Consider the following 144,179-nt stretch of genomic DNA (forward strand, 5'->3'; position numbering starts at 1 on the left):
TTAGATGTGAAGGCTGCAGCTTCCTATTATAAAGATTTTGTGATAGATTCACCCATTTCTTTTCCTTTTCATGCAAAAAGAATGTAACTAGCCATTTCTGATATATTTCTGCACTAACTTAATATGCTATTTGGAACGCAATAAAGTAAAACACTTGATCTAGATGGAATCAAACACAGGACCCCAAACTAATAATCAAAGTTCAATGCAGTATTTATTGTTAAAAATGGGAGGAATTCCCTTTAGAAAATAGTGGGAGAAACTCCTCCTGACAAAAGGAAACACTCTTATTTATGCATTTCAGAAAAGAGGAGAAAATGACAGTGTCAGGCCTGCAATTATATTCCTTTTAGAATTTTGGCCTGCCACACTTTCTCTTATTTCAATATGTTGTTTCATTAGTATAGTTGATGGGAGGGGGAATAGACAGGAGTGAGATTGTGGAATGCATTGTTATCATTCTTTTCTAGAAGCTCAAGATCATCTTTTGTCTCTGTACTTTCACAGCTGACCGGAAGCAGCTGGGTATGGATGCCAGCGTGGAAGAAGATTGGACCATGTGATGGATTGTGGGTGTGGGGACAAGATCATGAACTTTTAACTGGGTGGAATTCTGATGTCATTTCCAGTATTGGGATTCCATTGCATAATGCCAAGATGTCTGATTTATTAAATTGGAACTTTAAGGATAGTTTTGCCTTGGTGTCTGATTTAATTCTACATGATACTTGGAACACTGACATTATCCCAATACTCTCTTCAAAATAAATCATCAGCACCACCTCCCTCATGGGGGGGGGGGGGCTGGTGAGGGCTGCTGTTTTCCCAACGCTGAGCCACCTGGTCAGCATAAAATATCAGCGAACAATTATGAGAAAGCCTTTTGAGATAAGAAGCTGAGATGAGATGCTTCTCTGCAAATCATCAAAGGTGGAAGCAATTTCGCTTTTAAAATTTATTGCCGCTGGCAAGAAACCCAGCCTGTGGGGGATGGAAAGAAGAGGAATGAAGGATCTTATTCTCAACACGGAGAAAGGATGGCCAGATGATCTGATGAATGGAAATCCCAACCACCCTCATGTAGTCAGCTCCGATAGCTTTCCCGAACCATTCCGGACAACTAAACGTGAGTGCATACTACCCTCCTTCCCCCTGGCCAAGGCTTGGAAAAAAACCCTGGAGTGGAGATTTTAGCTCCTTCCAAATGGGGATAATTGAAATGAACCAATGCCCTGCACCTGAGTTGAAGACAGAATCCCTATCAAGATGGGATTTTAAACTCAGTCAGCAAGAAGGGATTTGGCCAGCATCTTTCACTTGCCAGAAATTGGGCTGCAGCTAGTGGATGAAGCACCACTAAATTGGGTTTTCTTCCCAGAGTATGGATGGTTAAGATGCCAGTGGGCACCTCCTGGACCATCAACATGGGAAAGTCCCCCAAGCCAGCAGAGGGGCCCTTGAGCCAGAAATCCTCCAAGCCATGAGAGGGGTCCTTGGGCCAGAAATCCTCCAAGCCAGCAGAGGGGCCCTTGGCACATAAACCCCCCTAACCAGCCATCATTGGGTAAACTGCAATCTGTGAATCAGGCATCCTCGGGATGGGTCTTAATCCCATGTCCTGGATGGAAGGGATTCCAATTGGTACCTGCCCTTCCTCAGCAGATGGCACCATGGCAGACAACTGGGCAGTGGCCAACCGAGGGATTGACCTCCCCACCGGTTCCAGACTCCCCTGCAATGTCACAAAGGGTTCTTGCCCAACCTTCCTACAGAAAAATGTTCTCAACAATGGAAGAAGGGATTAACAAGGGGCAAGCTACAGAATGGATGGTGGAAAATTGTGATGAAGCGGTTCCTAAGTTTAGAGATGTAACTAGGTCCCTTTCCTCATGGGGGCCAATAAAATGCCACCTTTGCTGTCAACTTGGCCACAAAGCGTCAGAGTGCCTGGCTCCAGCCCCATTGCCACAAATGTGTGCACCAACCACCACGGCAGAAAAGAGAAGGCCCCAAATGCCTTGCAAGTGTCATCTGGCCCAACAACCTCTAGAAGAGGATCCCCAACTTAAGGTGACGAAGAGTCCTACCAAGGGGGAGGCTTCAGAGGAGGAAAAGGGCAACCAAACTCTCTGGAAGAGGACCCCCAACTTAAGGTGACAAAGAGTCCTACCAAGGGGGAGGCCTTGGAGGAGGAAAAAAGCAAACACTCTCTGGAAGAGGATCCTCAACTTAAGGTGATGAAGAGTCCTACCAAGGGGGAGGCCTCAGAGGAGGAAAATGCTGAAGATGACCCAATGGTGATGCACCCATCTGCCCCTTCTCCCTCCAAGTCAACCTCCAAGTGCCTAAGACGGGGTTGGAGGGGGAAGTTGAAGCAGTTGTGAGCACCAGTTGCACTCGATGCTTAATCAGCACGTTGATTGTCAAGAAACTAGGCATAAGCACAAGACCTCTAGCCTGTCCCATTTGGGTTGAGCAGGCAGATGGAACGCTAGTTGGAGGGACCCAAACCACGCTAGTAACCGACCTGGTGAAGTTACAAGTGGGCCACCACTGTGAGCTTCTCAGATTCATTGTGGCTCCGGCGATGCCAGAGAAAATAATCTTGGGGCTCGCATGGCTTGACAAGTGGAAGCCACAATAAAGTGGGAAGACAGTGGTAGGAAATTGATTATGGTGGTTGAGCCACTACCACCGGTGTAGAAAAAGGGCCAGCCAGGGATGATTGAATCCAAGAGCCCAGAACTTACAGCAGAGACAAAAACCCCAGCTGTCCAACAAGAACCCCAAAACATGTTGAGAAAACCACAGCATGACAGTAATGGAAGCCAGGATAAGCTGATGACAGCTATGAAATTGGCGCTCCCAAAAGACCAGTCTGGACTGCTACAATGAGTGGCCAGCCCTAACAGACCATGGGAAGAGGTCGCAATGGACTTCATTGTGTAACTCCCAGACAGCAGTGGAAACAGAGTAATTTGGATAGTTATGGACTTGGTTTCCAAGCATCGCTTGCTCAGAGTTGCTGTCCGCAAAGAAATTAGCGAAAATGTTTGTAAAACACATTTATCGCCTGCACGGATTGCCCAAGAGGAGTGGACAATCTCACTTGTCAAGCCATGCGAGCCCCAAGATTATTTTCTCCGGCATCTCCGGAGCCACAATGAATCTGAGAAGCTAATTTCAGACCGCGGAGTCCGGTTCACAGCCAAGTTCTGGAGTCAGGTCCTGAGATCCATTGGGTCAACACAAGAACTGAGCTCAGAGGTTCATCCCAGCATGAACTGCTCAGCAGAGAGAGCCAATGCGGTAGTTGAACAATACATCCGGTGTTTTGTGGACTATCAGCAAGACAACTGGTCAGACTTGCTATCCTTCACCGAAGTGGTGTACAACAATGTGGTTCACAGCAGCACTGGATTTACTCCTTTCCAGATTGCCAGTGCCATGGAATTTGTTCCCATGCCTGAGCTGCCTAGAGAACCTCTCTCCTCCATGTCTTTGAATGAATGGATGGACATGCTAAAGAAAGGATGCGAGAATACGAAGAAGGCTCTAGCAGATGCAGCAGAAGCCTACAAGAAGCAAGCTGAGAAACACCGCTCACTCCAGACCCCCTTCCATGTGGGGGACAAAGTTTTTGTGTCTACTAAATACTTAAGATTAGGAATAGCAAGGAATTTGGTCCAAAATTTCTAGGTCCATTCCCGATAGTGAAGATAGTTAACCCATTTACAGTTCAACTCAGTCTACCCAGAGGTCTATGGAAAATTGACCCAGAATTTCATTGTAACTTGTTGAAACCAGTAAATGGGTCTAGCATAAGAGCATCCACCCAAACTTTCTCTCCTCCTAACCAGATAGAAGGGGAAACACAATCTGAGGTGGAAAAGATTATAGATTCTAGGTTGAATAGGGGTCGTTTGCAGTATTTAGTGCAATGGAAGGGTTACCCTTTGTCTGAAGCCACTTGGGTGAAAAGCTGGAACTTAAAAGTGGAAAGGTTAGTAGAACAATTCCACAAGAAGTTTCCTGATAAGCCAAAGGGTCCCCTAGGAGGGGAAGTAGGTGGTTAATTTTTTATATGCTAACTTTTATGTTATTCTCTTTTCAGGAAACGTTTTTCTTCTGAGGAGAGGCCGCCTGTCAGGCCTGCAATTATATTCCTTTTAGAATTTTGGCCTGCCACACTTTCCATTATTTCAATATGTTGTTTCATTAGTATAGTTGATGGGAGAGGGAATAGACAGGAGTGAGATTGTGGAATGTATTGTTATCATTCTTTTCTAGAAGCTCAAGGTTATCTTTTGTCTCCGTACTTTCACACCTGACCGGAAGCAGGTGAGTGTGGATGCCAGTGTGGAAGAAGATTGGACTATGTGATGGATTGTGGGTGTGGGGACAAGATCATGAACTTTTAACTGGGTGGAATTCTGATGTCATTTCCAGGATTGGGATTCCATAGCATAATGCCAAGATGTCTGATTTATTAAATTGGAACTTTAAGGATAGTTTTGCCTTGGTCTCTGATTTAATTCTACATGATACTTGGAACGCTGACAGATAGTCATACACATGCAGACGTAATAGATGATTTTAGCATAGATATAGATTATAACTAATCAAACTCGTTACTTCACCATCTTTCTACTGTTACTATCTTCAAAAAAGAATTATTAGCTCCATAAAAGAAACATCAGTTAAGTTGCCATAGAAACTTTAATAAAATCAAGGTATTTTACAATTGACTTTTAATGTGCCAATTACATTTTTATATGTTTCTATTTTGCCAACACACTCCCACTCCTCTAATAATTTGTTTTACAAAGCCTAAAAAAGATTAGCTAATATTTGGCAATGTTGGTTTTTTTAAATCATGCTCTTGTACAAACTTTAATAGCAGTTTTATTTGCAGGGCCAGGCCCCTTTTTTCATAAAGGATCTATATAGAGAACCTGTGGGATCACATATATAAGTGTCCACTACTAGCTGGGATGAAGGAAAAAAAGATGAAATATGCATTGTGACACCCCAGTGGAATTGTGACCTTTTGCCACGCATCTTGATGAATGAAAGGGGCTTGAATTGTGATCTCAAAATGCATGTTTCATCATTCTCCCTACACATTCTGATGGACACCTAAGACATATTGCTACTTCTGTCCTTGAAGCTTGGCTGGCTGAGCTCTAGTCCCTGTATCCTTGAATTTGTAAGGATTTATTCTGTCTGTATATTTTAGATAAAATTTTATGTAGCCTAGAATTTCTAAATGTCCAATCCAGGATTGGCAGTAGGCTAGCAAGTTCTCCATCATTCTGTTTGTAGCTTTGTGCAACGAAGGATGTACAAAATAATCTTCATATTCTATACTTGATGAAAATATAGATCTTTACTACTGAGAATGCTAATTTGCTAATCTAGAATTATCTAATTTACTAATAGCAGTCTGGGAATGGCAGTTACCAAAATATTGTTTAAAAATATCTGGCATCTTGATTTTAATGTTAACTTGATAAACAATGCTTATAAATATTGTTTGTTGATATTGTTATTTAAAAGAAAAAGACAAAAAAGGACTCCTCCCTAACCCTAACTCCTCCTCCCTTTTCAATAGGTGAAATCAGATTAGAAAAGCAACAGAACAAGTGTGTTCTCTGACTGAAGACTTTAGAAAATATCTTTTATAAATACAAATATTTGCTGATTTTGCTATGTTGCACATTATTATAAGTGAAAATCCTGAATGTGAATTGGGGGCTGGCACCGCTAGCAGCCTGATTTGATATTTCTAATACCATAGTTAAATGATTCTTACGTAACTGTAGTATTGCAGAAATAACCAAATAACCAAAGGAATGAATGCATTAAGTTAGGTTAAACTTTTTTTAAAAAGTGGGAGACATTGTATAGAAAATTGCTGCAAATATATAGATAATTAGGAAAAATTTACATTCTCTCCTCACAAACACTTATTCCTTATTAGTATTTCAAGAAAACAAAATAATTCATCTCCTTTAGGCAGCATTATGCAGAGTGATATGCTTATTGCAATGGTTCTCAAACTTTTCATGCTTATATGTGAAATACGGTCTGGAAGATTCAGAAGACTCTCAGCTCCCAAGCAATTTTTGTAATGTCTGCTCAGAGGTCTGCAATTTCTCCAAGTGAGAAATTATAGATGGAACAGGGAATATTTTTATGAGGCCAGTTCTACTGCTCCATTTCTCTCATCTCTCGTTTTGATGTCTTAGGAGCTAAGCACATTGCTGATGGGAATATACTGAGGGTGAAAATATTTGTTTTGAGAGACAACACTCTCTTCAAGAGGGCATCTGGATGCTATCCTAAGTTTAATAGCCTCCAAAAGTTCTGGGATAGTCTCTGATTTATCACATGTTCACCAGAGTCCTTCGGAATTGGGCGGCATATAAATGTGTCTAATAAATAAATAAAAAAAATCTATCTTATTTTACCCCACAGAAGCTCAATGAAGTGAGATGGAAAGACCAGTTGGCTCACACATCATGTTAAGCCATAACATTTTAATTGTCATTTGCACAGTGGTTTCAGTCAGTCATGTAATTTGGAAGGCATGGTATATAGCTTAGTATGATTTGGAAGTTCAGCCAGCTGAGGCTCATTCAGCAAGCCACTGGAGCACACTGCATTTAAGCTGTGATATATGACCTATTGTATGTTCCACAAACCTCCTGATATGCTTTATATCTAAGCAAGACTCTGAAATAAGGCTTTTGCAGAAATCCAATATTATTCCATATCAATTCTCTGATCATGTCTTTTTTTTATTAATACCTTTGTTTTCTAGGTGCTTTTTCATTGCTGTTGCTATCATAGGGTAGCCAAAGCATTATGCTAGAAAGTGTTGCTAACCTATTAGAAAGCATTATTTAATTATATGAATCTTGATATTTTCCAGTTCATTGTTTGAATTGAAAGGTTTATAATGGCCTTGGAAAACTTACTTGATTTGCTTTTTAAGACATTGCAAATATTAGAAGAAATTTTTGTCCCATTCCAAGCTGGGTAATGCAATAAGGATGCAGAACAATTGCTTGAAGTAGAAGTAGGTTTTGTTTCAAAATCTGCGGAGCAAAATAGATGAACAGCAATTTTAAGGTAGACATACCTCAACGAATAGAGGTGGCCATACTTGTGGGAAGAAGGTGTTTCTGTGAATGTGCTGACTAGCATGTTTACTTTGGAAGTGAATAAGGGATGAAAGTTTGGGAAGAAATGCAGGCTTCTCAACCCACAGAATGTGACAATCCTCTTGTTCCTTTTCATTTATGTAACTGTCAATATGTTTATATTGGGAAGCTGTGTTGTGTGGATAAAAAATCCCCACACTTGGAGGAAATTTAGTTATGATAGTGTTTGTCAGTATTCACTAATTTCCCTTCTGGAACGATCTCCCCGTTGAGATCCGGACCCTTACCACCCTTCCGGCTTTCTGCAAAGCAACTAAGACTTGGCTGTTCCGGCAGGCCTGGGGCTGTTGAATTTTCCAGCCCCATCTGAGGTTACGACTGTTGTATTTTAAATTGTTGTCTTTTATTTTTATTTTTGTACCCCTTCTGATTGTTAGCCACCCTGAGTCTTCCGGGAATAGGGTGGCATACAAACCAAATAAAACCTTAAAACCTTAAAACCTAATGGGAGAACACTTAGCTAGTTTCAGCTATGTGTGGGAAAGTGTCTATGGAGATTCTCAATCATCCAAGTCATGGTTGTCCCAAAGATATTTTTTTAAAAAGGCAACTGTACTTTCTTGTTCTTTTTTTTTTCTTGAAAACATTTTAGTTCTCATTCAAGATGAGGTGGAACATTTTCAAGAAAAAAAATCCCAAGAGAGTTCAGTTGCCTTATAGAAAAGTATCTTTGGGATAGGCGGGGAAGGTTTAATCATCTTGCCGCATTAGGTATTAACAATTGGGTGGGAAAGGAATCCAGTCTTGTGTTTGGAATGGATGTCAAGGTAAGGTGGGTAATCACAGTGACACATGGGCCTTTTTCTTCTTACACAACAAACAACATGTTACAGCTTTTCCTCAACCTGATGCTTTACAGGCATTTGAGATTTCTTGAATCCCAGCCAGCATAGTAAGTCATGTATTTATAAGAACTATGGAGAGTACAATTAGCAACTTTTAAATGAATAGCCTCAGCCTAAATCAGAAATAATTTTGAATTTCATAGTTATACATTTAATAAGACAAATGCAAGACACATGAATCTCCATTTTATCCTCATGACTGTTTGTTAGGCTGAAACATAACTTATTGAGCCTAAAATCATATGAGTATTTGAACAGTTGTAGCCTAATAAACTAACCATAAAACCAAACTGAACAGTAAAACAATAAAAGAGTTTGAATGCATAGTTCCATCATAAAACCCAATGTCATGTAAGAATGAATTGTGAATTAGGACTTTAATCATAAACCAACTCTAAGTGTCTTGTTTCCAGTTATAGTAAAAAGATCAAAACAATAAACAAAAAAGAATAACAGTTATCTCCTAGTGCAGAACCTAGCCACAATGAAAAATGTTGTTATAGGAGGGATCTTAATGGCTTAATCAAACTCAGATGGATTGGTGACAGTTTAAACTCAAGACACATGCACTTCCAAAGAAGGAAGGTAGGGTAAGACAAGAAGCAATGGATGAAAACTAATCAAGGAGAGAAGCAACCTAGAACTAAGGAAAAATTTCCTGATAGAACAATTAATCAGTGGAACAACTTGCCTCCCGAAGTTGTGAATACTCCAACACTGGAAGTTTTGAAGAAGATATTGGATAACCATTTGTCTGAAGTGGTGTAGGGTTTTCTGCCTATGCAGGGGATTGGACTAGAAGATCTCTAAGGTTCCTTCCAACTCTGTTATTATGTTATATTTCTGTAAGGGAAGCAGCAGTGAAGAAGGCCTGTCATTGTGGGCCCTAATGGCAGATCCTAGGGATTTTCAAGGAACTATCAATTCTGAATCTTATTGGACAGTGCCATTTGTGTATAATACGTCACACCTATAACTATATGAGTTTAGCATTTGGGGCTAATTTTAGGTTTTGGATGGACTTCAAAGACAATATCACATAAAGTATATTGAGTAATCCAATCATGAAAAATCCACGATATAACTGTCTATGTGAATAATTCCCTGAAACAGGTTGTATCTAGTATACCACACTGAGTTATGCAAAGGCCCTCCTAGCCATACTTGCCACCTGTTCCTCAAGTAGAAGCTAAATGAAGAAATGGTTGTTTACTTAAGACTAACCTGTCTGGACAAAAGACAAAAGAAATATGTGTAAGTGGAAATAAGAATGTAGAGTTCCAAATAGAAAACTAGAGATTCTATGCTGATTTCTCTTTTAACTCTGCTCCCAAGTCCTGCTATTCCTTTCCTAAAGTAACTTCCTCACTCTTTGATTTCTAATTTTTATTCAGTTTCTTGCTGGCCATATATAGTAGCCTAATAACATTCCCCATGATTCAGTCAGAGCTGAAGAAGCTTCTTGGAATAGAAATGAAACAACTTCAAAAAGAAAAAGCATTATTGGGACAACCATGACCTGGATGACTGAGACTTTCCATAGACATTTAGCCTAATAACTGACAATTATAAAACTGAAAACCTCAAGATGGCTGTAAGATTTTATAAAAATATAAATCAGGTGTGGCCCACATCTTCTCTTAGGTTGAGAACAAATGGTAATAAGTGATTTCTATGTAAGCAAGATATATTTCCTTGTTAATATTTATTTAGTCATGGAAAATTTCAATTTAATATAAGAATCCAAATTCTTCCCTTTCTTTCATTATTTCTACAAGATTGCTATTTCCCCTTTCTAATCTAAAACAATGAAGAGTACAGGTTGGAAATGGAGTTGTGACTCTAAATCCTAATTATTATGGTTAGACAATTTCAGGCTGACTGTGTTATCAAGTTGTTAGGAAAAATGCTGAAAAGACATCTCTGTGGAGCATACTTATATTATTGTTGAAAATAGACGGTCAATATTACCCTGAACGTTAACTAATAGCACCAATAATGCCCTTTGCTCATACAATATTATAGTTAATAGCAAGCATACAATCACAATAATTGGTTTTCACAAAAATCAATTTCCATTTCTAGGGCACCTGCAGCAGTTGAAAAAAAATGCTTTTAGATAAGCTTGTTTATTCAGGTAACATGAAGTTGGATAAATAAGATGTTGTTCAATAGAGTGCCTTTGTGTTTATGTAAACAAATCATTGCAGTATCAGACTTCCTAAGAAGGAAAAACTGGATGGAAATAATTACTTCTTAAAATACTATTGATGTTGCTTTGTGGATGAACACAATTCTTAATCAAATATCATTAAAATAATACTTTTTGCACTTTATTTTCTTCTGAGTTAATTGTTCCCAACCCTGTTTACAATACATATTAAATATTGGAATATATGCCAATATTATATACTTTTTTATTTCACAAAAATAATTCTAGCCTATGAGAACTGGTCCCTTATGTCAGTCTTTAACTATTACAATATCCTTTCTCACTTTTGCTGCAATATACCATCACCATTATTCCTCTTAAAATCACATTTCGTTGATCATTAAAAAGACAAACCAGAGGCTCAACTGTTAGTACAGACTGGTGTGATATGATTTGTCTCTTCTACCTTATTTTGATTTACAAATTAGTTCTATAACAAGGATTTCTATAACATACAGTATATGGTAGCTGAAGGTTCATGCACTTTCAGTTCCTTCAATATTATCCCAAACATGGATGTACAGTAGGTACAGTATATAGAAATTCAAGATGTTTTAAAGAGTGATTTTATTTGATGAAATTTAAACTGAAACATGCTAATCAAGATAATTCTCCAATTTTTAAAGTAGGAATCTGGGTAAAAGCAAATGGATTAAATTAGGTTGCACTGATACATTTATGTGGCTAAAATGAAGAAATCCCCACACCCCAATGACTCAATGAGATTTATTATCTATTTAAAATGGATTGCCTATTAGATCTTTTGGAAAGGCAAAGTTGATATTACTTTTTGTTTCAGTATCTTAATTCTCATTTTTGTTAACATGGTCACCAGCCACAAATCACAATCTTTGCTCTCTCTTGTGCTAATTGAATATTACCATTTTGTGCTGGTCCTGCTATCTCAACTGGGAACTCAACTCAGTTCTTAGCATTTTAAATATAATTGTACTTAGATGCATAATTGGGGAATGTTCTTTATATTTGAATGAATAGATATTGGATGCCAGTTGAAGACAATAACTTACATATTGATATTGGTTGTACTTCTTGGGTGGGGTAGATCCAGCAGTGAGCAAGAGCCCACCAGTGGAAAGGCTACAAATACACTTTGTTATTGTGATTTGGGAAGTGAAGACAAAATTTTACATTGCTACCAATCATTGGTAGCTTTTCCTAAACTGTCTGCCCAAGCTTCTCTCTTTTCAAGCTCACACCAGCTTCAATTAAGATAGTAGGAGTTATAGTCTGACAGGATTGAAACATTTAGATTCAATCATGCTATCATCTTCAATTTTTAACAGAATGCTTCAGGACAGATGATAGACAGGAATGATTTCCATCTTCTTATTTGATAGCAAATGACAATAATAATTTGGTCATCAATCATTTCTTAACAGTCACTGTGGTTTCATTCATCTTTATCTTGCACTATTTACCAAGATCTTAATTAAATGTTTTAAATGCTGAAGCTAACAACTAATGATTTTAAGGCGGAACTATAATTCTCCTGCCTCAAAGAGGTGGGGAGGTTATTTATGAAAAGTCAAGGTTTGATTCATTTACAGCTACTTTCTGGCATCAAACCATTAGTAAATTGTTAATCAGCAGTAGAAAAGAAGAATTCTAAATTATGAGGCTTCCCTGGCATAAATGCAAACTAATAAAGTGTTTCAGGGCTTTTCTGACATATATTTATGGAAGATGATCACTCAGCATTTTACTACTAGGTAGCAATCATCCAAATGCAGTATGATAATAAGAATTTGAAAATGCAAACCATGCACACATTTATAATAAAGGTTCACAAACACAAGATTCCAAATGGCTCTGGTCAAAATTATTTGGATTTGGCACACAAGTCGGTCTAGGCCAGGAATTAATAATAGTAATATAAAATAAAGAAAAAAAAACAGTATACATGTGGAGTCAAATTACATTGAAATCTAACACATCTCATCAACACATCTCATCTAACCTGATATATATCCCTCCCCCCCACCCTCCCTCCCAACCCCCCACAACCTACCCCCCCCCGACTTCCCAGAACCCGTACACGGTATAGATTTTTAACAAACACAGTCTAAGATATATTGAAAAAAAAGAATAAGAAATTAATAACATCTTTACATTGAACTTAGCTGCTCCTTGCTAAACTAACTTTAAACAATTAAAATCATTCCTGATCTTAAGGCAGGGGGTTGGACTAGAAGACCTCCAAGGTCCCTTCCAACTCTGCTATTGTATTATTACTATGAGTGCCAATCGTAATCCGTTCCAGGCAGGGAAAATGTAATCGTTGCAGGCTGCAGCTGTGTTTATTAAGCATGCAAGGATGTGTTTTGTGATGTGAGTGAAACATTTAGTGGACTTTTCAGTCGGCACCTGATTGTTCATGGTCTGAGCTGTTCATGACTCGAGGTCCCTCTGTATATAAGTGCTATTGCTAGTAATCTTATTAGCACCTGGTATTTAAATTCTGCTGTCTTGTAGTCAGAGTATGGGCATTCCAAGATGTAGAATAATTCTTCCTTCCACATGCAGAAAGAATGATTTGTGAATAGAGAGATATTCAGCCTCAGAATTTGACAATAGGATGCAATTGGTTTCAGCAGCTGGAAATTCCAGGAGAAGAGGCATAATGGGGGCATTACAGGACAGCAACAAAGACAGATTAACCAAAACAATTAAGAATTTCCAAAAGATTAAGAATTTCCAAAAGATTAAGAATTTCCTGTTTTCCAAAACATTCACATATTTTAAAAACATCGACTGAAGAGTGCCTTCCAGCCTTATTTGCTAATAGTGGGTGGTGTACATGAATGATCTTGAAACACTGTACTGTAATTATAACTGCTTATAAAATCTTTATGAAAACTAGCTTTGGAACATATTTCATAAAGGAATGAAGTATACACATTTAATACAAGAAAGGGAAATATATTTGTTTTGCTGTAATAAGATATTCATACTTCATGCCCTTAATTGAAATACAGGTACCTCGAACTTTCCCAGAGAGATATCCCTGGCATGTAACTGATATTTGATGCCCCTTTAGAAAATATGAACCAATTTAATCAAACATCATAGCTTTAAAAAGAAAGGATCATTTAATAAGAGAATTGTGTCCTTTTGTGAAGCGTGTGCAAAAAAAAAAAAACACCCATGCAAACTAGAACATGATATACTGCAGTTGTGGTTAAGTTTGCTTCTACACAAATTCAATGCATATGGCTGTTGGCCATTTTTATAGATTTATGGAATTTGGCAGTTGTGCAGCATAATTCCAGTTTCATAAATATAAAATTCTGTCTGCTCTCTTTGGTGATTTACTTCATACTGTGATAAAGTAAATTGCATTTACTTTCTCTAAATACTTAAACAGGAGAGATACTTTAAAAAGATAATTCAGCTTCATATCCTATTGTTTCTGATGGTGTTGAAATGCAACTACCGAGGTATTGACTTCAGCACATAAGGAATTTTTTATAAAACTGGGAAATTGTCAAGGCTCCCAGCAGAGATTTCAGCATATGTGTACTCTTAGAATTTCTATCCACCAAATATGGTAAACCTGATTTCAAAGTAAAATGAAACAGGATGTATGTGGTATTTTCTCTTTGTAACTAAAATACTGTTGTAAAACACTGAGGTTAACAAATATAGTCTTTTCACGAGTGGCCTATTCCTGTAATCAATGTTATCTTAAATCCAAGCTTTGATACAAAATGTGTCTTTCCTATAATGAAAGGAAAGCACTGAGAGATTGAGTCCTCTTTTATAAACTAGAATAGTAAAATCACAAAGGAACCATGTAGCTCAGGGGTGTCAAACATGCAGCCCATGGGCCAGATGTTTCAAGCACAGGCCACGCCCACCCCAGCTCCACAATGGGGGAAATGTTGCAGTCATGTGACAGCACTATGATGTTGTGAGTTTGACACCCATGATTTAGTCCATCAAGCCTTCAAGAATTAGAACTTTCTATTTCTAAATCTAACGTGTTCAAAACAGGAATTCAGTTTAAAGCATTCCAGAAAAATGGGAATCTAACCGAATTGTGAACACAATGAAGAAAACCCATCTCCGGTCTGAATAGTCAGATCCATTACTACACTAATCTTGCTATTAGGACATTTTTCCATCTAACATTGTTGGAATCTGCTTTCCTATAACTTAAGTACACTTTTGTACTTCTTGTACACTTCTTGGTTGTCTGGGCCAACAGCAGTATCATTTTTATTTGTTCACCCATTTATTATAACTAAGATGCTCTCTGCAGCATTGCCAACTCTTCACTTGCAGAAATGAAAAAAATGGACATTTTTAAACATACAACACTGTTTCATTGCCACTGATCTTAGAACAACATATCTTTTAGCTGCCCTATTTCAAACCTAGGAATCAGTCTACTAGATTTCCGTTATATTTATTAAATTATACTTGCCTTTGTATAACTAATGGTGCTTTTTTTAAAAAAAAAGGTAACTGGACTTTCTTGGCTTTTTTTTCTTTGAAAACCTTTCACTTCTCATCAAAGAAGCTTGATTAACTTGTGGGGAATGGAAGGATTTGTATTCTTTGCAGTTATTCTGTCGGTAGCTCTTTGACAATTATTGAGGCCACTTGGGGATTTATCTCTAGCTTCAGAGTCACCTGAATCAGAGTGCAAATGGGTATGGGACTTTCCCGAGATTGCACTGTAAACAGGAGATAGGTGGTGTTGAATCTCTCTCCCTCTGTTAAGGGAGGGCTGTTGAATTTTAATATAGCCTCTTATGACTTTAGGAGTCAAAGAGGCTATCTATATTAAAATTCAACAGTTACCCTTTGGATAAGATTCAATTTGAAGGGCTTTGAGGCCTGAACCTTATCTAGTACATTTCAGCATCTCTCTTCCTTGGTGCAGGACTATAATTCATAAAGTTACAGAAAACAAACCTTAGTTTGACCAACCAATCTGTTCCCCATCCCATGGAAACGTACTAGCAAGCATAAATTGTGTTCTTCAGCTATGACAGTGTAATAATCAAGTTGTACAGACAATATTTTACCAATGTGTGGTCCCTACTGGCTGAAAGAAAGACATTAACATAATTTCATTTGCAGGATTTGGACAATTCTTCTTTTGCCTTCAAATATTTGGGATCAACTTTTTACATTTGATGTTGCAAAGACTCATAGACATTTGATTTATTCATAAATAGAATAGCTTCTCTGAAATAGCATTTCATCAAATCCATGTAGCTACATGCAGAGGGATACATTGAGTCTAAATTATAACTCACTTATTTCCCCTGATCCATGTGATATGAATTTTTAATATTTTTCTCTCTCTAAATCAGTAATACTTTCCTTTACGTTTGCACTATTTTCAGCTTTTAAGTATGAGGTGCAAGGATTGAGAGAATCACAATAGGGGACACATGCTTTAGTCTTTGGAATAGGAGTCAGAGGATCAGATACTATTAGCTTCATGGAACCTGAAATTTTTTCAGCTTCAGCCTCTTGTCCAATATTTTGATCATTCAATAAACCACTCTTCTTAGCAGTCATATCCTCAATTTTTTTCACTTTTAAGCTTTCACCAGCAAAATCATATTCTAGCGTATCATCTAGATTATCCTCTCCGAGGCGAGAATGTCTCTCCTTATTTGTGGAAATCTGAAATTGAATAAAAGTTGTATATTTTAAATGCATAAACCTCGGAATACACATTTAACAAACATGTAGGTTTTTTAAAAAAATATGACAATTGAGCCCGGAATTTTTATAAACCATTGTGATTGTTTGTTGAGTCCCCACATATCTTGACCTGATTTTATGATCATTTTTACCATGATTATTAAGTGAATCAGCATAGTTGTTAAACGCAATGCATAAATCCAAATCCAGTTTATCCAATGGGCATTTTTGCTGGTTTTTGCCAAATTATAAAACATGACCACATAACCATGGCATGCTGCAACTGGTTATAAATTCGGGTCAGTTGCCACATGAATGCAATCACATGGTTACAAGGGTGATGCAGCAGTCATAACTTTGAGGATGGGACATAAGTAGCTTTTTTAAGTCTGTTGTAAGTTTAAACAATTGTTAAGTGACCATTCATAAATTGAGGACTACCTGTACTAGCTATTTTTCCATTATTTAATTCATTTTAGTAAAAATACCAAATGTGTTGCTTTTGCTTCCTGGTGGAAAAAACCCCCAGAAGCTTGGTGAAGCTAAAGAAATATTTAGATTTAAGGGGATTTGAGATAACCTTAGTGAAGGCTTGTTATTAACTACCCATATAAATTAATGGAAGGCAGGAATTTTAAAAATATACAGTGAATTATTAACAACAGGATTTTAAAGACACTTATGTTTTTAAAATCTAAGATCTTATAAAAAGCAAGAATGTTTAATTAATGAGTAGGACTTAAATAATTCACTTGCCACAATCAAAACAACATCAAAATAAGTTTTGTCCAAACAGAAGGCAAACCAACATTGAAAGTTTAGCTGAACTCAGACCTGAAATGACCAGCATATCAATGATTGATATTAGGATAATTTTATCTAGATTTTAATCTAATCTAAAAGCCATAATTGGTCAAAATTTCAAGTTAACATGAATTGCAAAGTTGTAAATTTTCTTGTTTCCCTGGTATCAAACATTTGAATCAAGTCAGAGCAAATTTGGTTTAGCAGTTATAGTGCTAGACTAGATATGCAGAGTTCTAATCTTTTAGGTATAGAAATAATCTGGGTAACTTTAAACCAGTCATTTTTTTCACCCAAACTCACTTCAAAGAGAAGTTTTTGTAAGGAGCATAGGTGGAAGCAGTTATGCTTGCTTAAATTATACAAAAAGTATGATATGAATATAATACAATGATATGCTATTAATATTCAAGCATGAACATTCAAAAAAAGTTTCAAGTATTTTTAACTCATGGAAGATGAAACAAAACTGGTGCATTCTTGAAAGTCAAAGGCTTCCACAAGTGTCCCAGATTGCCTCTTCCATAAATTGTTGGCAAAATAATGTTCTCTAACTGCATGCTTATACTGTAAAATGTTCCACAAGAATATAATTTTAAAAGTATAAAAATTAGGTATTAAGAAAGATCAGCAAGGATCCATTTCTTCATTCAATTCCAAGCCTAGGTCATCTACCATGCACATGAAAACTGAGTTCATATACTACACTATGACACAGATTTTCTTTTTTAACAAGCCACAAAGTTTGACTTTAAATAATCTAAAACTCTATACCCTCCATACCACATTCTAGTTTGCCAGGGAAAAAAATGAAGTCATCAACACTCAAAACATCAGAACTTTATATCTAACAATTGTGTAAACATTTTTAAACAGCAAAACTTAGATTGATTCTCGCCTTCTTTAAAGCAATCCTTGCTTCTCCCGGGGCAGTTTTTGCAAACTCTTACCTGGTGAATTTTCCACTTCAGGCTTGAATCTTCAACTTGAATCTGGTTACTGCTTTTCAACTGCCTGCACCCTATTTATAAGTTTTATAAGTGTTTTATTGCTTCTAGTAACTGTTCAGTAGCAATGTCTCTAACAGCTTTTCAGAACTATATCCACCTTTTCCTGTATTGTCTACATTTCCCACAACTATCACACTATTAGTTTAAGGCTGTGAGGTCAAACAAAGCAATTACTGTATGCTAGTGAATTTTTCATACCTTTCCTTTACCAAGCTAATATGAACAAGCTAAGCTATTTGTCCTATACAGTAAGGTATGCTTCTTTCTACATTGTTCTTTATGGAAAAGGTTACAGTTTTCAGCAGCAGGGTTAAAGATATAAGAGAAATGTTAACTTATTTCAAAAGTGCAGAATTTATTATTTGTTTTAGATTTCATTTCAGTATATAGAAAACTGACAGAAGCCCCAAAACTAGATTTTATCTTAAACCTGATATTGAATTTTAGGACTATTAAAACTGGGAAATCAGCCTGGCAGACTCCCAAGCTGAAATTTGGAAGGTTAAGGATTTTCCATGCCTGTGTTTTCATAAATCAAAGTTATAGTTTAACACAGCTAGGATTTAACAATTCTAATGGTTTATTTAATCTTAGGTCAATGATATGCTGCTATAAATGGACACAATTGCTATGACTTCCTATCTGTTCTACAATTAAAAGAAACCTATCAATCTTTGGTTCAAAATAATCCTAAAACCGTATTCTTACCTCTTCATCTGAAACTAAGTAATCAGAATTCTCCATTTTTGCCATGGTGTAAATAAAACTCTGGGAAAAGAATACAAATTAAGATGAAAAAATAAATTTCAATTCAAAGTATAAATATAACATTCAGACATCTATTTTTCCATTCATGTTTGGTAAAACTTCCTGATGTAAGAAAGATCTGAAATTAAAGTAGAATATAGGAGGAATTATAAAATTGTACAAAGTTATAGCTTATAACTTATTTACTGATAAAATTATATTTTCCTATTTTTACTTAGCCTGTTAGACCATATGACTACCAAAGTACAGTTCCCCACTTAGCACTAATATAAATTTACTGCTCTAAGGCTGGCAAATTTTACCAACAGAAATCAAGCCAAATAAACCCTAGTAAATCTTACTTTAGCCATCTCCCCAAGAAGTATAATTTCCTACTGGCTTGTAGCTCTTTTACATGTTTAATTCTTGCAGGTGAATCAAATAAAACAATCACCTACTAGTCATTCATCCCATTGAAACTTATAAATGATTAAAAACAACTGAGTTCCCTTAAGCAAGGCCATGTTTTGTGTTAGCCATGGCTTTAATGAATAAATTGCAGCTCAAAATAGTTACTCAAACCTTTCATTAGAGTAGCTCTTCTAATTCAACTAGACTATTGGTTTCTCAAAATATAATTATTTAAAAGACCCACATGCTCTTTTGGTACTTCTTGCAATATTTATAAGGAGGAAAATATTAACATCCTAATTTCTTTTAACTTCCAAAGTGCAGATTGTTAATGTAAGAGGCACTATTAATTTTAAGTTTGAAATATTCTGTTTAACCAGATGCGGTTTCTTTTAATCTGCATGGGAAACAGATTATATTATATACCTAAATGTTCTAGACTTGGTATATACACCTTATTAGCCTTATTTAAAGATTATGGGAGAGCATTCATTGCAATATTCAGATAAAATAGTGGTAGCAAATGATTTAAACCCCCTTTCACTTAAAAACATTCTACCCATAAACAGGTTAACTGTGTTGTTTTCCTCCCCTATAGCCCAGATGGTGACACATAAATATCACATATAGACACAGGTATTTTCTCCAGCCTTTTCTTGATAATAGCACATAGAAAGATGGGGGGAAAGTTCTGTTTAGAGAACCTTGGGTCACCTCAAGATGGAAGTGGGAAAAAGTAGGCACCCTCCCATAAGTCTCCCCAGCCCCATTCTTGGCAAATAGCACTCTGTCCTGAGGCAAAACAGAATGGGGGATGAAAAGGATATTGACAGAACAAGTGATTGAAATAAGCAGCTGTAGAAAATAAATGGAGCAGGCTAGAAGGAAGAGCTGTGTTTTGGATAAAGGCAAAACTTGAGGAAAAGTGGAGGGGAGTACTCCAGATTTATGGAAAGGTAAGAGTTAAATTGCTTTCTATGGGAAATTGTGATAAGACTGGAAACAAGTGTAGGACTAGAACTTGGAACCATAACTTTTCTAGATAGGAAGATTATGCTAATTGCTCCTAAAAGTCTATTACTCTATGAGAATAAGATTGTTCCAAAAATCACCATTGAATCAAGAGCCGATATATAATCTATTTACTCAAAATTAAAAGGAGCATGTAAAGAAATAATTTTTTAATATTTTTAATTCAGGTCTTGCTTCTTAAAATAAGTAGTTCCTCTAAGTTTCCAAGTTAAATATTAAAAACATTTAAATTCATCATTTATCTAGATAGAAATAAAAATAGGAAAATGTCTGTTTGTGAATTATAGCAATCTTGCATGGTAATCCAGAATTATGCCTAGATCAGGAACATATGACAGCGCCTCAGTAATCCAGGGTTAGTTTTTCAGTATCCAGCTCTGCATGGTTCACAGACTTAATTGACTTATTTAATATATCACAACAATAAATTGAATTCTGCAAGTTCAATGAAGCTTTAATATTGCGTGATCTTGCAGATTATCTGAAACATGATATTTTATAGCTGTTTGAGTCCATTAGGAAGAATATTGGGAGATATATTGTATTGAACAGCCATGCTCTAAGCCACAGTTTCTGAATCTCAGCAATTTTAAGCTGTATGATCTTTAATTCCCCAAATTTCCCAGCCAAAATGCTGAAGTCCACATACATTAAAGCTGCTAAGGTTGAGTAATACTGCTTTAAGCAGTACTACTAAGCAGTAGTGGAGACTTAGAAATTCAGGAGACATTTCTGTCATGGAATAGAATATTCTCGGGAAAAAGGAGAGAAATATTTATTTGCATTTTTTCTTCTGTACTTCAAACTGTGGGAAAGAGGATATTTACATAGAACAGTAGAATAACAATCCATATCACTCTTTTGCTCTTCTTATACGTATATAAAATTATAATTCTATGTTTCCATACTAACTTGGCCAGGCAATATCAGAGTTATTATCCAGCATATCTGGGGGATACAAAGTTGTTAAAAACAAATGAGTTGGGGTTTTGGTCTAAACCAAATTTTAGCCAAAGATTAGCCACTTTTTATGTGCTCCCAGTTGACCTTTGCGTTGATAGTTGGGACTACATTTTAAATACGAAGATGGTGCCAAAACCTTAAAAAAAGAAAGATGAAGTTAGGACAAAAAATATATTGAAATCCAAATCACATTTTCCTACAATTAAACCTGAACAAATTGCTCTGCATATTGTATTTCCATTTTACATTATATTACAGATTATACAACTTTTGGTGGTGTCTATAGGCCGCACCAAAACTTTGTGGGAATATCATGATACTGTGATTCATCAGGCTATACATGCCTGGTGTAATTCTTCTAGCCACTTCTTATGTTGTCACCTACCTGTAAAACTGTAGATTCATGAGGGAGATAAATTTATATTGGAGCTCATGTGGTTGCAGAGGTTTTTCTTTGCTTTTTTTTCTTTTTAAGGCTGCCTAATCTATCCTCTCTGTATCATGAGAGGAGCTGTTTTTGGAAAAAGAGTACAAATGTAGTACTTTGTTTCCAGATTGTTAATCATACAACGAGTGCCAAAGAGCCAGCAGTTTCCTTTTAATTACTTGGTTGGATTCTTGCTTTATCTTGAAAGCACCATCCTGGGTATTCAGACATGGCAATGAGGCTGATGAAGATTTCAGTCTCCAAATGGTTTGATTAGTTCTGCTGATTTTCTATAGCTACTCATTATCTCAATCTACCCATGGAACGATAAAGAACAAGCTAGCATTTAATCTTTTTCCCCCAAAGTATTTTTTGAAAGATTGTTAATATGAATTTGAGATAGAAAATGTATCGGAACTGTGCAAATTATACTCATATGTTGAACAATTCGTTTCTTTGCTTCAGTCCCATTTAGTGTTGCTTATATTTTTATTGCTCTTGGTTGTATAATTCAGGGGTGTCAAACTCATATCATCATGTCACATGACGTATTGTAATTTCCCCCCCTTCACTAAACCAGGCATGGGTGTGGCCAGTGTGTGATGGATCTGGCCCGCATGAATTGGTATAAATTTTGGTATAAATTTTATTAAGCTTTATGAGCTTTTGCAGTGTCCCCTGTACTATCTTTCATTCAAATCCATACATGAAATTAACCGTACATGTATATATTGGACATGGGAAGAAAGAACTGCTTGAGAACTTGTGGCACATACATCAGATTCATTTAGATGATACTCACAGCTATTTTGCCATTCTCCTCTTGAAGCAGTAGGAAATCAAGATCTTCCAAATTTGGCTGCTCAGCCAGTGTGCTTTATTGCTTTACTGCACACTGGATCAGCGGAACAGTATGCATGTGTTTCTACCCATACAGCTTTAATGTAAGTGACTGATAATTTCTTCTGCTAAAATTCCAGGTCCATCCAAAATTGTCCTGTACAGGAAAATCCACCTCCAAATGGCATGAACAATGCTCTGGTTACTGTAGGCATTGGAAAGATTTTTTTCTTTTTTTTCTTGTTCCAAACATCATTGACTGATTGAACAGTTTATTTATTTTTTACATGTTTGAACTGGCCTCCCTCAAAAAATAACATTATTTTATTCCTCCTTGAAACTATTGACCAACCAGTCAACTATTCAAGCTATCAACCAACAGATGTGTTGAGATCTCCCAATTGCCATCTAGGGGTCATCCAGAACTGTACAGTCAAGATGAAGCCAGTGGATATGTGCTGCTAAGAACTAGAGTTTGAAAAAGAGGGTTTGCTGTAAACGAATAGAATCTACTTCAGATTCATCTAGACTATGAATCCCTTCAGCCAATTCCTGCTGGAAGTAACAACCACTGGGAGTGAATTTTCTATTAAGCAGACTGCCAAGTTCCTTTCAGTTACACTTTCAATTATGGCATACATGACCTGCTCACTTTCCTGGTTTTTACTTTCAGGGTTGATCACTGGACTAGTGAATCAATCAAGCCATTTTTAAGAAAAGCCATTGCAGAATTGGATTTCCTTTGCAGGCAGGAAAAGAACTAAAAGATGGGTGAAGAGATCAGGAAGCAGGGTAAAGGGTTTATATCACAGGCAACTGGAACCAAAAGATTGCTGGCATGGAACAGGGCAACTCCTCAATCCACTTCAGTCTACCATATATTCCTAAACAAAGCATTTATATCAGCGTATTAGGGGAAAAAACCCAACACTTAAAAGTACAGCATCTTAAACTGTCCACAGGACATCTTAGCCTGAGGGAGAATGTTGAATTATAGGTGGAAGCATGCAAATGTGCTTATGAAATAGTTAGTAGGCCATTTTTGCACTAGGCAAATGATATGATTTAGCCTTAGAAAGGAATAGATAATTCTAGATACGAATAATTATACCATTTTAAGAGTTAGATTTTGGTGTAATATTTCCAGTCTGCAAGTATTACAGAAATTTAGATTCATATAGAATCTATCCTGCAATAATGCTGTATTGCTGTTCTTAAGCACGTCATTCTTATGTACATGCAATCACACTCCCCTCCCCACCAAAAAAATCCCCCCCCCCCAGGCTGGGCCAAGAGTCCAAGACACTAGTGAAAGTTATCAGAGATCTGCTCTAGACACAGAAGGACCAGGTCAGTCAGGACCAACTTCTTTCTTTGCTGTATTAATTTTATAGAAAAAAATGTTGATGGGCAGAGTCAGACCCATGTTTTTTGCTACGTGAATTTGGATACTGGAGAAAATAGTTATTTCTCCTGTACTCTGCTCTAACTACCAGAAAATTTCAACAAACCCTGGGTATCTCTCTTGCAGTTTCTTGCTGTCTGCATGCTTGCCCTTGTTTTCATCAGCTGGTTGGTACATTGAGAAAGATGCTTCTGCTTTTACTAGAGAGAGAGAGAAAACTAACCACTAGTATGCTTTTTGTTAAATGATAAATTTAAACTGAAGAAATATATTGTATATTTTGCTGCTCTTGTGGAAATATTTATTACAGGTAGCCCTTAACTTACAATCACAATTGAGCCCGACAATTCTGTTGTCAAGTGAGACATTTGTTAAGTGAGCTTTAGCCATTTTATGACCTTTCTTGCCACAGTAGTTAAGTGAATCATTGCAGTTGTTAAGTTAGCGATATGGTTGTTAAGAGAACCTGGCTTCCCATTGACTTTGCTTGTCAGAAGCTCACAAAAGGGAAATCACATGACTGTGGGCATTGCAACCATCATAATTAAGAGTCAGTTGCCAAGCATCTGAATTTTGATCACATGACTGATCACGTGCAACGGTCATAAATGTGAAAAATTGTCATAAGTCACTTTTTTCAGGACTATTGTAACTTTGAATAGTCACTAAATAAACTGTTGCAAGTTGAGGACTATCTGTACTACATATAACGTAATGGATTAAATGCCCATTTAAAATAATAGAATATAATCCCCAGCAGAAGACAGTATTTGCTGCCCCTGTACATTATGCAAGCCAGAATGTGGAATTTGGGGATTTTGGCTTAACTTGATGTGTGAATTCAGCCATGGAGTGAGTCTTATACAGCAGGCAAGAGTTCAAACAACTATGTCTTAGGGCAATGTGGGAATCCGATTTCTCACATTACACTCAGCCAGTTACCAATTACATGGCGGTTTAGTGTGTCTTGCTTTTGATCTGCAACAGTAAAATTGACCTTTGTAACAAATTGTTGTAATATATGTAATAATTTATACTTTAAAAATGTAATGCAATATGTTGCCTTACAGTTCACCAGGGTCACTAATCTGACAAGATTCACTATTTGACCCTGTGCCATTTGTGACTCAATGGTGTAAAAAGAAAGAGTTGCTTGCTCTAAATTACCTCACACTAGGGCGGGGGGGGGGGTATGTATTTATTCACTCATTGCTATGGGAAAGGCACTCTGTGCATGCCCATTAATTACTTTTTAAGCATCAACATCAAAAACCAAATTTTCAAAAGTATCTGGTTTATGATAGAGGTTGTCAGACTGAAATGTGTATGCAGATAAAAGAAGGGAAGTTTAACAACCCAGAAGAATAAAACCACATACTGTATGTTTTCTTAGAACAGAGCCCCACTGGGGGTGGGGTGGAGGGAGAGTGGGAGCCCTCAATGAAACCTGAACACTGGAAAAGATCGATGATGACGGCTTCCCTTTGCCAGATGAATTTTGGCAACCTCTTTTAATAGCCCCTGCTGCAACAACCAGCTCTGGAGAGGAGGGGGCTGCTGAATCCGCTGTTTTCGAGTGTCCCCCCCACCTCCCACCTCTGAAAGCTCCATGGCTTCCATTCAGACTAGAAATCAATAGGATGGGGGCGGCTTTTCCCCAACCGAGACTCCCGGTTGGCAAAAGGCCTATATAACCAGCAGAGAGCAGCTGAAGCTTTCCCACTCCCGGGCTTCCAGCATTAATAGGCAGGGCAAAGCCGATCTGGGGGCTTTGCAGCCAGCCTCTTCGTCCCTACAGACAAGTCTGCCTGGGGCAGGAGTTGACCAGCGAAGGCGTTGCGTTTCTTGGAGCAGGAGATGAGTGGAAGGGTCACAGCCAGACTGGAGGCGGGGTCTCGGGAAGCCTTGGCTGCTGCAGCTGCCGCGGCTTAGTGCTTTTACTACGCCCCCAGCGCAGAGACCCTTCGGTGACTTGTTCCCTGGGAGGTGTCGGCGTTGCTGCTGCTGCTGCAGGCTGTCTTCTGATATTCTTGAGGCTTGGTGAGATGTTCCCTGAGCCGGTCGCTGCTATGCTCCCTTCCAAGGGAGGTGTTCCCATCCCGTTGCTGGTGGTGGTCGCCTGGTTGCTGTGGGCGCAGAGCTGCTTCTCCCAGCGCCTCTTGAGTGGTGAGTAAAGGGAAGAAGCGTCCAATTTATTCCAGTTTGAGAGAAAAGTTCATCCGTGGATTCAGCTGCTCCTGGATGTTCCGTTTTAATCTCTAGGGCTGTTCTTTATTATCTTCTGCTTGTTTCCTGCTGCAGCTGACCAAGAGCTGTGAGCGGTCCTTTGAACAATGCCTAAAAGTTTCGAAAGAGAAAATTCTCCGGAACTTCTCCTAATCCCAAATTCATTGTAATTATTTAGTGATAAGTAGATGCATCCTAAGGATATCTAGAAGTAATCCGTGTCTACTTTTGTACACCCCAGGAGATGAGCAATGTCCGTTGAACAGAGTTTAGATGATATTATGTGAGAGAGCTAAACGCTTAGATTTAGACAGGAACACTACTGAGATGCTACATCTGTATCCTTGAGTCTTCTGATTTTTACAAGCATGTTTGCCTTCTCACTCCACCTTCTCCCATACTACTCACTTTGAAATATTTTTGCTTTATCTGGCTTTTTCTGCTAATAATGGTATGTCCATTAAATATCACAACATGTCACTCTCCCAGCAAAAATACTCAAAATCATTTAACAGTTATGATGGAATGATTCTATTTAATAATACAACTAATTGTAATTTTGGTTATAATGAAAATGTATTTTCCAAATTTTTGGCTTATGTTCCAAGTAATTATTCTAATGTGTGGTTATACTTTTTGTTCCCAGCACATCCACCAAACTTTAATTTCAATTAATGTCTAGAAAAGTATTCGCCCTTCCTCCACCAAGGCTGTACAATATATTCTGCAATCATTTCTCCGTCCTACTCTGTCCCCAGGGCGAAAGAGTAAGTTGTATGAAGCATCCTTTGGATATATCTAAAGTTTCAAATGTGATTACAGCCTCTGATCGATAGTATGGTTGAGAAAGCTCAGGTTTTGAGAACAGCTGTCAATTAGAGTCAGTGTCTGAATAAACAGAGTATAAGCCTTTCTATTTACATTATGAATACCCAAAGGCAAATATACCAACAATTGAGCAAATGAAGATGTTTTATTATCCTGAAATATTCTCATATGTTCAAACCACAAAATCTTTGAAGCAGACTATCACTATCAGACGTTGTCTTACAATTATTTGATACATATTACTAGTATGAAAATGGTTCACTAAAATAGAAAATGGACCACCAATTTCAAGTTAGTCATTTTGGAATATATCTTTAGAGAATAATAGCACTGGAGGTTGGCTTGGCTTACTTAAATATCTATTTCCTTGTACACTAATGTCTAACAACCTTATAGACTGTGTATTTGTTTATAAGAAAATATATGTGTATATTTTATAAGGATGTTCATTAAACTTTTTTTAAACCACCTCACTTTTTCTTCACAAGAAGGTCACATTACACATTTGACTTATATTTTCTTTGTTGTGGGATAGAGTTCAATCTACTGTCTCCATTAATGCATAACTGGCCAGTTCTGGATACAGAATTCTTACAAAATAGAGCAGGCATTTTTCTGATACCAATAGAGGAGAATATTTGTAGCTCAGGGTTGAAATGAAGAATCCTGATGATATTACTTAGTTTGGATAATAAAACATTTACAAGAAAAGAGCACCAAGGATCCAAATTTTTCTGAGGCATTACATAATGGATTTTCTCATCCATGTCATGCCACTGCAAATAATTATAATGGGGAAGCTCTTGGGAGGGCCAAGAATTCACAATGGAGATACTGATCTTGATGTGACGATGTGCTGCATTCAACTTGAAAAAAAGTTTAAATTGAGTATAGGTGTATGTAAAGTTGCAGAATACATAGAAATAACTCTAATAAATAATATATTAAAAAAAAGAAATAAGTAATCTCTGTCTCTCCAGTTGTTCCTTGTTGTCCAAAAGATTTGGTTGGGACAAATTCAATATCAGGAAGGCCACAAGTATTCTATTCATGACATATAGAAACTAATTAATGACATATGAAAGACTAGGTTAGACAGGACAAATATGATTGGAAGAACTTTGTGTCACAGAAGCAACATGTTTTAGTCTATGAAGGTCAGGAATGATATTTGTCTCTTGATGTAGATTTTGTGACAAAACATGACAAATTTAAACATGATAATTGCACCCATCAGCAGGAATAAATATTAAAATCTAATATCCAAAGGAGACACATTTTACTTTTCTATGGATATTTGTTAGCAGAGAAGTCGTTTTTATACATTAGGGCAAATTAGACAGCCTTTTAACAGCTGGTCCCATACATGAGAACCAGCTGTCCTTTTAAAGGGCTGCCAATTCTTAACATACTTTAGATCAGGGCGTCAAACTCACGTTATCACAGTGATATCACGTGATGTATCAGGACTTTCCCCCCTTTGCTAAACTGGGCATGGGTATGGCCAGCATGTGACACATCCAGCCCGCAGACTGGGAGTTTGACAGCCCTGCTTTACAGATGAAACTCTAAAAATTAGAATATCGTGCAAAAGTTCATATATTTCAGTAATGCAACTTAAAAGGTGAAACTAATATATGAGATATGACTCATTACATGCAAAGCAAGATAGTTCAAGCCTCTATTTGTCATAGTTGTGATGATTATAGCTTACAGCTCATGAAAACCCCAAATCCACAATCTCAGAAAATTAGAATATTGTGAAAAGGTGCAATATTCTAGGCTCAAAGTGTCCCACTCTAATCAGCTAACACCTGCAAAGGGTTCCTGAGCCTTTAAATGGTCTCTCAGTCTGGTTCAGTAGGAATCACAATCATGGGAAAGACTGCTGACCTGACAGTTGTGCAGAAAGCCATCATTGACACCCTCCATAAGGAGGGAAAGCCTCAAAAGGTAATTGCAAAAGAAGTTGGATGTTCCCAAAGTGCTGTATCAAAGCACATTAATAGAAAGTTATGTGGAAGGGAAAAGTGTGGAAGAAAAAGGTGCACAAGCAGCAGGGATGACCGCAGCCTGAAGAGGATTGTCAGGAAAAGGCCATTCAAAAGTGTTGGAGACTTTCACAAGGAGTGGACTGAGGCTGGAGTCAGTGCATCAAGAGCCACCACACACAGACGGATCCTGGACATGGGCTTCAAATATCATATTCCTCTTGTCAAGCCGCTCCTGAACAACAAACAACGTCAGAAGCATCTTACCTGGGCTAAAGAAAAACAAAACTGGTCTTTTGCTCAGTGGTCCAAAGTCCTCTTTTCTGATGAGAGCAACTTTTGCATCTCATTTGGAAACCAAAGACCCAGAGTATGGAGGAAGAATGGAGAGGTACACACTGCAAGATGCTTGAAGTCCAGTGTGAAGTTTCCACAGTCTGTGTTGATTTGGGGAGCCATGTCATCTGCTGGTGTTTGGTTCACTGTGCTTCATTAAATCCAGGATCAACACAGCCGTCTACCAGGAGATTTTTGAGCACTTCATGCTTCCTTCTGCAAACGAGCTTTATGGGGATGCTGACTTCATTTTCCAGCAGTACTTGGCACCTGCCCACACTGCCAAAAGCACCAAAACCTGGTTCAATGTCCATGGGATTACTGTGCTTGATTGGCCAGCAAACTCGCCTGACCTGAACCCCATAGAGAATCTATGGATCATTGCCAAGAGAAAGATGAGAGACATGAGACCAAACAATGCAGAAGAGCTGAAGGCCGCTATTGAAGCATCCTGGTCTTCCATCACACTTCAGCAGTGCCACAAGCTGATAGCTTCCATGCCATGACACATTGAGACAGTAATTGTTGCAAAAGGGGCCCAAACCAAGTACTGAGTACATATGCATGGTTATACTTTTCAGAGGTCCAATATTGTTCTATGTACAATTCTTGTTTTCTTGATTGCATGTAATATTCTAATTTTCTGAGATTGTGGATTTGGGGTTTTCATGAGCTGTAAGCCATAATAATCACAATTATGACAAATCACGGCTTGAACTATCTTGCTTTGCATGTAATGCATCTATCTCATATATTAGTTTCACCTTTTAAGTTGCATTACTGAAATAAATGAACTTTTGGACGATAGTCTAATTTTTCCAGTTTCACCTGTAGATATTGCAGTTGATTTACCCTAATATTGTCCCCTCATCTTCCCTTACTGAAGGTATATAATGAAATATATTTACCATTAATAAGTATCCATGTGATTCCCTTGACTACAGAATATGCATAGCATACCTTTCTATTGTAAATTTTATGATTGAAAATGTTCTGTGTTGGTTAGATCCCAATGAAAGGACTGGCTGATCCAGATGATGAATGAAGACTCCCTGGTTCTTCTGGCAAACTGAATAGTCATTATTAACTACAGTAAAGCCAAATTTTCCCCATTAGTTATGAGGATGTAGCAGCAAATATTATTCACTATGGCTGAATCATTTTTACCTATAATTTTAATCTTCTTGTGTATCACTTTGTTATTCATGAATTATGATATTATGTGTCATAAATGGATACCACCATTGAGAAAGCTCTGGTATGGATTCTGGGTGGATGGAATGCTTTCAGAGATGGGATACTCATCAGGCCCTTTCCAAGTGAACAGATTCATTCTTGTACTCTCATAGTGAAAAAGGGATGCAGATACACACATCTTTGTCAGGGGAAAGTGCTCCTTGAAAGATTTGTTAGCCTTGTTAAAGATGAATAAAATTCCTTTAACATCAGCCTTTATTTCACATACTGACATATACAGATATTCCCTTTTTCTATATTGAGAATACCTGTAGACTTATATTTGAACATATGGGGAGAAGCTTATTACATGGTTTCCAGTTCTAAGCAGTATGCTTTAATAGGCCTGTGCAAATTAGATCCAATCCATTTAAAATTGTTGATTCAATTTTGAAAAATTAAGTGAACTCAAAAAGCCTTTATCACATTGTCCAACTGAGGTGCTTGGATTAACATGGTTAATTCATTAGGGGAAAAAAGTGGGGGGGGGCTATGCAGATACCCATTAAGTCATCCAGTTAATTGATAAATATCTGATTTGATGATTGAATTAGAAAATCAATTTATCTTCAAATCAATTGTACTGCCCCCATTTTTGGATTTAGTTCTCATGAGGTTACAGGTAAAAGAAAGGTTAAAAAACTGGATACAAGAAAAAACAAAAGGAAAAAAAGTCTATCCTTACACATTTCAATGGATTCTCTTAGGTATGATACATTTCAGATGATATATAACAAACTGTTATCCCTTTCAACTACTGATGTGATGGAATGTTTCTGTAAGAACTAGCACTCCTGATCAATCTACTTGTTATTTACTGCTGCCTTTTAATCTTCTGAATGAGAAGAAATGGCATTTCAATCTAGACAGAAGTGTTGACTGGGTCATGAGCAGGAAAAAAAACCCCACCAATGGCTATGGTAACAGTTCAAAGGAAATACGCTCACTTCTGGAAAAGGGCTGAGGAAAACACTTTTGTCCTCAGATATCTCATAATAGCTTGAGTTATTGACACAACTGAAACAGAAAAAAGAATTTCCTGGTGATATTTTTGCCAGAAAAGAATTGTTTCTGTGGAGGATTAATAGGTAATCATAATTCATATTTCAAACCCTCTTTTGTATATGCAGATTGTTAAGGCATTATTTGTCCCTAATGTAAGGGTTTTTAAATATTCCACAGAACTGAGACACTAGACAATGGTGGCATTAGTTGATTTATTATTGTATTGATCCATTAATCTATATGCCTACCTGTAGTTAATGCTGGGCCAATAAATGTGAAAGGGAAGGATTAGATCGTATTGGAGGGCAGGAAGTACAACTATGTAGTCTTGATTCTGTAAAAACATTTCAAGAGAGACAGATATATAACAGTACTATTGGAAGCTGATACAATGTCTGGACTAATACATGGCAATATCCTTTGGGAGAATAAGATGATTTCAAGATCTGGAACAAGTTATTGCTGATGTTTGCTGACATCCATATGTAGTCATTGCCATCTGATTTAGATGAATGGAGTACTAAACTGATGTCTGGATTAGTAAATAACCAGATGAATGCGAACAAAATTCAATCCAGATAAAATGAAAATTCATTCTGTTTTTACCTTGTGGATCCAAAATGATCTACACAGCATTCAGATTTGTTAGATATTCCTGCTTTTGAAACATATTGGAAACTCTGTTGTGCTGCTCATGGGAGAGATCTAGGAACATAGGTTGTTGTCATTTATAAAAAAAATTCTCTCATTAATGTTTGTCTTTATTTGTGGTTTGGGATTGGGTACTTTATGTATCTTCTTTATCATAGTCTAACAAAAAATCATTGGCTGTCAGTCCTTACATCTTAGGAATACTAAACAAATGCCAAGGCAAACAATATAAACTGAAATGCATTTTTATCTATGTTTCTGATTTTAAGTTAAAAAGTTAAAATTATACGAAACACAAAGACAAAGATAGAGATAGCATGGAGATGAAGTCTCCTTACTCTGTCAGCTATGTCCAGTGATGAAAGCAAGCCAACTGGCAATGACAAGTTTTAATACTGTTCTGGAAGACCAATGGGTTTGGAAGAGTCCTCACCTCTGGTGGTAAAGTATTCCACATGGACAGGGCCACAGTGAAAGACGCTCTTCTTGACTCCTGCCAGAATTCCTTAGCAGATGGCATTTGTAGTAAGTCTCTTTCATTGGCATGACTTGGTGAGCTACTTCCATTGGAAAGAGATGGCTCCTCAGATATCTTTGGTCTTAGCAATTGCAAATCACATTTCTGTCCTATCTACTGGCAGAATGTAAATATCATTTTTCTATTAGCAATCTAAATGAATTCTTCCTATTGGTAGTGGTCTAGTGACTTTAGTAGTGCTGTATCAGTAATCAGAGGTAGCAGAAATAACATCAAATGTTTTTTTTTTTAAATTAGGTTAAGTTTCCATAAAAGGCATGGCAAATTCTATCTTTTAATATTAATAGTTTGTAAATTCTGAGAGACAAAGTATGCTATTTAGAACTACTTTATATAAAAAAGAGTTATCTCTGGAAGAATCAGGGGATGGAACTCTAGATTCCTTATGCTTTAAAAGAAATTAAATCTATACACATTTAGATCGCATAGAGTAGGCCTCCTCCGAATTCCATCCGCCAGTCAGTGCCGACTGGCGACTACTCGGAGGAGAGCCTTCTCTGTTGCGGCTCCGACGCTATGGAATAATCTCCCCGTGGAGATTCGTATCCTCACCACCGTCCAGGCCTTCCGCACAGCCCTCAAGATCTGGCTAGCCCGTCAGGCCTGGGGATAAGTCTACTTTCGCCCCTCCCGAATGTCGAGTGAATGTTGTGTTTTACTGTTTAATTTACTTTTGTTCACATCTCTTTTTGTATTTGTCCTACACTCCCTTTCCCCTTTTATTGTAAGCCGCCCTGAGTCCCCTCAGGGAAAAGGGCGGCCTATAAATGTGCAATAAATACTCAAAAAAAAATTAAAATGAAAGACAGATCTATAGCCATTCTTTAAAGGAAGAAGCAAGCAATATCATCCTGTATTCACTTTTACTAGATAAGTGATTTATGTATACAATAGTCTGTTGTGATTTTAACATATAGTTTTCTCATGTCATCTTGACTTCTCTGTTTTGATGGAGTGATTTACTTTACTACTGTACATTTATAAGCAGGTCAGAAGTTACTTTGTAAAGGAAGAAATACAACCACAGCTGTGTCTATAACTGCTGTTCCTCATCACTAATGCTTTTGAGAGCTTTTTTAAAGCAAAGGACTGAAATAGAAGAGTTGCTATTACCTTCATTTAATGACTGAATATATTTGGTTTGAAATCTGGCAAAACATTTTAATTAATATTTTTGTTTTCCTGAGCTAGCTAATTTTTCTCCTAGGTTTTTCTTTGGGAACTAACACACCCCCCCCAAGAGTCTGGAAAATCAATGAAATGATGCATCCATATTTCAACTCTACTTTGCCCCAGAAGACAGTAGAGTACAACAGGGTGTCAAGAAAAGATTTTTCTTATGAAATATGGTATTTATGTTTAAATATATAGCAATATCATGTAGACTTATATACCACTCCATAGGCCTTTATAACAGTCTCAGCATATTGCCCCCAACAATCTGGGTCCTCATTTTACTAACTGAAAGATGGAAGGCTGAATCAAGTTGAACTGGTCAGGATGACACTCCTGATTGTGGGCAGAGATAAGCTGATAAAGGAGAATATTTGTAGCTGAGAGTTGACATGAGGGGTCCTTGTTGCTCTCTGAGCTTGCTTGTTGTCTTGCAGACCTTTTATTACCCAAACTAGGTAAGATCATCACTAGCACTGTTACCTAGTTTGGGTAATGAAACATCTGCAAGAAAACAAGCAAGCTCAGAGAGAGTTAGCCTGCAATACTGCATCTAACCACTGTGTCATCATGGCTCATATATATACCTTAACTTTGTATATATAAATTTAACCAAACTTTGCAAGTGTTTTTATACACATATATTTCTGTGCATATATGTAATTTTCTAGATAGGAAGAAAAATAATTGGCAGATGTATTGCTGGAAAAGGGCAGTGGGAGGACACAGTAGCAAGGTAGTTGTCCAGTGGAGGAGGGCATAGTAGCATGTAGTCACAACTCTTGCCAAAGTGTCACAGCCAGGATTTTCTTATCTATGAGTACAGGACAGGAGTAGATTAAGGGTTCAGTTCAGATGTGCTCTCAACTTGTTCTGAGTGGTTACTTTCCCCGCTCCTCTTTTTAAGTACAATCAAGCAATGAAGGAAAATGGTTTTGCATTATCAAAGATAATGGACAACTATCATTTGTTCAGTTTTACCTCTAAAATAAACTTCAAAAAAGATACCTTTTCATCACAAACTAGTCCTGATCTTTATTACTTAGTCTGCCTTTTACTGTTCTGACTCTTTCATAATGTGGAGTTTACGGAACTTTACCCTGTTTTATCTCATCTGCTCCTAAGTGCCTTATGCATATTTTCCACATTGCAGTGATGTTCTGAATCATGATTTGAAATAATACTGTTGTAAGTAGGGTATTGATTCATACAATTACTGCCAATTATTGTTTATGCTGTATACTTATTGTTTAAAATGCAATAGGTTAGAATGTCTTCAGCTGGCAGAAGTGTTGGACTTTAAAAAGTTGTGATGACAAAGTCAGGAACATTTGCTGAATGGTACATGACCCACACTGTTGTTTCTATGACATCACATAGCAGAAAATGATGATAATACAGTTTTTCAAAAATGCAATTACTTTAAGTAACTGCTGGGCAAGAGAGAAGAGAGTTAATCTTATTAGTTGCCACTTAACAACCAATATATTAATCAAAGCCATTATTCCTTAAGGACTGTTGTTTGCTGTCAGTTTATTTTTGTTTTTCATTTTGTTTTTATTGGAGATTTTTTCTGCACTGTCAATGTACATGACTGCATTTACATACTGAAGTAGGAAAGTGGAATATTGAAATCTATTCAATAATAAACAGACATAAAATGAAGACAGTTGATATTCAACAGCTGTACTAAAGCTGTACAATCCAGGGAAGAATTCCAATAAAGTTAATAATGTTCAACTAATAACTACACTTCTACATTGTACTAGCAGGAAATAAAAGAGTATATATCAATCTATATCACAGGGAATTTAGAATACAGTCCTGTCTGGAAACTAAACAATGCAATAATGTCTCTCTTCATATTATTTTAGCTTTGTGAGTTTTACTTTTCCAGGAATGGCTACTATGAGACCAGACATTCTGATACTGATATCGCAAAAATTTCTAGAGAAGATAACACGGACAGTGATATATAAACCCCTGGAAAACAATGTGATAATTATCAGAAAGCAGCATAGTTTTATTACGAACAAATGTTGCCAGACTATCTCATTTTTTGATCAGGTAACTTCCTGAATAGATGTTGTAGCTTTAATATATTTTGATTTCAGCCAAATATTTGACAGAGTACCCTATGGCATGCTGATTAGCTAGCTAGCTGAATGTGGGCTGGATGGCATGACAATTAAGTGGATATATAGCTGTCTTGAAGATTAGGCTCAAAGAGTGCTCTTTAATAATCCTACATCAATCAATCAACCTGTATTACGGTCAAAGAGCAGCATAAATCCTCCATCATATTTGAGAGAGATTCAGAGGGATGCCACAAGGGTAAGACCTAGGTATTTTATTCCTCAATATTTTAATTAATACTTTAGTTATGAGTTGGTGAGAATGGCCACTATATTTGCAGATGCCACAAAACTGAATGAGGTACTTAATACCCTAAAACATAGAAATAACATTTTAAATATTGTGGATAACATTTTAAATATTTTGATTAAGAGAAATAGACTGAAAATCACAATTAAATTTAAATTTAACAATTCTGGCATCAATAGCTATTTCTAATGTGTATGACACACACACACACACACACACACACCACACACACAGACACACACACTAGTTTCACAATATAACATTGTGAAATCCAAGTAGGGCTACCCATGCTTACATGACAGCTTCCTTTACTACTACCACTATTACTACTACTACTACTACTACTACTACTACTACTACTACTACTACTGAAGATTTTTCAAAATAGAGGCCTTGCAGCTGCACTAAATGAATGGTACAGGTATCCATCTGAGCTATGCTTACAATAATTAATTAAAGATGTGATCTGTGGTCTAATGGTCTTTGGGACGTTTTTCAATTTGAAATTAAAATTGAAATATGTTTACAGTAAGCCAGTAAGGAATTGTTTTTCTTCTTTACAATCCTAAGTGCTGTCTGCCCAAGTACTCAGTTGGATTTTATCAGACTTATATTCCCCCTGTCTCTGTTCAAGATGATAGAAAAACAACCACCACCACCTTTCAGCTGATTTCATTGCATGGTATATTACATCCACATTTTTTTAAAAGGTTCAGTTGAAAGGCAGACATTTTCCCAAGACCACATAGTAACTTTTTACTAGAATATAGCTCAGTGTATCTGTGTATACGTCATACACAGTGACAGATTCAAAAAAAATTATTACCAATTCTATGGGCATGGCTTGGTGGGTGTGGCTTGATGGGTGTGGCAGGGGAAGGATACTGTAAGATTTCCATTCCTTCCCCATTCCAAGGGAAGGTTACTGCAAAATCCCCATTTTCTCCCAATCAGCTGGGACTCGAGAGGCAGAGAATAGATAGGGGTGGGGCCAGTCAGAGACGGTATTTACCGGTTCTCTGAACTACTCACAATTTCCACTACCAGTTCTCCAGAACTAGTCATAACCTGCTGAATACCACCTCTGGTCATATACTAAGTACTCTTTGTTGCTGTCAAATTTTAATTTGTTACTGTTCTGAGAAATAACCTCATGTAGCTCAAATTCTTAAGGCAAAATAAGATTGGTGGTGTTGAATATGTTTATAAAATGAAGTTGCCAAACAAAGCAATGCTTGGCAATACTTCATGTCTTTTATGTGCTGTCTGAATCCCCTGAGAAACTAAACAGTATAATCTGAGTAGCACTCTTAAATTGGCTAGAGTTGCATGATGTATTGAACCATAGATTAGGTAACCATATTGATACTACAATGTTAGGTAACCAAGATTAGGTAACCATATTGATACTACAAGAGCCGAGGTGGCGCAGTGGTTAGGGTGCAGTACTGCAGGCCACTTCAGCTGACTGTTATCTGCAGTTCAGCAGTTCAAATCTCACTGGCTCAAGGTTGACTCAGCCTTCCATCCTTCTGAGGTGGGTGAAATGAGGACCCAGCTTGTGGGGGCAATTTGCTGACTCAATTTGCTAAAAATCTGTAAACCGCTTAGAGAGGGCTGAAAGCCCTATGAAGCGGTATATAAGTCAAATAAATAAATAAATAAATAAATAAATAAATAAATAAATAAATAAATATTTGAACCCAGTCAATATAATTAGCTTATGGTTTTAGTACATTGAGCAAGTCTCAAAAATTAAGTAATCCCATAAATCACATATTTTGGTTGATTGTTCAGTATTTAGATATAGTATATTTCAATGTCTTCAGTTTAGATGTTGCAGATAAAATTGATGAGTAAGACTAGGTTTTGGAAGATAAATATTTTTCAGCCTCTGTTTTCAAAATTGTACTGCTTCTGTCAACTGAAAATACCTGTTCCTTTGTGATTTCTCAAAGTAGTATTTGGTGTCCACCCCAGAGAAAATAGTACACATCTACACTCAGATAGCTCAATGGACATGGAAGCTACCATAGATCTCTGCAAAGCACTGGTATTGTCAGTTTGCAATGAGCAGACCCTTGGTGTATTCTTGAGAGACATCTTCACATTGGTTGCCAGAATAATATAAAATTATTTAAAATTTAAATAACATAATTTAAATTACATTATTTAAAATTGAAGTTCTATATGATAAAGGAATACCGTATATACTCAAGTATAAGCCGAGTTTTTCAGCCCACTTTTTGGGCTGAAAAAAGCCGCCTCGGCTTATACTCGAGTCAGTGAAAAATTTGCCCAAAATGGAGGAGAAAAAGGGGCAGGGCCATGCCGCTGGGTGACGCTCGTGAATGGCCCGGCGCCCCTGTGAGTTTCCCCTCCCTCTGTGTCAGTTTGCCGCGCAGCGCGCACCCACCATCCCCCCTCCTCACGTTCTAATGTAATGCAGGGCTGTCTTACGATTCCCCTTCCTCCCCCTCCTGCCGCTCTGCAACGATGTCCCACCTTCTCCTTGTTATGGCAAGCAGCCACATAACGATGTCCCAGAGCTAGTTTACTGTTTTTCTTTGAAATAAATATTCAAAAACATTATTGGTATCTCTTTTTATTTTTGAAATTTACCGGTAGCTGCTGCATTTCCCACCCTAGGCTTATACTCGAGTCAATAACTTTTCCAGTTTTTTGTGGTAAAATTAGGTGCCTCGGCTTATATTCGGGCCGGCCTATACTCGAGTATATACGGTAGCAAAGAAGGCTCGGTTAGGTAAACAAATAATAAATGTATTTCACCATTCTGTTGTATATTGTCTTAAATTTATGGATGAGAACTAATGCCAATATGATCCCAGGACGCTTCCACCATCATAAATGTGACTCAGTTGCCAAGCATCTGAATTTTGATCACATGACCATGGGGATCCATCAATGGTCATAAGTGTGAAAAATGGTCATGCCACTTTTTCAGTGCCATTGTATCTTTAAATGGTCACTAAATGAAGTATTGTAAGTGAAGGACTACCTGTATTTTCTGTTCTTAAGAAATGTCTAAACATCTAAAAATAGTTTCAATTTCTGTCTTAAACATATTTATTTAGCAATTGAAAAAACATTTTCCTTGTACAACCAGACCTGTATATCTTTTGGAAATCTACGAATACTAAAACATTGCTGAGTAAGATATACATATAAATTTTGATCTTACATATGCTCTTTCCACTTCAAAGGTGTATTATTGCAAATACATAAGTATTCTTAATTTTCCATTCATAGTACATATTAAATATTTTAAACTACCCAGGATCCCTTAAGGATTTTTTTTGGATGGGTATACCCAGATTTTTTCATCAGGATCAAGTTAAAGTTACTATATTGCTTTACATTAAATCTAGTAAATGAATACATTATATGGATGTACATCACTTGATTTCCATATATATGACTAGTGGTCATGTACCAGAAAGAATTGGGGAAATACCTGAAACATTAAAGGTAAAGGTTCCCCTCACACATATGTGCTAGTCATTCCCGACTCTAGGGGGCGGTGCTCATTTCCATTTCAAAGCCGAAGAGCCAGTACTGTCCAAAGACATCTCCGTGGTCATATGGCTGGCATGACTAAACACCAAATGTGCACAGAATGTTGTTACCTTCATATCAAAGGTGGTTCCTATTTTTCTACTTGCATTTTTACATGCTTTTGAACTGCTAGGTTGGCAGAAACTGGGACAAGTAATGGGAACTCACTTTGTTACATGGTGCTAGGGATTAGAACCTGAAACATTACAAGCTACAAATAATAATACTATTTTTAATACATCTCCACACAACCATCGGGTATATATGTTTTACTGACTCCTAAGCCACTTTTCAAAGATGTAGAAAAGTGATTCATTTATTTAAAGGCATTGTTCTTTGACAAAAAGCTATGAAAGTATTGACAGAGAAAATAGTGAAGTCATTAAAATGGAAAATGCTTCCAAAGCAATAGTAAGGTAAAAGAAATTGGAACACTTCCATACTGCCTCTGGTATCGACTCTAAGTGATATTGGATGATCCACAGCCTCGTCACCAATCAATGTAAGAAGTCTATATGGGAAAGTTTTTTAGGTGCTGTTACAGTGTCTCTAGAATCATAATACATTATTTTCTAGAATAAACAGGAATAACTTACTCCAATATATTCCTTGTCCTATGAGGGCACCTAGAGAGAGGGTCTGTTAAATATCATATTGTGAGATACGGTAAGAGGAGATTGGAGAAGAGGATTTTTGATGGTTCTCTTGTACTATGGAATATACTGCTGGCCCCTTTATCCTAATTGCTCTTTAAGAAAGATAAGAGATCTTTCTTTTTAAATAGATATTTGCTATTTATATCTTAGAATACTTGCTTTATTTGTGTTTTAATCTTTAATGTAATTAATTAGACAGCTCTTCTATTATTGCTGAATACTTGTTCAGAATCACAAGGTATAATTAATGATTAGTTTTGTGAATTGTATTTATGAGAACCTGACATAAAACAATTTCTGAACAGAAAAATAAAAGATTACTTGGAATGTTAAGCCAGGAAAATGTGCTTTGCCAGCAAAAAGTACTTAAACTAAATATGTTTCTGTTTCTAATGATACACAGAGTACAGTTATGAAATTATGCCCCTGCAGCTGCTTTTGAAGCGTCATAATATAATGTGATTCTATTTCTAATTACGTTACACTGACAGTACAAAAGAAAACACTGCAGTAAAACATTTGTAATGCTTAATTTAATTAATCAACAGATTAACGTTCTTTCAAAATGGTAAGATAGGATGATTTATAATCATATGATAGGTTATGGATGGACCATTCTTTGCTGTGACTCCAGGAGACCTAATTTAAGTGGTAAAATAATATGCCAAAGACCATATTAGAGAAACAGATATATTACAAACTAAATAAATTACTGCAATGAGAACAGGAGATATGAGAAATAATTTAAGAGAAAACAGGCATTATCTTGTGAGCCACCCACATTTGTCTTTAAGATGGGTAACCATGCAAATATTTTAAATAAAAATCCCTTTTTATCCATGCAATAATCTTTTGCATCCTTATTCTTTCTTATTCGCCATAAATAATTGAATGGCAGGAATCTCATGATGACTTCCATGCTTTGTTAGTTACTTCCAATTTTAGTTTGAGAAAATTACTATGCCATAGAAAATTACTATGCTATACTATTACTATGCCATACAAAGTTTTTGTGGAAAACAGGCACATGAAATGTTATTCTGAATTGGTGCCTGCATCTCCAATTTTCTATAAACTTACCTAAATGCACAAAGATTGAAAATCATTCTGAATGCAATAAAATATAAAAGTACAAATTCATAACATCTGTAATTGGTGGCAATCTCAGTTTTGCTATGTTAATCAACACCTGTAGTAGAACTGAGAAGCATTTGTATTTATTCAAAGAAAAATGAATGGAATAAAGTCTTCATTAGTTCTTATTCATCTGGAGTTTCCAATGAAATTTCTATTTTGGAGATTGTAACCTGGGGGTCAGCAATATATTATCTTTGAATATTGAAATATTTTGTCATTTCTTCCTGAATGTTGCAGTTGTTAGTATGAGATCAGTTGTTTATTTATTTATTTTTCTACAGAGATTGATCTGTTTCTCCTCTAGAAAGGCAAAAAAACCATTTTTGGTTAGCTTGCATGAATGTACATTATAGGCTGAGCAGGTAAATGAACAAGTTTAAAATATATAGAATTAATTATTTTCATAGTGAATTAAATACTTTTAAAACTAAATTAATAAAATAGCTTCAATGGGTCATTTTAAGGTTCATTATGTTTTTTTGTTACTCTTCAGTTTAATACATTTTAATTAACTTTTAAGTCTACATTTTAGTCTACAACTTTTTAGTTGATGAAGAAGAGATTAGAGATTAGATCCTAATCTTTATGTCAATATCCTACTTCAATTCTGATTTCCAGGATATTTCTAAGACTAGTTGCTGAAGTTCTTCCAGGGAGATTAATTCCTGAAAGTCTTGTGGACTTTGCTCCCTTTGTGGATTTTCAGTAGAGTTGCACAACATGAATCCCAGTTCTATCATCAAGTCTGATCTTCAGGTATTTTCTAGGTGGTTGTTATGAAATACAAAGTCTTCGTCCTCCATCAGATCTTATTTCTTCAACACTCAGTCATAACCTAAGATTTTCCTCCAACTGTTGCCAGTTTGCTTCAGCATAAAGGCCCCTTTTATGGCATTGGCAATTAAAGACTCCACAGCACAGTAGTTAATAAGCAATTAGTCTCTGCCCATATCTAGTGAAATTATAACTTCATTGAGATGTTATGCAAAGAAAACAAATAAAATGCTTCTTTATAGAACATTTGATATTGTGTGTAATCATTGGTGTTTGATATAAATTGCAAAGAGAGAAAAAAAGAAACACAGCACAAACCAGTTACATGTGTATATTATGCAGGAATAGATTATTTAATTTCTCTGGGCCTAGTATCGATTCGGTATTAGAGACCATTAGATCTTTAAGAAACCATTGCTCTTTAATTTGCCTCATTTGTTCACACCAGACTTTGATATCTATCTTAAGGTAGATATTTTTAAGAGATAAAAGTTATTCCCAATTAACCAAGTACTCTAGACATTTATGTGAGCTAGCTTTGTGTGTGGGAACAATTTGAAAATGGGTTAGAATTCATCACTGCACATTCTGGTAGCTAGACTGCCTTTCCAGTTTTGCATTTCTACTATCTCACATAATAACCTATTAAATATCCACAAGCAAAAAACCTTGTTTCTCCAGGAGGTATCCCTTCCCCTCTGTTGAAAGAGAAAGAAAACCTTTAGAATGTGAAGTAATGACATGTAATATATTCAGTGGTGGAGCAAGTATATTGAGTGGCTGAAACCCAAGATTTAAATTTGAATATTTTTGATAGAAAAATTATGAAGTAAGCATAAATTCATGTTTTTGGCTACATTATAACCCAACCCATACTAAATTGTAAGAATGAAAAAGATGAAACATGGAAAGCCAACTCCTGGTAATAAAAACCTTTTCATGTATGTTGTTTCAAGAAATTTCCATGACTACAAGGGAAATATATAATGGCTTTCCAACACAGCCTAAAATGGGGAATAATACAGTATGGAATGAAACTATAACATGCCAACAACTAGCTTTTTTAGCATATTCCTAATACTTTAATTTCCATATATTCAGAAAGAAGCAAATGGACTCATGTTTTCTTTCCATTCTTCTTGTCATATATATTGGGTGAAATGAAAGTGTTTCCAAATGGATAATTCCAAACGTACCAAGCAAGTACATTATGCATGCATTGTGCCTTTCCTTTTAAAATTTTAATTGCAATAATAAAGCGGGGAAGCAATATTGTCTGAACATAAATGACTTATAATATAATAAAAGATAAGGATGAAATCTATGGATATGAATAAAAAATTATTCAGTGTTATTTTGTGGGATTTTTTTTAGGTCAAAAAATATGCTATGGTGATTCAGCACATCCCTGCTACAAGATTGCCTATTTCCAAGAGATGTCTCGGCGTGTGGGTTTTCAGGAGGCTCGCCAAGCTTGTGAAATGGGTGGTGGAGTACTTCTAAGTCTTGAAAGTGAAACAGAACAGAAACTGATAGAAAACATGCTGCAGAATCTCACAAAATCAGGTCCTGGGATTTCTGATGGAGACTTCTGGATTGGCCTATGGAGAAATGGAGAGGGACAAACCACATCCAGTGCCTGCCCTGATCTTTACAAATGGACAGATGGAAGCAGTTCCCTCTTCAGGTAAATGCTCTTTATATTTTATTCCAAAATGCATAGCAATAGAAGACCAAGATGTATATGGAGCTAGGAGCAAAAAAATCCCCTCCAACTTGCCTATTATGTTGAGAGGTCATGTGTTCTATCATTTTTGCATTATCTTGGTTTTATCAGATAGCTGCGAGTTTCATACTGTACTTTTTTATTGCCTCCTCAGATCAGCATGGATTTTTATCATTATCCTTGTACCATTCTTTTTCCTTCTGCCTTGTTCATATAATTCATTACTGTGTTAGTGACATGATAGGTGGCATCCTACCAAGAATAGCCCATCAAATGTAGTGGAATATGATTTTTGGTCTCAATTGTTCCTGAATTTTGGATAACATATTTCTTTCTTCCCATATTCTGCACTGTCATTCAATAATGTTTCCAAACATATTTTATAGACCATTACATATACAGTATTTTTTCCATCCATTATGGACTTGTAGGCAAACAATTTACATTTAGGGTTTTTTTTGGGGGGGGGGTATAACTTTAGTATAAATTCTGCAATAGATCTTTGCCCAACTTATGCTTATTTGGCATGGGGAAATGTAATGAAGGAGTTGCACAAAGCCCAACATTTTAGCTAACTTGAAAATAAGGGAAAACTGAAAGGAATAAAAAACTATTTAACAGAATAATAAAGATTCGAAAGTTATATTTTGCATTTGTTATATTTCTGCTTTATAGAAATTGGTATACTGATGAGCCTTCCTGTGGGAGTGAAGCTTGTGTTGTGATGTATCACCAGCCAACTGCAAATCCGGGTTTAGGAGGGCCTTATCTTTATCAATGGAATGACGACAGATGTAACATGAAGCACAATTTTATCTGCAAGTATAAGTCAGGTAGGGCTTGATAAACCAGGTTCTTGATGCAATCTTTACTTCTGAAGCACAGATAAATCAGCCATGGCACTTTCCTTGTAAGCTAGACTCAGAACTAAGGAAATAACTCCTGAATAATATAGTTTACTTTTAAATAATGTTACTGTTTTTGTGTTTGTCTTCTGAATTTTTCATACTGATGACATTTAGGCTGCTAAATCATTCAGGGCAATAGCAATCTAATAGATTTTATAGGTCTTATATTGAGCTATAGAAGCTCAGTTAAGCTCACCCAAGTAGTGTAATAACTAGGTCAGATAATGTGTTCAAAATAATAACCAAGTAAGATGCGCTTCATAAAATATTTATGTAAAAGAATGTCTTAATTTATGATCTGTTCTATTATATATAGTCCATATTTTTAGTCCATCCTTCACTATTTTTACTTTTGGATATTATGTGAAAACAGAGCACACATATATATCACATGATCTTTGAAATAAGAATGGGATACACACACACACACACACACACACACACACACAAACACACATGCTGGTCTTGTTGTATTCGGGTCTTTTCCCATGTAAGATTGAGATTGTCTTGGCAATGTTTCGGCGAGGTCTCACTCACCATCTTCAGGCTGGGTTTTGGGTGAAGATGGCAAGTGAGACCTCGCTGAAAAGTTGCCAAGACAATCTCAATCTTACATGGGAAAAGACCTGAATACAACAAGACCAGCATACCTACACCCGTGAAAATTTTTTCCTAAATAACATTCCACGAAATACAGTGCTTCATATTCATGTTTCACTGAGTCTTCTACAATTTAGTGCCTCTTGAGGTTTGAAAGTTACAGCAACAAGTCCAATTTATTTGAAAAATGGACTGAATGAGTATTCAATTTGCTTTTCCAAATGAAAGTAGACTGGGGGAGGTTAGTTATAAAAGTTTCTTAAAGTTATTTTTGATGTTGCATACAAACAGTAAAATGTTTCTTATTGATTTAACAGAAGATCTTGTAGAAAAAGAATCAAGAGACAGAACAGATTCGCATCATGGTAAGAACATTTTGGACCTAATTGCTGTGTTAAGAAATAAAATGTGAATTATTTTTGAAATCAAAACATTCAGACAGATTAAAAAAACAGGCTAAGTTGGAACATTTGAACTATCATTCCAATTCAGAAAAATATCCAACTATGTGTTTTATAGCATATGGCTGCCCTTTAGAATATTGCAGTTTTGGTAACTTTTATTCCAGATGTGATTCCAATGTTGCAATAAAACCTATAGCCAGAATTTATCACCCACACTTGCTTTTAAAAATGATTAGCTGTACAATTTTGTTATCTTGTCTAAGTATAATTACAAAAGCAGATACAAAGACATAAAAAACAATTTTACTGTTCTTTCCTCCCCACCACCCCAAAAATTGTTTTTTCAGAAGTTCAAGCAACAGTGCCAGCCATGAAGCCTAATGATCCAAGCAAGTCAGAAGATGATCTTCCATTGGTAGTTACTGAAACTGGGGGTAATTGATATTTTTTGTTTTTAGATCACATTTCAGAATGCTATTTCAAAAGTCATTTTTCAGTCAATTAGATGCACTTAGCATTTTAACAGAAAAATGATATAAATTTGGGATAGACATCCTCGGATTCAACAGAAAATAAATTGCAGCTAGATAAAGAATTTCAAGTATAATTTTCTGGAAATGCAAATTGAACATTGAAATACTTAAAATTTGCATTTTTGCAATTAACATTTTTCTTAATTCAGTTTTTACAAATGGCAGCTCATGAAATAAATGAATGAATAATAAAGTGGCCCTTTCTCTTTTTTGCATATTATAGGGAAAAGTTATTTTTGCCATTAATGCTAGGAGGCTTTGAAGAAATTTCAGGATTAAAATATTTAGTTACATATTGTTAATCACTGTTTTCTGAGTCCTTGGTTTGCATGGTGTTAACACCAAGCAAAGTAAAATATTTATATATGTATTATTTTAGTACACAAAATTACTCCTTCTATATTTTTAAGTGCAATAACATTTTTTTTTGTTGTAGGTCTAATTCCTAATTTAATTTACGTTGTTATACCAACCATACCACTGTTGTTGTTGATATTAGTGGCTTTTGGGACTTGCTGTTTCCAGATGCTTCATAAAAGGTAATTCAAACATGACAATTTGTATCTGTGATTTATGTACTTTGGAATATATGTTTACATCAGTCACTTACTCATGTTCAAGTGCAGTCTACATAAAATGCAAGACTAGACATTGTGAATGACATCAATAATATTGCATAGTAGATGTATTGTAAAAGAAGAATGCATTTAAAAATGTAGCCACCTATTCAAAGATAAAATATGCAGCGTAAATAGAGGGAGTTAGTTGTGGCCCTATCATAGATTAAATAGTATTATTAAACCAATATAGATAAGCTTGTTGCTTATCTATAACTTCATTAGAAAAGTAGCATTTCAGTCTAACATCAAAATAAAGCAGATAGGTTTTGCAATATGAAACAATATATTCTATTATATATTCTGCTTTAAGAAAAAGCAATTGTGCTCAATAGTATTTCCTGCTTTGGAAATATTCAAAGGAACCATTTTCCAAAGATGGATCATTTCATTTTCCATCCCCTCTTGGAATATTATGGTCACTATTCATTTTGTTTTGTGAAGTGGGACTGTTGTTGCAGAGGAAAGAGTTAAACAATGCTTCCACAATGTAGAACTTTCTATCCACTATCCACTTATTTACATAATATTTAATCTTACATTAATGTAGAATTTTCCAATTTTCTTAGCAATGCAGGACCTGTCAAATATACTACAAGCGGTTGTGTCCTAAAACAAACAAACAAAAAATCAAGGCCATCTATTCAGTCCAGAGAACTCACAAGATGTCTTGTTACAATTTTTTTGCACAATCTTCTGGAGTATTTATGTAATGAATTTGCAAACTCTTTCCCAAAATGTCAATGGTGGCTGGGAAGGATGAATGTAAATAACTATATGGTAATTATGACATTCAATTTCCAACAAGGTAACAGGCTCACTCCCTGCCACTGAGCAGGAGGTGTATGAGATACAATCAAAAACATGGGAAAGAAACACAGGAAGATTAATGAAATGTTTCAAGAGGAAGGAGTTGATACAAAGTTGCAATTTTAGTAGAAATTCCATATATAAATATTTATATTTATGAGCTCCAGGAAAAAAAAAGTTTGTTTTATTTCCTCCAGAAAATGCAGCAAATATTTTTTCTTGCCTCCCAAATGTGTGATATGTTAGTGAGGAATTATGGAAGTTAAATCTAATATTTAGAGAATGTAGGTTAGAAATATTTGGTTATAAAGAGGAAAACAATGTAGTGGACATTCAGATATTAACCCATCATATTAGGAACCAAGCATTTCTCCTGTGCTTTATGGCAAACCATTCATGCTTAGAGGCTTTCCCTTTCTTTCTTCTAGGGAAGCAAGGAGAAACTGCTTCAATGATTCATCTCCATTATCATCTGAATCTCTTACAGAACATTTAGATTCTAACTTGGTACATTGCTCAGTTTCTTTTGATTCTGTTTTGAAGGCAGAATGTCAGTGCCTAAGCTACCCAGTATTCTTCTAAAAGATTAAAAACATTTATTACATTGAGCTTTGACAGTCTTGAAATTATGATAAACTCTATAAACCAGTGACGTGCGCTCAGCTTTAGCCCCGGTGAGGCTGTTTTTAGACTTGTGGACTTCAACTCCCAGAATTCCACAGCCAGGCATGCTCAGTTCCGATTTAAAGCGACAGCATTTTTCCCCCTTGCAAAATAAGTTTTCCCATTCTTTTTCTTCTCCCTCCCCCTCCTTCCTCCCTCTCTCCCTCCCTCCCCCTCTCTCAAACAGACACACACACCGAGAGAACTTCGATCCTTCTCTCATTCACTCACTCTCAAACACAAACACAGAAGTTGGATTGGATATATTTTCCAAAGGCTTGAAAGCAGCTCCTCTGCCATACCCCCCCCTTTCCCTGTTGCCTTCCGATCAAACTTTTTGAATTCCTCTCCCCTCCCCACACACGCACCTTTTCCAGCTGTTTCAGAGACGATTTCAACTCTGCTTTTCCCTGCCCCGCCCTTTCCTCTTGAAAAGCCAGAGCTCTGAAGTCAGACTGAGCTAGTCGCTCCCAGAAAACTCTAAAAAGCCTCTAAAAATGCCCTCTACATGAGGCGAGAGAATACTTGCCTCATTTGCATAATAAATTCTTCGCTTGTTAACCCTTGCTTAACTCTTAAAAGGCAAAAAAATCCTTATGCAAAAGAGGCTCCTAGTTCTCTGGCCTCCTCCTAGTTAATACTGAGAGCAGACACCAAGTCACTGTGACTTGAAATCTGGTAGCAACTACCCTGGCTTTAATTATTTTAAGAAAATTATTTAAAATCCTTTCCTTTCCCTGAGGAGACTGGTGAGGCCCCGCCTTCCTTGCCTCTAGTGACTGTACGTCCCTGCTATAAACTCATGGAAAGTTAGCAGTGTTCCTACTGAACAATAGTTTGGGGAATATGTTCTTGCCATATTTGTTCAGAGGAAATCCTTTAAAATCAGCATCAACATTAATAGCTTTAATTGGCTTCCTTCCATGGTGCTGTAATATTTTAAAACAACCACTTTGATTGCTTTTTCAGAAGAGAAATGGGAAGCAAATCAAATGAATCATCACCATCACCACCATCATCATCCAAAAGCTATATGATTATTGCAGCCTATCAACATTTTTGTCACTGAGTTGCAATTGTTAATGTGAAAGAAGTAAAAGTTTTAAATGTACAATGAATAATAAAATAATACTTTCTATCCTGCCCTCCTTTGGGGAACATAGTCCATGGCACAGCACTCAAAATTCAGCCCTCACTGTCAAAAAGTTTGCAATTTTTGTTCAGAGGTTGGCATTATAAGAGCAATTTCATTCAATGGGGATTGCTAGATTGATATTACCTTGTCTTACAGCAACCTGGGCAATTGCAATCTGATGTACGTATACACTTCCACACCCAGAATTCCCCTTAGGAGTAAAATTTCACATTCCGGGAAATTCTCCAAGTTGGGAAACACTGTCTTATGCCAATAGAATTTGAAGCCACTGACTAAACAGGTCTTCAGGTACTCACCTGACCAGGTGCTTGATTCACTGGAGGATATCCCACATTTATATAATCATTAACCTTTTCCTCAGACTTCCTCTGTTTGGTTGCTGTTTTCTTCTTGCTAATATTTTGCTTTATACTTTAATTGTACTAATGCAGACGTTATAAAAACTCGGCAATATCAAAAAGTCATTGATAAGCTAATTGGTACAGGCCTTGAATGTTAAATATTACACAAGACACATAGGCTGTTCGGCTTCCTTCCTTATGTCTAAGATCAGTTTTAAGCTATATGTATGTAGTATTTTTGAAACAGGGTAAATGAAGCAATATTCCTAATACAAATATTCAGATAGTTTTTTAGGATTTATTCCTTACCACCCTCCTTTATTGCATAGTTCCTAGTTGAATATATGAAATTATGTGAACCAAATGTATAGCCATGAATTTGTGTTTTTAATTTTCCAGTAAAGGAAGAACAAAAACCAGCCCTGATCAGTCAACACTGTGGATTTCTAAGAACCCCAGAAAGGACAGTAACCTGGAAGTATAGAAAACTGGCTGAAGAGAAAGCAGAAATGATACTTTTCAGGATTTCTTAGATTGTCTTGTTAAATATTAGTTTGGAATGGCTTGAAATTGCAACAGATCAACAGAATGAAGTGGAAGCTCCCCCTTGAGGCTACTGCTTGGATCATTTTTTTATACATAATTTTTGGTTTTTAATTCCATAGCAAGCGTAGCCTGCTTAAAAAAAAAAGAAAGAATGTGATTATTTTGCTAAGGAAAGTAACTTGGTTACAAATACTAATGAGTAGACAAAATATTTTGAATTCATTCCATGTGTCAGTTGTGGAAAAATATTTCTAATTTAACCTTTAACATTTATTTCCATTATTAATTTCATATATATTGTATTATTTCTCGCTAATGGATGGACTTTAATTCCAGCTAATATGAATTTACAGTGTATTAAGATAATTTATCTTTGCATAAAAAATCTACACTAGAATATGAGTTATTATAATCTCATATATGTAAAAATATTAGTGTTATTCATTTGATGAGATTCTTTTAAAGCAAAGAAAATGATGCACAGTACTTGATTATTCTTTGCTACCATCTATTTTTGATAATGCTTGTCCAATGTTAGCACAAATTATTGTACTCAGGTCCCATTAATTAGAACAAAAATAGTAGAATTAGTACATTCAATTCCCTAACAACAAGCTGAAAGAAAAAGTAGCTTTTCCTATGTATGCTTTACTGTTGGAACAAGCAATGGCAGAAATGTATGGTTGACAACTTATTCCATACTGGTATCTTGTTCTGTTCTGGTTTTTTTGTGGTTTTGTTTTTAAATCGTAGGAAAGAGAAGTCACCCTGATGCCACATAGAAAGACTCTCTCTTAATCACTTAAAAACCATAAAATGTACACACTATCATGAAGTTTCCTTCCTTCCTTCCTTCCTTCCTTCCTTTCCTCCCTCACTCCCTCGCTCCCTCTCTTTCACGTTCCTGCCTTTAAGTTACAGAAGTTGACACCACTTCTATATAGCATCACTTTATGCATACTTGAATATATAAAGAATTGTGTAGTTTTTTAAAAAATAGATTCAAGATAAGAATATGAAAGTAGACTTCAAAGGCTAGAAAATCTTTCTTGTAATATTTCTTTTGACACAAATAACAATTTTCAAATATTTCCTGCAGACAGCTAAGAGTATTTTTATTCTTTTGGAAATTTTATTCCTATTTGCAAAAGTCTAGCTTTGAAGACCAAGAAAAATATTTGTGAAACTGTCTCAGAGCTGCACAGATCTGTAGAATAGATTCTTACTGTTTGTATAACAGTGATAAGTATGAAAAGGTTGACTATATCCAAAGAGAGATGTGTGTGCGTGCGTGCGTGCGTGCATGCGTACCTACATACATACATTGTGTGTTGGTAAATAACTGCACACAATTCTATATTAAGAAACTGTAAACAACTGTACACATTCAAATTTGCTAAAGATGCCATTTTCAAGTTTCCGTCATACAGAGATTTTCTCAATTTGATCTAATATGCCTCCCTTATGCATCTAGGGCTATTGAAATATATTCCTTATCCTAATGATTGGGTTATATCAAAGACATCCAGGAAATATCATGGCTGTAGGATAGACTTGGATGTAAATAGGCATTCCCTTGCCTCCCTTCTTCCCTCAAAAAATAAAAGCCAGTAGCAATATTGTTTCCACATTGCTGCAAAGAAAATGACATAGAGATATCTATGAAATCACCAAAAGTTGAGTTTGATGCTATTGTGCTGGTCATTTCCTAAAAACAAGAACATGATGTGGGATTTTTCTGTCTCTTGGCCAACATGGAAACATGTACAAGTATTTGTACAAGTACAAGTATTTGTACAAGTACAAGTACAAGTATTTGTACAAGTACAAGTACAAGTATTTGTACAAGTACAAGTACAAGTATTTGTACAAGTACAAGTACAAGTACTTGTACATTAGCTGCAATGGAACTGAGACTGAAATATACATATTGGATTCATTCTCAAATCTCTGTTTGAAAATTCTTTGATTTGTATATGTACGTATGAGAAAGTGCTTCTGTTGAAAACAATGGTATTTCTAAATATATAAATTCAGGATCATGAGACCTGATATGTGATAGATGCTTTGTTTCCTGCAGTTTTCAAGAGAAAAGTTGATTATTTGTTAGTATTAACAAACGTACTCTGAGAATTATGAATTGCTAAATCCAAATCTGCATGCAGAATGGTTTTGGCCTAATCAAATAATAATTTTATTACTATTGTATTAGAGACTATTGATTTATTTACAAGCTGAAATTTTTCTCATTACAGTTATAAGTTTGGCTCTTCTTTCTGAATTTGTAATATTTCTTATCTAAATTTAGATTGTTATTTCATTTAAAATACAGGAATGTCTTAAACACGTTCTGACAGTATGATTTAAAACAAATGAAATGTATGCATATATGATTACACAGAAATAATATAAAATCATTTCCCATTGATTTCAATAGAAAGCTGGTGTTTATAGGTATGAGTTATTTTTCAAAGATTTCAAAGATTTCTATCTTATAGTAAATGCAGTATTAGTATTATTTGATTAGTCTATCATGCACTGCAAGAAAAACATATAAAATTAATTAAATTGAGAATAGAATGGTTGATTTGAATGGTTAGATCCATAGTATTTTCTAGTTCATTTGACTAGACATGAGAGTTTCTTGCTAATCAGTACTGTATCCTGAATTTTTGCATAAACTATACATACACTTTGCATTGTCTACTTTCTTAATAAACTGAGTTAATAGGAAATGATTAGGGAGGTATATCACTGAGGTTTTCTCATTGGAGCCTTAGTAATGGCAAATATCATTACTGTTTGAAAAAAGCAGTCATTTAAAAATCTCTTACAAAAGAAAAAATATTTATTATTATTATTTAACTGTATTCACAGCCTATCTGCAGTAGACTCTGTATAAGAGTTTAATTCATGGTGGTGTCAACTGCTCTTCTCAGTAAGTGTAAAGGCACAGTTTTACTGAGGGTTATACTTTTAACAAATCAGTATGTTATCTGAGTTACCCTTCTCTTTACTTATTCAAGCATTAAGAGAATAGCTGGAATAAAATTATTACAATTTCTGGGTAAATGGCAGTGACACTTCAAGTACTTGTTCACATCACTTCTAACACAAACTTGGACATAATTTGAATTATTAATTTTTGCCTGATTATGCCACATTTTATTGTATAGATGCTATAATCACATTATTTTTCAATCTTATATTCTTTCTACTTTTTAAAAAAATAATTAATAATTAATGGTACGTTTTATCCAGTCTACAAATTTGAAAACATTTACATAAATTCCAGGGCGATTTGGAAGTGCACACTTGTAGCCAAAGGATGTTACACCAAACAGAAACCACTTTTTATTCTCTTGACACATCAGAGGCCCACCAGAATCTCCCTGAAATGACAAAGAAAAATTAAAATATTGTTATTGTTGGCAACACTATTACTATGAACATAATTGTTTAAGATGACTGTCAGTTTTATATAATATTTCTGTAAGCTTCTCTGCAAGTCATAAGTTTAAATGAAACTTATTGGGCCTGTGTAAATTTTATGCCATCATGTTAATATAAGCATTGAAGAAAGAAATGCCTTTCATAAGGATCCTTTACCCAACCTGTTAAAATCATGGGCAGGAAATGCTTCAGTGAGATAAATTCACTGAAATGAATGTATTTATCACCTTGATCTTGTATTGGCATTAAGGCAACCTTCAACCATATTTGGTTGCTGTGCTCCAAATCTTATGTCCATTACTTGTGCCTATATAGACCTATCCATGCTGTTTCTTTGTTGTTATATCAATTCAATCTGTGCAATTTATGTATTTTTATGTAAGAACCATGGTGGCACAGTGATTAGAATACAATACTACAGGTTACTTCCGCTGACTGCCTCCTGCCAGCAGTTTGGCAGTTCAAGACTCACCCAGCTCAAGGTTGACTCAGCCTTCCATCCTTATGAGATCAGTACATTGAAGACCCAGATTGTTGGGGGAAGTATGCTGACTCTGTAAACTGCTTATAGAGGGCAGTAAAGCACTGTGAAGTGGTATATAAATCTAAGTGCCATTGCTATTTCTGTTAATTGCTTGCAGAAAAGGTGGCATGGCTTTTTTTGAACAGGTTCTTTGATGGACTAGTAAAATTTTGAATGAATCTTCCTTCCTTCCTTACCTCTCTTCCTTGTTAAGTTGACAATAGTACTACTATTTTTTTTCCTTTCAGCCAAAATGATTAGAAAAAAGGTAATATTTTTCTTGCTTCCTAACATGGAGCTATGACAGAGGGAAAAGACTTAAGCATAAGGAGGTGAGGGGAAAGGAATCAAGGTAACAGGACTCATTCAAAAAGTCTACCAGTGAAAACTACATGACCTCAAAGGTGCACCTCCCCACCCCAAGGAAAGGAAAGTGAAGGCTTCCTTTCCAAACATATGCAGAATGGAGAATCCATCAATTGGTAACCATTATCCAGACAAAATACCTGGCCAGCAACATTACCAAGCTTGAATAATGGATTTGAATCTGGGCAGAAATGTATTAAACTAGCTTTATTTCCAGTTGGTTTCAGTACAGGAGAAAATAGTTTATGGGTGCCATGTGGAACGCCTTTTACTGAACAGAGTGCAAAGTGCACTGGCTTTGAAAACAGTATATCACTTGTAATAATAACAAGGATTATGTTGTTATTTCCTTGATGGATGGAGTTCCAAATGTTCAAAATACTTATTATTTTAAAGTAACAGAGTGGTGAATGAAAGCAGAATGTAATAGCAGTGATATAATTATGATAAAAAGCATCCCTTATAACTTTACTTTTATCTCATTGGTATATATATATATATATATATATATATATATATATATATATATATATATATATATATATATATATATATATATATAATTTCATGAGGCTCAAGGTTGACTCAGCCTTCCATCCTTCTGAAGTGAGTAAAATGAAGGCCCGGGTTGTTGGGGGCAATATGCTGACTCTGTAAACCGCTTAGAGTGGGCTGTAAAGCACTGTGAGGCAGTATTGCTATAATAAAAAAGAATCAGAAAAACTCATATTTTATTGACTATTCTATGACAATGCAAACACTTTATCATTTACCTTACAAGCATCAACTCCACCTTCATCATACCCAGCACATATCATGTTTTCAGTAATATTGTACTCTGGCATCAGTTCCTTGCATTTCTGATGTGTTATAAGAGGGACTTCTGCTTCTTGCAATATACTTGAGATTGAATCTATTTGAAAACCAGAAGTATATGCATTGTTGTAACTGATAAAATGATACATATCATGTAAGTCAAATATTATACAGTATTGTCATTCCTATAGTCTACGACTTACTTCCAAAGCAGGACCATGCAAGGCCCATTGGATTTTCATTCCCCAAAAGCTGCATCTCATGTAAGTAATGTGGCTCTCTTACTACTTCGGTCTTCACCTTCCAGCTAAAGCTTCCATTTGCAATAGAGTGAAAAGATTTCTGTGCAGTTCTCCAAGCTGCACGGAAACCAGATTTATGCACAGCAGAATTGTAATACTGCAGTACACAATTTAGTACAGATGTAAACAAAATCCACAGTGGATTATAGGAGCATATTAGTGAGAGTTTACAGAATGGCATGGATAAGAAGTTCTTACAGTTTTCTAGCTTTCAACTTTCTCTAGCAACTGTTCCTCCTTCACTTATCTATTTTTGCTTGTCAAGATCAAAAAGTTATTAGTTCTAAAAAAAGTGCTTGATTAGGTGGTGTGACATTCCATCCCTGACTCACAGAGTTGACCTTTGAATTTATAATTAGAGAATCATAATATTAATGCAATACAGATGGAAGGTAGAAGTAAATATCTGTTCTCACTTCTGCTTTTTTAATAAAAAAAACTGTCATTCAATGTTTCTGACATAAGTACACTCCAGCTGGAAGAATAGAATAGCTGATAGTTGTGGCATCGTTAAAAGTGAACAGATTGATTATGGCATAGATATATTGTTTATAATTTTTATTCTCTGCACCCATGTGTGTAGTAACAATGAAGCACAACATTCCGTGCATCACTGTATTCCTTTAATTAGGTAGGTTCTAGTCCATTACTATTTATGCCATAATAAATCTAGTCTCGAAAGCGCTGCATGATGTTTGTTCTTCCCTTATTTATTAACTCCTTTAAATATTGTTCTCCAAAAGACATTTATTGTGCATGGTCAGCTTGATGGCTTGGGACCTAGGTGACATTATATGTATTTTTCATGTTATGCTGTAGTTTGAATTCATTGATCCCAATTTTAAAAAGTTCCCAATTTAAAAAATGTTTTTATACTCTAATGTGCTTTGCAATTGCAAAATAAATATATGCATTATTAACTGCAAATCCTACTAGGGGGGCAAGTAATATGCTTTAGGGAAGATCTATGCATAACTGAAAAACAACCATGAAAAACAACAAGCATTGCACTACTTAGCAAACTAGTTTTAGCTCTTTGGCTGCATTCTTTGTCAGATTTTTTGGGGGGGCTAAATTTAAAGCCACTTGGGGGTACCAAGGATCTCTTTTCTATATTTTTTTGTTTCCTGCAATCTACTTGCATAATTTACTTCCATGTTCCATGTTCCTTGGCTATGTGTGGTATAAGTTGCAATTATAAATAATGAATAAGGACTTCTCAGTGGTGGCTTCCATTGTTTGAAATGTATTTTTAGTCTAAATCTAATTTATTGTCAATATTATGTATTCTTTATGTAGTTCACTTAATATCTGGTTATTCAAGATGCCTTTATTGAAATAAAAAAATGAATTTTCTATGGTAATATTTGTTTTAATCCTATTTATCTTTATTTTATGTTTAATCATTAAAAACTGCTTTTGTGTCAGAATCTTTACCACTTTATGATTAGTTTATCATTCTATATGAGAGGCCAACAATTTTAGTGGTTTTCATTTTCTACTTTTAATGTGATGACCACACAATATTTTTTTAAAAAAATCAAAGTTTGTTTGTTTTTGGAAAAAAAAACTACTTATGTACATTTTCCCAACCACTACTTTGGATGGAAAATTAATATAAAGCTTCAATGGATCTGTTTCATAAAATATACTCTAATATTATGACAGTTGATATATCTGAAAGAAAGATGTTTTTATACCCTAAGTTATAGTGATTGCATCAGGAAAATACAATAAAATGAAGAAAAAGATTTAACACAACAGTGACATACCTTCCAGTGTCGTTCTTCCCCAGCCAGCAACAGAGCATTTAGTGCCCGGCAAAAATTGTTTATTTTTTTCTGGGAAGCAAATGGGCTGAATATAATCTGCATAAAAGAAATGAACAATTATACCTGCATTCTCCAGTCTGTAATAATAACATTGCACAAATTGTTTTGCTGAAAAATAAGCTTAAAAATTATCAGGATTACCACTTTATGATGTTGACTATTGGAAATTATACTAATTATTAAAAATATCTCTTAGATTTAGACCCTAATCTGTTAATAACCCAAAGGCAAGGCTGCAAGAGAAAATCATTTTACCTGTGTAATTCACTCTAAATTGGAGATGCATCAAAGCAATGTCACTGTCTTTTGTTCGCTTATTATAGTGAGGGTTGATAATAATCTGATCAATCTCTCGGCTCACAGTTTGAGGATATGATAGATTGAGATTTGTGTGCAGGCCAAGAAATGCTTTCCAACGAGATGGTTTTAAATTCCTCCTAAATCAAAATAACACATGCTTAAATTATGACTTGAAATAGCTTGTGAGATGTAATTTTTGTATATTTTAACATCTGAACCATATTGACACAATATGTTCAAAGTTCAAACACAACTTTTACTAATTTCAGTACTATTGAGAGTCAAGGATAGGCTTAAACCTCCAGATATTTTGGATACTTGTTCCACAATCTCTTTCCACCAGTCATGTATGTTGGGGATCAAACTTTTAAGAGTACTCAAACTACTTATTCCTGTCACCCATCTAATGTTCCCAAATTTCTGGCTACTAAAGAGTAGGTTTTTGTAAATGACTTAAAATTTGAAAATATTTTTGCTCAGTGCTCACAAAAATGGGTGAGGAGCCTATTTATCCTTTCAACTGTGTGATTATCCAATATTAGCAATATTATATTTTATTTTCTGTGTTGTCAATCATCAATGTCACTAGTATAATATATTTAAGACAATATATAGGGATATAATATAATATGTTATTATATTAAAATAGATGTATACTGACTCAATTTTAAGAACAGCAGTTTATCAATATTGAATTTTATCCATTTCACACATTCCTTTTAATAAATGTTAAAATAGATCAAACTCAAATTATATGTGAAATTGCTTAGACATGCTACCAACATTATTAAGTCAAATACTCCTTTGAGTCAAGCTTCATTCCCAAAGATTTTATTGTCACTTCCATCTATATTACTTATCAGTAATATGGAAGTTCATGATTTTTTAATGTCTCAGTGTAGCCTATAACAGGATCACTTCCCCATCTGTTTATTAGATTTGAACAATTTCTCAAATTAGTCAATGTTGCTTGGATGATACTACTTTCTGTGAAATCAATATATTTACTACATTTAATAAAGAACTCACATTTTTACACAAAATCTATATTGTTTGTAATACACTATAGAATTGAACAAAATATAGATTAAAGAACCCATATTAATTTGTGGGCATAGGCATCACAAATTTGAACATTGTTTCCAAGTTTATTGCTTCATGTCCATGTATAATTACAGTGTTGAATTACATTGCATCCTTAGAGAGATAATGTTTCACAATGTGGTGAGTAAGTATAAGATGAAGAATAAGATGAACTGTTTGATTATGAACAATGTGTCTTGTTATTCAGCAATGATTTGCCAGCAGTGATGTAGCTGAGAAATTGAATACATATGGAACAAGATAGCTCTAAAGAGAGGAGCTAATGGCCTTTATTAGGACAAGAGCAGCTCAGATTACGATAGAGAATCATACAGGCATCATAGAATAAGCTATTGCAAGCCTGAGTACCATTGCTACTGATAACACATATTGCAAATTCATATGAGACAAAGATGAACATTTATTATTCATATTTACTTAGATATGTTTCATATGGATGGTTAAGCTGCATTTCCTATAAGACATTATTTAATCACTCATCTGGCAAAACTTCAGAGGAATAAAATTGATTGTATTTAAAATGGAACACTTAGGCTAGTATAGGCATTATAATGCAGATAACTATATTAAATCATTCTTGATTTACTTATAACTATATTGTAACTAATGAGATGTAAGGTTGAAAGTAATTGAAGAATCACCACCCTTGCATTCCATTTTTAGTAATGAAATACTTTGAATATATTAGTAACATTACGAGAAAAAGTTCACATCTTAATATGCTATAGACAGCTTCTGCAATGCATAATGTGAACAACGCTGATGGAGCCAGGAAAAATTTCTAACCAACTCCCAATTAATGTTTTAAAAGCATTAGGAGTAATAGTTCTTATGGCTCTAAGATGCATTCCTTAAAATATGGGTATACATATTTTAATATTCAGAGGTGGGCCTCTTTTTTTTATGCAGAACCAGTTAATAAATTCTGACCACCAAGATTGTCCTGTTTTCCTTTCTATAAACCAAATATTTACAAGAAACTGCTTCTTCTTCTGGAATAAGAGTGTTCATTACATTACTCTCAGACATTTCCCATAGTTCATTGTCTCCTATGACAAATATTAGATATATGAAGATAAATAAGTTCCTTGAAATTGTTCTAATTTAAAAAAATATTAGACTGTGCAGAAAGGAGTAGATTAACACTAGCAATTAAAGGAAAGGAAGAATCTGATTATTATAATATATGGGGGTTATTCTATTATTGGTTAGAAAATGAATATGGATAAAAAGTATAAAATTTAATAATTTAGAAAGAGAAAAGTTATATCAGGAGATATGTTAAGTTGGAATGTTAAAATAAGAACAGATATATATAAAGAAATTGGTGGTAAGCTATAACTATTATGACACAAAAAAATTGTACTCAGATGACACACTGATTGATGAAAGATGAAATGTTTGTTTTAAAGGGAAAATTAAATAAATAACTTTTACAAAAAGAAGAGAAACTGTAATTTAGATATCTTGTTATAAATTTTAAATATTCTATCAATCCAACACATTTGCATGTACCAGAATTAATATAAGATAATCACATAGGGTTGTTATGTGAGGAAAATAGAAGTAAGAGGAAGATGTATTAGATATGTGTTCACCACTTTGAGTTAGCTATAAAAGCAGGATGAAAATCTAATTAATATAAGATTGCTTTATTGCTTTTATCAGAATCCAAGATCTGATAATTAGATTCAAGCAAATAAGGCCATTGCCTCAATCTGAAATGTGAGCTAGATTATTTCAGAAAAAGAAAGGATTATTTAAGCAAATGCTCCATTCATGTAGTGGTACCTCATCTAGTTTGCAAAAATCAGTACTATCAGATGACAGCAAAGAGATATATAATACCCCAATTCTTTCCTGTCTTTTTCAAAGTGCTTCATATTTTTGCAGCTGAGTAATGGGTTTTATTGAATAACTACCACTCATAGTACTGGTGCTTTTCTTAAGAACTGTTTTAACGTAAAATCTTTTTATGAACGGTGTTCTTTATTCATTTTGTATATTTTGGGAAAATATATATTGCATTTATTAACAATTATAGTATGTATTCAAGTGAACTCTATGCAGAATTGATTGATATAAGAAGTTTAATTCCTGTGCATCCCTGATGCTGATTGTCTCTTTACTATAGTATGAGATATGATGCTGTATTTATATTATTAGAGAGGCAAGGGCTATATGTATCTTGTCTCTACTTTATCTTTTAACTCTCCATGAATCGTCAGGTAAATACTGATATCCACAATTTTTAAAAAGAAGAATACATGAAGATATGGAATGTAACAACTGTTGAATAAAGTTACCCATAGACACAATGTGCAGCTGAGAGTAGCCATTCATTGTTGATAAGAGAAGCTCCACAGGTGGGATTGTAATCAAAATACAGTGAGACTATCCAAGGCCAAGCACCTATTTGAGCATCAGAACCACCAACAATTCTTGGTTGAGATTTCTGGGTAATCATCCTTTTTCCACAAGCTATGGGTAAGGAAAATAAAAAGTGAAAAGTATGTGTTCTGAGAAATACCGTATTTTTTGCTCCATAAGACACACTTTGTTTCCTCCCAAAAGTGCAAATATGGGTGACAGGCAGCAGCAGTGAATGGTGGCAGTGATGCCCACCGCATGGAATAGCTTATTGGCAGTATTCTGGGAAGCCAATCCAACCACCGATCAGCTGCTCGGAGGCGAAGGCTTCAGCGTTCCCTGGGGGGCAGCAGACACAGAAGAGGCAGGCTGTTTGCTGCAAGGACACTAGCCAGATGCACTCTGGGAGGAAAAGGCAATTTTTTTTCTTGTTTTCCTCCCCTAAACCTAGGTGCGTCTTATGGTCAGGAGCGTCTTATGGAGCAAAATCTATAGTAATCAGATATGCTAATTTAGAGTACTCTGCAATAGAGTTTTGAATATTTTTTTGACTTTATAATAATTTGTTTAGTGATTTTCAAAGTTACAGTGACACTAAAAAAGTAACTTATGACCTTCTTCACATTTATGATTGTTACAGCATCCCCATGGCCATGTGATCAAAATTTGGATGCTTGGCAACTGATTCATATTTATGTGAGGTCATGTGGTCACCTTTTGCAAACTTCTGACAAGCAAATAGCAATAGCAATAGCAGTTAGACTTATATACCGCTTCATAGGGCTTTCAGCTCTCTCTAAGCGGTTTACAGAGTCAGCATATCGCCCCCACAGTCTGGGTCCTCATTTTACCCACCTCGGAAGGATGGAAGGCTGAGTCAACCCTCAGCCGGTGAGATTTGAACCACTGAACTGCAGATAGCAGTCAGCTGAAGTGGCCTGCAGTACTGCACTCTACCCACTGCTCCACCTCGGCTCAGCAACGTCAACGGGGAAGCCAAATTCACTTAACAACCATGTTGTTTAATAACTGCAGTGATTCACTTAACAATTGTTGCAAGAAAGGTTATAAAATGGGGGAAAATCCACTTAATAAATAATCAACGAATTATTTTAAGATGATATATTTAGTTTACTGTGTATTATTTTCTGTGAAAACTATTGCTGGGTAAATAATATTTTTGTTATAAATTGTTTCTGTTGTTATTGCAATTCCTGTTTATTAATGAAAATGGTCATTGCTGTAAAAATTCAAGGTATTAAAAATAGTTTAATTTTTGAGGAAATTTACAGATATGCTGACTTTCATTGTATAATCCACACCGCAGCAATTTTTATCCTCCCTTGTTTTACATAGTTCAATAACTTCATATTTAAACCATCTTATGAAACAATGAAATAAAGAGCTTTATAAGGTAAACAATGTCAATAAACGTTCTGAAATGATTTAAAACTATTTAAAGTAAAAAATGTCAAAGAAATATTACAGTAATCAAATTCAAAATATTCTAAAAATGAAATAAAAAGTAGTTGTGAAGTTTTAGCAATAACAACAAAAATTGCAATAAACTGTAGAATGTATCTTTTGCACTATTAAATAGATCTACCTGGATTTTTATCTAGTTGAAAAATGTCAGACTATTATAACAGCAACATGAAAAAAAACAAAAACAAAATCTGTTTCTTTCTTCCTCTTACTTCCCTTCCTGACACTAAATGCTACCTGTATTTTTTTATAATGTTAATACATTTAGAAATACAAAATTATGGGCCAAAATAATGCAACAATACTATATTTTAAAATCATAAATATGTGAATAAATTCTGAAGGATCCTAAAACTAACACAAAAAATATTTTTTAGCAGTAAAAATGCCAACAGTGTAAACAGAAAATGTAATGTATTGGTAAAAAAATGTAAACAGTTACCCTTTTAAGTTGAATTTTTGATTTTTCATAAACTTACATTTACCAGTGCATTGCAAATGAATCACCGAATTATTTGAACACTTTACCCTAAGAAGAGAGCATATTTAATACAAATCAGGTAATAAAGTCCATACATAGATAATGCATTTTTTAAAATCAAATACAATATTCCATTTATCAACGGATGTTGTAAAGCTCTGTAAATACTCTAAAATATCATTTGACTTCTCTATGATGATGAATGACTATGTTTTAAAAAAGTCAATTATTTCCAATATAGTTATCCATAGTAATTAATCCTAGAAAAGGATAAATTTTAGAATTATCTGGCTCATAATTATCTATCACTTTACATATTTGTTGTTATTACCCATTTTTTAAACAGCTTGATGGAAAACAATACTACTTTTACATACAGTATATATGGGACTCTTCATAAAAGTTTAAAAACTGACCAAAGGAAACACAATGTTGGGTGTAAAGAGAAGTGAAAATTAAAAGACACGGTAGGCCAGACTGAATCAACTGATCTTTTACAATCACCAAAAGCTTTCAAATGTCTTAGACTCTTTCATCAGTTAAGAAGATTAAAGTCCAAGAGAGAAAGAAAAAGAGGAGGGAGTAGCAGAGCTTTGAGATAACTACACCTGTACTAGTTGGAGTTAGAACATGGTTATCAATAGCAAACAATTATGTCAAAATGCTGACATATGCACAACTGCATAATGATGTTATGACAACTGACAAAAGAATGTAAATCTCATTATTTGTGCTATGATGTCATGACAGGGATTGCTCTTTGTCTCACCATAGATGCCATCTCATAGTAGAGAAATCAATCAGAAGCATTTAGATCAGGGATATCTCCAACCTTGGCAACAAGATTTGTAGACTTCAACTCCCAGAATTCCCCAGCCAACATGGCAGGCCACAAGTCTTAAAGTTGCCAAGATTGGACACCCATGATTTAGATAATCCAGAAGAGAAAATATTTCACCCTCTAGATCGGGGTTTCTCAACCACAGCAAATTTAAGGTATGTGACTTCAATTCAGTTGCAGTATATGCTATGTTCCAGAGCTCGTTGGGATAAACAAATATGAAAACAATTATAAAAATATTGGTAAGAAATACACATCCCTTAGGTCAGATTGACTCCAGCATTTCGGAGATACAATTGCTTAAATAAAGATTTTTAAAAGAACTACAGAGACACTGTGCTAAAAAATAATACCTCATAGATATGCACTGTATTCTTGTATTTCATGGATTTTAAAAAATCCAGATCAAGTCCTGAGTTGCATAGGTAACTTTGTGGACATAATTTTATAGTTTTATGATTACAAATCAAACTGCTTTGGCGCTATTCTTCTGTTGAGAAGGATTTTTTCTTTTTATTTTTTAATCTAGTTTAGGGTCCTGGCATCCTATTAAATTTCCCACCCACGTACTGATCAGGCACTGCACTTTTTAGCTTCTTGTTCCAGTCAAGTTCAGTCACCTACTGTCACGAAGACATTATAGATGAACTTTAATTAGATATTAAGTTCATTTATTTTCAACATATAAAGCTTTAATGCCAGGATATGTTCTATAAGTTCTTCTATTATGGATACATTATTACTATGATTAAGCAATTGCAGGACTATGAATTGTGATCTCACAAAGAGTTCTTGGGGGATAGAACCTCCACTTTGGAAAATTTTAGGGTCACTTACCACTATACTATTTAGGCACCTAGGAGCTATTGTTTTCACTGTTGCTGTCTAAATAATAGCTTTTTTTTATATCCACCTATTTTAATGTAACATGTTTTACATTAGCTATTGTTGTTTTATAATTGTTTTACATCTGATTGTAAGCAATATATGTTTTTAAACAAATAACATTCTTATAAATACAATGATTGAAATAAATACTGTTGCAAAATGAATAGATTAATTCTTAATGTGTTGTTTAATACAAGCACAAATGAGGCTAGCAATAACTTGTGTTGCTTTTCTTACAAGTAAAATGTAACTCTGTTTATTTCTTTATGTTTTAAATATTAAGTTAGTACATTAACTTAATTATTATTAAGATTATTGTAATGCGCTCTACATGGGGCTGCCCTTGAAGAGTGTTCGAAGACTCCAATTAGTCCAGAATGCAGCCGCGCGAGCGATTGTGGGTACAACAAGGTACACCCACGTTACACCTATCCTCCGCGAGCTGCACTGGCTACCTATTAGTCTCCGAATCCACTTCAAGGTGCTGGTCGCTACCTATAAAGCCCTACATGGCATCGGACCTGGGTACCTGAGAGACCGCCTCCTGCCCATTACCTCTCTCAGACCAATTAGATTGCACAGGTTGGGTCTCCTCCGGATTCCATCTGCCAGCCAATGTCGGCTGGCGACTCCCCGGGGGAGAGCCTTCTCTGTTGCAGCTCCAGCCCTCTGGAACGAGCTCCCTGTTGAGATCTGGATCCTTACTACCCTCCCGGCCTTCCGCAAAGCCACCAAGTCCTGGCTGTTCCAGCAGGCTGGGGGAAGCTGAGAAGCATCTACCTCCATAGAAATTGTGAATGTTGGTTTTGTTTTTAATATGTTGTCTTTGTCTTGTTCCCCCCTTTCCCTTGTCTTTTGTAAGCCACCCGGAGTCCTCCGGGAGTGGGCGCCATACAAGACAAATAAATAAAAATAAATAAAATAAATCTCACCATCCAATCAACAAGTCTGAGGCACTTTTAATTCATTTTTAACTGTTCAGTGCTAATAAACATGGCTAGCTTTAAAAATTTTATTTTACCATATTGATTATAAAATTAAATTTCTAGTTTCTATTAGATTTCTGGGATGATTAAAAGAACAAAAACAAAATAAAGTTGCATATAGGGACATAAAAGTAATCTGTAACATATTTTTCACCTGAGCTTATCAAAATGATTTTTCTCTATGGGAATAAAATGAATTGGCAGTTTTATTGTTTGTGAGAAATGTTCTTGATTGAAATGCCTTCTCCAATAAGTGCTACCTTCATTTTCACATATCTCCCCATTTTTTCTTTCAAAAACTATATTGGAGGGAAAGTTGAAAACAAACAAAAATATATATATGCAAAGCTCTTTGATGAATTGAAATGTTTTAAAATATCCCTTACTACTATTGCTTTAATAACATAACAATTAAAAATTATGCTCCTATATACTATATACCAAATGCTATATTAATACAACATAGAACAGTAGGATTGAAAGGGATCTTGTAGATCTTCTTCTCCAGCTCTTGCCAACATAAATCTTACATCTGGCAACTCTTCATATGTCAAGGTAGATGGCAACACATAACTGACTTGGCTGATCTCAAAAATCTAAGCAGGGTTTACTCTGGTGATGATTCTTATAAAATGCAAGAGTTGATGTTTCAATGGAGAACTGGGTATGAGGTAAATGAAAGAAGAAGAAAAGTGGCAAACAGACTCCACATTGTTGCCATATCCATAGTTGTTCTAAATTCTATTATAACAACTGATTATTAATATCAGAATATTAAGTGGTTACAAAAACTCCTTATTTTGACTCATATCAGTTGATGTTTGTGAGGGGACTGTTACTTTGTCCTAAATGTTCATTAATCTGTAAATGCTTGTTAGTTTATATGGAAATTTCCATACCTTTTGACAATTTTTACTGATAAATAATAAGAGAATTAAAGAGCAAAAAAAGAAAAAAGAAAAAAATAGAAATTCCTACTCACCATATTTTCAATGATTTACTTATACTTTATTACTTATATATTTACTTATATTCGTCATTTTTAACTGTCATTTATAAAGCATTACCTTGGTGTTAGTGTCAAGTTGCTGTTAGTTATTTTTTTAATTTCTACAAATGGACCTGCCCCAGTAAACAAGACAGGAGATGACTCGTTCCCACTTCTAAAAGGAAAAAACTTTGCTTAAAACATATCCTTTTAATTATAATAAACATATAGAAATTATTGTGCTGTATTATTTATGGTTTAATAAGATAAAGAAATTACTTACTAAACATATTTTATAGCACATTTGGAAATGATTACTCTTAGGAAGAAATATGCTAAAACGAGCAATCAAAATATGCGAATAATTCTGCCATTTATGCAAGGAATCAGAAAGAGAAACCTGTCATTTACCAAAGTTTGGAACTTTCTTTGGACTTGGGCTACAAATTTCCCAAACTGATGGTCAAAATAGTTAGTTATTTTTTGATATTGGGCCTCCTATATCAAATTAAGAACTTGCATTTGTGAATCAATCTATCTGATTTAGACATGGGAATATTGTAGCTATTTGCATATGATTAAGAAGTCTGCATAGTAATAAAACTATACATGCATTTATAAATGAATATTTATAAATGAACATAATCTGCAAGCTGGATTCCAATATAACAGTGATGGTATGGTGGTAGGGGAGAAAGTTAAAGGGGAGAGAAGGTAAATTGTTATAATTTAGATCTTCAGTTACCACTAATTATTCAATGTTAACATACAATGTTATAGTACTACATATGGAGCTTCATGTTTTATTCTTGCATATTGAGGAAATGAAAATATAGACCAAATTCTGTATTGAATGTCAGAATAAATTTCATAGAAATCATTAAAAAGTGATGAGATATCCTGGTAACTAGATAAAGCAACTATGAAAATACTAATGGCTAATAAACCAGTATTTGAAAGCTATTAGCTTCCTTCTTTTTCATTTTCTTATTTTTTACAGGTATTTGTCTGTGTGCGTGTGTGTGTATGTTTGTTCTTAAAAATATTATTGCTAGTATTATTTTCACTGTTGTTATTTTTAAAAGAGATCTTTTAAATAGTAGAAGGAAGGGAGATTTCCAAGTTTTCCTAGCTATTCTGGATTTGGCAGGTAAATTTCAATTATGTGTAATGATTGTAATTATTTTATAAAATCTGTATTTCCAGTGAATGGCAGTTATAGATTTAATATTAAAGGACTAACAGAAGAACAACTAAATGAATAAAATATCTTATACTACAACAACAAGAACAACAGCATTCAGCATGTGCATGTGTTGGTAAACAGTCAAAATGTCTTCCATATAAACATTTTTTCCTGACTAAAGTGTAATCAAATTGACATTGAGCAGACATGTCTTAGTTCTTGAAGAAAGTTTCTGCTGCTGGAAATGCCACTGGGAAAGCCAAGTATATTATACATTATGCAGAACATTGGAGCTTTATACCTGCTCTTTCTTCCAAACCTACAATCCAGTATTATATCTGTTATATAAAGTATTAGCAGAAGAATTAGCTCTGAAAGAAAATATAATCCAAAACTTTACTTACCCTAGTTTTAACAGATTGCAGATACTGGTTGATAATTCTTCTGTCCACTGATTAGCACAAGCTGTAAACCATTGTGTCTCAATTTTGAATTGGACTAACCCATTGGAGCTGACAGAACCATTGATCAAGCGCACTGTCATAAAAGTAAGTTTTAACATTATAACACAGATTGAGGATTCATTTTATTCATAGAACACTGCGTATGATCAAGTTCAAATTTAGCAGATGTGAAAAGGTGTGATTTGAGCATCTTCCTGTTTTCCCTTTTCAAATCCAAATCAAATTCTGTAATAAAAGTAGTGTCAGGGTCAGAAATGCTTCGTGAGTTAAGAATTAGATTTTGAAGTGAACATTGTTTTTTTTAATGCACCATTTTCCTGGCTCACATTGATGTGTTTAGTGCTGATTGTTCCATAGTTGTTCTTGAATTACTTGGGATCCATATAAACAGTGTATTTACCAAGTGAGAACGCATGGGCTTTTGGATGATGAACACTTTATATAGTACACTTAGAAACACTTAAATCGGGGTGCTAAACTCAAGGCCCGCAGGCCGGATTCACACTGTGGAGTGCTGAGATTTGGCCCATGGTGACTCTTCCAGTGAAAACAGATCTCAGAAGGGCCACTCACTCCCAGTCTCCATTTTTGGCCACAACAGCCTCCTGCAGCCCTCTGCCAGTGAAAATGGAGCTCAGGGATGCCTGGTTCCTCCCTAAGCTCCAGAGAACTGCAGGAGGTCATTGCAACTGAAAATAGAGCCTGAGAGGCCCATGTGTGGCCCTCTCAGCTCTGTTTTCACTGGCAGAGGGCTGAAGGAGGTTGTTGCAGCTGAAAACAGTGCTCACAAGGGCTGCACATGGTCCTCCCAAGATATCTTTTCACTGGCAGTGGGTTGCAGGAGGTTGTCACAACAAAAACGGAGCTTTGGTGCCCATTCTTGCTGGCAAAGTGCTTGGGCCACTACAGGAGCCTCAGACACAAGTGACTTCAAGATGGCCACACCCACCCTGGCCATGCCCACCTCACCCCTCCCAAGGTAAAACACAACCTTGAAGTGACCCTCAATGAAATCGAATTTGACAACCCTGACTTAGATAATTCATAGGAATAAATCTTTAGCCGTATAGATTATTCTCAACCTCAGCAACTTTAAGATATATGGTCTTCAACTCCCACAATTCCTCAGTTAGCATGAGTTTGAGAAACATTGCTCTAGATCAGAACTGTCAAACTCGTGGCCTGTGGGCCGGATGTATCACACGCTGGAAACGCCCACAAGCAAAGTCCCAATATGTCACATGACACCGCTGTGATGATGCAAGTTTGACATCCTTGCTCTAGATGTTACTAATCTATAATTTATGGTACCCCTGTAAGTATGGTGATATAGGCAGAAATTGCATTAAGTAACTTGCAGATCTCCATAAAATCTGCACTGCTGATAGGACCAATAAGGAACACTTAGAAAAACTTTCTTGATTAGACATATGACCATATGTTTAAATGAGGATTATATCTTTAACCTGGGTCTGAATGTCACAAACACTACTATCCAACTATAAACCTATTGGATCTGCATTTACTCCTTGTACTGCAATTCATGTACTTAACCTGCTAAGAAAATTTTAGAAAATGTTCCAGGTTTTCAAACAGCATATGCTTGGTGTGCTTTGATTAAGGATCTGTTATGAAAAGCAACAATAAAGTTTTCTTCCTCTTCAACAAACACAGTGGGACACGAAATAACAAGTGAGGATAAGATAGCTGACAAGAAATGTCTTGAGTTTTTTATACTAAGACTTAAGATATCCAATGTGAGGCAAACTGTCTACAAATCTAAGTATCTATGCACACAAACCATTGTCAGTTCTTACAGATGATAAACTGTTACTGCTCTCACTTTTTTTAACCAGCCTCAACATCATTTTATCATTGGATCTGCATATAAAACATTGCACATAGTCTATTATTTTTAGTTTATGTAAAGCAGAGCTATGCACAGAACATTTAATTTTGTAAATAACTACCTTCACAGATGTTGCTGTGACAACAGCTGTCATTGTTGTCAAAGTAACCTGCATCTGTGTTGTAAAACAGTTGAAATGTGGCTCGTCACAGCTGTTTTAAACTCCTGTCAAACACTTTTACTGGGCTTACATTTGGTCCTAAATTTCATTGAAAAGAAGATTAAGGATGCTTTTGGGGTGTGCTGAGCAGAATATATATAAGTCTGCACTGGCAGAAGCACCCCTACTCTTATTTGCAAAAAGACACCCTACAACAAAATAAATATATTTTGGTTTCAAAGTATTGGACTGAAGTCTTCACTTACTAATACTTTCGATTTTCACTGCATAGAAAAAGAGAGGGGTCCTTGGTGCTGATGATGTTACCTAGTTTGGATAATGAAATGTTTGCAAGAAAACAACCAAGCTCAGAGAGCAACAAGGACCCCACATTTCAACCTTGAGCTACAAATATTCTACTGTAATAGAAAAGGAGAGGCACAGAAACTGATGAAAAAAAACTGTGTACAGATTTTGGGTTTTTTTTTTAGTGAGATGGTTGGATAGCCTCTTTTCTAAAAGATTAGGCCCCTTCTCTGAAAGAGATCCGTGACTCCGCAAAAATCTTTCCTGCCCACTTTAGAATAGCAGCTTGCCAGCATCTGTTGCTAGAATGTGTGGGTTTTTCTTTTCTTTTTTTCTTTTACATTCCTATTCTTTTATTCAAAACTTTACCATTCAAATAACATGTCTTTCTTTTCTTCTTTTACATACAGAATCCAAGGTACACTTGGGATTTTACTTTACTGTACACACGGCTTTCAAAGGACTCCCTTTGAAAATAGTTATCTTCCCTGAATTTGGGATTAGAAATGTTTTTTTTTTTTTTAAAAAAATTATAAATATTTACCACAATCTGCTTCATCAGAACCATCTTTACAGTGCTGGAATTGATCACATATGTGACCCTGAGGTATACATTCTCCACTTCCACACTGATAATAATTCAATCCACATGAAGCTGTTAATGAAGAAGACACAGATACTGTGGTCCATGAAAATTAGTTAATAAATTAGCAGTTTTAATGTTTTTTTATAAAACATTTTTTTATAACACGAAGTACATTTCTCATATTTCATGTGCAAGATAAAATATTTCATCTATTTTATATATTAATCATGATACACAATAGCCAAGTAATTTCAAGTGATGAACATTGAGAGTAAATATGAACTGCAATTAATATAGAAATCTTTTAGCGGTAGCACACTAAAGGCCAATAATACTTGGGCCACTGATAACTTCACAGTTAACTATCTTTGTTCTTCTTACTTTGCAGTTAATTTGTAGTGAAGAGAAGTAGCCAGAAAGATGTTTGAATTCTACCCTGCCCCCATGTTCCTTTTTCTTGAAAAGCTATTTCCAAGAAATTTTGGAATTAGAAAAACACATTTATGAAGTAAAGATAGACAGAGTTCTTAGATTGCTCTAAGCCATGATTCATTTAATCATGATCTACTGAAAAACTATAAGTGTCTCAATTGCACAATGCAGTAGGCCAAATCACAGCAGCTTGGGTGTCCCGGCTCCGTCCAAGCTGCTTCTCGCTGCCGTCGCGCTCCACTGCCTTGCTCCCCCTGCCACCTTCGACGAACAATCCTCTGCTTTCTTCAGCTCAGACGGTGCCAGCCAGCCCACCCCCCCACCCGACATGCTCCCCGCCTGGCTGGCCGGCTAGCACAAGGACTCACCGCTCTTCTTCTCCTCCTCCTCTTCCTCCTCCTCCTCCTCCTCCTCCTCCTCCTCCTCCTCCTCCTCCTCCTCCCCACTCAGTGCTGGGCTGGCTGCAGGCCGGGGCAGCGGGAATGTCGGTGGTTGGTGGCTCCCACGATGCAAAGTGCCTGGCGGGGCACTTTGCATCGTGGGAGCCGCCAAGACCCGGGTTTGCAGCAAAGGCACCAAGCCGCTCAGTAGAAAATGCCAGGCAGAGAAGAAATTGCTGCTGAAGAAACAGCGGCTGGCAGCCCAGAGCAACCTCTCCAGAATCACCCTCAATGGAAACTGCTAGATTGCGTAGTCGCTCAAGTGCCCTTGCACAGGCATGATTCGCTGCTCCCAGATCAGGAGGTGGGAGAATCAGTGCCTCCTTTGCATACAAAACTTTTTGCTTTTTAACCCTTTCTTAACTTTTGAAAGGCGAAAAATTCCTTATGCAAAGGAGGCCCCGAGTTCTCTGGCCTCCTCCTATAGGTAACACTGAGCAGACACCAAGCCACTGTGACTTGGAATCTGGTAGCAACTACCCTGGCTTTAATTATTTTAAAAAAATTCTTTAAAATTCTTTCCTTTCCCTCAGGAGACTGGTGAGGCCCCGCCTCCCCTGCCTCTAGTGACTGCATGTCCCTGATATGCAGTGGTGGGATTCAAAACTTTTTACTACTGGTTCTGTAGGCATGGCTTGGTGGGCATGGCATGGCTTGCTGGGAATCACTTGGTGGGTGTGGCAGGTGAAGGACACTGTAAAATCTCCATTCCCTCCCCACTCCAGGGGAAGGTTACTGCAAAAATCCCCATTTCCTCCTGATCAGCTGGGACTCAAGAGGCAGAGAATAGATAGGGGCGGGGCCAGGCAGAAGTTCTCTGAATTACTCAAAATTTCCGCTACTGGTTCTCTAGAACTGGTCAGAACTTGCTGAATACCACCTATGGGTATATTGGAAACTCACCTGGCATGCCAAGATGGTATCCTGTAGTAAAATTGGCTACAAATCCTTTTCTGGTTATAGATTTGTCCGAAATGAAGAGCACAGTCATTTGGTGAGTTGTAGAGAATATATCTGGCACTGGGTATTTTCCAGTATATACAGCTTCATAGCAAGGAAAAGTATATCATTACTCCAAAGACTAATATACATATCATAATGATGGAAAATAAACACATATAAGACAGAAAAAGGTCTACTTCTATTTTTTTTTTTTGCAGATCATCCATATTTAGATGGATGATCCGCAAAGCTTAATCTAGGAAAAACAAATGAACAAATCAATACTGATTAAATGCTAAACCTTAAATGTTCTTTATTCATAGATGATATTGAATGTAATGTAACTTAAAATATGCACTTGCTTTGTAGTTTGAGATGGTAAATAAATAAAATCTTTAATACGGTCAAAGACCAGCAATACACATTAGTTTTTACACTATATCAAAAAATACTAACATTAAAATATAATTAAAAAGTATTGACATTAAAAGTGGATAATAACATAAAGGTCCAAAGATTGTTAAAGGTATGTCCAGATAATTGGTACTATACTTCTGTAGCCAATTTTTTTTCTTATGGACATTGCAGCAGCACAGAACTTTGCCACTGAGATGGAAAATTTATCTGGACTGGATCCAGGCTGTATAATATCTCAGAAAGTTTGATTTTCTATTAGCGTTCTCTCTGAGCACTTATCACAACTTCCAGGAATCTTTGCTATATAATATGGCAAATTACACAATGATGCAACAATAGAAATAAAATATTCACACCAGAATATTCTTAATTTCCCCAATGCTGCAATTTTGTTAACTTAAATTAAATTATATCAATCAACATAAAAGTTTAACTATATGTATGAAAATATATTACATTTTATATGCAATACTATTGTTATTGAACATTTTTATGAATGTTATGAAAATGATATTGTCACATTCAACTCATGGAATGTACAGATTTCTGGAATTGTTAAAAACACTGTATACTATATTATTTTTCACTGTTTTATTTTTTAAACGTACAGCATAATTAGAGAAGTATTCTGATACAATATAATTTTTCACACATTTTGATATATTTTATATACTTGCCTAAAAATAAAGATTCAGCTCCTATACCATCTCTGACTTCTAGAACATCATGAATAGTTTCTAAATTAAAATACTGAAAATGAAGTTGAATATTTTTTCCTTTTTCTGCATGCAAATACCATACACCTAGAATTATAAAATATAAGAAGGAAACAAAACCAAAAATACTGATTTGTCAATAGTTTCCATAAAGAAGCAAGTTGCATAGTTGGTAGTCATCATCATTTTTTATTAAGATCCAGTTTAAATATGTTAAAACACTTCCAATACAACTCCAAATAATAATGGCATTACAACAGTTTAATATTTCTGTTAACAATTCTCAATATGACATAGCCTTATGAATAAGGCACAGCACTTAAATTTAAAAAGGCAATTTCAGGAAAATAACCAGAATTATTTAACCATTGATGGGTGGTTGGGCAGTGAGTTAGTTGAGATTATTCTTAGCATTTGCACCTTAAAAACATATCCTGGGATTCCAAGTTCACCTGAGGCATAATGACCACAAGTAGCCAAATATGTTGTTATTATCACTATTATTATGTTTGTACTATTATTATTTAATATCTAATGTTGTATTTATTCAAATCAGACTTCTTTAATACATTCTGCAAATTTCAAATTAACTTTTATTAATATATTATTAGTATATTCTACAAGTTTTGAGCAAATTCAGGGGAGGTTGATTAGAAATGATTTTTTGGTTTTTTAAAAAAATAATTATTTTTACTGTTAGGTGTGTAAGGTGATAATCGATTTCTTTAAAAATAAAGAAACCAAATATTCTATTACAGAGAAGTATAAATGAGTACATAACAAGTAAAGACAAATTTGGATCCCATTAAAGGCTTAATTACACTTTTCCTATCTACCTTTCCTATATGTTTCCTCTCAGATACTCAGCTTCCTTCCCCACTCCAAGTTTTTACCTCTGCTACTGTGGAAACAAAATGTATGGGATGAAATATGTGACAATGAGAAATGAAAAGGAATGAGAGGCTGTGTAGTACTTGATGTTTGAGGGGAAAAGGATGCAGAATGATGTAATTTTGGTCAGCAGTCAGATAAACAAGAGACCAATACTGTAGACAGGTGATGCATGAGAGTGGGCAGGTTGTTTTTCTGCCCACGACTTTGGAATAGTTGTAGCTGTGTACCTGGCCCGCTCTGTACCAGAAACAGTACATGAAGTGAACAGACTTTTTAAAAAGACAGGAAGACTTACATAGACTTTCTTTCTGACAGAAAGGATTTTTCTTTTTCTTTTCATTTTTTAAATACTTTTATTGTATTGTATAATACTAATGAACACATTTTAAAAAGAAGAAACATTGTGAAGTAAGCATATATGCTGGAGTAGAATATACAAAGTCTGATGAACCAAAATTCTAGTAGCAGTAAAGCTTTATAGGACGGGTGTCCAATAGAAATTGACCAGTGCTTATTGATAGGTAGTGTTTGCATGTTAGAATGAAGTAAACAGCAGTGGGATTCCAGTGGTTTTCATGGTAAGGGTGGGGCTGTTGCTCCTACTGAGATTAGGTCAGAGGAGGCTATGGAGTCTAATAAAGCTATGGGCTTTTAATTGCCAAGGGAATGAGTAATTGGGTAGACTGCTTAGAAAAAGGGTATCTACAGTTTTGTAAGATTCTCTCCTTCTGGTTCAATTGCCTCTTTCTAGAGCTAGTTCATTGAATTATTTTGTTTTTTAATGCCAGATTTGTCGATAAAAAGAGCACATCCATTTGCCATGTGTTGGTGAATATGATGATCTGCCTGTATCATTGAATCCTAGTTAGATGAGAATGGTATCTAGCTTTGTCCAAAGTCTGCTTTTAAGGCTGTAGCTGCTACAACAGCTACAACACCAGATCAGAAAATGAGACATAATGAGATTTTTCTTACATTTTTATAATAGCATGTGTTCTATAATCCCTATTTTTTTTAAAAAAAACTTTATTAAAAATTTAATGAAGCTGAAGTCAAAAGCTTCTAATGAACCTGAGTATAATCTTCATTAATTCTATTTACACATTTATTTATACGTATGTTTCATATTTTTAAGCAAACTTGTCTAAAGTTTTGAAGACATGTAACTTACAAGACATAACTTACAAGATGCTCTATTGGGGTAGTTGTTTGGGTAGTTCATTGAAGTAAATGTAGTGTTTGGTTCCCACAAATCATATGGACCTCCACAATCAGCTAGAAGAAACAAAGTAGATCAGATATGGCAAACCATTGATTTTTGGATAGTCAGAGATCTGAATAGGTCAGTTGCTTACTGTTATGTTTGAGGAGGTAGTGAATCACCAGGTCAGCTTGTTGCTGTAAGATATTCTGTACATGTAGTTTATATTTAAAATGATCTATACTATTACATTACTTTGTAGTTGTATGAAAATTCTTTTATGTGACCAATACATAAAAGTTTTATTACTACTATGCTGTTGATGATTATGCTGTGTTTTGGAATGCTTTTGGTATTGATATCATTTGATGTTTCATGTCGAAAAAGAAACTGATCTGTACACTGTTGGTGGATGTATGAGAATGCAGAAACAAAGCATTAACTGAGAGACCAGTTATCACTGTCTTCTTTGTATCGCTATAAAAAAAAGCTTTGTTGTAGATCTTCAATTGTTTTGTTTCCTTATGGTTTCTTATAGTTAAACTTTTCCACAACATTGGTAATATAGGTACCTTGCTGGTATAGCTGGATATACAGTATACTAGAATTCTAGTTTATTAGTTTCATAGTCTTTCACATGCCAATTATAACTGTAGCATAGTTTCAAATAAAATATTGTGAGCTGTAAAATTAGACGTTTTGATTGCAGCTCCTTGCTTTTGAAGCTTATATTTGCTCTTTGAAGGTACTGTGATATGTTTTGATATGCAGCTGCTTTACAACCCTTCAACTTAGTAGACATTTTGTAATTAATTAAACATTTTGCTAAGGCATTTTGTAATCAATGCGTACAATGTGATTTATGAATTTGAAAAACTCTCGATTGGTCCCAAAAAGATTGGAGATCCAAATTAAAAAAATGAACAGTATTACAGAAAGCATGATGACTGTTGACTGTTGATGGAAAAACAACAAATTGAAATCGGGGTTTTTTTAAACTAGAAAAAGAGCTACAGGGTCTAATTGTATAATTTCTACTATGTATGTATAATACTAAAAGGTTATTATTAGCATTTCAGAATTCATAGCAACATGGAAGTATCAAATTACATCTTTTTAAAATATGCAAGCAAAAACTGGGTACCTGCAAAAGAAAGCTAGTTATCTTAAGATGGTTAGAATGTTTCTTGGGAAAAAAATGAACCAGGGTCACAATAATGAGCTAAGCAAGATTACTAAACTTTCGGCTATCTATATACCAAATTATCTTTTAAGATAATTTTAAAGTATAATTTTACATTAAACAGCTCACTGAGCATAGCATCTTTTCATTCTTGCTCTAACAAAATATATCAGCAGCAATTGAGATACAGATGGGCTGAAAGAAGTACTTACAGGATCTGCCATTACCCTTATAATACTGCCATTAAATCTAATGATAATTTGACGAGTCTGGGTGGAAAAGATTTTCTGTTATAATAATGCTTCATGCAGCCTGTTACACTCTTTTATTAGGCAATGTTGTCTCAGCTGCAGAACATCATATAATGAAGAAACATTGAGAGTTGCTTATTCATTTCTACAATAAAGCCTCGTGTAGAGCATTCAGCTTTAAAAACTCTGATGTGACAAACCAGAAGTAGGTGGAAGAACTTCAAGTTTTAGTAATTTCAGAGAAGGTGTTTCTGTATGTCTCAAAGTAATTTGCTGATAGGTGAATGTGTATGTTATTAAAATTTCAATTTTCTATAAAAACGATTAAAAACAAAGTTGACAAACATAAAATCAATATTTTATCTTTGTCACTCTTGTTCAGTATTTTGTATTACAGATAACAAACATGGTGTATCAAAGAATCAGCAGTTATAAGCTATATTGACTACATTGCAAAAGTCTTTATTTTTGACTTTAGTTTGTCATCCTATACAAAGAACAGAGCATGGATAATCATGCTTTTTTGTTTTTTCTTCTATAATACTATTATTTTCAACCTTCAAAAATAGCAACGTAATTAGTTACTAATGTATATTTGAGATCCAGTTTGGTTTACTGAGTGAGGCATTAGGCTACAAACCAGGAACTTTGATTTCTAGTTTTTCCTAAGGCACAAACCAACTGGGTTATCTTGGGCCAGTCACTCTTTTTCAGCTCTAAGAATCAGAAAATGGCAAACAACTTCTGAGAACTCTTGCCAAGAAACTGCAGAGTCTTGTCCAGGGAGGCACTAGAAATAAATACTGACTAGAAGGTGTACAGACACAGAAATGCTATATTTATATATAAGAATGTAAGAGCCACTGAACTCTTGGATATTGTGTAGTTTGGGAATTGTCACACTGAAAAAATAGAGACTGACATGCTGCAAGCAAAGCTGCGTGTTCTAGCATCAGATTTTTGTACAAAAGGGAGGGCACAAAGAAAGATTTCTGAGGAATCAGGGTTTTTTCCCCCTAGAAACTGTAGATGAAACTGAATGGATCCATCTTAGCCATAATGACCATGCATCTTATGTTATAAAAGCCAGCCCCTTACATTTATTTAACTATTTTTTTGGTTTTGCTTCTGCAAAGCTGTTATAAACATTTTTGCTAAAAAAAAGCTTAACTTCCTTTAGATTTGACTTTTCTCAGATTCATCTTTTATTTTTTCCAAATATTACGATCATTACAGCAGCCATTTTCTGAAGACACATTTCCTAATGAAGCTATTTTGTACATTTGATGTGACTGTTAGTAGTAGTCTTTTTCTGTTGTTTGTCTGTCTGTTTGTCTCTGTGTCTCTGTCTCTCTTTCTTTCTCTCTCTCTCTTTCTCCATCTCCATTTCCGTCCATCCATCTATCTACTATTCTACCATATCCAGACACCAAGCCAGTTTTTATGGATAAGGGAGACTTAGAATCTCCTGGTTTCTAGGCCAGAACTATAACAACTGTTGAACTTAAAAGGAATAAATTATGAAAATATATTCCATGAACTGAGTATTTCCATTTTTGCATAGTATTAATCTGTACTAAAAGTCAATAAAACTAAAAAGTGAAAAAGTATATAGTTTTGATGAATATTAATATTAATGTGTGGAAAAATATGGCAAATTTTTCAGATGCCTATATTACAAGATTAATACAAGTTAATTAAGTTTTTTGTAAGCAAGTATTGGCAGTTAGTAGATTACCATCAATATCTATTCGGATAGTCTAGATTGAATTCAGATTGTTTTTATTGAGACAGACTTAATATCATCGCTTTATAAAATATGAGATGTTAGTTATTCAATTTAATGATACACCAGATTTCCAATATTTTAATATGGGAAAATGTTATCTCAGAAAGAAGATAATAAATCTAGATATAGTCAATCTTTGCAGCAATATAAATTAGGATTAGCAAAGAATACAAAGAAGTTGATCTGCTTCTGAACTTCATTAGCAGATTCATGACCATACACGCCTGACCTTTTGTCCTTTTGTGCTTTCTAACCTTACTTCTATTTGCCAATTTACTGTGCATTTATTGGATAAGTTTAATATCCTCTCCTAAAATTGATAGCATTAGCTCTATGCATCATCAGTTATGTGTCTTTCAACATTAAGTATTGCAGTAGTCAAATCTGGAAATGAATGAATTTAATTAAGGCTCCTTAGTTCTTTGCTTAAATCATCTGCTGTGTGTCATAATATTTACATCAGTGAGTTACATCTACAAAATAAAGCAATAGATGGATTTTCGTCAGTATGTGATGTTAGTTGGGTAGCTGAATATTAACAGTGCCAGTGGATTCAAGGTTTATTTAACATTTTATGAATTTGGGATGAGGATTGTTGTGTTGTGAATTGTTTTCTGGATGACTTAATTATTGTAAGCAGTTTAGATGGAAGAATACTATTCATGGCCTGGGATGTAAAAATAACATAAAATACAACTGCAAGAATTACTATTAAAAAAAAAATCTAGCTACTGCCACATATTGATGAAAAAATAGTTCTGACCACCAAACTGCTACTGACGGTAGCATAATATTTTGCATATTACCCTGAATGTAAAAAGATAGAATAAAGCAATAAATTCAAAATGTGAAATGAAGCTAAGAATTAAAACCGGGGCAAAAATATCATTCAAAATTTAGAGTCAAAATACTTTTATAATCTTTAATATAAATGACAATTGGTAATATACAGTACAGATAGTTATCGGCTGATGGCCAAAATTGGAATTGGAGCTTTCATTGCTAAGCAATGCAGTAACTGAGTAAATAATGCCTGATTTCACAATCTTTTTTGCCACAGCCATACATTAAAATCACCATTAAATTACTATCATCACGACTGTTAGTCAGTTAACACAAACATTAAGCAAATCTCAGCTCACCATTGACTTTGCTTTGAGAAAGCCCCCTGGGAAGGTCATAAATGGAGATCAGCAACTCTGGGCCACTGCAACCATTGTAAATATACACCAGTTGCCAAGTGCCCAAATTTTGGTCATGTGGCCATGGGAATGCTGCTACAGTTAAATGCAAGCTTCATTGTAAACTTCAAAAGGATGGTAACGTAAGTCAAGGACTATTTGTAATGCTAATGAAACTCATTTTTTTTACTGCTTAATAATTGAATCACTTCTTTGTCACAAATATGAAAGACTCAAACAGAACAGGACAACATAGGAATATATGAAGAACAAATACTAAATATTTTATTGCTTTGCCTCTTTATTGGAAGTCTGTTATGCAGTAAGTGATGAGGGTAAATTAGCCATTAGAATAGTATAGAATAGAATAGAATAGAATAGAATATTGGCCAAGTGTAATTGGACACAAAGGAATTTGTCTTTGGTGCATATGCTCTCAGTGTACATACAAACCACATCCCTCAAGAATCATAAGATACATCACTTAGTGATAGTCATAGGATACTAAATAAGCAATCAAATCATACTAGGAAAGTGAATAAAACAAATATAAACCATAAAGATACAAGCAACAAGGTTATAGTGGGAGGAGATAGGTAATAGAAAGGATAAGAAGAATAATAGTAATGCAGTCTTAGTAAATAGTTTGATAGAAATCTTAATACTGACTTCAATATAACTTGATAATATTATAATTCAGAAATAATAATGACTTACTTGGTAGTGAAGATATTGTAGGAACTCTAGTGGGTTCTGGATAAATGCTTTCAGCACAGACTCCATTTAAAAGCCCTATATCATCAATGGCAATATCACTCCAACCTGGTCTTTTAAAGGCTTCAAAAGCAACCTAGAAACAAATGTTATAGAGTGAGAAAACAATAATGGTTATTTTTTATTATGGCCACTGACATTCAAAATCAAAATGAAGTAAAAACAAAACAAGGTAAAATATTATAAATAGTGGTGGGTTCATCAATGTGTAAAAAAAAGCTTGCCTAATTTTACAGGCAGTGTAACAAAATTTAGCCACATTCAAAGAGATTGAATCATACTGATTTGATAACAACCATATAGGCGTTTCACAGATGTTTTACCAGGTAAAGAATTATAAGGCGAGCCCTTGACTCCTTAAATTGGGAAAAGTATAGTAGTATATGAACTGCAGTCTCAACAGCATCTTGTTGAGCTTAGGGCTACAGTTGCAACTAATAGGGATCTTTTAATATTGGTCCATCAAAACTGCTGTGGGGATTGTAGTGAAGCTTGATAAGTTAGTGCTATTTGGAATTTGGAAACAATTAAGTAGTATAAATATTGGCTAAAAGAGGGCTTGTTACTGAGAAAAGCATTTGCTTATTCTATTTTTCAATTTAGTGATAAATCCAGATACATTATTAGGAAGAAAATTGAGGGAAGAAATGTCTTCGTTAATCAAATTTGTATTACTGCCCATTTTATGATAAGTTCATCCAGTATCGTAGTTATACATCTTTTTATTTTCTGAACATTTAAAAACATGTTTATAATTTATAGAAGCAATTGCTTTATTAATATTACTAATATTAGTACTTTTAAGTAGCTTTCTATTGATGATTATGATATTATGGAATGCTTTTGCTTTTGATATAATTCGATGTTTCATGTAAAAAAAGAAGTGAACTGATCTGTACACTGTTGGTGGATGTATGAGAATGCAGAAACAAAGCATTAATATCTATTGCCCATTGATTGATCCTGCATATTTTTATTCAGTTGCTATTTCAATCAATAATCAATTCAATCATGCTATGAAGTAGATTGATTCAATTCCTTTTCAACAATGGTTATTTTGTATAACTTATTTTCTAGGGAAAAAATCCACTTAAAAATGACACATGGAAATATATTGCTTTTACCCATTTTTGGTGTTTTGAATTAATTTCCTAACTACTAAAGTCTGAAATATTAAACCTATAAAAATACATAGCAAGAAAGAATAATTCTTTCTAACACCTTTCTTATAAATAATACCTAATAAGAAACTTAGTTCAGCCCGATAGTTTATTTTTAATCCAACATCTTGCATGATTAAATGTGGGAATAGAAGGTGTATTGAATATGTACACCCTACATTATCTGTAGATATCTGATATGTGAATATCTCCTATGTTGTTTCATTATCTGTAGGTTTGCCCAGGAACGTAGATCTTGATCTTTGATAATTTGCTGATCAGGTTTTTTTCACTGCTGTAAACATTTTGAGCTCTTACGATGATTTACACAATCTACTGAATATTCTGCATTAGGTTTTGGGACTCTTGCCAGTCATATATACTCATGCTGGATGAGTTATGTAAAAAAGATTGAGACATTTAAGAAGTAAATTAGACAGCTAATCATTTTATATTTTTGCAGCTATTAAAACACTGTTGGGATTCTGTTTATTTAGAATTGACATATTAAATGACAATGAAAAACATGTATTAAATTGGAATTAAGGATTATAAAGAGAATGGACTATTAATGTTGGATTATTATTTTATATATTGAAATGATTTACAGTTTCATTAACCTATGGTAACTTTGTAAAATATGAATGCATAAAAGTAAAATTGATGGTGCATATCAAGGGTGTCAAACTCAATTTCATTGAGGGCTGCATCAGGGTTGTGTTTGACCTTAGGGGTGGGGGTGGGCAAAGTGGATGTGGCCAGCTTGACATCACTTGTGTTAGGGGCACCTTTGGTGGCTCGAGTGCTCTGCTAGCGGGCTTCTGAGCTCCGTTTTCAGCCACAATGGCTTCCTGCAGCCCTCTGTTTTTGCTGGCTAAAAGTTGCAGAAGGCTATCACAGGTGAAAACTGTGCCTGGGAGCTCCCAAGCTCCATTTTCACTGGCAGAGGCACCATTGGCCTGTCCTTTGCTGTTTCCAGGGTGGCCTCACGGGCCAGATCTAAGCACCCCAATTTGTAATGTTCTGATCTGGTCCCTGGGCCTTGAGTTTGACACCCCTGGTGTATATTATCAGAACATTACAAATGTACTTTTATTAATGACTAAGGTAACAATTTAACTCATGGAATATGTTCCACTGAATTCAAGAAAGCTTCTTGTTTTAGATTATATTTCTAAATTAAATAATTGCTATCTTACAATTTATGAAATAAACATTCAGATATAGGCAATGTTTCCTTCCCTTTCTCATTTTATTTTAATTAAAACAAATGTGTTTGGCATATTGTGAAACAAAATATCACCCTTTGTCAATATTTTAATTCTTTTATAAATAGACTTCTTAGCATTCATAGAAAATAAAGATGTTAGGTGATCAAAATTTCCTGATCTATATGAAAAATTGAAAAAAATCAAAGAAAGACTAGGCAGAAATTTTGAGTATGTGCCATTTTATCAACTTGACAAAATGCAACCGGTTCTTTGAACTCTGACTCCTATTATGTTGAACTATTTTGACATGGTTATAAAATTCTAATTATCTCTATTGGTCCAGAACATTTGCCTTTCTGATACTAATGTGAATAGCCATAAGTTGCTAATTTTAGAATTGCTTTGTAAGGAATTCTACTTCCCCTAAACACATCTAATAAAAATTCAGATTCAGATATTGTTTGGAACTCTTTTTTTCTTGCTGACAGCATTGTTACCAGAAATGTTGGGAAGATGAGATATGAGTTTTGAAAACATTTGGGCTAACTCAATTGTTCAGTACACAGAAGATGAAGAAAAAAATTCTCCTGTAGAGGATTCTAATGACTTATTAGTCACATTTGAGCAATAATTTATAAACCACACATTCCCTTTAGAAACCAAGTTTGACAAGGCAAGTATATAATCAAGTACTAGAAGTATTAATTGGAGATATAGAATCCCTCTATGACACTAAAAAGCTGGGAGGCAGAGGAAATTATCGAATGCACATCAAATTAATTTCAATTGTATATTTCATTACTCTAGCTAATTACTCCACCCAATTCTCAATTAGTGACACAACTGTGAAAGTCAGAAAAAAATTCCAATAATAATTCTAGTTGCCCAAAATACAGCATAATATATATGCATACTGTTTGATATTGTTATTTCAGTGCTATAGTTGTGAATATGTGTTTGTTTATGAATGCTGAAAGAAGAAAAATGATAACAAAATGAAGACAATCATAATTATAAGCTGAACATAAATATATTAACATACTTTAAATTTAGATGTTTCATTTAATGTTATTTGTCCATAATTCCAATTATTTCCATAATTTCCTTCTTTGTGGAAGATGATCTTTTGACTGTTATCATCATATATAATTTTAATATTTAGACGGTACACATTAATACCATACATGTGATACCTAAATGAAAAACAAATTTCATAAATTATATAATATCTTATTAAAGTGAAGTCCACCCAGTGTCTTATCAGTCTAATTTCAAAGAACATGCTCCATCGGTAGATGGAATTGGGGAAGAAATAGCTTTTATGAGTGAATTCACATAGGCAGACATGATTTTTGTTCTAAATTGCACCCCAGTCTGGGCAAATGGTAAAACACTTAATGTCCTTATTATATCTAGGTCTATCCTGCTTTTCCTGACCAAACTAGGATCTTCCACCATTTACTTATTTAGTTGGTTAATTGGTCAAAGAGACTTCTTATTTCAGCTTCAGATGTCAGAAGTGTCTAATAGGGTTTTGTAAACTCTATCTTCAAACAAACAAACAAACTTTTGTTTACCTTGTCTCACAAACATTTAAGATCCTTTCATAATGTAGAACTATAGCCACTACATGAGTCTATATTCACATCATATAAAAATGTTTGCATAATAAATTTAGGGGTTGGTTTTCAAAGTCATCATTTTCTACAAGTGAACAAGTTGCACATCTTGTTTTCTAAAAGTTACCAAGCTGCAGATAGGATGTGCTTGTTCAGCATTCCATCCATTTATTTAGGCAAGATTACTTCTTCCCCTTCTACAGAATCTTTCTATGGGCTTTGGGTATCCTCAATACTCATTGTAAAAACATTTTCTTCATCCCCAAGTTTTTAAAAAGTGACTATTTTACAAATCATAATAATTTCTTATTATATAAACAAAATATTTACTATACCAGAAACTTAGGCAGTATGCATCTGAAATAGGGTCTAAGGGTAAGCTAAATATTTGAGGTCTCAATACTTCGCTTAAACGGATAGTTTGTGTTAAAATATAGTAGCCTGAAAAAAAATCAAAGTAAAAATAGGTAAGTGTATATGCACTTAATGAGAGATATCATATGGACTTCTGATTCTTGATGAGTTAAGAAAGCATCCTGCTAATTTAGACATGAACTCATTGTAATGCTGCTGCTGATTTTATTTTTATCCCACCTCTTTTATATTTAGTCTGGTTATTTTTTAAGCATACTGGTAACAGGAAGGAAAGCAATTAAACAAAGAGAGAAAGAAAGCGAGAAAGTATATGCATTTATAAATACACACATAACTTAAGTAATATCTTTATGAAGTTCATGTTTGCCAGGATTTCTAGAAAAGTGACTATAGATAAATGCCAATTTTAATCAGACTTTGCCAACAGGACTAATGGTGAGAGACTTTATTTTTATTTTTTATTACGTCAATTCAGTGTTGCTCTACTTTGAAATGGTTACAAGCCTAAATATGTATTTATGTACTGTATTTAACCAAATTTGTATCCTGAATCCTAGTTCATGATCCTCTACAACACAAATGTGTATAGAAAAATATGTTCCAATAGAAATAAAGTGAGGGAAAAAATTAGTAATGGAATTGAAATGCTGTATGGTCAAACCATCAGAAGCCATCAGGATGTAGCCTACAAGATTCTGGATATTTTCCAGCTGGAATACATCAAGCATCATTAAATTAAAATTATGATTAATAAAAAATACCCATGCAGCAAAAGATGAATGGCTATACAAATTAAATCAAGTGAAATAAATAGCTACTGTATTAATTAAATAATTAGTGAATTTCTATACTGAATTTCTGTACTGAAATTTCTGTAAAAGCCATGCATTTTTCTGTCAGTCCATAGGTTCACCTGCCTAGCATGCTATAGAAAAGAAATTGTTTAGATAAATATATATTTAAAGTATTTTGCGGCCTTGTGTTTTTCAACATATTATCATCACAACATAACTTTATTAGAGTAATTAGGCAAGCAAGAACTACTTGGAGCCATTTTTATAGTTCAAAGCCCTGAGTTTAGTTAATCCTTCAAATGTGTGTACTGCTTCTTATGTTCAGTTTAAGAAAAGAAAGAATATAAAATATTTCTATTCTCTCCACAATACATTAAAAATGGTAACCAACAACCATCATTGCTTTTGCACACAGTATTTCTTACCTGATAAATTACCAAAAGTATGATCAAAATCTGGACCAGATGCAGGAGGAAAGATAGGGCCACTAACTCTCTCCCATTCATTGTAATCCTGTATATGTTGAATCCAGTAACAAAATCCATATTCAAATGTACAGTTGATTTTTTCATTGTCTTCAAACAAGATTGGAGTAAAAATAATAAAGTAAACAACACTGAAATTCTATAATGTACATCCTAATTATATCCAGAATCAAGGCATTATAGTATCATAAAAAGAAAAAATATATCCTGATTATTATCATTTTGATACACAAAATATTTTATTTCTGGTGCTTTCTCTGTGAAAGTCCCAATTTGAAATGAGTTTAAATGAGATTTTTTTGTGGAAAAAGCACAATTTCTTGGCTATACGATGGAACATATATATGTGTGATGAATTGTTAGGCTTCCATATCCATGGCATTTAATATAACAACTGGAATAGACAGATTGACATCATTTAGTACTATTTTTACAGTGAGTTGGACATCCTTCTTAAAGAATGGCTGTTCCACATGACACTAGCCATGCACTCTGCCCTTATAAGCTGTGCGCAGTGATATTTGCTTGTCTTACTTATCTACTTTTATCACAGCCAACTGCTGGGAAAAGACTTGACAGGCAAGGAAAAGACAGAGAGCTTAAGCCATGAAGTATAGCAGGCATCACATAAACTGTATATATCTACAGTTGACTCTCCTCTCAGGAAGCCAAGATGATGCATTTTTAGTCTTAAAGTAGCAACACTGTGAGTCTGAGGCACATTAATAACTGACCTAATTGCCCAATATATTACCTGATTGAAGGAAACATGATCCAGGACTTCAGTCTACCATATTGGTTTTCATGTGATATTACCACCAATGAACTGAAGCATTTGATTAAGTAGAAAATTACAGAAAGCAGATAGCAATAAGACATTGATGGTAGAGGTCGGAATGAATAGTTGGATGGGATTAAAAAGGATCTGTTCCTTTGTAATTTTTAAATTACATAATTGATAGCTGTTGCACATTGAGGAAGCTGTATGCTATAATTATATATTTCAAACAGTAGTCATAGCTCTATTTTGCTGTAGTACTTAAATATAAATTACAGGTATACTTACTAGTTAGTTCACTTGTATTAAATGCAGTGTAGGTTGCATTAAAACCATTAAGGTTTCCATGTAAATTTGTGATAAATTCTACAGTGGCTTTATCAGAAAAAATATAAACTGTACCAGGATTAGAACCTGAGATGTAAGCTAAGAACAAAAAACATAATGGAAAAAAAATCAGAATGGAATAATATTATACCTATTCAAGTTAAAGTGAATCAATTGATTTAGTTCTGTGGAAAGTTGATACAAAACTATATTTCTTCCAGTATGTAAATATACTGTCAGCGTTCCAAGTGTCATGCAGAATTAAATCAGAGTTCAAGGCAAAACGATCCTTAAAATTCCAATTTAATAAGTAAGACATCTTGGCACATCTGTGGAATCCCAATTCTGGAAGTTACCTAGGATTCCCACCCAGTTGAAAGTTCATGATCTTGTCCCCACACCCCAAATCCATCACATGATTCAATCTTCTTCTTCCATGCTGACATCTCCACCCAACTGGTTCCGGTCAGGTGCAGAGGTGCAGAGACAAAAGATGACCTTGGGCTTGTAGAAAAGAATGACAACAACACATTCCACAATTCTACTCCTTTCTATTCCCCCTCCCAACTACTACACTAATAAACAGCATAATGAAATAAGAGAGAGTGTGGCAGGCCAAAGATCCTAAAAGGGATATAATTGCAGGCCTGACACATACTTTCATTAATGTTCATGCTTTTTAGTAACAATTTAAATCAAGCATATCTAAACTTTCAATAGGATTCTAGTCACAACAGTCAATTGCAGTTAGTTTAATGAACTTAAAAGTAAGCAGATCATTATATAAATATAAGTAAACTCTGTCATCTTCACACAAAAGGACTTATTATGTCTCCTGGTTATTATGTCTCCTGTGCATTTATTGTGTCTCCTGGTTTTCCATAGCTATCATTTCATGCAAAGAAAATGTTTAAGAAAGGTATGGATTTTGTCTATGAAGGTGTAGGTGGTATGATGGACTACAGTGAAGTATATAAGAGCCGAAGTGGCGCAGTGGTTAGAGTGCAGTACTGCAGGCCACTTCAGCTGACTGTTAGCTGCAGTTTGGCGGTTCAAATCTCACCGGCTCAAGGTTGACTCAGCCTTCCATCCTTCTGAGGTGGGTGAAATGAGGACCCAGACTGTGGGGGCAATATGCTGACTCTGTAAACCACTTAGAGAGGGCTGATAGCCCTATGAAGCGATATATAAGTCTAACTGCTATTGCTATTGCTATCATCTTCTCAAGACAGAAGGAGCATATTCCAAGAAGGGGGCAACACAGTGTGGTGCTGGACTGGAGTCAGAGAAAGAGATTTAGGATGGACACTCCCTAGATTTTCCCTAGAATTTCTCTAAGTGTATCTGTTAGATAAGAGTGATATAGGTTTCATCTGGCAAGATTTTGTCTGAAGAGTGTGAGCAAATAAACAATTGAAATTTGGTTGGCTTATTCTATGTCATTCTGTGCTGGGACTGACAGTGTAGTAATTATTATTTTTCTAAAAACTCTTGAAATATGTAAACAAAAAAGAAAATGTTAACCCCCCCCCCACCAAAAAAAACCCCTTATGCTTCAATACTTACACTTGTCATGTAGGGCAATAACAACTGAATGTGTTTTGTCCTACACTCAGCTGAATGAGTAAGTACATAAGAAGCTCAGAATAGTACAAACACATTGCAAAGCCTGAATGAACATATGATTAATAATTATGTCCCACGTCAGTGTCAACTTTTAGTAACCACCCAGATCTTCTTCAAGATGATTTGTCCAAACCTGGTGCGACACATCTTCCAATGGTGCACTTTTCTAATTAGTCCAGTGATCTTGATAATCCTACTGTATTTTCTTCCATGTTTTCCAGCATTATAAATTTTTCAAGAGAATTAGATTTTCATAGAATGTGCCCATAATATAATAACTTAAGCCCAACCATTTACACTTTGAATAAGAACTCTGGATTGATCTTCCAATATTTGTTTTCTTGACTATTCATTACATTTTCAAACCTGTCCAACACCAAATACTCTTTCTATCCCGCTTCTTCAAAGTCCTTAGAATACCTCTTTCTATTCAAATCATAGGGTTCATTTATTTTTAACATTTAATTAAAAAGGCATCTTACCTCTTAATATCTTTGTTGGACCTATACCTTCATAAATACTTAGAACATCCTTAAACTCTTCTGTCTCAAAAGCAGTGAAGTTAATTTTGATAGATAGGTGCTTCTCCATACTAAAAGAAAAACATCATGAAAGATGCCATATTAATGATTAGGAAATCATAGCTGTATTGCAGAGTTGTGATAATGTGAAGTAATTTTTTTGTTACTACGGGTTGTTTTTAGTTATGTATTTGCAACAGAAAGTAGGAAAAAATCACTTTCCTGAAAAAACAATCTTACCAAACATTCTCAGCCTTATCTGTAAATGCTTTTAAAAGTCATGGTGCTCTACTGAATAGAACAGATTAGGAAGCTTGTCAACTAAGAAGGAAGATTCCTTTCTCTGTCCTTGTCTATCTGTTCAGCTAAGTCTTTTGATTCTTCCTGGAATATTTTCAGAATGAATGAAGGAAGAGCAATCATCATCATTATCATCATCAATCATCATCTTCAATCATCATCATCAATCACCACCACCAAATGGTTTCAAATTGCTTCCTTTAATTTTTTTTTAAAAAAGAAAAATTCCACAGCAGTAGTTGGTGAAAGTAGGCGTTGGTGTACAATTTGATTCAGAGCCTCTTCTGTTTACTTCAGATGTCTGTGCCAGGATTGCAAGATTTAAATTTGAGAATAAGTATGCCATCATTAGGAGCCTAGGCTGAATGATGCATATATATTTGATTTCAGGGCTAGACGAATAGGTTTCAGATATAATCATAAATATTTTGATTTGTATAATTGTCATTTTTCTTGCTTGATACTGTTGTCTATGATACTTGGATCAAACTTTTGTGTGGCTTATTTTGGGTGGTGAATTGATTACCATTCTCTAAATTTAATTGTATATGACTACTGCTTTTGGCTTTCCAACCAGAATAGTGGTAAAGGGCTCTCCATATAACTTTTAGGGGTAATTTTCTAAGGTCATAGATTTCTAATTTTCAAAATAACAATCTATGGTTATTTGATATAGAAAGCAAAACATATTTCATATTTTCTTTATTTAGGCTGTAAGTTTCTGTCTAAGAGAATTTGGCCAAAGAAATAGAAATATTCTATAATTTTAGAACTTTATCCCAGGGTCCATAGGATTGATCACACTATAATAATTATTAACATGGCAGTTGCATTATATATTTCAAACAGAGCTTATTTACACTGCTATATTATAGTTTTTGTTATATAAGCACAATGATTTTCAATACTCAGGAGGCAACCATGAAAATGTGAAACTGCAAACTGTTTTAATTTTAATAACAGTTACAGTTCCCAAAAGACATGAAAAATATGTTTGACCACAATAATTTCAACATGCTTGTCAAAGTCAGCCTGGTAACAGAAATTGAGCATTGATCTATGTGATCTATAATTCTTTCTGTTCATTCCTTCATAGTACTTATGCAGATGGGAAAATAATCTTAAAATTATATTTGACAAAAGGAAACAAAAGAAAACTTTGGGAAATGAAACTTAGTAAAGCACATTTGTTAAGTTTCATTAGTATATTAAAAGAATATTATATGGTTCAGAAAGAAATATAAAATTTAATGAAGAAACAGTAATGTCATCATAAAAACAATGCTAGTAGAAATAGCAAGAATAAAAAAAATATTCTCAGCTTCAGCTGAAATGCTGGTTTTTGTTGTTATTAATTCCTCCAGAAGGAGGATGATAATATTATGTGCAATTTGACATATTTGTTTATATCATCATGGGAGGACTTCAAAATATCTAAAATGATACAAAAACATTCATTTAATATTTCATTAATATCCAAACAAGCACACGGACAGTTTCTTACCAGATGAATTGGAATAGTTTCTTTCTTACACATTTTAATATTTGGATCCAGAAAAAAAATGCAAATCGGCCATTAAAAGATATTCTGCTAAAATATTTAGGCAATCCATTAATATGGACCAGATAGACGAGTAAATAAAAAAAAAATGCACAGCTTCAATCCTGTTGTCAAACCCTATGGCATATTGATTGGGACTCCACACTGATGTTAGTATTTTGTTCTTTGGTCACATGTTGTGTATAGAGTAGTGGATATTATCTCTGATGTTACTAATTTTCTTTTTTCTTTTGTTATATTTTTGCCTATAATCACTTGGAAGTGATTATAGGCAAAATATATAGCTTAAAATATAAATCTTAAAAATGAAATAATTATATAAATAAGGAAATGGCTGACATGAGTTAGCTGGAAGGACTTTCATGCAACAGCTACTAGGATAGGAGTTTAAAATTATACTAGAGAATGGTTTGTTATGTCTTAAAATTAGATAGATATTGCAATATTAGAAAAACATAGATTTATAAGGAGCATCATGATAAATATTGGCTAGATTGCATAAATTAAACAGTTAAAGTATTAATATAAGGGGAAAAGGTCATTTTGATTGCTGAAAGTGTCCAATTAAGATCGAGAATGTTATGAAGCGTCTTACTTTATTATCCATCGACAAACAAGATTTGAGTTATAGGGTTCTGGATAATGAATAGAATGGAAAGATCCGGACAAGCCATCTAGAATGAATTTTCCATCACAGGGTGTAGCTGTAAATGCAGGATGATAAAAGATGATTTTGGAATATGATGAAAATATGCTGATTGTATTTCAAAATATTTTGCTTTTGATTGAATAAACATTGATAATGGTAAAAATATGTCCACTCAAAAAATAATGTCACTGATTAGAAAACAGAATTTAGGAGCTTTAATTTAGTTGTATAATCTAGAGACAGATTCTGCATGGCTCAAATGAAATCCTAAACTTAGAAAAACTATTTAAAAATAACAAAAAATTATTAAACAATCATCATCAACAACAAAAAATACCATTCCAAAACAATACTTCAAAATAATACTTGAAACTACAAAGATTGTTCAAAGAGTTGAATCATTCTCAGCCAATATCTTTTTTTTAAAAAAAATTACACACTTTATACTTAAATAAATAAATGAAAGAACCTGCTTAATAAAATTATGTTCTACATAACTCTGGATTTTCAGAAATGCTATTATTCATATTTCAGTACATCAGTACATACAGTATTTTTAAAGCTGAATTAAGATATTGAACAATTGCTTAATTTTGTGAAAGGAGGGCTTCTTAGGTTATTCATTACCTATATAGTAGCTGAGATCTGCACTGATTTATTGAAACTATTAAAATTATACCTTTCCTGTGCTGTGTGTCCTTTAACTAATTGATTTGTACCCCACCATTGTCCATGGGGTCGCAATGGGTCAGACACAACTTCTTAACTAACAATAACATCCCACCATTATTATTATTACAAATAACTCAAGGGAGCAAATATAAATACGTCTTCGCCCTCCTATTTTCCTCACAACAATAATTCTGTGAGCTGAGCTGAGATAGAGTGCCTGGCCCAAATCACCAAGTTAGCTTTTATGTCTAATTTAGGACTTGAAATCATGGTCTCTTGCTTTCTAGCCTGGTGTCTTAACCACTAAACCAAACTGGCTCCTGGCTTTATATTCATATCCAGTGGTGGCTTCCGGCTGGTACGGCCCAGTACAGTCATACCGGTAGTAGCCTGGAGCAGCTGACAGCATACCAGTACAGTGGCTCGTTTGGCCCACCCACCTGCCTGCGTTCTATACCTGTTTTTAAAGCAACCGGCCAATTGTCCATGCGCACACAGCTTGCGGCAACTGCGTGAGCTCCGACAAACAGCTGGGTGTCACAGGGGCAGTGGAGTGCTCATACGTGTGCAGCACGCATGCATGAACAGGATGTGCAGCCCCGTGAGCAGCGTACCAGTAGCGACAGGGAGAGGAACCCACCACTGTTTCTATCATATACTGAACTCTACTGATATATTATTTTGTGGACAAAATATTAGTGCAGTGTACAGTACTAAAATACACACATCCATTCTCTACACGATTTCATGTGCTATAGAAGTGACTTTGACATTTGGGGAATGGGAAAAAAGTAACACCAAAAAAGCTGAAAAATCCATGATCTCATGATTTTGCAAATATCATATTCTGCTCCTTGTGAATTATCCATATAGAGTTCTTCTAGGTCCTTCAATTTTTCTATTTATAGCTCTGAATATTATGAATAGTAATCAAAACATTATACTGCTTTCCTGCAAGAAATCTATCATCCTCCACTTTATGGACACTAAGTGGTATATGCAAATGAAATGTAACATCTTGACTATGTACAGTTATTATTGGAATCTCAATATTAATGTTAACTTTATATTTAGTAATTGAAGTGATTGTCTATAAGTAATAAGTTGTTCTTGCTAAAAAAATGAGTTAATTTAACTAAAAAAAAATGAAGCCTGCAACTCATAGTGTGTACGTGTTAAACATGCAATAAAAATAATCAGCTAAACTTAATTTCTCAGCTGGATTTTTTAGTGAGTCTCATTAATGGATAAGTTAATGAATTTCATAACTAGAAAACTAAAAAGAGGGACCTTTGTATCTCTTTAAAATGTTTCTACAATTTGCATATATCCATTGTGATTTCCTTGTTATTATCTGCTTGATGACCAGTGAAGAAGAAACACTGCCCCCTCTACTTTTTGTTTGAATTGCTTTAAATGTCACTAATAAGGTGGTTAAATAAATATTTTATAGACAACCAGAAGATCATTTTCAAATATCTATAATTCTTTTGTTATACTACTATATTGAAACCTGAACTTTGAGATAACCTTAATTGTAAGCAAATGATATTAAAAATTTAAAAACACTAAGTTGTGTAGACAAAGCTAAATACTTGATGAATATGCAGTAAAATATGAATACGACTAAAGTGACAAAGGCATTGCATATGCATGCACTAATACAGCTACATTCTCTTTTTATGTCTTTCTCAGGAAACTTTTCAGATCAAAAACTGTTTATATTCTCAAAAAATGAGTGCAACCTTTCTGTCTTTTTTTCCAGATGGGAAAAAAGGATGAGGGAGATAAATAAAGGAAAAGAAATCAAAAACATATCATATATCATATCGTATCGCATCGTATCGGAGCCGAGGTGGCGCAGTGGTTAGAATGCAGCAGTGCATGCTACTTCAGCTGACTGCTAGCTGCAGTGTGGCAGTTCAAATCTCACCAGGATCAAGATTGACTCAGCCTTCTATCTTTCTGAGGTGGGCAAAAGGAGGATCCAAATTGTTGGGGACAGTATGCTGACTCTGTAAACCACTTAAAGAGGGCTGTAAAGCACTGTAGAGCAGTATATAAGTCTTAGTGCTACTGCTATTTCCATTAATAAGAAAGGAAGACTATGCATGATCCATGTTGGAAGTACCTGTCTCCTTTTTATCACATGGGATTATGTAGAAGGGAATATATTGACAGTGACTTCAAATTATGCACAAAGTCTTCTGAAGGTTCAATTCAGATTGCTTTTTATAAACATTTCCCTTCACATAGGGAAACCATAGAATCAGCTTGAAGTCTCTCAATTTCATTTAGGACTTAGCTAGATCTAGTGCATAATTGTAAGTATTATCATAAGCATAAGTGAAAGCAATATCAAATATACATATTGTTTAGCATAAAAGTTAAATATGTACATAATGATATAAGGCTCCTTTGCAGACTATAATTATTTTTATGGTGTGGTGTGGTGTGGTGTGGTGTGGTGTGGTGTGGTGTGGTGTGTGGGAGGGAGGGAGGGAGGGAGGGAGGGAGGGAGGGAGAGAGAGAGAGAGAGAGAGAGAGAGAGAGAGAGAGAGAGAGAGAGAGAGAGAGAATGAGAATGAATGTCAGTCTCCTGGTGACTACCTGGACCAATCTGCCCAGTTTTCTTGACAATATGTCAGAGGTGGATTGGCATTGGCTGCTTCCTAGGGATAAGAGATGTTGACTGAGCCAATATTGCCAATTAGCTTTATGGTTAAGGGAGGACTTGAACTTGTGTTCTCCTGGTTTATAGACTGGCAACCTAACCACTGTCATACAGTATGGACAACCACAATAAATTATCTATTAATATCCTTAGTAGGGAAAAAAATCAATAAACACACACACACACACACAGACGCACACACACACGCGCGCGCGCACACACACACACACATATATATATAATATTTGTGCTGATAAATAAATAAAGGGAGACTAGGATAGATATATTTCATGCTATTTAGCTCTCATCAGCTAGCCATACCCTTACTAGGAATCGAACCTGTGCTCTATTGCCCTTAGGCAGATGTGTTAACCACTGAGCTACAGAGCTCAACTCCTTATCAGCTAAGCCAGGGTGAAAGGTATATATTTAAAGTCACAACGCCCGGTATGCCCAAATATAGGAGGAAGATCACTACTTCCATTCTCTGTCCTTCGGCTCGTCACAAGAGACCATCCAGACAGAAACCCAATATTATTTTTTTACTGTTGCCTTTTTGTTACATTTGTTATATTTGTGCTGATAAATAAATAAAGGCACAAATATAACAAATGTAACAAAAAGGCAACAGTAAAAAATGTTGGGTTTCTGTCTGGATGGTCTCTTGTGACGAGCCGAAGGACAGAGAATGGAAGTGTGATCTTCCTCCCATATTTGGGCATACCAGGGGTTGTGACTTTATATATATATATATGTGTATGTATGTATGTATGTATGTTTGTGTGTGTTTGTATGTATGTGTGTGTGTATATATATATACACATACATACATACACACACACACACACACACACACACACAAAACATATAGAGTAAAACAAAACAAATGGCAATCTTGCCTGACTTCATTTATTTTTATATTTAAAACATTCATATTAAACATTCCTCTGGAAATTCAAAAGTTAATTACAGAAGTTTACATTATTACCACATTGGTTTTCATCTGAATTATCTGGGCAGTCTGGTATTCCATCACAAAATAATTCTTTTCTGATGCAGTTTTCATCATCAGCACAAAGACCATCTGAAGACAAACATTTACCTAACATATGTTTCAAAAAGAATGCATGGTTAATTTTTCTATTCCAGAATAGAATACCACCCATAGAAGATAATCAAGAAGCTATCCAATCTTACAACCAAAAGACATATTTTCAGAAATAGTCAATTCAAGGGATTTCTTAAAATGTAACAAAAATAATTCCATAGTTCATTTGTCTAAGAAACTTCTGTTTCACATTGACATGTACTGTACTATAGATGTGAATATGCAATGAAGATTAATGTAGTATAAAGTAAGACATCTACTCATTTGAAATAAAACTTTTGAAGTGGCTTTAGATTGGATTCACTTTCTGTTATTATCTAGCTTATGACAATAAAAATTGGCTTGCTTTCTAGTGGCTTTTTACTAAGATTTTTGTATTGAAGATGAATTATAAATGCACTCAGTGTACTGACACAAGAATAATAATGTTAAATAATAGTTAAGGTATTGCTATGATCACAATAAATGTTTAGAATTTTAGAAATAGATAAAATAGCTGAGCTTTCCTTAACGGGCTGTTTTCTCATTATTCTGGAAACTTAATTCTATTAAGTTAAGCAAGAAAGTTCAGCCTTGATTATTTCTAATGGCAAAATTATCAAATCCAGAACAATTTTTTGCTGATGTCAACAACAGAGTTATTTCTTTATTTTATTTTATTTATTTCTTATTTGTTCTTCTGAAAACTAAACAACAATGCCATCTACTGGAGAAGGAAATGAATCCATTGGAAATGTTTTCTATGGTCACTGATTTTGTTTCCAAATTACAGTGATACACATACACAAAGACACATACACACAGAAAAACCACAACACACACACAAACACACACAGGGAGGGAAGGAGGGAGGGAGGGAGGGAGAAAGGGAGGGAGAGGAAGAAAGAGAGAGAAATGTAAATTTAAAAATGAGGCTTATTTATCTAAATATTTACCAATTGTTATATGTTCCAATTACTAAAATAGATGGAAATCAATTCACTATTACAGAAAAAGAGTAATGTTCTTGAATCCAGTATTTGAATATTATGTAAAATAATTAAAATAAATTGTTTGTGATTACACACGGAAATAGATATATTCTAGAAGAAACACAGATTATTTTGTTATAAAAAATAGAAGAATATTAGTATACTTTAAAAATAATTAACTATGAATCTTTGAGTTTGAAAATTAAATAAAATACAATTTGTTTACCCAGAATTTTTAATGCGTTTTTTTATCATGTCACAATCCATATCCATATAAGCAGAACTTGCATTTATTGTGCTTAACTCTGAAAAGTGAACGTTTCAATTACAAAACTAAAATGAATATGAAAATTGTTTCACAAAGCAATTTTATTTTAAAAAGTTGGGGGATTCCATATACCTTCCCTAAGTTTTTGTGTACTTAATAAAATCTGTATTTACTAACCGGTTGTTGTTGAAATAGTTGTATGAGTTACTCCCAATCCTGGATAGTGAATCAAACCACAAAACAAAAAGTTAATTTTTTAAAAGCTGTTTTTATTAATTAATAAAATGAAAAGTTTTCCTGTGCAGTGATACATTCTATATTTACTAACCAGAAGTTGTTGAAGCACTGCTTGTACTAAATATTTCCAAACCTGAAAAATAAATAAACAAAAAATAAAGGAAAAAAAGGATAATTTTCTCAAAGGGTTTTCATTAATTATTAATAAAACAATAATATGCATTTTGTTTTGACTAACCAGATGTTGTCAAAGGACTGCTTGTAGTAGATATTCCCAAATCTGCAAAATGAACCAAACAGACTTTAAAAAAAACCGATAAAAATTCTTCTTTATGTTTCCAAATTAATTTGTATTAATTATTGTCACATTACACAATAATTCAAAAAGTGAATGAATTTTCTTATTTATTATGGAAATAAATCTTGTTCTTATTAACTAGGTGTTATTAAGGCTTGCTTTAGTAACAGAAATATTCCAAATTTAGTGAAAGAGAAAGAAAAGCAAATGACCAGCCTCCCCCTGCACAATTATTTCTAAATAAAATATTCCTATTTGTTCCAAGTTCAATATAAAAATGTTTTTTGGTTTGGTATTGAGAAGTAATTGTAATTTTGTCCAGCTTCCTGACTTTGTATTCCTTAAATAGATTATATGTTATTATATCTTCATATTGTTAAATTCCTAACCTACAGTTGAATCATACACAGCACTGATTAGAGTTAAGTTGATAAAAGAAACGGAAATGTTTATTTATCAACTAAAAAAAAATCAGCCATGTGAGATAAACTGTTAAGAGTTTATCTTAAATTGATATATAGGAACCAAAGATATGTAAGTAGGAAATTTATGCCAAGTGATGGATTTTTCCCCAAGAACTTTCAGTTTGGAGTTCAATTTTTGAATATAAAGCATGCTACTTTAAATGTTTCTACACAATGTAATTTATAAAATAGATTTTTTGAAAGTGCATGTATTATAGCAATTACAAAATAAGGAAGAATATTTGTAGCTCAGGGTTGAAATGAGGAGTCCTTGATACTCTGAGCTTGCTTGTTTTCTTGCAGACATTTCATTACCCAAACATAGGTAACATCACTGATGACAAAATAGAGAATTTTTTTTATATGTACGTTATGCACTAAATAAATTACCTCAGTATTACCAGGTTCATTGCTGAAAGCAGAACAGCAGATCTTGAATCTCAAATAACATTTGGATCAAAATTTTAAGGCTTAGCGCTAGTTTTAAAATATGAAAAAATACTTTGTAACCCCCTTAAAGCCATTTTATTGAATATGAAGTCTCTCCCCCCCCCACTCCCAGATTCACATAGTTATGTAGTCATGTGAGACCATATTATTAATATTTCATTCTTGCTGGAAAAAATATTTCACCTCCTAGCCAATTGTGAGTTTTGAAACTTGGCATAATTTTAATTTTTTTACTCCATTTGCTTTTTGGTGTTATTTTGGTAACATTTGCATGTATGTGTATGTGTTCATGTATATACATGAAGTTGTATGCATATGGTGATCATAAATATTTTAGAATGGTTAAATCTGAAAATAATAGAAAGTGGTGTTGATATGAACATAAATACAGTGGTGAATATGCCAGTATCAAAGCAAAAATCAGCAGAAAATAACCAATCAAACACTTTCCTGTATTTTAAAAAATTGTGGATTACCTGTTATTTCTATGCTGTTCACATCAATGTTAAAAGTCTGTAAGAGTTCACTTTTATTCTCTTTGATGCCATAGACCAACGCAGTCTTTATCTTTACTTCAGACACCCACCGTACAAAGAAAAGTTTGAAGACTACAATTACACTACCATTTCTGGTTAGAGGTAAACAACAACAAAAATTAATATACAAACATAAATTAGTTTGTATTGAACAACAGATGAATAACCAGAATCTTGGCACTAAACTAGCATGATTTTTAATGGCTTGAACTTTCCTCCTTTTTTATAACATCATACACACCTAATTGTATAACCCTGAAATTGTTTGTAACCAATGTGCATATTTAAAGGAAAAAAATGAAAAAAAACAATGGGGGGGAGCATTTTTTATGTGGAATCTTAAAATATTTTGTTCAAAATATGCTTGCTTTCCACCCATTTTGATTAACTTGGAGAGCTAGTTTGTATATAGGGCCCTTTCAATGGCGATGCCATGTTTTAATATGGTTCTAGAAGGGCAAAACAGTGGGAGTAGTCCTCGCCTCCAGTGGTAGCATATTCCCCATGCATGGGGTCACAGCAGAAAAGGCTTTTCTCCTTGAACCTGCCTGCTGGAATTCCTTAGCAGATGGCACCCATAGCAAGCCTCTTCAGTTAGAATGAGTGGGGTGAGCTACTCTCAATTGGGAGATCATAGGGAGATAAATAGGACAATGGCTCATATCAGTAGCTTCTTATTTTTTTAAACATATTAATTTAAAAAAGACATGGAATCAAACATTTGTCTTATATATGTAGCAAATCATGTTTGCAATCAATAAATGAACTGAAAATATTGTAAGTTTAACGATCTGCTTAACCAATCTAAGATCAATGAGGAAATTATGATTATAAGTAAAAACATAAATTTAGAATTTAGATACACATAAATCCAAAGAATTCAGAATGATGATCAGTTATTACTGTTTTCTGGGTATATTCATATAGATACTCAGTAAGGAATAAAGGACTACAAATTACAAATAATTGTAGTGCAGTGGTTGAAAGTAATTAACATGATATACTTTTTAAATTCAACTTTAAAATAATTTAAAACACTTTACAATTTAAACATGAACATTAATTTTTTAAAAAAATTAAATGTAAGTACATTAATAAATTGACATTAGCAAAATCAATTTTTCTAAAGACATGTGGGATTTTAATGTAAGAGTAATTAACTGCTCAATACCTCACCTTTATTTTTGTTGGAAATACATTTTCTGAAGGGCTTATACCATAGAACTATAAAATAATTCTTTTTAATCATGCTGCCACGCCAAGAAATTCATGAGAGCACCAGGTAAATTATATATTATATTCTTGAAGACTGTTATGTTAACATGCTATTTTTACCCCACATGGTTGGGCTCACTTGGCTTATAGCTTTATCTTGACTATGTGGCATCGTTTAAGTGAAATAAATTGTTTTGCACTTCATTTCATCGTATCTTATTAATCTTTAAAAATATTATCCAATCCAGGCAAGAAATAAGGTCAAAAGTTGCTATTTAAAACATGATTTATCTATGTTGCCAAAAGAGTTAATTACCCTGAGATAAATCCACTTAGTCTCTGAGAATCCAAAAAATATAGTTAATTTTACCTTAGTTTCTCTCCATATATATTGTTATTGATATGGCATTTTTTTCTTTCTAATATCCTTTAATTGGAACATTGGCGTTTTCCACAAATGAGGACTCCTTGGTACCCTCTGAGCTTGGTTTTTTTTTCTCGCAGACTATTCAAATTATCTAGCATTTTGCAGATTTTCTAAACTAGCTAACATCATCTCTGGACCTGCACCCTTTTCAACCTTGAGCTACATTCTCCTTTAGTAATTTTCCACAGTGATTTTTGTTTTTACTCAATGGGAAATTTTGTTTGATTTTCTTATTGTAAGTTTTTCTCTGTATCAATTTCTCTAGCAAGATTAGGACTGAGGATAGTGGTGACTATATAACTTTTTCTGTTGATGTAAAGAAACATTAGTTTTAGTTACAGAGCAAGTGACCTTTAGTCTTTTTAAAGACCTATATCAGCATTTTGTCACTGAAGCAGCAATGACTAAGAGATGATTAATTCTTTCAAGGTCAAAGAGAAGACTAGAGTATATTCAAAGACTTTTCCTTTAATTTCTTAAATTATTCATGTACTGTAATGTTTTAGGCAATTATTTCTATGCTATCTTTCTGACTTATCAAAATTTCAAATGTGAAATTAGATTGCAACAAAGAACATTGTAATACAATGCATGTCTTTTATAGAAAAATTGTAAGGAAAGATTCTTTGAATTAAAATGATACATGTTCACAGAAAAAAGCAATGAAATCAAAGTTTTACAAGTTGGGTAGGTTTGTTTTGCAATTAATCCAACAAGAACTGCTTAAGTATAAATATTGAACAGACATTCTATGGCTGTGATGAACTTATAGCACGTGTGCCCGAAGAGACTTTGTCGTCTGGCATATGTGGCATTGCCCGTTCCTCTTCAGGGTTTCTGGTGCACATGCTTTTTTACTTATAGTAGTAGCCTAAATACTAATTATCATGGCAACTGAGTGTAATTTTCTGTATTAAAATTAACTTGATTTTAGTACTTTGCTCTGTATCATACATAATAAAGCTAAAATTGAAACATGAACTAATGAACTAAACCACACAGAATTATATGTTGTGTATGTGGCTACACACACACACACACACACACACACAATGTTTAACTACTATGTATGAAGAAAGATTTCATGAACATTATAACTTGAGAAGTGAAAGATAAAACCTCTACACAGTATATGCATAATTTAAAATCATGTTTTTGTTCTATGATAAATTACATGGATTTAGAGCATTATGGCAATAATCCATCTGTTAATTAAAATAAGGAATATAAAACCAGGTTGAGATTGTCTAACCTTAAAAGCTAAACAGACTTGATAGTGGTTATGTTTTGGACAAGATTCCATTAGAAATGCCAGAATTCTGGACTAGACTATGAATGAGTTTTGGAATATTAAAATGGATATTGCTGTGAAGATGTTTGTCTGAATACAGTATATCTTCATTCTTATTCAAGTAAAAGTTTTCCCCTCTTATTTAACTTTTTAGTAATATAATGTGATAGGTAATGCTGTGGAATTTGAAAATGCTCTTGATTCATTGTCAAGTATGTAGCAAATACCGGTACATAGTTTCATTTTTATTAAAGCCAAACATTTTCCCTCTTATTTTACTTATAGTATATGTACTATAACTTGATAGTTAAAACTACTGAACTTGAGAATGGTGATTCTATATTTTAATAATATTAGCAAAGGTATTTAACAATTGTTAAAATTAATGATGAGGAAATGCATCTTATTTCTTAACAGATCTGATTAGGATATGGAGTAAAGAAAATGATTCCTGGAGTAATTTCTCTTCCGTAGTTTTGTGATAAATAAAAGTAGTGGTTATGAACTGGGATAACCAGTTCTCTGTTGTGGAGGGTGAAGCTAGTTTGGGATCACTCACTATTTCTTTTGCCTCCTGAGTGGAAAGTAATAAAATATCTTTTTACCAAATTGTACCAGACCATTATGGTTCTATGGGTAGTTCTCAACTTATGATCATTCATTTCATGACTGTTTAAAGTTACACCACTGCTGAACATTGACTTATGAGCAGTCCTCCCATTTTTGATCATTGAACAAAATTCATATGATCAAAATTTGGGTGCTTACAATTGGCATGTATTTATGATAGTTGCAGAGCCCCACAGTTTCATGATCACTATTTATGACCTTTCCAGGGGCGTCTGATAAGCAAATTCAAAGGCAGAAACTGCATTCATTTAATGATGGCATTAAATGCCATCAACAACCATGGCAATAAACATCATAAAATCAAATGCGTCTTAATGACCGCATCACTTAGTGATGGAAGTTCCAGTCTCAATTGTAGATGAGGATCACTTGTATTATAGCCCATAATTTATGTTTCATCCAGGAGTGGATTACTTTGGGCTGATAAAAGGAACTTTCTTCACACTTTTTATTTATTTCCTTCATTTTCATTTAATTTTACTACTACTTTTTCATTAAGACCTTAAATAAGGAAATGTACTCCAATTTTCCTAATGAGCATAGAACAGGATTTATACTGAGCATATGATAACTATGTAGGAGTTTTAAAACTGTAGCTTTAGAAGCAGATGAAGAGGAATAAACATGTTATAATTCTAGTGTGAGAGATCCTATGATTTCAATAATATTTCAAGCCTGTGTACATAATGTCCATCCTAATATTAATTTTGATTAAAAATTAACTTACCTAAATTGGATAACTTTACTTTCCTTATATTCATTTTGAAGTTCACTTGCATGTAACATATCATCTACCTAGATATACAAAGATAAACAATATAAAACATATGTAGAATATATTTTCTAATATAGAAAATATAAAAAGTGATATATCAGAAAAAAACTGAAAACTCTCTTCCTATAAAGGCAAGAAATATTCAGTTTTTCTTACAAATTAATATTTTTAAATAATATTATGGCTTTTTTAATATAGATATATAGAGATAGAAAAGAAAGCTGCTTGACAGACAGACAGACAAAGTTTGGTTAATGCAGCAGTGACATCTTTCTGCTCAAAAATAATGACCATGAAGGAAAAGGATATATACATATGCATACAAATTGATTAAATCAATTGACTGTCAGGGTCAAAGAATCAGAACCATTTTAAGGTTTTTACATAGAAGGCTTATTCAAGACTGTGTACAAGAATCTAGTAAATGATCAGCACTAAACTGGCAGTAGATAAGCATCAACAGAATTCAATGGGACTGGATTTGGATCTCTTGTGGCAATGCAAAGGACTCTAAGCTTATGACATGTTTAACTTGGACAAGTGCTCATGTTCTGAGTTCCACAACCAATGCCATCTAATGGATGTGGATCTCTTGTGGCAATGCAAAGGACTCTAAGCTTATGACATGTTTAACTTGGACAAGTGCTCATGTTCTGAGTTCCACAACCAATGCCATCTAATGGGCCTTAGGAAGTGGATCTTACATCCCCCATCATGACTGTGTTTAAAATATGTTTGAAAACCTGGCTTTCCCTTCAGACTTGAATTAGGGTGGGTGGAAAATCTCTTATAGGGATGTGCTTTGGTTAGCTCTAGCTGTCTAGAGAAGGTTTCCTTCTCTAGATAGACATGGCTCTTTTCTATGTTTTATTTGTTCTTAGCATTATAATATTGTATACTATATAGTATTTTTGAATTTGCTTTCTTTCTAAACTTTTCTGTCTGCTGTTCTATGTAACTATTTGACATGAAGTATATTGCCATTTTCTTGTAGAGAGACTTAGAACAGCCAAAAGGGTTTAAAAATCAAAACATAAAAGGAATAATATAAAAATAAAATTCATACCTTGTCAGCAACATTATATATTTACATTTAAAGAACATGCCATCTCTTATGGGCATACTTATGCATACACATATATAACTACTATGTGGTGACCCAGTGGCTAGAATACAACATTACAGGCTAATTCTGCTGACTGTCAATTGTCATCGGCTCAAAGTTGACTCATCCTTCCATCCTTCCAAGGTCAGTAAAATATTGTTAGGGGCAATATGCCGACTCTGTAAATCTCTTAGAGAGGGCTGTAAAGCACTGTGAAGCAGTATATAAGTCTAAGTTATATTGCTTTTATATTCTTCTCTCTTGCACATTCATTCACATATATTGATAGGCATTGACTTATTTAAACAAAAAAGGGAATGTGTAAATACAGAATTAATCCAGTAAAAATCAGTTTATTTTTACCATTTGCTGAACATCAAAGGCAAGAACTTTGAAGTTTACCGATGATTTATTTTGCAAATCAGGGGTGAACAATGCTCCTGATTTTATTGTAAATATTCCCTTTGCTTCGTGGCATTTTGCTCCTGATTAAAAAAGCATAGAAGTTAGAAAACAAATTGTTTCTCTCATTCTGTTGGTTTAGAATTTTTGCATTTTTTAAATCTATGAATATGGATTCATGCAAGTAGAGATAGAATAAATATTCAACTGTATATATTTTCATTATAAACAGTTTTCATTCTATTTCTAGCACTGAAGTAATGCAAGTGTACTTTTCCAAACTTGGATAGAACCTAAAGGGATAAGGGAGCTTTGGCAAATGCTGTAGTCAAACAGATAGATTCTTGCTAGATTAGAAACCCTATATTTAAAAGGCTTAAGACAACTTAGAACACAAAACAATTCAAAACATGGGAACAGATAGAGAATGACATCATATTTTTCTGTACTCAGGAAACAATGGACAGTCCATTCTGACAACAGGGCAAGCAGAAACTCCAGGACTATCCTTAGTTGAGATAGAACATAAATAACAACTGAACTATTTTGTATTAATGATGCTACAGTTGAAGAACAGGATGTAGTTGTGGGAGAGTATGTAGTTTTTGACAAGCCAAGAATGATGTTTGGAAGTTCACTTGGGTTTGATACAAATTGGGAAAGCTTAGATCCATGTTTCTAGAAAATAGTGTTATGTTATCTTTTACAGATCTAAAGCTATGGTCATCCAACCCTATTCACATACCTAACCTTACATTAGTGCTTTATTGTAAGATAAAAGGCTTTCTTTATATTAGACTCCTTTATAATGCAGTGCTGATGCTTATATGATATGTGTTATAACAAGTTATTAATTTAGATTTCATCAATCTTGTTGTATTGTTTTCTTTTCTTTAATGAATTACGTAGACCATCTTGGACCTAAGAAAAGGCTTAGAGTTATTTTTAATTCAGACTAATAAAAACATAGAAAACTGATGTAATACATATAAAACAGATGGCTTTAGTCATAGAAATTAATAGTTTCAATTTGGATTAAAATTGCTGATACACTAGTGAAAGAGCAATAATAGGCAGATAATTTTATTTAGTATGAGGTATGATGTCAGGAAGCGAATACTTTCAGAGTATTTTAAGAATCATTCTCTTGGGCATAAAACAGTTTTCTTATAAATAGATTTGGAAAAAGACACTTGCAATTGTTTACCATTGATTGGTATACACAGGGACAATATTGCAAAAACTAATAATTAGAACATAGATTTAAAGTTTGTTTAAAATAAATTACATAAATGTAGCATTCATTTCTCAGGTATATATTTAATAAATATCTCATGTTAGAAATATATCATGCTATTATAAAGAACAGTTTGATAACTTTTGGAATTCTATAATTGTGACAGTTGTGAAAATCAGGAATAATACTTTTGTTCTAAATTTAATCTACATTCTCTCCCTCTCATAGAACACTTTTATAGATCAATGAGTTATTAGCAGAAATACACAAATCTACAATTGAATAACAGCCAAGCAAAGATTATGCATAAAGGACTATACTCATAATAAATGACCAATAAAGGTAAAGCCAGTGTAATTATGCTCAATTTATTATTTTTCCCTAACTAAATTCTAATCAGCCATATTTCTTAATCAGGCTATATCTTTATTTTGTACTTTTATGTATGTATGTATGTATGTATGTATGTATGTATGTATGTATATGTGTGTGTGTGTGTGTGAATATATATATATATATATATATATATATATATATATATATATATATATATATATATATATGTTATATTTATGCTGATAAATAAATAAAGGATCTATTTCAAGCTATTTAGCTCTCATCAGCTAGGAAGTGTGACCTTCCTCCCATACTTGGGCATACCAGGGGTTGTGACTTTAAGTATATATATATATATATATATATATATATATATATATATATATATATATATATATATATATATATATATATATATATGTTATATTTATGCTGATAAATAAATAAAGGGAGACTAGTATAGATCTATTTCAAGCTATTTAGCTCTCATCAGCTAGCCATACCCAAGTTTTTGGGAATCGAACCTGTGCTCTATTGCCTCCCAGGCAGGGAGTTAACCATTTGAGCTACAGAGAACGACTCCTTTTATCAGCCTACATATATATATGTAGTATTTGTGCTGATAAATAAAGGGAGACTAGTATAGATCTATATTTCTATTTCTATCTATCTATTTATCAGCACAAATACTACACAAATGTAACAAAGGCAACAGTAAAAATATTGGGTTTCTGTCATGATGGTCTCTTGTGATGAGCCGATAGACAGATAATGGAAGCAGTTAGCTTCCTCCCATAATTGGGGCATACCAGGGGTTGTGACACTAAATACATACATACATACATACATACATACATACATACATACATACATACATACACACACACATAATGTGTGTGTGTGTGTGTGTGTGTGTGTGTATTTGTGCTGATAAATAAATAAAGGGAGACTAGTATAGATCTATTTCAAGCTATTTAGCTCTCATCAGCTAGCCATACCCTTACTGGGATTCGAACCTGGGCTGTATTACATATTGGGCAGATGTGTTAACCATTAAGCCACAGGCTCTCCTCCGTTATCAGCTGAGCCAGGGAGAAAGGTATATATTTAAAGTCACAACCCCTGGTGTGCCCAAATATGGGAGGAAGTTCACACTTCCATTCTCTGTCCATCGGCTCATCATAAGAGACCATCCAGACAGAAACCCAATATTACGTTTCTGTCATATATACGTTTCTGTCATATGTAGTTTTCATATGTACTTTTCCAAATATAAGTAACCTTGACAACAATTTTTCAATAATATAACATTTATTTTATCCATTTATTCATTTATGTACACATTTTTCCAAAATGTACGACTGATTTCATTTTTCTGCTCCAGAAACTGCATCAGAAAATTTGAAAATGTGTGAGTTACAAGAAATTAATGCACTTGTGGGAAATAAATAAAATTATTTATTTTTATAGTCTTTACCAATTCCATCTCAGTAAGAAATTTTGGAAAAGGTATAATGCAATAACATAGAGATCTTATAAATCTCATAACCATTGTAGATTGTATCCATTCTATCATCTATTGTCTGGACTTTTGAGTTAAGATTTGATTTGTACTTTATTGTTAAAGTACAAAGAAAACCAAAGAAGAATACTTAATAGTTCCTTGTGTTTTTTTGTAATACATTTTTAATTCATAGAACCATTATGACAAGAAGAAAACAAATTGTTTGGGTATATTTTAAAATAATGTAACCATGGGAAATTTTGTATAACCTTGCCTAACTTTAAACAAAAATATACTTTTGACAAGAAATAAAACAAAAGTAAAGTGACCAAGAGCACAACATTGGGAAATAATCACAAAATATCTAAAGTGAAAGAACCTATGCAAATTTAACATTAAAATAAATAATGTGCTACAATTCAATTCTGGTAAAAATTGTGTTACTTTCTTAAGAATTTTAACATCCATTAGACCACCAATTCTCACAACAGTGAGAATATATCACAGCAATACTAATGGTGGGAACAGTGCGTTCTTTTTATTTCCATTTGTCATTTCATTCTATGTAACAATAACCTTTGATTATATGATTTGGTTATAATAATTTCTCAAACATTTAAATGAAAGGAATTTTAACAAAGATACAAAAGTACAAAATCGTTTTCACATAAACTTTAAATTGAGTCAGTTCTTTGCTGCCTTTATTTCATAGAACATATAGTTTAGCATCTAAAGAATGCTTCCAGGGTAGAATGCTTTTAATATGTATTTTTCCCCAAAGAAGCAGTAGTCATTACAATGCCAAACAAAACGAGCAATTAAATACTGTATATATACTGTATATATCAACAGCAATTTAAGACTATTCAGTTTTAATATAGAACAAATTGCAAAGTTTGTAGTTTCTTACCTTGTTCAGTTGTCTGGTTGAACAGCCATAGAAATGTTAATAAAACAGTACAAATACATAGAGAGATTATAAATAGAACAGTGAGCCAAAGTTCATAGCTGTTAAAAGAGATGTTTGTCTTCTTAAACCCTTTTTTGGGATTCATTTTGATCTGGGAACTGAAATTGCTGCCAGATCCCTGTAACTTTGAGAATAATAGTGATAATTTGAGCACAGGTATATTAAGATAATTCTAGTTAATTATTTATTTTTATATATTGCTAGGCTCAATGATTCCATAGATTTACATCACAAGACATAAACAATCAAAATGCTTTAATCATAATGCATTTAGTAATTTCATTTCTAGGTTCCATCATATAGTAGACTTTACACCGAAAGAAAAACCATTAATGATAGGAATGTATAACTCCTGTTCAGAGGGTAATATTTTTTTCAAGATAACATATGTACATATTCAACATCTAGGGCTGTAAATGTTAATCTTCAACTTTGCATTATTTTTTATATGAAATTGCAATGATATTGAATGTTGCTTCTTTCTGTTGCAATGCTTATAGTTACTTGCAAGTCCTGGAAATTATGGATCGATTTATCTTTGTATTTGGCAAGAGATAAATCAAAATATCAAGCTGTAATGGGGAATCTGCTGGACAAACACACCTAACATATTTTGGGAGCCTGTGAGATGCAAAGTCGTTAGAGGACCTTCACACACAAGGATAAGGAAATTTTAAGGAGAAGTTGAAATTATTTTTAGAAGTTTCATATTTTACTTTGTGTAATGCAGATGTGTTTCACAACACAGAATGGAAATAAAATAAGCTTTCAGTTTTTACAAATTATGATTGAAGTTCTAAGGTATGCAAAAGTAGAACTGAGGACCACCTGTTTCCATGGAGTGAAAAGCTGCCCTTTTTATGTAGCTGGTTTCAGTTATAGCAGAAATGATATCTCAACAACAATATTAAAGACATATTTATATGTCACTTTCCACATGTAGCATATGGAATTGATTCCACATTATTTTTCAATGCAATCAAAACATACTTGGGGAAGCATCTCATTTTATTCCATAAGTGTAAACAATAGTTTGCAACAGGGAGTCTTTTTACACTCCTATAATTCCAAATGTAGACTCTTCAGTTGACTGAAGAGATAAATACCTGCTTCATATTTTTCCCCGTACCTTTTAGGGACAACAGCAGATATGGTGACAGAGGTTAGAACTAACACGCCATTCCATTTTGAAAAAGCTATAATATTATTGCCAGTAAAACCACTCACCAGCCCTAATAGGGCAGCGTTATCACATATGAAATAAACTGAGCATGCAGTTCTATGAAGTATACATAAATCATGGGGAACTTTGTTAGTATTTGTTTTGCTTACACAGCATAATGAAGTTTCAAACAGAAAATACAACCTACACTTTTGTTTGAATCATTTCTACATTATTTGCTTATTGAGAAATAACTTTTTTAAAACAGCACCTTTTATTCTACAATTGCACCAAATTCTAGAGTACGAACTTTTTCATGATATGGCCAAATACTTTACTTTGCTACCTAGTGTACAAATGTCATACCCTACAATTACAGGGAATATTTGTATAATTTAAAATAATTCAGGATAACATTATATTTAAAAATAAATTCAAATTGCTTTCAGAATTACCAAATCAAGTATGTCAAGGTTCGAGGTTCGAGGTTCATTTTATTTATATGCCACCCTATTCCCAACGGGACTCAGGGCGGTGCACAAACCCAAGGAGGGGAAGGGAAACAGAAAACTACAACAAAAAATACAGAGCATTTAAAATAACCAACAGCCACACGATTCAAGAGGGGAAGGGAACTCATCGACCCCAGGCCTTCCGACACAGCCAGGTTTTAACGGCTTTTCGGAAGCCCTGGAGAGAGGTGAGGTCCGAATCTCTGCGGGGAGCTCGTTCCAAAGGGCCGGAGCCGCCACAGAGAAGGCCCTCCCCTGGGTAGTGGCCAGATGACATTGGCTAGTAGACGGAACCCGGAGGAGGCCTAATCTGTGTGATCTAATGGGTCTTTGGGAGGTAATTGGCAGCAGGTGGTCTCTCAAGTACCCAGGTCCAATACCATGAAGGGCTTTATAAGTGACGACTAGCACCTTGAAGTGTATCCGGAGACCAATCGGTAACCAGTGCAGCTCGCAGACGATAGGTGTAATGTGGGTGTACCGAGGTGCACCCACAATTGCTTGCGCGGCTGCATTCTGGACGAGCTGAAGTCTCCAAATGCTCTTCAAGGGCTGCCCCATGTAGAGCGCATTGCAGTAGTCCAGTCTTGAGGTCACGAGGGCATGAGTGACTGTTGCGAGTGCCTCCTGGTTCAGGTAGGGACGCAATTGGTGCACCAGGCGAACCTGGGCAAATGCCCCCCTGGTCACAGCCGACAAATGATGTTCTAAGGTCAGCTGTGGGTCCAAGAGGACTCCCAAATTGCGAACCCTGTCTGAGGGGCGTAAAATTTCACCCCCCCCCCCAGCCTGAGTGATGGAGTACTAGCCAAATTTTTGGGAGGGAAACACAACAGTCACTTGGTCTTGTCTGGATTGAGCGCAAGCTTGTTAACCTCCATCCAGACCCTGACAGCCTCCAGGCATGGCACATCACGTCAACCGCTTCACTGAGTTGGCATGGGGCGGACATATACAACTGGGTATCATCCGTGTACTGATGGTATTTTATCCCGTGCCGCCGAATGATCTCACCCAACGGCTTCATGTAGATGTTAAACAGAAGGGGGGACAGGACCGAACCCTGTGGGGCCCCATATTTCAGGGGCCTAGGGGTGACCTCTGCCCCCGACCAACACTGACTGCGACCTGTCCGAGAGGTAGGAGAACCACCAAAGAACGGTGCCTCCCACCCCACCTCTCGTAACTGTCGCAGAAGGATACCATGGTCGATGGTATCGAAGGCCACTGAGAGGTCAAGAAGCACTAGGATGGAGGCATGACCTCCATCCCTGGCTCTCCAGAGATCATCGGTCAGTGCGACCAAAGCGGTTTCCGTGCTGAAGCCAGGCCTGAATCCAGACTGAAAGGGATCCAGATAATCGACTTTATCCAAGGACTGTCGGAGCTGAAAGGCCACCACTTTCTCAACAACCTTCCCAACAAAGGGGAGGTTGGAGACTGGACGGTAGTTATTCAAAATGGCTGGATCCAGAGATGGCTTCTCCAGGAGGGGTCTCATCACCGCTGTCTTCAATGGCGGAGGAAAGAAGCCCTCCCAAAGGGAGGCATTCACCATCACCTGGATCCAGCCCCGTGTCACCTCCTTGCTGTTCGCGACCAGCCAGGAGGGGCACGGGTCCAGTGCACATGTGGAGGCACTCACCGCTCCCATGGCCTTGTCCACTTCATCAGGAGTAACAAGTTGAAAGTCAGTCCAGAGATGTCGCTCAAGACCCTCCCCCGGTACCGCGGCTGGCTCTGCGCAATTGGAGTCCAGGTCCATCCGAAGCCGAGCAACTTTGTCCGCGAGGAACTGGACATACTCCTCCGCTCTACCTCATAAGGGATTATCCGCATCCCTCCCATTCAGGAGGGAGCGGGTTACCCTAAACAAGGCGGCAGGGCGCGACTCAGCGGACGCAATCAGAGTGGCAATATAGGTGTTCTTAGCTGTCCGTATTGCTGAAAGGTATGCTCCGATGCAAGTTTTTAATAGTCTCAGTCTGACTCGGATTTACTGGACCTCCAGCGGCGCTCTAGGCGTCTCTTTTGGCGCTTCATCTCCCGGAGGTCCTCGGTAAACCAAGGAGCCCTCCTGGATCCACTGCCGCGGATCGGCCATAAAGGCACAATCCGGTGGAGAGCCTCAGATGCTGCTGAGTTCCAAGCAGCAACTAAGGTCTCCACCGGACTGCGGGCGAGAGTATCAGGCACAACATCAAGCGCCGTCTGAGGATCTATATGGCGCCTGGGGTGGAACCACCTAATCGGCTCCTCCTCCCTACAGTGGGGGATTGGTCTCCGAAAGTCGAGCTTCAGTAGGAAGTGGTCCGACCATGACAATCCTCTTTCATTAATCATCAACCCTCTTTCATAAATGTAGAATGCCTCTTAGTTTTAAATGGACAAACTCCTATAATTTAGTATAGCTGAACTGTGATATAGTGGGACTTAAGAACCATATAACAAAGTTTCTGGAAACATATCCACAAGTAAATTTCTTTTTTATAGTGACTGCTACGTAAAATTTCTGGACACTCATTAAGTGGATCGGTACAGCCTCAAAATAAAAATTTTGACTTACTAAGTAGACACCTGATATCAAACACTGAATTTATCCTCCCAGTGATAAAATAATAATCCCTTTTCTTTAGGGTTTGCATTTTACTGACCTCACATTTATTTCAAGTATATGATATTTTATTTAAGGATTTCTGATTTAGTTTTAAAGCATCCTGGAATGCAAAGATGCTTTTTCCAAAAGGCAACTTGGCTTTCTTGTTTTTTTTTTCTATTGAAAAAGTTTTGATTTTCATCCAAGAAGCTTTTTCAGTTCTAACTGAGTTCAGTTAGACTGCTATGGCACTAGTATGATTTGAATGAAAGAGAATCCTTCTAGACATTCCAGAGTGCAGTTTTCAACTAGTGATACCTCAGTACTCATCCTTAATTGGTTCGGGGAAGCACAACAATTACAAAAAGGATGAGTACCAAACAAACTATATGACTTATCACTCGACCAGAAAGAAATTCCTATTTGTCTCTTTTCATATGTTAGCAACCTTCCTAGCATGACCATCTGCCCTCTGTGGCTGACCCCTGCTTCCTTTTGCAGCATCAAGTACCAAATTCAATGAGTTTTGAAGCAGTCAAGCACCAAGACACCACTGTACAGGTTTTATTCCAATGATTTCTGATCAGTAGTTTCCACAGCAAATTGCAATTATGCAGAAATGACCCTATATTTGTGATAATGTAATAATATAGATGTTTCAGTTCATATTCATTTTTGAATATCTGATAGAAGTGTAGAAATTGAGGTATCATCTCATCACCCATGGTCATAATTTATGCCCTTTACTTCCTCATAGCTGCCCACGATTCTAATATCCTATACTGTGATCAAATTAGTAGGCTATTAACCTTTATACTGGTTGTGGGCAGAAAGGAAATCTCACTTTAACTTACTTTTCTTTAAATATTGTGTTTTTATTTAACATTATCTAAACATTTTCTCTAAGTATTAGCCAGGCCAGGGTGCTGATTTGCTTCTTTCCAAGGCACCAGTTTGATGTCTGATGCAGTAACCCTGGAGATCTCTATTGTAACGAAATAACTGCTACCTCAGCATTATGTGTGGTTTCTGTAAGAGATACGGTTTTGCTGTGGTGTTTTTGGCTCATTGTATTTGTATTTCTTTAAGAAGCATTCTAGTGCTAAAATCTATATTAAAAAAAAGGAGGCAGGACATGGCATTTTTCTAAGTTATTTGTGAGAAAATGACTTGGTTATGTGCACAGGATTGCCCTTCATTAGCAAGATGATATCAGAGTCAGCTTTTCTCTGGCAGCTATGTTAAATAATTGGTCCATTCTGCAATGCTGGCTGCTGCAAAAGTAAGTGGATAAAGTACACTGACAGATCTGCAATAAAAATCTAGAAAGAAATGTTGCTGATGCTACATTAAGAGACACTATCCATATTTTGATCATTTACTGTATATACAGGAAACCTCAAAAAAATGTTGGCACTTGACAACAACCTAAATCAATATGATGTCCTGTTAAAATGTCAGAAGGGATATTCCTGGATAATGATGGAATTTTACCTCTTATTTTTTGACACCTAATACTCATCTGAATTTTGAAGCCCTACTCTTTAGACATGATCATTTATTTCAGCAAACATATGCAAACTATCAATCAGCCGCTGTACTTGAAAGAACTCCTGACATCAATTCTCCAAAATATAGTATTCCCTTCTATTATCCTTCTTTTGAGTAATACAATTGGATCAGCTATCACCTTGTGGTGAGATGTGGGGAATGTTAAATTTAATAAATATAATACAATAAACAAATAAGTAGTGTTAGATATTCCCCTTCCCCCCACTGACAGAGGTTTCACCAAGGTCCTCTGTTCCGGCGGGGATGCTGCCAGACCCTCCCTCAGCCAGATGTTTATCTGACTTGCAATAAAGCGGTGTTGTTACTGGAGCCTTTGTGTGCCTTCTTTTACCTGATCTAACAAGTAACATTGCCAAATAAATTACTCTCCATAGTTTTATTTAGGAGTTTTCAAGTGCTATGTTGTGATGCTGATAATTGACCACTAAGCTTCCTATAGAGAACACATGAATTATGAAGCAGAGTAAGTTTTATTACTCTTATTTTTATAATAACTTATAAAAATATATGGTGTAAAGTCAAATGAGGAACAACATTCATGTTACAAAATAATTTGTAATTTAAAAATCAACTATAATTCAATGAAATTTTGATGTATACTTTATGAGTTGTGTGATATAAATAGTGGAGCTGGAGCTTAAAGAGCTCTGGTAATGGAATGGTTAGAATGCAGTATTGCAGGTTAACTCTGCCCACAGCCTGGAGTTTGAGCCTGATGGGAATCAAGGTATTCAGCCTTTCATCCCTCTGAAGTTGGTAAAATGAGGACCCAGATTGCTGGGGACAATATGCTGACATTATAAATTGTCCAGAAAGTATTATGAGATGGTATATAAGCCTAAGTTGGTACTGCTATTGAAATATCAATAGTTCAAAACTCTTAGATTTTGGCTAAATTTCTTTCTATTTTAAAGACCATAAAAGAAAACCTTAGCAATTGCTTGTAACATAAAAGATCATATGAATATTAAGCCTTAGACATCCATATGTTAAAGTCATATAAACAAAAAAGGACAAGGATATGATAGCAACATTGCTCCCACCATTTTACTTTTTTTAAATTCTCACACATCTTTAATTAATTAATTAATCTTTAATTATTTTGCTATGTATTTAATTCTTAATTTTCTTTGCTATAACTAATTGTAGTCTCCCATTCAAAAAATATAAAAAGGAAAAACACTTTAGAATAGATATATGGTACCACACTTAATAAATCTGTTGTTGCTATGTAAATAGCAAAGATGATAGGGAACCGAGGTGGCGCAGTGGTTAAATGCAGCACTGCAGGCTACTTCTGCTGACTGCAGTTCTGCAGTTCAGCTGTTCAAATCTCACTGGCTCAGGGTTGACTCAGCCTTCCATCCTTCCAAGGTGGGTAAAATGAGGACCCGGATTGTTGGGGGCTGACTCTGTAAACCGCTTAGAGAGGGCTGAAAGCCCTATGAAGCGGTATATAAGTCTAACTGCTATTGCTACTGCTATGATTTCTTAATGTTATAATTATCAAAACATGATATTGGGATATGAAAGATGATACTGTTATCCTGTTAGACGGTATCTGAAGTGTAGCCGAGGAAGAATGAGGCAGGAGGTTCCTGAGGTAAGTTAACAGCTGTTTATTAGAACAGACAGCTCAGTAGACAGGCTAGCGGTAGATCGGGACTTCGCCCTACTTGACAGCTATTTATACGGAGCTGTCAAGCAGGGAGGCCAATTGGCGCATGTCTGACAGCCCACGTTCAACCACACCGCGCCTTAGCCAATCAGGCGCAGCCTGGCTGTTGCTGACTGTCAGTCATAGCCTTGAGGACTAAACAGTATCCAATACATCAATAGATTTTTTTGAAAGATGGAATGGTAAAATATATTAAATATATAAATAATTGAATATATAGATAATTATACTCTTTTGCCTGGAGTTGCACTACAAAATATTACATTTTGACCAGTTTTCTATAACCTTTAGCCTGTTGTTATTTCTAAATCACAAATCACAGTACTGAAGACTACTTTGGCAGTGTTCTTTTAGATAAATGAAATAGGGGCAGACATGGAGAATTAATGGCTTAATTTTTATTGTGTTAAGTTAAATTGTGTTTAGAAAACGAGTATCAGATGTTGTACAAATATACATCAGATGTGCCAAAGTCCTTTCTGCCAAAGGTAGATATTTGTGATACAACTGGAATTGGATCATTTTTGTATCTCTACTGATAATATTAGTAGCAACAAAGGCGAGCACTTCAGGAAGTTAAAAAAGGGCAGTGAAGTAACACTGGTGCCACTGTGTATGTTTATGGTTAATGAAAAGATCAATGAATTATAAGTTGGTGATGGACAAAGTCTTATACATGCCATTAAAAAAATCACCTGCATATTTTAACATATGTTTATGTCATTAAGCATTCTGCTTTATTTGCTGTATAATTAAAACACATTTAGTGTATGTTTATAGGTATAATTATTAATAAGCATTTATGCAACAGGTTAATATGTAAGCCAGCTTAAGTATTTCTTGGGTGGAAACAGTATAATAAACCGAGTAATTAAGATTATATATAATACATCACGTAAGAAACATAAAAAATACATTTCATAAATATATTCACCAAAAGAGAACATTGATATAGCCTTTCCTCCAGAACAACATGATTCTTACCTTTAGTATATTCTATTCTTAATTTTAATCAGTTAGATATTCCAATTTGTTACTACTGAACCTATATAAAATGATTAAGTCCCTTCTCATTGCAGAATTAATGCCATGAACAGTGACATGGATACATTGTTATTTGTATCTGCTCTTTTTTAGTTTTAGTTTTTTAAAAATATATATATATATCATTTATTTGTAAGAAGTTTGCTCTACTTTTAAGTGAAAGCTTTCTGGGTGGTATAAAGTAAATTGTAAAGCAATGATATCCTGTACATAAAAGGTTACAAGAATATCACAGCGGAAACAGTAATTAAAGCAGTCATCAAATTCAGCAGAGCAAGTAAAACTAAACCCAAGGCAAATTAAACGACATGTTAAAATGCCTTGGCAAATAAAAAGTTATTCACTTCCTACTGAAACAACAAAGAGTCTGATGGATCAAATTCTCTGGGGTGATATGCAACAGAAGCAACAAAAGTTCTTGCTGCCAGTGGCTGCTCATCAAACATCAGTTGTGGGAAAACAAGGAGAAGAACTTTAGATGAAAACTACACATCTTAGTTGTATTATTTGGTTCAAAGCAGTCTTCCAGATATTATAGTCCCTTGCGGCTTTATAGATTACATTAAGTCCTTTTGAGGGGAATTATAATTGTAATTGACAATAAATGGTTCGGGGCAGATAAATTTTATCTGTGGGTGTGGGTGTGGGTGTGTATCCTTTTTTATACACAGTCAACAAGGAGAAAGGGAAAACAACTCTCATAAAAAAAGAATATTATGTTCTTGCTTTACCTATGATCTGTTACTATTTTACCAATGAATGGATAACAATATTCCTTACAAACTGTGTTATATCCCTTGATAATTGGGAGAACAATTTTACAGAAGTAATTTTTTTTGGATTCTCAAATTGCTCTGTCACATTTACTATTTTATTCTTTGTTAAATCTACAGACATCACCAGGGAAACTGTTGAAGGAAAGATACCTCTTAAAAATCTCATGGGAAAAGATATTCCAGATACATTTCCTTGATAATCCAATTAACTTCTTGCTCCTAATTAGCACTTCAGAGTAGATAATTGACAAGAGGAATGAGAAATAAATATGAAGAAAGGACTGGAACGATGGGCCTTTTGATCATAGGAAATTCTGAGTTGTCATGCTGCTCAAATCATTGAGTTGCATTTAGAAAACTAGGTAAGAGAATTTCCCTAAAGTTACTACATGGTGTATTTGTCTGCTCTTGCCAGAAGCAGTTAATGGTGTACTAGAGAGTAGACGTGAGCTTAAATGGACTCCAGAGGACAGGAAGGCCTGGAGGAACATTGTCCATGGGGTTGTGATGGGTTAGACATGACTTTGCAACTAAGAACAACAACAACCTTAACATATTGTAGAAAGTCAACACTTACTCCCCAGAAGAATGAAATATTTTGGAAAATATTAAAAAAGCAGAATATTATATTTCCATAAAGGAGAAATGGAGAAACATTTTTTAGAGGCAGGAAGCACCCCCCACTTTTTTTAATAGCTCATAGCAGATGCCAGCACTTAAGAAAATAAAGAGCTTATTTAAAGAAGAAGACAACTATCTAGATGTCTCTATTCATAAGCAAAAGCAAATACTGCAGGCAGAAATCCATTCAAGACAGGATTTTTCAAAACTGCTTGCAGCAAATGCAGAGTGATAACAAATGCAGAGTGATAAGATTAGAAGCAGCCTGTCAACCAAGATCCAACACAGGACAAAAGCCATTAGAAACAATAGGAATTCTTTCCTCCAACAATATAATAATGTGAAAATGTTACAGAGAAGAGAAGGCACAGTTGTTAATGTTGTTTAAATGCTTGTATCTATATACCCATGATGGCAAACCTATTGCACGTGTGTCACAGGTGGCATCTGTAGCCATTTGTTAGGGCACGTGAGGCATTGCCCTGTCAGCTACAGTGCACATGTGTGTGCTGGCCAGCTGACTTCAGACTTCTTTTAAGGCTGTTTTTCACCCTCCAGAGGCTTCCTTAAAGCCTCCTGAGTGCGGAAAACCAGTCCTACGGGCTAACCAGAAATTCAGGAATGGACTTTCGGGTGGCTTGTAGGGCTGTTTTTCGCCCTCCAGAGCCTTCAGGAGGCTTCCCTGAAGGGGAAGCCGGGCGGCTGGCTTTGCCTGGTGCCGCGGCAGTCCCTCCGGATGGCTCTCCCTCCCGTACGGCTTCGTCTTCGCCCCGTCTTTGCCCCCCCCTCCACTCTTGTTTGGTCAGGTGGCCCTATAGAAGCGACTCCATCTTTGCCTGCCCCTGCTGCTGTGAGGCTTCCCTGTGTTTTCTGTCTGGCACTGGACTATTTTTCACTCTGGCGCTTTAACAGCTGGCCTTTTTCTGCCACGGCCTTCGGACTCCTGGGCTTGTTGGCGTGTTTCCATCTGGCCTGGTCTACTGTTGCCATTGCTACCTTTTGTGGCCGCCCTGGTGGCATCACCCTAGACAGCGCCTGTACAAGAAAACCCTTTACCATCTTGGACTGCTCCGGCCGGTTGAACTTTTATGAATTTACAGAAAAAGAGAGGGGTTATAAGACACTTCCCCATATATTCCACCTGAACTGTAACTGGTCTCCAGCCATTTCAACCTTGAACACTAAGAGCCAGTTCTGTTATCTGATCTCGCTTTTTAAATTGTAATTAACTGCGCAACTTATTTTAGTTTCTTTCTTTTCTTTCATCTTTTTCTTCTCTCTTTGTATGGGATATGTATGGGATACGCATGAGATGAATGAATGTCCCACTTTTTACTATTATATTGTTGTAATTTTCTGTGTTTTAACTCTTACGTGGGGACTGCTTGGGGGAGTGCATGGGTATGTATGATTCGGAGGACCTGCCGGGAGATGCGGGAGCCATGGGGGTGGTTGAGGGGACCAGAGACACGGGAGAGGGTCGGAGTATTACGGTCGTAACAGGGAGGGGCAGATATGGCGGGGACTTTAGGGCAGGCCATTACCGGGGAAGGAGGGTTCGCTACATTACAGAGATCCCTCCTTCCGGCCCTATGAGTCCCACTCCGAGACCAGATGGCGCAAGTAGTCAGGACCCTGGACTCAGGCTGCTGTCGCTAAATGCCAGGTCTGTGGTACATAAAGCTCCTCTCGTCCGGGACTTAATTTTAGACGAGAGGGCAGACCTGGCATGTATTACTGAAACCTGGCTGGGCCCAGAGGGAGGAGTCCCCCTTGTAGAGCTGTGCCCAGAAGGATTTCAGGTGCTGCACCAGCCGAGAGCCCAGGGAAGGGGTGGGGGTGTGGCTATTGTTATCCGGGAGTCGTTAGCTCCTCGTAGGGTCCCTGCTCCGGAGCTTGTCGGGTGTGAGTCTCTGCTGATAAAGTTGGACCTCAAGGGTCAAGTGGGTCTGCTGTTAACGTACCTGCCTCCCAACAGCGTTGCAGCAGCCCTCCCCTCGCTCCTCGAGTCAGTAGCCGAGCTGGCAATTGAGTTCCCTAGGCTGATGGTCCTGGGGGACTTTAATTTGCCGTCGCTCGGTGAAAACTCTGATGGGGCGCAGGAGTTCATGGCTTCCATGACAGCCATGGGCTTGACCCAAGTAATCCGGGGCCCAACCCATTCAGCGGGTCACATGCTCGACCTCGTATTCCTCTCGGAGCAGTGGATTTGTGATCTTGGTCTGAGGGGTAACGACATCATACCCCTGTCGTGGTCAGACCACTGCCTACTGAGGCTTGACTTCCGGAGACCAAAACCCCACTCTAGGGAGGAGGAACCGACCAGGTGGTTCCGCCCCAGGCGACTTATGGAGCCGTTAAGGTTCCAGACGGAGCTTGGGGTCATTCCTGATACTTTCGCCCACAATCCGGTAGAGACTCTGGTTGCTGCTTGGCACTCGGCAGCATCGGAGGCCCTTGACCGGATTGTGCCACTACGACCCCTTCGAGGCGGCGGATCCCGGAGACCTCCTTGGTTCACCGAGGAACTCCGGGAGATGAAGCGCCGGAGGAGATGCCTAGAGCACCGATGGAGGTCCGATAAGTCCGAATCGAACCGAGCAATGGTAACCACCAGCACCAAGGAATACACCAGGGCGCTTAGGGCAGCGAAAAGATCTTATATAGCCACCTCGGTTGCGTCCGCTGAGTCCCGCCCAGCCGCCCTGTTTAGGATAACCCGCTCCCTACTAAATAAGAGGGAAGCGGGGGAACCCTTGCAGGGCAGAGCTGAGGATTATGCCCAATTCTTAGCGGACAAAATTGCTCGGTTTCGGTCGGACTTGGACTCCATCTCTGCAGTTCCAGCCGAGGCACAGGAGGATGAAGTAGACCATCTCTGGGTTGAGTTTCAGGATGTTGCCCCCGGGGATGTGGACAAGGCCATGAAGGCTGTAAGTGCCTCCACCTGTGTACTGGACCCGTGTCCCTCATGGCTGGTTACTAACAGCAGTGAGGTGACACGAGGCTGGATCCAGGCGGTTGTAACCGCCTCTCTTCGGGAGGGGAACTTCCCCGCCGCGCTAAAAGCGCCGGTGGTGAGACCCCTCCTGAAGAAGCCATCTCTGGATCCAGCTGTTCTTAATAACTATCGCCCAGTCTCCAACCTTCCCTTTCTTGGGAAGGTTGTTGAGAAGGTGGTGGCCTTCCAGCTCCAGCGGTCCTTGGAGGAAGCAAGCTATCTCGACCCCTTCCAGTCAGGCTTCAGACCCGGTTACAGCACAGAAACCGCTTTGGTCGCATTGACCGATGATCTTTGGAGAGCCAGAGATGGAGGACATCCCTCCATCCTGGTTCTCCTTGACCTCTCAGCGGCTTTCGATACCATCGACCATGGTATCCTTCTGCGACGATTGCGGGAGGTGGGAGTGGGAGGCACCGTGCTGTGGTGGTTCTCCTCCTACCTCTCGGACAGGTCGCAGTCGGTGTTAGTGGGGGGGCAGAGGTCGACCCCTAGGCCCCTAACATATGGGGTGCCTCAGGGTTCGGTCTTATCCCCCCTACTATTCAACATCTACATGAAACCGCTGGGAGAGATCATCCGCAGGCACGGGATAAGATACCATCAATATGCGGACGATACCCAGTTGTATCTGTCCGCCCTGTGCCAACTCAATGAAGCGGCAGACGTGATGAACCGAGGCCTTGAGGCCGTTATGGACTGGATGAGGGCTAACAAGCTTGTATTCAACCCAGAAAAGACCGAGTGGCTGTTGTGCTTCCCTCCCAAAGATTTGACCAATATTCCATCACTCAGGCTGGGGGGTCAAATTCTACACCCCTCAGAGAGGGTTCGCAACTTGGGAGTCCTCCTGGATCCACAGCTATCCTTTGATCACCACCTGACGGCTGTGACCAGGGGGGCATTTGCCCAGGTTCGCCTGGTGCGCCAGTTGCGGCCCTACCTGAATCGGGAGGCTCTCACAACAGTCACTCGGGCCCTTGTGACCTCTAGGATGGAATACTGCAATGTGCTCTACATGGGGCTGCCCTTGAAGAGCATCCGGCGACTTCAGCTAGTCCAGAACGCGGCCACGTGAGTGATCGTGGGTGCACCTCGGTTCACCCACACAACACCTATCCTCCGCGAGCTGCGCTGGCTACCTGTCGATCTCCGGGTGCGCTTCAAGGTGCTACTAGTCACCCATAAAGCCCTTCATGGTAGTGGATCTGCATACTTGAGAGACCGCCTTCTGCCAATTACCTCCCTGCGACCAATTAGATCTCACAGATTGGGCCTCCTCCGAATTCCATCTGCCAGCCAGTGCCGGCTGGCAACTACAAGGAGGAGAGCTTTTCGGTAGTAGCTCCGACCCTTTGGAACGAGCTCCCCGTGGAGATTCGTACCCTCACCACCGTCCAGGCCTTCCGCATAGCCCTCAAGACCTGGCTAGCCCATCAGGCCTGGGGACAAAGATAGCCGCCCCTCCCGAATGATGAATGAATGTTGCTCATTATTTTTACTCTATGTGTGTCTACGTCATTGTTTGTATTCCCCCCTCCTGATTTTATGTAAGCCGCCCTGAGTCCCCTCAGGGAAAAGGGCGGCCTATAAATGTTAATAAACTCCCAAACTCCCAAACTAAAAGCTGATGTGACATCATAATATATATGCCAACATATTGGCATTATTCTGGCCAGTAATAAATGCCTGTGATAAAGTATAGATAAAACCTTGGTGTCTTTTATCACCCTCTGCACTAAATATAGCAGGATACTTCAGGTGAAATAAAAATAAGCATTTCATTTCCTTCTTCATTCAGAGCCAATAAATGTATTGAAATATTCATTATTTATTATTTATCAAATTTAAAAACCACCCATCTCCCTCTCAGAGAAACTCTGGGAGAGTATAGAAATAAAAATTAAAAACATAAAAACTGTATATTCTTAAATAAGAGGCAAAGTTAGTTAAAATTCAAAGTTAAAAGTTAAGTGAAAGGCAAGGAAGGGGCTTCAGGACACATAAGCCCCATCGTTGTATCCTCCTTAGGTAACCCCAAGTATAAGCTTGTAAATATATATTTTTCCTACGTAAAATTGTTAATTTTTATTAAAATCCATTATGGCAAATAATTTTGAGCATGCAAGCCATTTGCAATCCTGAAAACACAGTTATTTTGCCTGATATATTTTAAGCAGAACACTCCTGCTTAATTCTAAAATACAGAAAACTGCTACTGCTATACTGGGAAAGATAACCCAGGAAAATAATTTTTTTACTGGCCATTTCTGTTGTCTGTTCTTCTGGATTCTTTCAGAGTCTTAAATCAAACAATTTTTTTACTATTTGTTAAGTACTTGACTTTGGATAGTTGGAAAGTTTTACTTTGTGCTTTGTCTTTATAACTTTGACAAAGTCTAACGTTTGTGCCAGAAAACCTTTTAAAATAATATCACGCTATTATCCAAACCTTGAGCAGTTTCATAGAAGCTTGGGTGTTTAAAATAATGTTTCTTTCAAATGCCACAAGTTATATTGCCCTAATTATTATTGCTAATAGTTATTGCATACATGCAAGTTTCAAAAATGATCCAGTAGAGGAAGCCTACCATGAATTCTCAGTAGACTAGCTTATAACCCACTGTGATTTGCAAGCCAAGTTTATGGCTGAGCAAACACCATAAAATGTGTTTTATTCAGTACACTATGAATTGCTCAACATAAATTATGGAATCAGGAAATATAGCCAAATGCTCTGTCCTATTTATTTTAAACTAAGTTTTCTAAGTTGGTTTGCTGCAAGGAATACTTTTCATGTTGATATGTCTGTCTGCACAATTAAACTATAATTTATATAGTTTAGATAATTCTGCTGAAGTTCACAAACATTGTTTAATATTATTTATTTTATTTAGTTTGTCAAACATGTACAAGATAACAGGGGTGAGTATAAACATGGATAAGAACAAAGGAAATGAGTACAAATAAATGAGACAGTAGGACAGGGACGGTAGCATGCAGCAGGGGGTGGGTTCCTGCCACTTCTAACCACTTCTATAGAAGAGGTTCCACAAATCTACAGTTGTCCAAGTCCAAAATTTCGAGTCGGATTGTATAAGGGATACTATTGTGAGCAGAGGACTGGAGTACCCTTCTCGTGAAATACCTCTAGACCCGTTCAATTGTATTAATGTCTGATATACAGTGTGGATTCAAGGCAGACAAGCTATATTCAAGAATTGGTCTGGCAAAGGTTTTATATGCCCTAGTTTGCAGTATAAAGTTACCAGAGAAGAAGCTTCACAAAATTAGGTTAACAACTCTTAATGCCTTTTTGGCAATGCTGATACAGTGAGCTCTGGGGCTTAGATTGTTTGAGATGAGTACTCCGAGGTCCTTGACAGAGTGAAGGTTGTCTATGAAGTAGTATCTGTCCAGCTTGTATTTGGTGTTTTGATTTTTGTTGCCAATGTGTGAGACAAAGCATTTGTTAGTTGAGATTTGGAGATTAGTTTATTAGTTCAGGTTCTTGAAATAGTCATTGTAATCAAGCATAATATCAGGTTTTTAAGAATGAATAACACTTGCTTATTACTGCAGTAAAGAAGAATAGTAATGAATAGTAATGATCAGTCTATATTTTTAAGGAAGATATGTCTATATAGATGAACGTGATTAGGTAGCTTCATCTGATGCCTTTTAGGCATATGGAATTACAATTTCCATTACTAGCATGTCCACTGGTTATATTGTCCTATTTGGAAAGCTTAGTTGACTTGAGATTTCAACAATCTGGAAGCTAAAAAAAAAAGGACAACCAATGTTGCTCAGCAACAACAATAGAACAGTGATTTCCCTTCTAGAAAGAAAATCTTCATTTCTGTTTTTGATCTCCAGCATTGCTTCATTGTGCTTGTCCTAGTTTTATGGTTCATGTTCAAGTATAATGCAGGAAGAAAGTTGTATTGTAAATGTTCAATTTAGGGTTATATTCTCTTTTGAATGCATAATTCCCATTAGTGCTAATGAGAATTATATGTACGTACCTAGGGAAGAGCCATATCCCTAAGCTATTTTAATAATGAAAAAAGAAGTAAAGATAAAAGAACTGTAGTCATGCTGTTTAAAATCTTTGCTCTTGTGGCCTACTCTTTTACTTGAATTCCTGGGTGGCCAAGCCTTGCTGCATACCAATGACTATACTTTATTCCACAGCAGTGTCCTTTGGGGAAAAGGGGAATAATCATTTCAATTTGTTTACTGCAAAAAGAAATGTCTAAATCTTTTGCAGTATACAAGCTCCTTGATTTTTGTTTGCCCTTTCTTCCTCTGGTTCATGTAAGATAGGAATAAGGTTTGAATCAGCTTTATTTTACCTACTTATTATTTATAATATTGTTTAGTGGAATGACCCAAGGCAATTTGTACTGTACCTGAATGAAAACACCATCAAAATCGATAGATTAAAACCTTAAAATTGTACTTCTTGTAGTGTTCAATGAACGCCTCTCTCTTTCCCTGAGGAAGACGATTTCTTTTACCAACTTCCCAAAGGATAACATGTGAGGATTAACCTGCCCTCAGGAGGTTCCAGAAGTAGCAGCAGAAAGCCGTGATATTGGCCCAACTTTTATAATCTTTCTAATAGTCGTAATGACAGTTTCCTTTCCTGGCTGATTATGTAGGCTTTTGAGCAATGTTTAGAACCTTCAGTGTGGCAAGCTTTCTTCTGGACTAAATATTTTTCAACTTACAAACATGGAACGGAGTTTCCTAAGTTTAGATGACTCTTTTGGATGAGGCAGAGCCCCAGAATTAACCTACAAAGTCATCCATATAGTAGTGGTCTGCTAGGAGACCCTGGAGCAGGACTCTGAATTAGCTGGCTGAGTTGTCCATAAGGTGTTTTGGAATTTAAATGAACAACAGAATTCACTTCCTAAACACCTTATAAGATTATAGATTTACTAAGCTAAAAGAGGCTATTTTCATCACAGTGTTATTCCTATTTGAATTTCTGTGCCCTTATTGGGACTTCATTATTATTTAACAACAAGGAGGAGAGCAGCTGGAGATGAGTTGTGTGGTGTATGGGTTTTTTCCCTAATTTTTTTATGGACAAACATGTTTTCAATGTTGGAGTTTTACTTTGTTAATTTTGCTGTATTTGCTATATTTATTTGATGTTGGGAGTTATAATTTGCTGTTTGGATTGTTTGTTGAGGGAGGCTGAAATCTTCCAATTTTAATAGATTCTAATTGGCCAGGATATACCAGCTGATTTTTAAAAAGCTTTTTTATTTTTTTAAAAAATATTCTTTGACCACAAGAGAGCACTAAGAGAAGAAATAAAAGTGTTTCCATCTGGTGAGATTTTTTTCTTTTCTTTTAGAAGATTGCCCTAAGAAACTCTCTTCTTAAGCTAAATTTGTCCCTTAAGCAAGAACAAAGCGGCGTATTTAATCCCTATTGGACTGCCTTAGAAAGTTTTTTGCTCTTGTCTGTAATGATCTTTTGTGGATTGAGGTGACCTTTTTTTCTCTATTTCCCTTTACTACTTTAACTTTTTTGGATTAAATTAAAACTCTTTTTACTCTAATAAATTCTTCTTCTACTTGTCACAATATCATATTAAAGATACTTAAGGAAAAAGGTTTTAAAATAATCAAATCTGCCACTTGGAAGCCCAAGTCTGAAGCTTTTTTTCTTTTGCTGTCGTAACAATGTATCCTTTGTTTACTCTTATCTGACTACACTGACTGGGCAACAGAAGGGTTTGGAACTTCTTTTTAAAACCTGATAAAGACCCAATGTCACAAATAGTGGTGTGTGTGGAAAATATTTTGGCAAGAATTGGAAAAGGAAAGAAAAACTTTAGAACCTTTCTTCTTTGAAAACCATAAAAGAACATTTGCTTAATATTTAAAATAAAAATAGATATATTCTTCAAAATCTGGCTAGATTGGCAGATAGTACCAAATTCTTCTCCTTGCTTTTTCTTTTCTATTTTTCCTTACTCTAAAAAATGGAGCAATACTCAGATGAAGAAAACTTGATAATTCAAAACATTTTGGCTGGACTTCAAAACTTCTCAGAAGGACTTGAGAGATTTGACAAGAAATGGGACAGACTATGGGGTATCACAAAAAAAGATGATGGGGTTGCAGCATCAGAAATTAAAGAAGCGAATGAAAATACAGAAAACAAAGATAAGAACTCATATGAACTTATTAATGGAGTAAACGTGAGTGAAGGTGGAAAGAAGGGAAGCTGGAAAAGTGACTTTGATAATTTAGGTATTTTTAGGTATTTATTAGTATTTATAGGCCGCCCTTTTCCCTAAGGGGACTCAGGGCAGCTTACATAAAATGGGGAAGGAGGATACAGACAATAGACACAAGACAGTACATGAAAGTAAAAATAGTAAACAACATTCATTCATCATTCGGGTGGGGGCAGATTATCTTTATCCCCAGGCCTGACGGGCTAGCCAGGTCTTAAGGGCTGTGCGGAAGGTCTGCACGGTGGTGAGGGTACGAATCTCCATGGGAAGATCGTTCCAAAGGGTCGGAGCTGCTACTGAAAAGGCTCTCCTCCGTGTGGTTGCCAGTCGACACTGACTGGCAGATGGTACTCGGAGGAGGCCTAATCTATGCGATCTAATTGGTCACAGGGAGGTAATTGGCAGGAGGCGGTCTCTCAAGTACGCAGATCCACTACCATGGAGGGCTTTATGCGTGACAAGTAGCACCTTGAAGCACACCCGGAGATCAACAGGTAGCCAGCGCAGCTCGCGGAGGATAGGTGTTATGTGGGCGAACCGAGGTGCACCCACAATCACTCGCGCGGCCGCGTTCTGGACTAGCTGAAGTCGCCGGATGCTCTTCAAGGGCAGCCCCATGTAGAGCACATTGCAGTATTCCAGCCTAGAGGTCACAAGGGCCCGAGTGACTGTTGTGAGGGCCTCCCGATTCAGGTAGGGTCGCAACTGGCATACCAGGCGAACCTGGGCAAATGCCCCCCTGGTCACAGCCGTCAGATGGTGGTCGAAAGTCAGCTGTGGATCCAGGAGGACTCCCAAGTTGCGAACCCTCTCTGAGGGGTATAAAATTTGACCCCCCAGCCTGAGCGATGGAACACTGGTCGAATTTTTGGGAGGGAAACACAACAGCCACTCGGTCTTCTCTGGGTTGAGTACAAGCTTGTTAGCCCTCATCCAGTCCATAACGGCCTCAAGACCCCGGCTCATCATGTCCACCGCTTCATTGAGTTGGCACGGGGCGGACAGATACAACTGAGTATCGTCCGCATATTGATGGTATTTTATCCCGTGCCTCCGAATGATCTCACCCAGCGGTTTCATGTAGATGTTAAATAGTAGGGGGGATAAGACCGAACCCTGCGGCACCCCATATGTTAGGGGCCTAGGGGTCGATCTCTGCCCCCCCACTAACACCGACTGCGACCTGTCCGAGAGGTAGGAGGAGAACCACTGCAAAACAGTGCCTCCAACCCCCACCTCCCGTAGTCGTCGCAGAAGGATACCATGGTCGATGGTATCGAAAGCCGCCGAGAGGTCGAGGAGAACCAGGATGGAGGCATGGCCTCGGTCTCTGGCCCTCCAGAGATCATCGGTCAATGCGACCAAAGTGGTTTCTGTGCTGTAACCGGGTCTGAAGCCCGACTGGAAGGGGTTGAGATAACTTGCTTCCTCCAAGTTCCTTGGAGCTGGAAGGCCACCACCTTCTCGACAACCTTCCTTACAAAAGGGAGGTTGGAGACTGGTCGATAGTTGTTAAGAACAGCTGGATCCAGAGATGGCTTCTTCAGGAGGGGTCTCACCACTGCCGCTTTAAGTGTGGCGGGGAAGTGCCCCTCCCGAAGAGAGGCGGTAACAACCGCCTGGATCCAGCCTCGTGTCACCTCACTGCTGTTGGCAACCAGCCATGAGGGACACGGGTCCAGTACACAGGTGGAGGCACTCACAGCTCTCATGGCCTTGTCCACATCCCCAGGGGCAACATCCTGAAACTCAACCCAGAGGTGGTCAACCAATTCATCCTCTTGTGCCTCGGCTGGAACTGCAGAGATGGAGTCCAAATCCGACCGAAACTGAGCAATTTTGTCCGCTAAGAATTGGGCATAGTCCTCAGCTCTACCCTGCAAGGGTTCCCCCATATCCCTCCTATTTAGGAGGGACCGGGTTATCCTAAACAGGGCGGCTGGGCGGGACTCAGCGGACGCAACCAAGGTGGCAATGTGAGATCTTTTTGCTGCCCTAAGTGCCCTGATGTACTCCTTGGTGCTGGTTGTTAGGATTGCTCGGTTCGACTCGGACTTATCGGACCTCCATAGGTGCTCTAGGCGTCTCCTCCGGCGCTTCATCTCCCGGAGCTCCTCGGTAAACCAAGGGGGTCTCCGGGATCCGCCGCCTCGGAGGGGCCGTAGTGGCGCAATCCAGTCAAGGGTCTTCGATGCTGCCGAGTGCCAGGCAGCAACCAAAGTCTCCACCGGACTGTGGGCGAGAGTATCAGGAATAACCCCAAGCTCCGTCTGGAACCTCAAAGGCTCCATAAGTCGCCTGGGGCGGAACCACTTGGTCTGTTCCTCCTCCCTACAGTGGGGGTTTGGTCTCCAAAAGTCGAGCCTCAGTAGGCAGTGGTCTGACCACGACAGGGGCAAGATCTCACTACCCCTCAGACCAAGATCACAAGTCCACTGCTCCGAGAGAAATACGAGGTCGAGCATGTGACCCGCTGAATGGGTTGGGCCCCGGATTACCTGGGTCAAGCCCATGGCTGTCATGGAAGCCATGAACTCCTGTGCCCCATCAGAGTGTTCACCAAGCGAAGGCAAATTGAAGTCCCCCAAGACCATAAGTCTGGGGAACTCAATTGCTAGCTCGGCTACTGACTCGAGGAGCGAGGGGAGGGCTGCTGCAATGCTGTTGGGAGGCAGGTACGTTAACAGCAAACCCACTTGACCCTTGAGGTCCAACTTTACCAGCAGAGACTCACACCCGACAAGCTCCGGAGCAAGGATCCTACGAGGTGCTAACGACTCCCGGATAACGATAGCCACACCCCCACCCCTTCTCTGGGCTCTCGGCTGATGCAGCACCTGAAATCATTCTGGGCACATCTCTACGAGGGGGACTCCTCCCTCCGAGCCCAGCCAGGTTTCAGTAATACATGCCAGGTCTGCCCCCTCGTCTAAAATTAAGTCCCGGACAAGGGGCGCCTTGTGAACAACAGACCTGGCATTTAGCGACAACAGCCTGAGACCAGGGTCCTGATTGCTCGCGCCATCTGGCCTCGGAGTGGAACTCATAGGGCCAGAAGGAGGGATCTCTGTGACATAGCGAACCCTCCTTCCCCGGTAATGGCCAGCCCTAAAGTCCCCGCCATATCTGCCCCTCCCTGTTACGACCATGATGCTCCGGCCCACTCCCGTGTCTGTAGTTCCCTCAACCACCCCTATAGCTCCCGCATTCCCCGAACTCCACCCCAAACTCCAAGATGTAGGACAAAAAGAAAGAGCGAAAAGGATGGAGTTAATAAGACAAATCTATTCAGAAATAAACCTGACAACCAAAGTTAAGCTTACATTAATAACAACTCAAGGGCAACAAAACCACATGAGATATCGTTTAAGCTTCAAAGTGCAGAGAGAAGTCTTAAACCCTGAAAAGGTCCTGGGAAGAGAATCGACACAACAGCTGTGAGAGAGGCAAGACCATTTTGTTACTGGAAAGATACTGGTTAATAATGCAAGTTGATGGAAAAAAGCTAGTTAATTATTGATGATTATTAAGTAGAGATTTTAGTACCTTATAGACTGTTGTAGATTACCATTAAATGTTTATTCATTAACATAAATTTACTATGATACTAATATAGAAATAATAACCTTAGTTAGGATAAATAACCAGGCCATAGAAATGCTAATGTATATTTTGGGTGATTGTCAAGTAGAAATGTTAATATCTCTTAGATTGTCTTAGATGTCTAATGTTTATTTTCTTAGCACATAATTAGCTAATTTGGGATTGAGGGAAAAGTCCTATAAATCTTATTAATAAATCATTGTTTAAAGATGGCTATAAAGTTATAATATTGTGTGGGCCTGGAGAGGAGAGGTGAGATAAACAGTAAATAACTTTTAGTTAACTACAACAATAACAATGAAATGTTAATGGACAATATTTAATGATACATGCAGGTGTGTTACGGGGGGCGGGGGGAATGCTTAGATATCTTACTTAACCAAATTAATTTTAGAATACGTCATAAAGGTGTAATGTTATTGGAGATCTATTGAAATTGCAAATGAATGCCAGTAGGTGGTTGTGTCTTTTAATATAAATGATTCTAGATAAAAACATGTTTAACCAATGGTAACCAAATGAGAATTATGGTACAGGGATAATAAAATACATAACTTTTCTTTCTTGATTTAAAATGTACAACCTGATTTGAATGAAGCATATGTAAGGATTGTGGAAGAAACGCACGGAATATATTTGTAACCAATCAATACGCTTTCAACAAGATGTCATTTTGTCATTTTGTCATTTATTTGACATTTATAGGCTGCCCTTTTCCCTGAGGGGACTCAGGGCGGCTTACAATTAATGGGAGGGGAGTGTAAGACAAAACACAAGAAAGAAAAAAAATGTGAATAAAAAAAAAAAACCGATAAAACACAACATTCATTCAGCATTCGGGTGGGGCGAGATTCGGGTCTTATCCCCAGGCCTGATGGGATAGCCAGATCTTGAGGGCTGTGCAGAAGGTCTGGATGGTGGTGAGGGTACGAATCTCCACGGGGAGATCGTTCCAAAGCGTCGGAGCTGCAACTGAGAAGGCTCTCCTCCGCGTAGTCGCCAGTCGGCACTGACTGGCGGATGGAATTCGGAGGAGGCCTACTCTATGCGATCTGATGGGACGAAGGGAGGTAATTGGCAGAAGGCGGTCTCTCAGATAGTCAGATCCACATGGAGGGCTTTATGAATGGTGAGTAGCACCTTGAAGCGCACCCAGAGATCAACAGGTAGCCAGCGCAGCTCACGGAGGATCGGTGTTATGTGGGCGAACCGTGGTGCACCCACGATCACTCGCGCGGCCGCATTCTGGACTAGCTGAAGTCGCCGGATGCTCTTCAAGGGCAGCCCCATGTAGAGCACATTGCTTCAAGGGCAGCCCCATGTAGAGCACATGTAACAAAAGATGATTTTTTTTGTCTTTTTGTTTAACTAAAACAATAAAAAAATTCTCAAAAAAGAGAGAAAATTTGGATCACTACTTCAAAATAGAAATTAAAATTGACAATGTTGACATATTTGTTTTAAAGAAACAAAATCAGGTGATCCTCAGGAGTCCATGCTCACAGAGAGTCTGCAGATGAAATCACATCCAAGGTCCCTATTACCTGCTCATTCCAAACAGTAATAAAGGCATTGGTTGACTTATGAAACAAAGCTTCAGGAATGACTGCAAGTACCCTTTTGACTGGGTCCTTCAGACACCTGGAGTGAACCAGTTTAATAGGTCCTTCCTTCCTGCAGTGAAGAGTTTTCAAGGCTAATATGAGTTTTTTTATCATGATAAGGGACTGATCTGTCAACATCAGACCACATCACCACTGTTCTGAGACAAAGAACAGAGCCCCACAGTGTGTTGGACCATTAATAGCTTGAATCAGGGCCATAATTAATTTGGTTGCAGTAAACCCCCAATATATCCACAGGACCCTTAGCACCATAAGTCTGGAGTATCCACTGCTTAGTCAGCCACAGCATCAAGCAGCTCAGGCAGGGAAGTTGCTATACAACAGTAAATAGCACCAAACATCTGATCCTAACTTTAAAAGTGGGGTGTCTCATCTGGTTATATATGGAGTGAGCTCCTGGAGCCATAAGAATCTCAGAAATAATGAAAGCTAGTCCATGCTAACCCTAAACAGCCCAACCAAAAAGCCACCAAGACCACTCCCATCAACACAGACAGAGCAAGGGACTAGAATATAAATTGAGAAGAAATCTTATTCCCTACTAGTACTGATGATGTTACCTAATTTGGTTAATGAAACATCTAAAACAAAACAACAAAGGTTAGAGAGCACCAAGGAGCTCTCATTTCAACCCTGAGCTACAAATATTCTCCTTTGTTGGTAATAGCTAGTCTACTACCATTGTCCCAGAATTGCAACTGATCCTACACCTGAAATTGGATGGAGACATTTCCAAAAGGGAGGGAAATCCCTCTGTGTCTAGCCAGTTTCAGAAATGCTGAAAGGGCGGTGTTCTCATCCTTGATTTAAATTAAATGTTTTAAATCATAGATGACATAAGCTTTATTACCTTTATGGCAGTAACATAAATTGGGGATGTGGAATATTTGAGAGCTAAATACTAGAGCTGAGCACAGGATGCTGGAATGTAGTATTGGCCACAAGTAGTGAAACTGCCTTCCCTGGGAACAGCCTGCACCTCGTCTCCCATCATAACTCCCCATGCTTGTCACCACATTGAAGTTATTGCTGTCTCGCTCTCCCCAGAATATCACACTGGTACCTATGCTCTGTCTTGTTTAGGTAAAAAACTCATCTGCACAGTCCAACATCACATTTATTCAAGTAGTCGTGACACCAAATTTCCAGGTACTTCTGATCAGTTTTAGCATCCTTGATCCAGCAATCATCCTACTTTCCCCCACATACACATCTGTTGTGGCCCAGCAGGAGCCGTTGGAGCTGCCACCAGACTCCAACAGCGAGGGGCCCTCTGAGTCGGCTCTGGAGGATTTGGAGGACCCTGGACAGGGCTCCGACTCCAAGCAGGTTGCAGAGAGGCTCCTTGACCACCAGGAGGCACCTGAGCCTTGGACCAGTGGGGAGGAGACAAGGGAGAGTGAGCCGGAGGCCAGTAGTGAGTTGTTCCTGGATGCACGCCATCGAGGGGCTAATAGGCATCAGGAACAATTCTGCAATTACAGGAGGTAATTGCGCTCAGTTGGTGGTCATTAGGCTCCTCTCCAGACTATAAAAGACTACTTGTGCACACGCCCCTCTTTGCAGAAGTCAACGCAGGACATACAACACTTATCCATTCTGAAGACCTGCTTCTGCCAGTGGGCCTGAGGAACACAGAATGGGATGGAACCCATTAAGTGGCTAGTGTGATATGCTGTCATCAGAGCAGGGAGTTATTTTATTAGATTGTTATATTAATTTATTATTGGTTCTCTCTTTTATTAGTTTTATTGTTTTTATATTATTTTATATTTAGGTAATGGTAAAGGTTCCCCTTGCACATATGTGCTAGTCATTCCCAACTCTAGGGGGTGGTGTTCATCTCCATTTCAAAGCCAAAGGGCCAGCACTGTCCGAAGATGTCTCTGTGGTCATGTGGCCGCCATGACTAAACGCTGAAGGTGCATGGAACACTGTTACCTTCCCACCAAAGGTGTTTCCTATTTTTCAACTTTCATTTTTACATGCTTTCGAACTGCTAGATTGGCAGAAGCTGGCACAAATAACGGGAGCACACTCGGTTATGCGGTGCTAGGAATTCGAACCACCAAACTGCTGACCTTTCTGATCGACAAGCTCAGCATCTTAGCCAATGAACCACCCCACCCCTTCATGTATATGTTTGTGTGTGTGTTTGTGTGTGTGTGTGTGTGTGTGTGTGTGTGTGTATTGTAAGCCACCTTGAGTCACTACGTGCAGATAGGCAATAATATAAACTTCCAAAATAAAATAAACTCTCAAGAACTCATTACCAGCAGTCTCAGCAATATTATGAAATGCTTGAGGACCACCTTTGCTAGCTGGTGTTATTCAATGTTACATTTTAATTTATTATCTTTAGTACCATTCTCTGTTTTGGAACTTTGAGTATTATAAAGTAACACACAATGACATTTTGTAAATACAGCACATATAACTGAACATCCTGAACAGCATGATCTCGTAATCAGCTTAGTGGAACTTTTATTTTATGCTATTCAATGACTCAACAGGTTAATTAGCAGTCACTTGTTATTTCTCAGTAAGATCAAAAGACCCGGTTTTTGCAACAATGTTTTTCAATGTGGTGTTTTATTATCATGTTACTTTATTATAAAACTTCAAAGAGAAATCTGGTAAGAGCAAATATTTATTAAGATATATTGATGGGTGGGAGGTTGGGTAAGAAAGTAAAAAGTACATTTTCTGGCTAGTGGCCTGAACAAAACATTATCAGAACCAAATCTAGTTTATCTCCATTTGTCTAATGGACCATTTGGCAATCTTATAATAAACTTTAGGCAATTATCTGCCTGTAAATTATTCTGAATTACATTTTCTTTCATAGAATCTTTACAATAAATTCCCAGTTTATATTTATTTATTAACTGAACTTCAATTATTAATATTATAGTTATTTTTCAGAGTATAAGATGCACCAGAGTATAAGACACACCAAGGTTTTGAAGAGGCAATTTTTGTTTAAAAAGTAGGTAGGTAGATAAAGGGATAGAAAGGGAAACAAAGAGAGAGAACTACAGTAGTAGGTAGGGAGAAATAGAGAGTAGGTAGGTAGGTAGGTAGATGTTTCCAGGTGTATTTATCCATGTGCTGGAGAAGTAAATCGCTGACAATCTGCAGCACCTAAGACTTTGTTTCTGCTGGCACAGCACTTGACCAATGTAATTCTCATCAATCAGTTAAAGAGCTTTCCAGAAGCTCGTCCCCAAAAATGAGCAAAAACTTTTTTCCAAAAAAAATTACATACATAGCCTTATGGAAGCTTATAGAGTGCTGCAGGGGGCTGGGCGGGCAAAAATGGTCCATTTTTTGCTCATTTCTGCCCTCCCCAGCCCCCAGGAGCTCTCTGAAAACCTCCATAAGGGTATTCACTGCTATTTCGGTGAAGGGGTGGGGCTTTGGGAAGCAAAAAATGCTGTATTCGGTGTATAAGATGCACCCAGATTTTCAGTGTCTTTTTTGAGGAAAAAAAGGTGCATCTTATACTATGAAAAATACTGTAGTAAAAATTGAGTCAAGCTTTGATTTCAAAATTTGCTTTAGGAAACTTTTAATCTTCTACCATATTGATAGATTTTTAAGACATTAACTCTAGATGATAATTTCTTTATGTTTAGTACAGTTTTTCTATATATGTAGACAGAACAGTCTCTCTCTCTCTCTCTCTCTCTCTCTCTCTCTCTCTCTCTCTCTCTCTCTCTCTCTCTCTCCCTGTGTGTGTGTGTGTGTGTATGTGTGTGTGTGTTTGTGTGTATACCAGTGGTGGGTTTCAACATTTTTAGAATCTCTTCTGTAGGTGTGGCCTGCTTTGTGGGAGTGGCTTGCCAGCCATGTGACCAAGTGGGTAGGCATGACCAACTTGTAAAATGTAGTGAAACTCACTTAACAACACTCTTGCTTAGCAACCATAATGTTGGCTCAGAAACTCTGGCATTGAAGTGTGTAAGGTCTTAAAGCTGTCAAGTTACAAGACCCTTGCACCCCTAACCCTTTAGAAAAGAAGCCCCAGGGATGTTCAAACTTGACAGCATTAAACTTTAAGGTTTAGATAGGACTCTTAGAGGCGGGCAGGGCGATTGGTGAGCCAGCCAATCAGTGAGCGGTGGGTGGGGCAAGCATGGTGCGAATGGGCGGAGTGAGGGAGCTGGAACTGGTTCTAAATGGCATGGTAGATTTGCAGAACCTCTTCTATAAAAGAGGTTAGAACTGGCAGGAACCCACCCCTGGTGTGTATACAGACAGACAATACAGTCAATGTAGATCAATGAAAAATATAGGAGGGTCTGTACCAGTTTTCTGAAAACAATCTTAATATATTTTACCTGTGTGAAATCATTTTAATATGTATTAATTTGGATGTCTTCTTTTAATTAATAAATATGTATTTATTTAAAAGCATATTGAACAGAAAAAAGTCATGCAGATAAAAGTTATAAACTTGAATAGGTAATTACTGCATGCTTTTTATTCTTGAACTGTATGATGTTTTGATATTGGTACACAAATATATTTTACATTATAGAAGAAGAAAAGTTACTGATAGATATTCAATATGCTGAACTAGTAAGTTACCTTTTAAACTGCAAAGCAAAACAAATATAGAAAAATGCCAAATGAATAGATAACTCACCACTGGGGTGCAGTGCTGCTCTGCATTAAAATTTTTCTTTTTCTTTTTTTCTGTATGCTTTGCTAAGAAAAAAATATAAACATCTGCAATTTTGTATTTCATCTTCTATAGCATAATATGCAGTGCCAATATTTTTATTTCTTGTGCAATTCCCTGTTTAGGAAAGCTTAGAATAGTACTTGAAGTTAACAAGGAACACAAGGGATGGATGAGTATCTCAGTTATGGTTTTCTGACTTTCTGTTTCTCAGTTCATTTCATCTTTGCATCTACAACACTTATTGTTTTTAAATAAAATCAGCATGAAGGTTTATTTAAGGATTAACAGAGCTAATAATAAAAATAAAGTGTTCTGCACTTTAATTCTTGATGCTTTCATAGATGCAGTAGTTTTCTTGTCAGAAATACAGAAAAATACAGTGTTTGTCATTATTCATTACTTTTTCCATAATGACTTTTGGTTTCCCAGTTTGGTCCATTACTCAGGTATTACTTGGAAGTGTTAAGTGTTCCTGTGAAGAATAGAGTTAAGTTAACCTTAGCAGAAAACATAGATCCATTTTCAAGGCAACAAAGAGATAAGAATGGCTTAAACCCATAGGCAAAAATAAATCAATGAAAAGGATGCCACACGAGTCCTTCTTAATAACCATGAGCTACTTATTTTGGCTCCTATTAGAAAACATTTCAGACAGATATACCACCACCACCCCTACCGAAGAAGCTTCTTGGATGAGATGAAAAATGTTTTCTGACAACCCCCCCCCCCCAAGAAAGTCCACTTGCCTTTTGTTTAAAAAAACACCTTTGGGACAACCATGACTTGGATGATTGAGAAGTTTCCAGTAATTCTCAAAAGAGAATTAAAAGAGTTAAAAGAGAGAAGAAGAGCAGTATATTCAACTTTTCAAGATTCTTTGACTATAGCCATTCTAATAAAAATAGTTTTAGACTTATGTAATGTCTGTTTCTTGGTTTGGTTGACCTTATAAAATTAACAGTTGTTACCTGTTAACATAAAGACATAAAGAACGGACGTGTTATTTCTGGAAAAGTGGAAATAGGATGGCATAGCCATATAATGCAGGTCCCTGTAAAGGTATGACAAAAAGTGACCTTTGTCATCTTTCCTTTGAGTTACAATGGTAGCGAAGTTCCAGGCTAGGTACCTCAATAACAACAAAGGGAACTCCTCTAGCTTAATCAGAAGAAAAGCTCTGTAGCAGCTAGAGACAAAAAGAAATAAATAGTAATTGGTGGGACTGGGTTGGGCTAGTGTTATAAAAACCCTCTGCAGTTTCATCCATGACTGATTGCACATTGCCACTCTACCCAAATATCTGTTTCATGCCTTTGTTAGCAACAAACAAACATAGAACAACAAACCTATATAAGGCTATTGTGTCAGATGGTTTCTTACTGTTGAACCAGAAATAATTTTTAATGTGAGCTGTCATAAAATGAAATTATACATTGAATAGTCAATATAATATTTAGAGTTCAATAGCATGTAGCTCTGGGTACATATGTATGCTGTTAGGATAAAACTTAACCCAGTGGTGAGTTTCAAAATTTTTGCTACCTATTCTGTGGGTGTGGTCTATTTTGTGGGCATGGCTTAGCAGTCATATGACTGGGTGGGCATGGCCAACTTGATGTCACTCACCAGGAGATGTCATGGATTGTGTAAAATGTGGTGAAGCTCACTTAACGGTGCTCTTGCTTAGCAACTAAAATTTTGGCCTCAATTGTAGTCATCAGTCAAGGACTATCTCTGCATGGCAGCCTTGTCCTAGTAAATTTCTTCTCATTTCTGTTAGAGGCACCAAAATAATCCAGACAATGTAAGGTTTTCTGCTGCAGCAGGGGGGTTGGACTAGATGATCTCTGAGTAGCCTTCTAGCCCTAAATTGCTGTACTGTTTTCCTTCCTTCCTTCCTTCCTTCCTTCCTTCCTTCCTTCCTTCCTTCCTTCCTTCCTTCCTTCCTTCCTTCCTTCCTTCCTTTTTTTCCCTTTCCCTCTGTGGGAAGCAACTAACCTCCCTCACCAATAAAATATCACTCTCAGAAAGGGTCATTCTACATGCCTGCCAGATAGATAATGAGATAATGAGTCTTTAGAAAGTTTGGCTCCATTCACAAGCAGGGAATGATCCAAACCTTTTTAGAAACCCAAAGCCCATATTGCACAAATCCCAAAACTTTAAAAACCTAGAACTATATAAGAATTCTACCTTTTATCCTGTTTGTTTTTTAATTGACCCAGAAACAAATTGCTGAATGTCACTTTGAAAACTTCCTTTTTCAATTTAAAGCAGGATTCAATTTAAAGTTTGCAGCATTAAGACTTGTGGACTTCAACTCCCAAAATTCCAGACAGTTCTGATTTAAAGCAACAGCATTTTTTTTTACTTCTGGTTAACAAGTGAGAGTCCTTCTTTGTTTTTATTTATTTTTCTTTCTCCTTTCCTCCCTCCCTCTCCCCCCTTCATTTCGTTTTTAAAACCTCTTTTCCTTTGCCTGAACGGCAGGGAAAAAGAGCTTTAAAAAAAAGCTTCTGATCGAGGTTCAGGGGCATGGCCAAGCCACCATTACTACTGGTCTGGTCCGGTACGCTAGATTATCACTACCTCTTCTGGCATACCAGGCAGGACTGGGAGCAAAAGTAAAAGTTAAAGTACCATATTTTTTGGAGTATAAGACGCACTGGAGTATAAGACACACCATGGTTTTGAAGAGGCAAATTTAAAAAAAAGAGTAGGTAGATAGATAGAGGGACAGAGAGGGAGAGAAAGAAAGAGAAATACAATAGGTAGGTAGGTAGGTAGGTAGGTAGATAGGTAGGTAGGTAGGTAGGTAGGTAGGTAGAATGAGAGAGTAGGTAGGTAGGTAGATAAAGGGATAGAGAGAGAAATATAGATGATAGATAGATAGATAGATAGATAGATAGATAGATAGATAGATAGATAGATAGAGAAATACAGTAGGTAAGTAGGGAGAGAGAGAGTAGATAGGTAGATAGAGGGATATATGATATATAAATGTCCTATTAAATGGAAATACATTTTAACAGCTAATATGTCCATAAAGATATTCCATATATGTAACAAGTTGGATTTAGTTATGGACATGGAGAATCCACATAATTTTTTAAAGTAAAGTAAAAATAAAGATTTTTACATAGGTTTTTTCCCCCTGCCAGCTTCATAAATAGGTTAAAGATTATGATAGAAAAGATTAAAACAATGAGTTGTGTGAAAAAGGAATATGGGAATATCTGGATAAGTTGAGTGAATCAAATAAATATATACAGTACTGTCAAAAATGTAACAATTAAAAAGAGAACCATTACCCTGTGAAGATGAATTTATTTATCTGACAAATTCAGAACCATTGTCTACCTCTACTAATTGAATGAGCAGCATTTTTAAATGTATGTTGATGTCATTGTGCATTAATAGTAGCTTTTAGTGGTTTACGGGTCATGCCATTTCAGAAAGGTGTTGGGCAGAGTTTTGTCAGGAAGCTTACTTGTTTGTTCATACAAATAGTTGGTTTGAACCTCTGTGTGCTATTTCTGTTCCTGGTACACAATTCTGAATTTGAGGAATGGAAGTAGGATTTACTGAAAGCCAAAAGCAGCAGGAAGGGGGTTTAGTATTCAAAACTAATCTTTAATTGGAAGTCTGAAGAAAGACTGACTGTGGGAAAAAAGGCTTTAGGACACACTGATATGTTTGATATTCATCAGACTGTTTCCTGGGATTTATATGCAGAGTGGTTTCCCCTTTATCAAAAGGGAAACAAATTACCTAGCCCTGATCAGAAAAGAGTTAACATACTGACTATATGTGGGGTCCAGACAGTATTCACTGCTCCTGCCTTATCAAAGTCCAAAGCATCCGATAAACTATGAGATTATTGAAATGTTATTTCTGACCTATATCATCACTTATTGTTCATTTAAATTTGTCAACTGAATTCAGCAACATGGGGAAGGGATGACTATTTACTGAACATTTGAAATACAAGAATAATATGAATATAAATTAAAATAAAGCAAAGAAGAAAAGAGAAAAAATGAAAAAAAAAACCTAAAGATCCAAAAAGAAAGAAAAAAGATGCAAAGAAGTGAATTCCAATCTTCTTTACAATAGTTATAAATAC

At 36.1% G+C, this 144,179-nt stretch overlaps 2 protein-coding genes across 2 annotated transcripts; one reads left to right on the forward strand and one right to left on the reverse strand.

The window, feature by feature from the left end:
• The first annotated feature begins 43,010 nt into the window (after positions 1-43,010).
• Positions 43,011-50,607, forward strand: CHODL (chondrolectin). Its single transcript, XM_032219803.1, has 7 exons — positions 43,011-43,044; positions 43,497-43,809; positions 44,524-44,681; positions 45,674-45,721; positions 46,108-46,194; positions 46,730-46,832; positions 50,280-50,607. Exons 1-7 carry the CDS (start codon positions 43,011-43,013, stop codon positions 50,362-50,364), a joined length of 828 nt encoding a protein of 275 aa, XP_032075694.1. The 3' UTR covers positions 50,365-50,607.
• Positions 50,608-53,659: 3,052 nt separating this feature from the next.
• Positions 53,660-114,421, reverse strand: TMPRSS15 (transmembrane serine protease 15). Its single transcript, XM_032219804.1, has 26 exons — positions 114,388-114,421; positions 106,823-106,944; positions 105,307-105,374; positions 100,957-101,108; positions 99,507-99,548; positions 99,360-99,401; positions 97,673-97,786; positions 93,285-93,393; positions 90,790-90,899; positions 88,643-88,780; positions 87,517-87,666; positions 86,258-86,363; positions 85,346-85,496; positions 81,876-82,008; positions 76,739-76,828; positions 74,621-74,746; positions 73,488-73,628; positions 71,671-71,781; positions 68,752-68,884; positions 67,241-67,336; positions 63,457-63,506; positions 61,429-61,603; positions 57,974-58,155; positions 57,659-57,754; positions 55,542-55,681; positions 53,660-53,818 (listed from the first exon to the last, which is right to left on the reverse strand). The coding sequence occupies exons 1-26, from the start codon at positions 114,419-114,421 to the stop codon at positions 53,660-53,662; spliced, it is 2,970 nt and encodes a 989-aa protein (XP_032075695.1).
• Positions 114,422-144,179: the final 29,758 nt, after the last annotated feature.

This window comes from Thamnophis elegans, chromosome 6 (genome assembly GCF_009769535.1).
Source record: "Thamnophis elegans isolate rThaEle1 chromosome 6, rThaEle1.pri, whole genome shotgun sequence".
Classification (NCBI taxonomy): domain Eukaryota; kingdom Metazoa; phylum Chordata; class Lepidosauria; order Squamata; family Colubridae; genus Thamnophis; species Thamnophis elegans.

Coding starts and splice junctions, on each gene's coding strand:
- CHODL (XM_032219803.1), top strand. CDS start 43,011: ATGAAAAAGATGAAACATGGAAAGCCAACTCCTG. Junction 43,045..43,496: donor ACATGGAAAGCCAACTCCTG/GTAATAAAAACC, acceptor GATTTTTTTTAG/GTCAAAAAATATGCTATGGT. Junction 44,682..45,673: donor TATCTGCAAGTATAAGTCAG/GTAGGGCTTGAT, acceptor TTGATTTAACAG/AAGATCTTGTAGAAAAAGAA.
- TMPRSS15 (XM_032219804.1), bottom strand. CDS start 114,421: ATGCGGATAATCCCTTATGAGGTAGAGCGGAGGA. Junction 106,945..114,387: donor TTATGAGGTAGAGCGGAGGA/GTATGTCCAGTT, acceptor TTTTTTAATCAG/GAGCAAAATGCCACGAAGCA. Junction 105,375..106,822: donor CCTTTGATGTTCAGCAAATG/GTAAAAATAAAC, acceptor TTGTATATCTAG/GTAGATGATATGTTACATGC.